This window comes from Balaenoptera ricei, chromosome X (genome assembly GCF_028023285.1).
Source record: "Balaenoptera ricei isolate mBalRic1 chromosome X, mBalRic1.hap2, whole genome shotgun sequence".
NCBI lineage: Eukaryota > Metazoa > Chordata > Mammalia > Artiodactyla > Balaenopteridae > Balaenoptera > Balaenoptera ricei.
In genome coordinates, this window is record NC_082660.1 from 103676649 (window position 1) to 103820827 (window position 144179).

General features: G+C 36.1%; 1 protein-coding gene, 1 non-coding gene and 1 pseudogene across 3 annotated transcripts; 1 reads left to right on the top strand and 2 right to left on the bottom strand.

Annotated features, from left to right (window-relative positions):
* Positions 1–5229: 5229 nt before the first annotated feature.
* On the bottom strand, positions 5230–100549 carry LRCH2 (leucine rich repeats and calponin homology domain containing 2). Of its 2 annotated transcripts, XM_059910030.1 has the most exons (21): positions 100198–100549; positions 68192–68336; positions 64696–64822; positions 60176–60281; positions 59956–60092; positions 55244–55377; positions 51351–51438; positions 50933–51044; positions 50631–50728; positions 50476–50534; positions 48718–48825; positions 42937–43002; positions 28744–28792; positions 28549–28665; positions 20242–20286; positions 17570–17620; positions 15264–15321; positions 14388–14500; positions 14069–14206; positions 13838–13915; positions 5231–5615 (listed from the first exon to the last, which is right to left on the bottom strand). In XM_059910030.1, the coding sequence occupies exons 1-21, from the start codon at positions 100547–100549 to the stop codon at positions 5496–5498; spliced, it is 2301 nt and encodes a 766-aa protein (XP_059766013.1). In that variant the 3' UTR covers positions 5231–5495. The 2 variants fall into 2 exon arrangements, with proteins under 2 accessions (XP_059766014.1, XP_059766013.1); XM_059910031.1 differs by lacking the exon at positions 17570–17620 and having other exon boundaries at positions 5230–5615.
* Positions 17113–17241, bottom strand: LOC132358060 (small nucleolar RNA SNORA35). Its single transcript, XR_009500415.1, has one exon. It is a non-coding gene; the product is annotated as a small nucleolar RNA SNORA35 (small nucleolar RNA).
* On the top strand, positions 22894–23127 carry LOC132356871 (ATP synthase subunit f, mitochondrial-like; annotated as a pseudogene).
* Positions 100550–144179: the final 43630 nt, after the last annotated feature.

The window sequence follows — 144179 nt, forward strand, 5'->3', positions numbered from 1 at the left end:
CTATGAAATGGGTAAACTTGGGTAAATCACTTAACCTATGGTCTAATTTTCCTCATCTGTAAAACTAGGATAATTACAGTACCCATCTCATAGGGTTATTCTGAGAATTACATTACATAATGCTTGAAAGCATTCAGTACAATGCTATGCACATAGTAAGAACTCACTAAATATTAGATCTTACTATTTAGAGTCCTACCTTATCCCTTTATCAACAAAACCTTATTTTATCAAGTCTGGCTAGAAAACACGTGGGTCTAGGCCTAAGGGCAAAACAGGATCATTTGTGGTAGTTTCTTCTTTCATTCCTGCAGATTAACCAGGCTGAAAGTACAGAAGCAGTTTTAAAGAGACACCTTGGTTTATGAAAAGATCTAGCGGAAAGAAAAACATTTCCATTTGCATTTATCACTTGCAACTTTGCCATAGAAAGAAAGAAAAAACAATTTGGAAATAACTGACAAGTCAAATAAATAAAAGATCAGTTAAAAAATTAGATCCCTACTGATATAAATATTACCAATAAGATTTTCAAATAATATCAAAAGCACCTAGAAATGAGTATAGAAAATAGTGAAAAATTTCCTAGTACTTTATAATTTGTTTTAAAAAATACTTTTGATTAACATTTCTATAGGCCAAAATTACCAGAACTTCTGAGTTATATTAATGTTATATCTACAATAGAACCATAAACATAAAAACATTACATTTAAACTAACATGAATTATTCTAAAACTTAACACAGAGAAAGATTTCAAAGTTAATTGCTTTCGAAATAAATTATTTCAGAAAAATATAAAATTTTAGGAAATATACCATTTTCTACATAGACTATTTTACAAATCTGTGGAATGGATATATTAACTTTCTCCATGCAAATGTAATGTACAATCATTCAAAATAAACAGAATTACTTTTCAAAGAAACATGATTGTTGGGACCAACTAGCAGAAATGAATATTCAATGACAAATGTAGTACTGAGAGGTAAATTTTAAAAATTAGCTTGCAAAATATGAGCAGGAAAAATGATAAATTTTAATAAGTGATAACCTCATTGACATCAGCCTTAGCGATGTTTTTGTGGATGTGACTCCAGGTAAGGGAAACAAAAGCAAAAATAAACAAATGAGACTACATCAAACTAAAAAGCTTCCACACAGCAAAGGAAACCATAATCAAAACAAAATGGCAACCTGCTGAATGGGAGAAGATATTTGCAAATCACAAATCTGATAAGGGGTTAATATCCAAAATATATAAAGAGCTCATATAACTCAACAACAATAACAAAAACAAAACTGAATTAAAAATGTGCAGAGGATCTAAATAGACATTTTTCCAAAGGAGACATACAAATGGCCAACAAGTACATGAAAAAATGTTCAACATCACTAATTATTAGGGAAATGCATATCAAAACCACAATGAGATATCACCTCCCTTTTAGAATGGCTATTATTGAAAAGACAAGAAATAACAAGTGTTGGTGAGGATGTGGAGAAAAGGGAACCCTTGTACACTGTTGGTGGGATAGTACATTGATGCAGCCACTATGGAAACAGTATGGAAATTCCTCAAAAAATTAAGAAAAGAGCTACCATATGACCCAGCTATTCCACTTCTGGGTATTTATCTAAAGAACACAAAAACACTAACTTGAAAATATATATGCACCCCTATGTTCATTGCAACATTATTTACAATAGCCAAGATAAGGAAATAAACTAAGCACCCATGATGGATGAATGGATAAAGAAGATATGGTTTATATACACAATGAAATACTACTCAGGCATAAAAGAGAATGAAATTCTGCCATTTGCAAGAACATGGATGGACCTTGAAGGTATTATGATAAGTGAAATCTAAAAAACAAACAAACAAACAAAGAAAATAAAACAAAAACAAACTGATACAGAGATCAGACTAGTGGTTACCAGAGGGGAAGGGGGTTGGGGAAGGGCAAAACAGGTGAAGAGGGTAAACTGTATGGTGATGGATGGTAACTAGGCTTGTGGTGGTGATCACTTTGTAGTGTATATATACAGATGTCGAATTATAATGCTGTATACCTGAAACTTATACAATAAAAGAAAAGAATCACTGCTCTAAGGTATAATTTTAATTACTACTTTATAAATTATACAGCATTACTTCGTATTTCTTTGCAATAGAAGTGATTGAGATATCTGAACAACAAAGTTCTAGAAAATTCAATTTGCTAACTGAAAAATCTATTTCTCTTTATGTACATACCTAATGCATTTCTCATCTACTTAGGTAGCTACTTGATGCATATTAATAGGGCACAGTAAAAATCAATCTATTCCTAACTTTAAATGACAGGAAGTGCAGAGACTCCCATACAGGATTAACCCAAGGAGGAACACACCGAGACACAAAGTAATCAAATTGACAAAAATTAAAGATAAAGAAAAAACATGAAAAGTAACAAGGGAAAAGCAACAAATAACATACAAAGGAATCCCCATAAGGTTATCAGCTGATTTTTCAGCAGAAACTCTGCAGGCCAGAAGGGCGTGCCCTACCTTTTATTTTATGTAAAGGTTTATCTGACATTTATGTTATATACAGTCTATCTTAAATTAAGGTGACATCATTTTGTGAAGATATCTGAGGAAATCATTGTTCTTTTAAAGAAAACATTGTCTACTAAAAATATCATGACGTAAAGAAAATCTAGACTCAACTTACTTTGAATATCCTCTCGAAGTCTATTTTTCCATACTAGAGAACATAGACACAAGCTATCAAATACCTACAAAAAATGAATGCTGTGATGTTAAGAGAAGAGGTAGAAAGGGAGAAAAGAAATCTCAGACTTTAATTTTTTTGTTCAACTTTATCCATAGTTTGCATCAGTAATATACATTTAATGTTCCATTTATTTTTAAATGCATCAGAAAATCAATCATGATAGATCTGTGACCAATACAAACATTTCTGAATTCTTCAAAAAATTCAGTTAGAAAAGTCAATAAACTAGCATTCTGTAAAGATAATTATTAAACAAACGGTAATGTATTTTTACTCCTTATTTCAATTCTAACATATCTGACATCACCTCTTTCTTGTGCAATACAGGAATAAAATTTAGCAGGAGCAGCTATCTACTGCATGTTTTAGGTCCTAATAAAATATTTTAGTTTGATTATTTAACCTTCTTCAAATCACAAATCCAATTCAAATAATGATAGTTATTCTCAATTCAATAACTGATGAAGTAAATATATAATAACCATAAAGACCATTTAGAATAAATTTTACACTTACTCAAAAATACTAAAAGAAATACTTCAGAGCCTTGGTATAATGTGTGCTTGGGGACTATGCTGTGAAACTGCCATAGAGGTGATGTTGCCTTTTGCCACTACAGTAAATAAACTGCCATGGTATGGACCTCAGATAGACCCATCTTAAATGGAATTTTGCTTTGCAGTAAAGAATGCTACAAAGGTTCTGGTGTATTTTCTCTTTAAAGTAATAATTAATTGACAAGTAAGTGAAATGCAATAAGGAAATGGCCTAAAATTTCACTAATATTTCAATGATATGAAACATGAAAATACTTGTAAAATAATTAACATCTAGATTGATTAACAAGAGGAATCCTACAGCATGATAACTATGAAAGCAGTATGAATGATTGCTGTAGCTTTTAATGATCACTTTATTTGTAACACTGTCAAATTTTTACATTAAAAACTAACAACTAAGGTATTTGTCAATTCTTACCTTTATTACCCAAGTTTTCACTAGAGAGATTGATTATGTCAATTCCGTTTTTTAAGATCCAACTGAAAAATAATAACTAATTAGCTCAAATATTTAAAGTAATAAATTACTAATAATTTAATTTTTAAACCTTTTAGTCATAAGAAGCTTTAATTCTTTAAAAGCTTCAATTTGACCCTTGGGGAATGTAAAGAACACATCTGTATCCTAAAGCCAAAACTTAATTATATGGCTTCATGCCGACTGATCAAAAAAAGTAGAGTTGTTCCTAAACCAGCCCTTACTATACCATTTGGCACGATAGTTTTTACCTTTTATATATACCTTTGAAATACCCAGGCCAACATTTTTAATAAGTTGCATCCATATTAAGAGGTAACAAGTGCAAATAATCACATATTTAAGATATGATACTTGCTTGACTATTACAAAAGTAATTATACTAAGGTTTTTCTATAGCAAACTGAGTTATTCATCACAGTAATGGTTTTGAAAAATTCCTGCACTACTACCAACGCAAATTTATCCATCTCTAAATTAAACAAGGACTTTATGTAACAGTATACTTATGAAAAGATTTATAGAATGGTTTGTGTTTATTTCAACATCATGTTGAGGATCAGTTAAGATTTACAGGATCCACAAATGGACATATTTTCTAATAAAAACCTATTCCTCAATTGCTGCTCTCTGAATCTGAATGTAACCAAAGGCAGCACACTGATGTAATAACGTTCCTGAAAGTCAAGATATAAATCCAAACTTTGGCAGTTTTATCAAAATGTCCTTGACAATTAAGTACTCTGCTAATTCGCAAAAATCTTACTGCTTTGTGTAACATTTTCAATACAGAAATAAAATACTCTTCAAATAATACATTTTAAAAGATGATTAAGTTTTGCAAAATTAAATAGCATAAATTAAGCATATTAACATTGTTTTTCTGACAACATGAAATAACCAATTTACGAAAACTGCAATGGACTAAATAAAAAAACACAAATGTCACAATGTGAGGCACATTTATCCTCACATATTACTGAACTTACAAAATCTACTAAAATAGTTTAAAATTCCATTGATTCCATTAATACATAAAAAGAAATTGCAAAAATGCTTAAGACTATATGAGCCATCAATTACACAGGCACTTCACATGTAAACAATCTACAGTACAACTGAAAATATTTTGGCACCAACCTATAATCCTAAAAGAATTCAATATAAAGCCAGAGTTCTATAATTTCTACTCACTTTTTTTCTAGAAAACTAAGACCAAAGATTGAAGAAATTATGTATAAACTAGAATTACAAGCATATTAAATAACTCAAATATAGAATTGTTTTAAATTGGTAAAAAATGATTACCTTATCCACATGTTCACCAGTATGCTATGATAAAAAAAAATTAAACCTAATGTGATTATTGAATTGAAACCACATTTTAAATTTAGTATTAATCTGATTATTGAAAAATAATCAAGGTTATCAGCTGACTTAGTAAAAAGAGAATTTGAATTTATCAAAAACTCTTATTAAGTTGATCCAGTTTTCCCCCAAAAGAAGTTTGGGCAATGCAAAATTGAATTTTAATGTTTTAACAAAATATTTCTTAAACCTAAGGCTTGATCTAATAAAATTATTTTTGATTAGACATCCTTATTCATAAATTTGAGATATTTGAAATCACTTCAAATAAATGAAACTAGACACTTATGATTTTTAAATGTTATATCAAGCCGTAGAAAGCTGAGATGCCTTGGTTGTAGGTAATTCAAGAAGAGCCTGAACTGTGACACCAACTTTCACAAGACCTCTTTCTTCCAAAATATGATGAGGCAAACAGAGTCTTTCCTGAAAAAACAAAACAAATGATATCTGAACATTTGCTTTTTAATAGTGTAGCAAAACCTGAAAAAGTCAGAACTGGGTTTTTAAAACATGCTTTTTATGAAACTTCAAGTAAAAAGTACACAATTCTAATTAAATTAAAATCTAATTTTAAAATGTCTGTTTCAATACATTTTTATGGTATGGAATTCTATTTTACAGGTTGTGTTTTGACCTGAAGTTGATCTGATCCACACAATAAGCAAATATTTTAAAGTGAGACGGTGGTGCTAAATGTTCCCTAAGCTTTCGTGCTACAGCAGAAAGAGCACTACATTTCCAGCCAAGGGACCTAAGGGCCATATGAAGTACTAAAGGTACTAAAATTCCCTGAGACTCTGTTTTTCATCCTGAAAATGGAACTATGTGAGAAACAAACAGAACAGTCTATATACGGAACCACTTTGTAAACTGTTCAGTCCTATACAAAACTAGCCACTCTGGTTCTTTCTATCAGTTCTGAGGTTCCATGGTCTGTGATGTATACAGCACTTCAGTACTTTTTTTTGTCTTAAGGTTACTTCCCTCCAGCTTCTAGTGATGTGTTGCTTCTTAGTTCCAATAGTCCAGAATTTAATAAATAACAACTGCCTGCTCTTCTAAGTCATCACGTGTGTCATTTGATCTTCACAACTCTATGAGAAAGAGGGTTCAGAGACAACTTTGCATTAGGTTTCATTAGCCTTCACTGATCCTCTTCTAACAGTCTTAATGTTTCCAAGGGTTCTGTCTTCACCCTCTTCTCTTTTCAAACTATATCCTCTCCTTGGTATTCTCAAAGCCTCATCAAAACTACAAGACTTTTAACTGAAGGTCTGCATGCATGTGCACAACATCAAATAAATTTGGTAGCATTTTTGAAGAAACAATGAAGTCTACTGCTTCAGCTGGGACACTCGCTCATCTCAGGAAAATAAGCTAGTAATGGATACACTGGGTGGCAAACAGACCATCTACAGGTCCCATCTGGTCCATAATTTGTTTTAGTTAGCTAGCACAGTGTTTTACAAATCTAGAAACATTACTTTTTTTTTTTTAATTCAGTGTTTCTAGAAACATTGGAAGCCTTGGCAAGACAGGGCCCTTATTCCCAAATAGTAACAACTATATTTTCCATCCTGATGACTTTCAAATCTTTATTTCCTGCCAAGATCTCTCTATTGAGCTCCAGATACAAATGTCAACTTGATACAGCCAAATGGATATCCAAAAGACATATCAAAATCAATATGTCCACAACAGAACTACTTCTTACTAAATTAACTTCTCCTCTGTATTCTATACCTCAGTGAGTAATACACTATTCAATCTCTCTCAACATAAACCTGGGAATCATAATAGTCTCTTTCTTCCTTACTCCTGTAAGTCAATCACCAAATACTACTGATAATATCTCATTTATCAATAGTTCTCAAAAACTATCTTCTCACTCCATTTTCACTGCAACATTTGTTGCCCTCCTAATATTTTGCTTATTTATTCAAAAAACCACTAAAGTATATATTAGAAAAGAAAAACAGGTTTCAAATCAATGACCTCAGCTCTCATCTTAGAAACTAGAAAAAGAAAAGCAAATTAAACCAAGGGTAAGCATAAAGAAGGAAATAATGAAGATGAGAGAGGAAAACAATAAAATTAAAAAACAGAAAATAATAGCAAAAAAAAAATCAATGAAACCAAACATTACTTCATTGAGAAAATTTTTTAAAATTCATAAATCCCTAGCTAGATTAATCACAAAAAAGAGAGAAAATACAATAATTACCAATATCAGGAATAAAAGAAGTGACACCACAAGAGAGTCTACAAATACTAAAATGATAATAAGGGGGACATTATAAACAACATTATAACAATCAGTTTGACAAACCAGATGAAACAGACAAATTCTTTGAAAGACACAGTATACCAAAGCTCATACAAGAAGAAATAGAAAACTAGAATAGCCCTATATCTATTAAAGAAATTGAATTGTAGTTAAAAACTTTCCCACAAAGAAAACCCCTTGCCTAGATGGCTTCAGGGTTCAATAATGAATTTGACTAAATATTTAATAAAGAAATAATAGCAATTCTACCCAAAATCTTCAAGAAAAGTAAAGAGCAGGGAATACTTCCTAACATGTTCCATGAGGTCAGCATTACTTGACACCAAAACCAGGCAAAACCATTAAAAGAAAGAAAACAGAAGACTAATAACCCCACTAACATAGATGCAAAAGGGCTAAACAAAATTTTAGCAAATTGAATCCAACAATATAAAAATAAAAACAACAAAATCCATCATGACCAAGTGGGGTTTATCCCAGCAGTCCAGGTTTGAGTTAATATCTGAAAATCAATCAATGTAATTCACAATGCTGTGAAAGAAAAAATACGTTAACTCAGTAGATGTAGAAAAAGCACTTGACAAAATTCAACATCCATTTGTGGTAAGAACTCACAGCAAACTAGAATCACATATCTCATAAGGAACTTGTATCTGGAATATATAAAGAACTTAGTAATAAAAAGGTGACTAATTCAATTAACAAATGAGCACAGTATTTGAAAAGACATTTCTCCAAAGAATATATACAAACAGTCAATAGGCATACAAAAAGATGCCCAACATCATTAATCATTAAGGAAATGCTAATTAAAACCACAATGGGGGGCTTCCCTGGTGGCGCAGTGCTTGAGAATCTGCCTGCCAATGCAGGGGACACGAGTTCGAGCCCTGGTCTGGGAAGATCCCACATGCCGCGGAGCAACTGGGCCCGTGAGCCACAACGAATGAGCCTGTGCATCTGGAGCCTGTGCTCCGCAACAAGAGAGGCCGCGACAGTGAGAGGCCCGCGTACCGTGATGAAGAGTGGCCCCCACTTGCCGCAACTAGAGAAAGCCCTCGCACAGAAACGAAGACCCAACACACCCAAAAATAAATAAATAAATAAATAAATTTATTTATTTAAAAAAAAAACCCACAATGGGACTTCCCCAGTGGTCCAGCGGTTAAGACTCCGTGCTCCCAATGCAGGGGACCCGGGTTCGATCCCCGGTCAGGGAACTAGATCCTGCATGCCGCAACTAAGACCCAGTGCAGCCAAATAAATAAATAAATTTAAAAAAAAAAAAAAAAACCCACAATGAGACCACTTCAGACCCACTAGGATGACTAGAATCAAAAAGGTAGACAATAATAAGTGTTGGTGAGTATGCAGAGAAATTAGAAACCTCATACATTGCTGGCGGTAATGTAAATCGGAAGATAACTTAGCGGTTCCTCAGAAAGATAAACAGAGCTACCATATAATCCAGCATAGAGCAACCATATAAACTACCATATAACCTAGTTAACTAAGAGAATTAAAATGTTTTCAAACAAAAACGTGTTCATGAATGTTCATAGCAGCATTATTCATAATAAACAATGAGTGGAAACAGCCCTAATATCCATCAACTGATGAATGGTAAACAAACTGTGGTATATACATAGAGCCCTAAAAAATGAAGTAGAGCCATATTTCAGAGATAGAGACTCTAGTTCTAGATCACCAAATAAAGCAAATATTACAATAAAGTAAGTCACATGAACTTTTGTTTCCTAGTGAATATAAAAGTTATGTTTACATTATACTGTAGTCTATTAGTGTGCAATAACATTATGTCTTAAAAAAAACCTTAATTAAAAAATACTTTCTTGCTAAAAAATGCTAATCATCATCTGACAATGCAGGGTTGCCACAAACCTTCAATTCGTAAAAAATGCAGTATCTGTGAAGCACAATAAAGTGAAGTGCAATAAAACTGGGTATGTCTGTACTGCTTTATGCTAAAACATGGATGAACCCTGAGAGTATGATGCTAAATGAAAGAAGCCAGACACAAAAGACCCCATAACATATGATGTCATTAATATGTGATGTCCAGAATAGGAAAATTCATAGAGATAGAACAGGAGAGGGACTGTTAACAGGTAACAGGTTTCTTTCTCGGGTGATAAAAATATTCTACACTTAGACTGCTGCCCGACTCTGTGACTATACTAAAAACCACTGAATTATACACTGTAAATGGGTGAATTTTATGGTATGGTAATTATATCTCAATAATAATGTTTAAAAAAAAAAACAATGTGTGTTCCCAATCCCAGGCCTAAAAAAAGATAACTTCAATCCATACTTTTCAACATGTATAAAAATTAACTGGACCTGCACGGAAGGGCAGAGGTGGCACATCCAGAGAGGGGCCTCAAGAGTGTGGAGTCCTGGAGTTTCGTGCCGTGTGGATGACAGGCTCTTAGTGCCCCAGCCAGGCATCATGGCTGTGCCTCTGAGGTGGGAGAGCCAGGGTCAGGACACTGGTCCACAAGAGACCTCCCAGCTCCACGTAATATCAAATGGCGAAAATCTCCCAGAGATCTCCATCTCAACACCAAGACCCAGCTCCACCCAATGACCAGCAAGCTACAGTGCTGGACACCCTATGCCAAACAACTAGCAAGACAGGAACACAAACGCATCCATTAGCAGAGAGGCTGCCTAAAATTATAATAAGGCCACAGACACCCCAAAACACACCACCAGACGTGGACCTGCTCACCAGAAAGACAAGATCCAGCCTCATCCACCAGAACACAGGCACTAGTCCCCTCCACCAGGAAGCCTACACAACCCACTGAACCAACCTTAGCCACTGGGGACAGACACCAAAAATAACAGGAACTAATAACCTGCAGCCTGCAAAACGGAGACCCCAAACAAAGTAAGTTAAACAAAATGAGAAGACAGAGAAACACACAGCAGATGAAGGAGCAAGGCAAAAACCCACCAGACCTAACAAATGAAGAGGAAATAGGCAGGCAGTCTACCTGAAAAAGAATTCAGAATAATGATAGTAAAGATGATCCAAAATCTTGGAAATAGAATGGAGAAAATACAAGAAACGTTTAACAAGGACCTAGAAGAACTAAAGAGCAAACAAACAGTGATGAACAACACAATAAATGAAATTAAAAATTCTCTAGAAGGGAACAACAGCACAATAACTGAGGCAGAAGAACGGATAAGTGACCTGGAAGATAAAATAGTGGAAATAACTACTGCAGAGCAGAATAAAGAAAAAAGAATGAAAAGAACTGAGGACAGTCTCAGAGACCTCTGGGACAACATTAAAGGCACCAACATTCGAATTATAGGGGTCCGAGAAGAAGAAGGGAAGAAGAAAGGGACTGAGAAAATCTTTGAAGAGATTATAGTTGAAAACTTCCCGGGGCTTCCCTGGTGGCGCGGTGGTTGGGAGTCTGCCTGCTAGTGCAGGGGACACGGGTTCGCGCCCTGGTCTGGGAAGATCCCACATGCCACGGAGCAACTGGGCCCGTGAGCCACAACTACTGAGCCTGCGCGTCTGGAGCCTGTGCTCCGCAACAAAAAGAGGCCACAATAGTGAGAGGCCCGCGCACCGCGATGAAGAGTGGTCCCCGCTTGCCGCAACTACAGGAAGCCCTAGCACAGAAACGAAGACCCAACATAGTAATCAATCAATCAATAAATAAATCTTTAAAAAAAAAAAACAAACAAAAAAACTTCCCTAATATGGGAAAGGAAATAGCTAATCAAGTCGAGGAAGCACAGAGAGTCCCATAGAGGATAAATCCAAGGAGAAACATGCCAAGACACATATTAATCAAACTATCGAAAATTAAATACAAAGAAAACATATTAAAAAGCAGCAAGGGAAAAACAACAAATAACACACAAGGGAATCCCCATAAGGTTAACAGCTGATCTTTCAGCAGAAACTCTGCAAGCCAGAAGAGAGTAGCAGGACATATTTAAAGTGATGAAGGAGAAAAACCTACAACGAAGATTACTCTACCCAGCAAGGATCTCATTCAGATTTGATGGAGAAATTAAAACCTTTACAGACAAGCAAAAGCTAAGAGAATTCAGCACCACCAAACCAGCTTTACAACAAATGCTAAAGGAACTTCTCTAGGCAGGAAACACAGGAGAAGGAAAAGCCCTACAATAACAAACCCAAAACAATTAACAAAATGGTAATAGGAACATACATATTGATAATTACCTTTAATGTAAATGGATTCAATGCTCCCACCAAAAGACACAGACTGGCTGAATGGATACAAAAACAAGACCCGTATATATGCTGTCTACAAGAGACCCACTTCAGATCTAGGGACACATACAGACTGAAAGTGAGGGGATGGAAAAAGATATTCCATGCAAATGGAAATCAAAAGAAAGCTGGAGTAGCAATTCTCATATCAGACAAAATAGACTTTAAAACAAAGACTATTACAAGAGACAAAGAAGGACACTACATAATGATCAAGGGATCAATCCAAGAGGAAGGTATAACAATTGTAAATATTTATGCACCCAACATAGGAGCACCTCAATACATAAGGCAAACACTAACAGCCATAAAAGGGGAAATCGACAGTAACACAGTCATAGTGGGGGACTTTAACACCCCACTTTCACCAATGGACAGATCATCCAAAATGAAAATAAATAAGGAAACACAAGCTTTAAATGGTACATTAAACAAGATGGACTTAATTGATATTTATAGGACATTCCATCCAAAAACAACAAAATACACATTCTTCTCAAGTGCTCATGGAACATTCTCCAGGACAGATCATATCTTGGGTCACAAATCAAGCCTTGGTAAATTTAAGAAAATTGAAATCGTATCAAGTATCTTTTCTGACCACAACGCTATGAGACTAGATATCAATTACAGGAAAAAATCTGTAAAAAATACAAACACTTGGAGGCTAAACAATACACTACTTAATAACCAAGAGATCACTGAAGAAATCAAAGAGGAAATCAAAAAATACCTAGAAACAAATGACAATGGAAACACAATGACCCAACACCTATGGGATGCAGCAAAAGCAGTTCTAAGAGGGAAGTTTAGAGCAATACAATCCTACCTTAAGAATCAAGAAACATCTCAAATAAACAACCTAATCTTACACCTAAAGCAATCAGAGAAAGAAGTACAAAAAAACCCCCAAAGTTAGCAGAAGGAAAGAAATCATAAAGATCAGATCAGAAATAAATGAAAAAGAAATGAAGGAAACGATAGCAAAGATCAATAAAATGAAAAGCTGGTTCTTTGAGAAGATAAACAAAATTGATAAACTATTAGGCATACTCATCAAGAAAAAGAGGGAGAAGACTCAAATCCATAGAATTATAAATGAAAAAGGGGAAGTAACAACTGACACTGCAGAAATACAAAGGATCATGAGAGATTACTACAAGCAACTCTATGCCAATAAAATGGACAACCTGGAAGAAATGGACAAATTCTTAGAAATGCACAACCTTCCGAGACTGAACCAGGAAGAAATAGAAAATATGAACAGACCAATCACAAGCACTGAAATTGAAACTGTGATTAAAAATCTTCCAACAAACAAAAGCCCAGGACCGGATGGCTTCACAGGTGAATTCTATCAAACATTTAGAGAAGAGCTAACACCTATCCTTCTCAAACTCTTCCAAGATATAGCAGAGGGAGGAACACTCCCAAACTCATTCTACGAGGCCACCATCACCCTGATACCAAAACCAGACAAAGATGTCACAAAGAAAGAAAACTACAGGCCAATATCACTGATGAACATAGATGCAAAAATCCTCAACAAAATACTGGCAAACAGAATCCAACAACACATTAAAAGGATCATACACCATGATCAAGTGGGGTTTATCCCAGGAATGCAAGGATTCTTCAATATATGCAAATCAATCAATGTGATACACCACATTAACAAATTGAAGGAGAAAAACTATATGATCATCTCAATAGATGCAGAGAAAGCTTTCGACAAAATTCAACACCCATTTATGATAAAAACCCTCCAGAAAGTAGGCATAGAGGGAACTTTCCTCAACATAATAAAGGCCATATATGACAAACCCACAGCCAACATCGCCCTTAATGGTGAAAAACTGAAACCATTTCTACAATTACTTTAAAAGCAGCTTAAAATCATTCATTAGATAGCTGTTACAGTTAAAGCTGGGACTCAGTAGAACGTACCAAGGGAAGGTATTCATTTTCATGTTCAGAAAGCATTACTCATTCCTATTGTGAAGAAGAATCCAGTTTGCATGCAATAAATTAATATTTAAATGATCATTTTGTTAGAAAAATAATTACCTGTGAGACACCCAACTTTTTACAAGCATCAAGAAAATTTTCTACATTTCTTCGACATTTTGCCATGCTAAGTTTAGGCTGTAAAGTAAGAAAAAAAGGTATATTTTCAGGTATATTTATACAAAATTAATAAAAACTGAAAATTAAATTTATTGAAGTATATTATTTAAAGATTGTTTCAAGAAGCTCTATCTTCCTTTAGAGAACTAACAAATTGCAGACAAAACTTACCACTGCTGGTGATGGCACATGAATACTAGCTACAGAGCGTGGCCTTATGTGATTGGCTAAATGGCAAAGAACAACCCCATCCATCAGTGCAGCTCCAATGTCATCAGGCAAAATTACTTTTAACCTGGATTCGAGATTCTACAAAAGAAACGGGTATAAATCACAGATATTCTATCTAAACATATATGTTATATATTTATACAACTAATCATTATGTAATCTAAAATATTAAAGAGTACTGAAAATAAAATATACCTTGTTAATTTTCCACATTAAACCCATTTCTATAAAGCAGACCTGAAAGGTCAATATGACTTACATTGCGAAGTTGTCGTATTTGCTCTCGTTCTTCCCGTAGATGTTCCATCTTTCTTCTCATTGTAAAACCTGGATCTGCTGCCCCATATTCCTGACGAGATGAGCGGCTAAAAGCTATAAAACAGAAATTTCCTAGCTTATTACAAAGCTAACAGGAAGGATCAACCATCGGTGGGGAAAGAGACATGATAAAAAGAACCAGAACAAAATGACATAAAACACTATTATTATCAATAAATTCTAAATATTTTTTACAGAATATAACTGAAATCTGCTTATCTGCATAATTGAAAGCAACAGGGAAGACAAGTGTAACAATTTCTACCACCTATACATGTTCTTACTTAAACATATATTATTAGAAACTTATGATCCAGGTTAAGAATTATTACTGAACACAAATCAGCCTTTATTATCTTTAAAGAAAAAGGAAATTATTCTTGAAGGTCAATACAGTTATTCACGAATAAAAACTATAATTCAATACCTTGCCAAGTAACATGGATCCATTTTCTTTTGGGCTTGCCAAATGCGAAAAGATCCCTTTTTAAAACCACAATATAATGGAGTGCTATAATTTCAAACAGTGTTTGGTCTGCTGGCAGAGTGGTCATTCTAATAGCAGTCACAGTAGAGTAGAAATAAGACTGCAGTATATCTAAGGCAAAAAGCTGAGGTTTCAGGAGCTTGAAAGTAAAGAGGAAGAAAGAAATGGGGAATGGGAATTGGAAAGACAAATAAGGTTAAGAGAAAATTACTTTTAGGAGAGGGGAAAGAATCTATGTGTACTTAAAACTATGGAATCAATCCCATTTAAGCTGAGAAACTCTAGTTTCATATATAGCCAATAAATTTTATTTGCAGAATATGTATTTACCTGATCTAGGCTTCAAGCCAAAGGGACCATGTGAAAAAGCATCAGTTCTATCATACTCCTAAAAACAAAAAACAAATAAAACCTCTTTTCTTTCGAAATAATCAAGGCAGTTATTCATATCCATTCCAATTTTGAGAAGTATTTTTCTCCATGATTAGTGTAGCAGAGAAAGGTAAACGCATTTCAATTCAAATTGATATATTTCACTTTTAAAAGGTCTATAAATATTTGCTGATTGACTTCTCCCTCATAGTATAAGGAAAATGAAAAAGAAAATTATTGAAGCATATAAAACAGATATTTTCTGAATGAAGAACCAGATTAAAGTCTCCCCCAAAATGAAAAAAAAGCTTCAATGAAAAGATAAGTGAAATTAGTAAAACTTACTCAGTACCTACTATGGACTTGACCCTTAGTGGATAATCTGAGGCAAATATACACATTCATACTAATAGGGGCTGCAGAGTGATAGATAATAAAGTATTATTTCTTCCAGCTGAATGCACATTGTTTCAAAGTGCTTCCTCACAGTAGTGTGCTTTGGAAAGAACTGTGGTATATTTTAAAAATCTGAACTTAGAGTCAGAAAGTTTAGGCTAAGCCTTGAGCAAAACATTTAATTTCTCTGTAACTGTTCCTTCATCTTTAAAATAGGATGTTGTAAATATTAACTGAGATAACTAAAAGAAAGCACTTTGGAAATTATAAGATGGAAAGATAATGAAATTTTAGCAGCATCTTATTGAATCTGTACAACAACTGAAGTAGCTAGAGTTTGGGCTGCAGTCACTTCTCTGCCATTTATTGACTGGAGTCTTTAGGAAAAGTTATCAGTCTCTGCAGCTGTAAAATGATGAGGATACTACCCAGCTCATGGGACTGCTCTTAGGTTTAAATGTATAGGCAAGCACTTTGTTAATAGTAAAGCACTATACTAATTGTTTTTATCATTTTCCTTTCACAGATGAAACTAAAACAATCAGAATTCTGTTGACTCTCTTAATTTTCTGATTAACATATGATAAGCAGTTCAAGTTGAAAGTCAGTTGAGCTACTAAAATACATGCTCACCACCTTATCCGTCTACAAGCCTCAGTTTGTCTTGATTACTTCGGTTAAAGTGTTACGAATTTCCAGACAAAATTTTCACTTATCCAAATGTAAGGAAAAATGTATTATAAAAGCAGTATAATTATTTGAGAAAACTGGCACTGATACTCTCCCCATGAGCATAGATCATAAAATCATAAAGTACCTAGTTAAATAAGGCAGCACTTACATTTGTTATAACTGAAAGTAAAAAAAGGATTTACAAAAAAGCATGTGACAAAGACTAATTTTAGGATATCCTAATTTAAATTATTTTCTAAAAGAATGCAAACCATTTTCCTGCCATATAAATAATTTAGAAACATGTTTATAAAACTAATGTCCACGTCCATTTAAAAGTTTTATAATGCAACTCACCCAAAACAATAGACAAAGAATCCTGGCTTTTTAAAAAATTAACACCACCTATATAAAATGAAATACTGGCTAATTAACCAATGTTATATGGTGAATTTGGATCATCCAAACATTTAGACAAAGTTCTGAATTCACCAAATGAACGCATAATCATCTATTTACTAATGCCAATACACTTTTAGAATACTAAAGTAATCTGAAGTAGAAGAGATACTGTTTAGAATGTTTTTTAATTTATCTCTTATTGTGAAGCAATAGGTTTAACTAAATTAGAAGAGTTAATCATTCAAACCACCAGAGTTATTTGGTTAAGATCTCAGAAACTCTAACTTTCATCTACCCCTTCTCCCCATGCTCCTCCTTAGGTCTAAGATGCTAGGAAAGGTGTACCCTCCTGTCGATAGGAACAACCCACTACAGGGATGTTTCTCGTGGAAAAAGGAAGTTTATCTTGCATTGCTTTCAGACCTAATTGGTTATGAGAAAAACCAAAGGCCATTGCACAATGCTGAAGTACTTTTTTCAGATTTAAAATCTGAAAGCTGTTCTTATTGATTTCAAAATATGGATGAATTATAAAACATAAAAAATTTATAAAGTGAATTATTTTCTGTGATCTATAGGCATTTTTCAATAACTAATTTAAGTGATATTGATTATGAATATTTGTTCAAAAATATGGTGTTCTTAGAATTTTTTATAGGCTAGGTTTGTATAAATTAACCTACTATGGATTTTTAAATATGGGTGAATAAATTACATTTAAAAAAAAGAAAGATGAGGTTAGAGAGAAGAGACAAAGAAATCTATGTAAACACATTTAAAAACAGAACTTGTACCTCAGATGATACTGGAGATTGTGGTGACATATTAGCATTATCACTGTCTTGCTAAAATATAAAAACAAGAAGATGAAAGATGAAATTAAAATATGAATGATGATTTAGACATATAAAAGGAAAACTGAAAATTTTTTGATTAACTACTAAAGGAAGAATCTGGAAAATGCCATCTACCACCTTGCCAAAGTGTGGTCTGTGGACCAGTAGCATCCTCTGGGAGCCTGTTAGAAATGCAGAATCTCAGGCCCCACCCAAGACCTACTGAATCAGAATCTGTATTTCAGTAACATCCCCAGGTGATTCATAAGCACTTTAAAGTTTTAGAAGTAGTATCTACTTACATCAAATATTTTCTTAAATGTATTTCCTTTAAATATCACAAATGAAAAACCTTTCTATATTTCTTAGAAAATAGCCATGTGTTAAGATTAATTCCTGATGGGAAATGGCAACAATATGTTACAATCTGAGACAGGTACATGGAAGCATGCAAAAATTCCATCACGCCAAATAATAACAATTACCTGGAAAATTATGTGTATCTAACACAGGCTTAGAAATAATGACAAAGAATTAATTGAATTGCATAAAATACTACTAAATGGTCCATGTTTTTTCAATGACCACTACTAAACAAATACAAAATTCTTAACATTTAATCTTGAATATGCATACCACAGAGGACATGTATTCATCATTAACAAATGATTACTATCTACTATATATCAGGCACTGGTGCTAGACACTGGGAACACTGGAATTTAGTAAAATATCATCCACTCAAGGATCTCTCAGTCTAGGGGGAAAATAGATTCATTTACATGGGTAGTACAACTTTCTCAGTATAAGGATAGAGCTATGCATGATATATTACGAGGCACAGATAAGAGGCACCTGGGGAAACGGTGGGGGTGGTGGATAAAATCAAGTTTCCTGAGAAACTAAAAAACTGAGTAGATGTTTAACAATATTCCAAGATGAGAGAACAACAAGGACAAAGGCACAGAAGCAATAACAGCCAGGACATGGAAGCAACCTAAATGTCCATCGACAGATGAATGGATAAAGAAGATGTGGCACATATATACAATGGAATATTACTCAGCCATAAAAAGAAATGAAATTGAGTTATTTGTAGTAAGGTGGATGGACCTAGAGTCTGTCATACAGAGTGAAGTGAGTCAGAAAGAGAAAAACAAATACCGTATGCTAACACATATATATGGAATTTTAAAAAAAATGTTTCTGAAGAACCTAGAGGCAAGACAGGAATAAAGACACAGACGTCAAGAATGGACTTGAGGACACGGGGAGAGGGAAGGGGAGGCTGGGACGAAGTGAGAGAGTAGCATGGACATATATACACTACCAAATGTAAAACGGATGGCTAGTGAGAAGCTGCTGCATAGCACAGGGAGATCAGCTCAGTGCTTTGTGACGACCTAGAGGGGTGGGATAGGGAGGGTGGGAGGGAGGCTCCAGAGGGAGGGGATATGGGGATAGATGTATACATATAGCTGATTCACTTTGTTGTACAGCAGAAATTAACACAACATTGTAAAGCAATTATACTCCAATAAAGATCTTAAAAAAAAAGAAGCAATAAATGTAAGGATGAGTGCAGAAAACCTTGTAATTCCACATTTTTGGACAGTATGGTGAAAGGAAGGCAAATCGTGAGTTGAGGCTGATGTGGTAAGCAGGAGCTTATGAAGAAGGACCTTGAATTTACCTTCTAAGTGATGAGGAGACAGTGAAGGTTTCTAAGCAAGGGAATGGCCTGATCATATTTGTGTTCTTTGAAACAATCATTGGCAGCAGAGAGGTGAATGGACTGGAGAAAGGGAGAAGATCAAGGATGCTATTGCAGTAATATAGGCAAGAAATGAGGAGGGCCTGTGCCAGAGCAGAAATAGCAGAAATGCAGGTGGGGAATGTATTCAAAATATTTCTGTATCAAAAAAAAAAAAAAAAAGGTTTTGGTAACTGATTAGATATTGAAGCAGGCAGGACCAAAGTGGATATAATATATATAAAGGGACAGGGAGAATAGCCAAGCTGAACTTCTAGCTCAGAGTACAACAAACGTTTCTTTGGTGATTCCATTTCCTAAAATTAAAGGAGTTTTCAGAAGCCCTGCCAAGTATCCAACATCAAATGAATTATCAATCCTTCCAAACAAAAATACACAAAGCTTAAGTATTCATGGTGATGAGACTGTATCATTTCAAAAATGCCAGGCTGCTGTACAGCTTAAAATGATGAGGTAGAAAAATTTATAGTAATGCACAAACTGTAGAAATCTAATTTTAAGTGTTGAAATAGTATACAGAGCTGTGAAAAGAGATTAATAAATTCCAAAGGAAAAATCTCAATTGACCACCAGGTTGATTTCAAAAGATGAAATATAGGAAAATGTAAAAATTTTAAATTAATTAGTTTCAAGATGAACGTTAATAAAATTCTAAAGCTAAACTACAAAGGACAGATGGAAATCACATGATTAAATTAATAATTGTCTAACGATGCTCAGTTTTTATTATTGGAGAAAACTTGTGCGTTAAATCAATAACAAACTGAAAGATGAATTACATTTTACTCTGATTGAGCCAACTACATTTGAAAAGTAAATATTTTAAACAGTTGCTAATATTACCCTCTTTTCTCACCTCATCGTTTTCATTGCCACTTGAACTCTTCCTTGATGATTTATACTGAAAAATATTTAAATCACATTATTTTACTTTTCCTTGAACAAATAAATTCTCTAACTAGTAAATTATATATGAGGTTTATTCACATTTTGGTACTTTTATTAAATTATCTAAATTATATATAAAATGTACATTATATGTAAAGATAAATAAACTGTTTAATTACATAACCAGTTTAAACAGTCCTACTACTTACTAATAGCTAACACAAAACAGTACTTTCTATGTGCAAGGCATTGTTCTAAGTACATACATCAAGTAACATTTCCTTCCTAAACCAATCCATTTCCCATTCATTCAGGTTTGCTATCTGAGTGTTGTCTTAAATCCTCCTTTTTCTTAATCCACTATTTACAAAACATCAAGAAGTCAATTCTTTCTGTAATCTCTCTCAGACTTACTTCTTCTGAATTCTCTCAAATATTATTCTATTCTAGGCCCCACTATCTCACGCCTAGCCTGTAATCTCACCATTCAAAAATGTCATCCATTTTTAAGAAACCTACTGATTTTAGGTTAAAAAAATACTACATTAAATGTATATATTGACTATACAATAACAGTAACAGTGATAATAACACTTATACTAGTGGTTACTATACACCAGGCACTGATTGAAGTGTGTTACATGTATGAACCCATTTAATATTCTTAACAACCCTGAGGTAAATAGTATTGGGTTGGCCAAAAGGTTCATTCAGTTTTTTCCGTAAGATGGCTCTAGCAGCACTTAGTTGTCTTTAACTTCATTCAAAACAATTTTGTTAGATTGTATGTGACAGCTGTCATATCAGCTTGCATTTTAAAAAAGACTTATCAAAATTGGTAAATTTTTGTATAGCCATTTTAATATTAAAGATGGAACAAAAAAGCAACATTTTCAGCATATTATGCTTTCTTATTTCAAGAAAGGTAAAAACGCAACCAAAATGCAAAAAAAGGTTTGTGCAGTGTATGGACAAGGTGCTGTGACTGATCGAATGTGTCAACAGTGGTTTGCGAAGTTTTGTGCTGGAGATTTCTCGCTGGACGATGCTCCATGGTCGGGTAGACCAATTGGAGTTGACAGTGATCAAATTGAGACATTAATTGAGAACACTCAACGTTATCCCATGCAGGAGATAGCTGACATACTCAAAATATCCAAATCAAGTGTTGAAAATCATTTGCACCAACTTGGTTATGTTAATCGCTTTGATGTTTGGGTTCCACGTAAGTTAAGTGAAAAAAACCTTCTTGACCGTATTTCTGCATGCGAATCTCTACTTAAACGTAACGAAAACGTTCCGTTTTTAAAACAAATTGTGATAGGAGATAAAAAGTGGATACTGTACAATAATGTGGAATGGAAGAGATCGTGGGGCAAGCGAAATGAAACACCACCAACCATGCCAAAGGCTGGTCTTCAACCAAAGAAGGTGATGTTGTGTATATGGTGGGATTGGAAGGGAGTCCTCTATTATGAGCTCCTTCTGGAAAACCAAACGATTAATTCCAACAAGTACTGCTCCCAATTAGACCAACTGAAAGCAGCACTCAACGAAAAGCGTCCAGAATTAGTCAACAGAAAACACATAATTTTCCATCAGGATAAGGCAAGACCGCATGTTTCTTTGATGACCAGGTGAAAACTGTTACAGCTTGGCTGGGAAGTTCTGATTGGTCTGCCATATTCAGACATTGCACCTTGGGGTTTCCATTTATTTAGGTCTTTATAAAATTCTCTTAATGGAAAAAATTTCAATTCCCTGGAAGACTGTAAAAGGCACCTGGAACAGTTCTTTGTTCAAAAAGATAAAAAGTTTTGGGAAGATGGAATTATGAAGTTGCCTGAAAAATGGCAAAAAGTAGTGGAACAAAAGAGTGAATATGTTGTTCAATAAAGTTCTTGGTGAAAATGAAAAATGTGTCTTTTATTTTTAATTAAAAACCGAAGGCACTTTTTGGCCAACCCAATATTATCTCCGTTTTATACTAAGGCACAGAGGTAATATGCTTAATATCACAAATGCTAGAATTTAAAACAGTGCTTGTTTTTAGGAGCAGGAATCAAGGAAATACAGTTATGACAACCACTAAAGTTCTTCTGATTCCTCCTCGCCAGTAATTATCCTGCAAATCAGTGGCAGATTGACCTTTTCAAAATACTACACGCAACTCATGACTCTTCTGTTGAAAAAACCTAATTTTCAGATTATGCCCAAATTTCTCTGCCTGGCATTCAAGGTTCTAGTTAATGGCCCCCTTTACTTATGCAGCATTATCTTCCATAACTCTTGGAAAAATAGATAACCTACCTGATAGCTCAACCACAAACTGGAGGATGAGCAGCATTAGGGATGACAAATACAAGACCTAAATTCATCCACTGTCTCTCCTATGACTTATGACAACTATCACTAATCTACCAAGGTGCTCTTTCCAGCTGATTCCAGACATAGCTTCAATATACTTTCAATCCAATGCTCCAGATAGCCACTGAATAGAGTTGGCATGTGTGAATAAACCTATTTGCCATCCTTAGGCATGATGTCACTGACGGCACTTGTTCTTGTTCTACTTCAACAAAAGAGTGACATTTAGACAGTTGGACACCAGGACCCCAAGATGGCATCAGTCATACTAGTGAAGGAGAAGAAACTCATGGATGTCAAAACAGGGGAGCTGCCCAAGCTTGATACTGATGCAGGATTTCACCCCTAAAGGCACTGCTGGAGAGTTTCAAAGAGGTTACTACCAGTATTACAAGTATGTCACTGGAGTTTCCATGCTTATGTGCTTTTCAACTACTGCCTTTCTTACAAGGAACTCAAACATGAGCAGTTATGCAAGTACCACTGAAAAGGAGGACGCAGTCTGCATTCCTGACCATGACCTTCTTTGCCCAGCAGCCCTGATCTTTGCTGAATCCTTTCATATCCTAATTGAGAATTAACATCTGAAAAAAGATGACTGGTAGGGACTTCCCTGGTGGTGCAGTGGTTAAGAATTCGCCTGCCAGTGCAGGGGACACGGGATCGAGCCCTGGTCTGGGAAGATCCCACATGCCATGGAGCAACTAAGCCCGTGCGCCACAACTACTGAGCCTGCACTCTAGAGTCCGTGAGCCACAACTACTGAGCCCATGTGCCACAACTACTGAAGCCCAGGCACCAATAGCCCATGCTCCGCAATGAGAATCCACGTCAGTGAGTAGCCCCCACTCGCCGCAACTAGAGAAGGCCCGTGCACAGCAACGAAGACCCAACACAGCCAAAAATAAATAAATAAAATAAATTTATTTTAAAAAAAGATGACTGGTAGAAAAACAAAAAACAAAACAAAAGTGACATTTTAGTGAATAACAAGCTAATATTTATTAGTGTATACTCTGTGGCAAGTGCTGTTCTAAGCACTTTGTATTATTAAATAATTCAGTAGTTACAATAATCCTATGAAGGAAGATACTATTAGAGTCATCTGAAGATAAAAAAAATAATAATAATAAGCTCAGCAAGATTAGATAATTTGCCAAAGTCACTCAGTTAGTAGATATCTAAGAAAGGACTGGAACCAAAGTGGTTTGATTTCTGAGGTCAAAGCTCTTAACCACTATGCTATACTCTCATCCCTAAATCCTAAATGATTAGTAGGGATTTTTCAGGAATAAAAGAATGGGCATGCTCAGAAGAAGGAAAGCACAAAGGAATAAAAAAGCTCAGCCTATGTAAAAAAGAGTAGCTAGTAACGAGTGAACTGTGGCAGGTAATAAAACTTAGAGAAGTAGGTAAGGATGGCCGTGAAGTTTTTTAAAAGTCCAAATTTTATGTAATTGATAATGGGGAGCCAATAAAGAATTTTAGGCCAGGGATTTCTCTAAGGACTGTGAAACTAGAGAAAGGGGGACCATTAAGAAGTTATTACAATTGCCTAGACCAGAAAGAATGAGGGTTCCAACAAAAGCAAGGGCAGTAGATATGGAGAAGAGGTAATGAATTGGAGAAAGATGCATAATTAGCATCCTGGTGACCAATTAAGAGTTAAGAAGAAGAAAGTTAAGAAGAAAGAAAGAGCAAGATCAAGGAGGAATGAGGTATAGAGCTTAGAGAACTGGGTGGGTAATACCACTACTAACTAAAATAAAGAACAGAGAGGAGGAGCAAGTTCCATGGTGGCGGGGCAGGAGGGGGAGACATATTGATTTGAAATACATGGCGTCCAGACAATTAGAAACACAGGTACAGAGAACAGGAAAAAAAAGTTATGAGATGTAACTTTAGACCCAGGAGAATATGAGACATCTGGAATCATAAAAGCTTCATAGAGAGTAACAAAAGATGAGACCCCTAAAAACAAGCAGAAGAAAAATCAGAAGAAAAGTTAGCCAGGAGCATCAAAAAGAAAAAAGAAGAATCAGGGAAGGAAAATGAGGCAGAAACCAAGCAAGGAGTTTTGAGAAGAAAGATGTGGTCATCACTGTCAAATGCTACACTAGATTTTGCTGTTAGTAGGTACATGTTAGGCTCTAGTGAGGGGCTATTTCAATGGAGAAATGGAGGTAAAAGACAGACTGCAGTGGGTTAAGGAGTGATCAGAAACTGCAGATCTAGAAATGGCAAGTTTGGCCCTAGAAGAAAACAAAGAGATAAGGCAACAGCTGAAAGGGGAATCAGGGATAATGGTAGAGGTCTGAGCACATTTATAAGATGGAAGGTAAAGAGAAAGGACATAGAAGAGTGAACAGATAATTGATAAAGGAAAGAAACAGAGGATGATGCAGTCGAGAACTTAGATAATGAGACTTGTATTATTGTTACTCAACTGCTATTCTAATTTAAAATATCCATTATACATGAAAACTTAGGAAGATACTTAGTTTTGCATTACTGCACATATTTAAAGGTCCTAAAATCCAAATCTGAATATATACATAGATTTTTAAATATTCTATAAGTCCAACTTCTTACTAACTCAACTCAGCTGTCCTCAGTTAACGTTAGTCTGAATAACTGAAGTTTTATTATATCTAAATTCAAATACTACATTAAAGGTCTGTTCAGAAACACAAAGATCAGTTCATCTCTGAAGCTTATATTAATTTCACAGAAGGGACAGTACTTGTGCACAAACTCTGACTCAGAACAAATCAGGTTATTTCACAAGCCCAGTTGGCTTCCCTATTCCAGTATAAAATTAACCATGGTCAGAGAAAGTATACAAAAATATTTTCCTTGGGGTTAGCCATTAAATTAAAATATTGTACTATATTTATGAAATCAGATATGTATTTTAAGAGTCATTATAATGTTTTATCACAAAAGTAGTGAGATACATTTGATGACAAATATATATGGCATTTAAATAAATCAAACAATCCTTAAAACTAATCTGGTATAGTTATTCTGATGTTTTTTAACTTTTTTATTTAGAAATGAATCATCAAATGCATTTAGAAATTTGTGTTGTCATTCTTACAAGAAATTAAAGCTACTAATTTACATTGAACATTATCGAAAAAAGGTTAGATTTTCATACTTTGTTGTATATCTTATTCAAATGATATTAATAAATTTCTGTAAAAGATTTTTAATAAAGTAATGTATTTTCTGGAATACCTTTACTTTGAGAAATGCAGTGATTTTACTTCAGCAACAATGACATTAAATTTTATTTACTAGAATAGTAATCTACACAAGAGCAGCCGGGAGTCTAAAAGAGTTAATATAACTCTCCTACAATGATTTACTTATAATCTGACCTAAATTATCTTCTTACTCACATACTCTGGCCAATTATGTTGAAACTTTTTAAAATTTAGTTTCAGGGGCTTACCTGAAAAACATACCTCCCAAAATCAGTCCTAGCAACTATGAAACTGGAGAGCTAGATTTCACACACACACACACACACACTTTCAATAAATCTTCTAAATAACAGCATCGTGAATAATTTACCATGGGACACAAACAAAGAAATCCTGTGGTTCAGTCATTAATATATGTTAGGATAAAGTTACACAAAAGGTCTGTATGTTTCATAACAAAGCAAAGCTAAAGGAGCCATCACTGAGTGAGCTTAGTGATAATTTGATATATATCTCTAGAGTAGTATACTTTAACTATAAATCCAAATTAAGTTCAATACTATTATCTTATGAATAAGCCTTTTTATTCTTGAGAAAAGTGATTAAGAGAAATTTTCTTTTTGAAAGAAAGACACTTCATAGATAATATTTTAATCATGAAAATACTGGCAAATCTGAATAACCGTTTTGACTTCACTTAGAGAGAAGTATCTCAGTTTTATAACTTTTTTTTAACACCTTTGGAAAAAATTGTTGACTTTATTTTTTTACAGTGTCCTAACACTGACATCTTCTGACTATTGAGGAGAACTACATGTCTCCTTAAAACATTTCCCAGTTACTGAAGCTTATCTTTGCACCTACTTTACTAACTATAGTAGAAATTAATATTTGTTGAATGATGATTATGGACTCTTCAAATATTATCTCCTTTGATCTCTTAGCAACTTATAAAATAGCAATATTATGGAAGGTATACTTAAGCCATAAAAAATAAAATATTTATCAACAAATGATACTATTAAATCAAATAACTATTTTTTAAAGGTTCACTGAGGCTTCCATTAAGACTTTACTGAGAAGTTGAGTTACAATAAAATATTTAAAAGACAATAAAACTGTTATTTATCTGAAAGTGTGTTCATTTGATATTAGGCTATCCACAGCAGATCAACAGGCAGCATAGCATAGGTTCTCGGTTCAAGTCTTGACTCAGCTGTTTATTAGCTAAGTGGCTTGAAGCATTTTACTTAGCCTCTCTGTGCCTTAATTTCCCCATCTATAAAATAGGAATGACAATAAATGCACTTACTTCTACTTAGTAGTGCCATGTAAGTATTTTGAAAAACAGTCAGAATTTGTATGCTTTTACTAAACTAATAGATCAAATAAATATCAAATCTCTTTTATTAGTTAGAAATACTAAAATTTCTACCACATCATCAGTTATTCATCAAGTTTTATCTGTTAACAAATTTTCTTTAGTGAGTTTGTTCAAGTGCCATAAACTAAAAGAGGGGACTTACAAATTAATAAATGCCAGAATGCAAATATAACTGAAGATTTGTAAAGGGTACTGACCAGGGTTCTGCTAAGAATCTTTCCTTTTTTCCCTATGTCTTTTATTTTTTCATTACCTCTCATATTGACCAGGTAACATAAGGCTCATTAAAAGGATTCAGTAATTATTTGTTGAAAGAGTAAACTTATCACAGACTAAGACATATAACATTTTTGTTTTGGTCATATGATACTACTTCCAAATGTATGTTACAATCCCATAATAAGGAAACTAATCAATGTGCATAGAGACCCGCTTTTACCAAACTGAGAAAAGCATGAAATATAATCCTATTTATTAGTGATATAAACTTCAAATTACCTATAATTTAACCTAGAACTATGTATTTATTATTAGATAAAAATTAGGTTTTGGGAAATAGAAAAGGTCCACAAAAACAATAAAATTTGCTATGCATAGAGCAGGAGCTTGGTTGCACTGTTCATGTGAGTCAGAAATTCCAATAACAAATTCTAACTAGTATTGAAGATTACTCCAGTTCTAATGACTGGCCACTACAAATACAGCAGACCTTAATCACAAATTAGACAATGTTACAATATTTACAAAGGTGTACACAATGAAATTTCATTGAAACCCTTCTAACTAGAAATTTGAGATAATTCAGATGGTCTGAGCTTTTAATTTAGCTAAGATAAAATGCCATCCTAAGAAATATATTAAGGTAATAAGAAAAGAAAATGTGGGGAAATGCTTTCAGGCATTTTTAGAATCATGTAAATAGCATTTATTTACATAGAAACAGTTAAATGCTAATTGTAAAAATGTGTCAACTCTTTACTGAAACAGATCCAGTGAAAGACCTTTTTTGGGCAATTCTTTTAAAATACTGTTACATATTGCTACAACTAGCAGTGTAGCAAACATTCATGTTTCTTGTAAAGTATCTGGCAAATCACAATTCACACTGATCTACTCTTAATTATTTTGAATTACTGAAATTTTATGGAAATAACTGGCTCATATATGTATACCACATACATGTAAGAAATCAAGATAAAATAACACATCTACTATATCTAACTAGAGAGTTATATTCTGTCATATTAATGTAAAACAAAATGGATAAAATCAAAACTAATAATTACACAGTAAATTTTAAAACTTAATAAAGTACCTTGAAATATTCTTTTCTAATCTGTTTGCTCCGCCTCCTTTCTTCACTCTGCCAGATTATAGGCTGAGATTCTGGCCACTGTTGTTCATCTATTTGATCCTTTTGATTTTCTAAGGGCTGTAATAAAATAGTTTCTTTTAACTAAATAAATGAGAACAAAATATTAGATATAACAGTAATTTAATTTCTTCTTACCTGCCATGTGAGGGGTGATAATGGTGAATTAACTTCATCTGCTGAGACACTAAAAGATTAAAGATGCCTTAATATGTATATCTTAAGACATACAGTCAAAAAACAGATAGGATATTTATTATATTAAAATCATTACCAAAAACTAAAAAAAATAATAATAATTTCTTTAGATGATCTGTATGAAACTTCAAGTGGCCTAATATACATATAATTGGGGTTCCAGAAGAATATAACTCAGGTGACAGAGAAGATATTTAAAGATAAATAAAGACCACAAATTTTCAAATTTCATGAAAACAATAAACCCACAAACTTGAGAAGCTCAATGAACTCCAAGCAAAAGAAATATGAAGAAAACTACAACAATATACATCATAATCAAATTAAAAGCAAATGATAAAGAGAAAATGTAAAAAGCAGCCAGATAAAAAAGACACAATAGGTCCAGTGAAACGAATACTGACAACAGAGTTCTCACAGGAAACAACGCAATCCAGAAGACAGTAGAAAAACCTCTTTAAGGTACCAAAAGAAAACAAAAATATCAACCTAGAATTTTATACTAGCAAAGATATCTTTCAAAAATGAAGGTGAAATAAAGACTTTTTTTTATTTTGGCTGTGCTGCACACCTTGTGGGATCTGAGTTCTCTGACCAGGGATTGAACCCAGGGCCACAGCAGTGAAAGCGCCAAGTCCTAACCGCTGGATCGCCAGGGAACCCCCAAGACTTTTTTAAACATTACAGAAACTGAAAGGATTCAACATCAGACCAGCAGTAAAAGTAATGTTAAAATATCTCTTTCAGGTAGAAGGAAAAAGACATACATGGAAATACAGAGCTATACAAAGGAACAAAGGGCACTGGAGATGGTAACTAAAGGGGTAAAGATAAAAGACATTATTCGGATTATTTAAATCTCTTTAAAGAACAATTGACTATTTAGAGCCAGAATAATAACAATGTAATATGTAACACAGAAGTAAAATGTATGGCAACAATACCACAAAGGCCAGGAGGGAAGAAACAGAAGTATACTCTTGTAAGGTTCTTATAGGATATATAAAATGACATAATAGCACTTGAAGGTAGACTGTGATAAGTTAAATATTATACTTTAAACCCTAAAACAATCACTAACATAACAACAAGTTGTAGCTAAATAAGCCCGCAAGGGAGATAAATAGGAATTTTAAAATATAATTCTAAAGACAGGAGAAAAAGAGGAAAGATGGCTACAAAGAATGGGTAAGATAAAAATTAAACACACAATAATACAGTAGATTTAAATCCATGAATATCAATAGTTACAATTAAATATTAACAATCTTAACACCACAATTAAAAGTCAGATTGTCAGATTTGATAGAAAAGGAAGATACTACCATATGCTAACAACAAGAAACCCACGTTCTCCATAAAGACACAAATAGGTTAAAAATAAAAGGAAGAAGAAAGATATATCATGTTAACACTAATCAAAAGAAAGCTGAGGTGACTATATAATATCAGAAAAGTATACTTCAGAGCAAAGAATATAACCAAGAATATTTAAAAAGTCATTTTATAATGACAAAGGTGTAAATTCACCAAAAGGACATTACAATCCTATACATTTACGCATCTAATAACAGCTTCAGAATATATGAAGGAAAAATGAAAGAACTTTAAAGAGAAAGACAAATCCGTAATTAGTGTTGGAGATTTCAAATAGTCTTCTCTTAATAACTGATAAAACCAACACTGTAGTGCGCCCAGGTGGTGGTGGGGTGGTAAAGACAAGATACGAACAAATAAAGAAGTATATATTGAGAATGTCAGATGGTAAAAAAGTATATATTTACAATGTCAGACGGAATTAAGTTCTGTGGAGAAAAATAAAGCAGGGTCTGGGAAAAGGGACAAAGGACTGGAGGAGACATGCTCTTTTATATAAGTTATTCAGGTAATCCCTTGCTGATGAAATGAAATCTGAGCAGAAATGTGAAGACAGGGGAATTAGCCATATGGTTATCTGAGAGGAAATCATTCCAGGCAGAGGCAAAAGCTTTGAAGGGGTGGGGAACGCCTGGAGTATTGGGAGTCAGCAAGGAGGCCAGCATAACTAGAGAAGAACTAACCAGCAGGAAGAGCGAGGCAAGAGGAATACAGTAGGGAGCCAAATAATGTAGAGGTTCACAAGTCCTTAAAGGACTCTAGTTTTTATTCTGAATGAAATGGGAGGTCATTAGAGAATTCTGAAGAATGACATGATCTGACTTACATTTTTAAAATACCAATCTGATATTTTTTTTTTTTGAAAACAGACTAAAGGAAAGCAAGGGCAGAAAAGAGAACTGTTACCAGGCTGTTATAACTGAAGTAAGAGACTGCTTGGGCTAGGGTGGTAGGCATGGAGGTGGTAAGATATGATCAGATTCTGGGCATATTTTGAAGGCAGAGTCAACAAGATTTGCTAAAGGATTAGTTATGGGGTGTGAAAGAAAATTACAAGTTAAGGATGACTCTGAGGTTTTTGAGCTGAGCAACTAGAAAGATGGAGTTGACATTTGCTGAAATGGGGAAAAAGGCAGGAAGAACGAGTTTAGAGGTACAAAGAGAAAGGTTAAGAGTGTTATTTTGGAAAGTTAAGTTTCATATGCCTATTATAGATCCAAGTGGAGGTGCTGAGTAGGTAACAGGTAATACAACTCTGCAGTGTGTATGTGTATGTACATACATACACACATGTACATGCAAATGTTCATGCACATATATAGAAAATAGGTTTAAAGGGGAAAATACCAAAATATTAAGACTTCTCATCTCTGGGGAGTAGGATAATAGACGATATTTATTTTTTCTTTGTGATAAAATTTTCCTATTTTTTTAAACAATAAAGCTACATTACTCTTATAATCAGTAAAAAACTAAAAGATTTTTCATTTTTTTTAAAGAAGAAATTGGTGATTGTTCTGAAAATGAGAAAAGTGGAAGTAATAATTCTGTAAAAAAAAAAAAAAAAAAAAAGGCCAGGATTGAATATCACAGTTTTGAAGTTTGGGTAGCTGGGGCTTTCTCAAGAGAATGTTATAAACCTGGTGAGAAAGCTTAAGACAGAAATGAAAGGAACTGAGAAAGAAGGTAATAACAGAAAGTTCAAGGACAACAAAATATGTAAGATAAAGAATCAGTATTCAAAAAGGGAGAGAGTGGGTTAAATCCAGTTAAATGAAATTTGACACAGATGAATGTTTCTAGACTTGGGTATGAAAAGTTATCTTATGCCTGAACTGAATTCTAAAAGCCTAAGTGAAAAATGGAAGAAGAAAGGGTAATCTCAGCAGAGATACCAGGATACAGAACACAGAGATGTGAAACCATTTTGTAATAAAGAAAGGAGTACTACTGTTCCTAGCCAGAAAAGGTGCCAGTGGAAGAGTACATGGGATGAGGCTCTCAAGCTAGGCAGAAATTCACTTCAATCTTGTGGGTTAAGCCAAACATTTTAAGCTTTATCCTAAAAGTTAGAAAGAACTATTAGAAGATAATAAATGGGAGTCACATAGTCAGGCTTGTGTTTTAGTACCATCACTCTTACACCACCAGTACGGAAAACAGATTTAAAGGTAGGCCAAACTCAAGAAAGGAGATATGTCTGGGGCCTGTTGCAGTGGTCCAGGTGGAAAAGACGGGGCCTGAACCAACACAACTGTAATAGGAATGGAGAGATTGGGATAGACGCAAATAATGTTAAGACGCTATAGTTTTCTGTGACTGAATGGATTGGGAAGGGTGCATAAGAGAAAGGAATTTCCAATTATTCCAAAGTTGACTATATAAATAGTGGCACATTCACTCAGACAAACTATACAGGAGAAGAAACAGATATGGGAAGAGTAAGTTCAGTTTAGACTGTGAGGTAGTTAGGAAAACATATCAGTGAAATGTACGCATCTGGAGCAAGCAAAGTGTTCTTGTTGCCATATATTAAGACTTGGGGTTCTGGAGCCAGACAACCTGGTTTTAAATCCTCACTGTACCATTTACTAGCTGTGTGACCTTGAACAAGCTAAGGTAATTTCTGAGCCTCAGTTTCTCACCTATAAAATGGGGATGACAATAGTAACAATAACTCATAGAGTTATTATGAGGATTAAATTACATTATACATCTAAAGCACTAAGAACAGTATACATATAACAAGCATTCAACAAATGTTAATTCTCTCTGTGTGTTCTTCTGTACCTATGCCCTAGCCTTGGACTTTTTTACTCCCAGAGGAATGATTCAGGAGTTGAGTCTGATGCAAATTTTCAAACCACCAAAAAGAATAAATAGAAACTTTCAAGGTCTTCTAGTTCTCTGGAATTCATATATGTGGACTTAGACTACATATTCATATAGAAGAATTTAATAAAACCCAATTGAAAGGAAATAAAAATGACCCAAAACCTATGGAATGCAACAAAAGCAGTTCTAAGAGGGTAGTTTAGAGCAATACAATCCTACCTCAAGAAACGAGAAAAATCTCAAATAAACAACCTAACCTTACACCAAAAGCAACTATAGAAAGAACAAACAAAACCCAAAGTTAGTAGAAGGAGAGAAATCATAAACATCAGAGCAGAAAAAAATGAAACAGAAATGAAGAAAATAATAGGAAAGATCAATAAAACTAAAAGCTGGTTCTTTGAGCTGGTTCTTCTTTAAACAAAATTGATAAATCTTTAGCCAGATTCATCAAGAAAAAAAGGGAGAGGACTCAAATCAGTAAAATTGGAAATGAAAACGGAGAAGTTACAACTGACACCACAGAAATACAAATGATCGTAAGAAAGTACTACAAGCAACTATATGCCAATAAAATGGACAACCTGGAAGAAATGGACAAATTCTTAGAAAAGTACAACCTTCCAAGACTGAACCAAGAATAAATAGAAAATATGAACAGACCAATCACAACTAATGAAATTGAAACTGTGGTTAAAAATCTTCCAACAAACAAAAGTCCAGGACCAGATGGTTTCACAGGTGAATTCTATCAAACATCTAGAGAAGAGTTAACACCTATCCTTCTCAAACTCTTCCAAAAAATTGCAGAGAGTGGAACACTCCCAAACTCATTCTACAAGGCTACCATCACCCTGATACCAAAACCAGACAAATATATCACACAGAAAAGAAAACTACAGGCCAATATCACTGATGAACACAGGCGCAAAAATCCTCCACAAAACACTAGCAAACAGAATCCAACAACACATTAAAAGGATCATACACCGTGATCAAGTGGGATTTATTCCAGGGACGCAAGGATTCTTCAGTATATGAAAATCAATCAATGTGATACACCATATTAAAAAATTAAAAGAATAAAACCACATGATCATCTCAATAGATGCAGAAAAAGCTTTTGACAAAATTCAACACCCATTTATGATAAAAACTCTCCAGTAAGTGGGCATAGAGGGAACCTACCTCAACATAATAAAGGCCATATATGACAAACCCACAGCAAACATTATTCTCAATGGTGAAAAACTGAAAGCATTTCCTCTAAGATGAGGAACAAGGCAAGGATGTCCACTCTTCCCACTATTATTCAACATAGTTTTGGAAGTCCTAGCCACGGCAATCAGAGAAAAAGAAATACAAGGAATCCAAATTGGAAAAGAAGAAGTAAAACTGTCACTGCAGATGACATGATACCATACATAGAAAATCCTAAAGATGCCACGAGAAAACTACTAGAGTTAATCAATGAATTTGGTAAAGTTTCAGGATACAAAATTAATACACAGAAATCTCTTGCATTCCTATACACTAACAACAAAGGACACAAAGAGAAATTAAGGAAACAATCCCATTTACCACTGCAACAAAAAGAATACAATACCTAGGAATAAACCTACCTAAGGAGACAAAAGACGTGTATGCAGAAAACTATAAGACAGAAAGAAATCAAAGATGACAAAAACAGGTGGAGAGATATACCATGTTCTTGGACTGGAAGAATCAACATTGTGAAAATGACTATACTACCCAAATCAATCTACAGATTCAATGCAATCCCTATCAAACTACCAACGGCATTTTTCACAAAACTAGAACAAAAAATTTCACAATTTGTATGGAAACACAAAAGACCCCGAACAGGCAAAGCAATATCGAGAAAGAAAAACGGAGCTGCAGGAATCAGGCTCCCGGACTTCAGACTATACTACAAAGCTACAGTAATCAAGACAGTATGGTACTGGCACAAAAACAGAAATATAGATCAATGGAACAGGATAGAAAGCCCACAGATAAACCCATGCACATAGGTCACCTTATTTTTGATAAAGGAGGCAAGAATATACAATGGAGAAAAGAGAGCCTCTTCAATAAGTGGTGCTGGGAAAACTGGACAGCTACATGTAAAAGAATGAAATTAGAACACTCCCTAACACCATACACAAAAATAAATTCAAAATGGATTAAAGTCCTAAATGTAAGGCCAGACACTATAAAACTCTTAAGAGGAAAACCTAGGCAGAACACTCTATGACATAAATCACAGCACAGCAAGATCCTTTTTGACCCATCTCCTAGAGAAATGGAAATAAAAACAAAAATAAACAAATGGGACCTAATGAAACTTAAAAGCTTTTGCACAGCAAAGGAAACCATAAACAAGACGAAAAGACAACCCTCAGAATGGGAGAAAATATTTGCAAATGAAGCAACTGACAAAGGATTAATCTCCAAAATATACAAGCAGCTCATGCAGCTCAATAACAAAAAAACAAACAACCCAATCCAAAAATGGGCAGAAGACCTAAATAGACATTTCTCCAAAGAAGATATACAGATTGCCAACAAACACATGAAAGGATGCTCAACATCACTAATCATTAGAGAAATGCAAATCAAAACTACAATGAGGTATCACTTCACACCAGTCAGAATGGCCATGATCAAAAAATCTACAAACAGTAAATGCTGGAGAGGGTGTGGAGAAAAGGGAACCCTCTTGCACTGTTGGTGGGAATGTAAATTGTTACAGCCACTATGGAGAACAGTATGGATGTTCCTTAAAAGACTAAAAATAGAACTACCATATGATCCAGCAATCCCACTCCTGGGCATACCCAGAGAAAACCATAATTCAAAAAGACACATGCACCCCAATGTTCATTGAAACAGTATTTACAATAGCCAGGTCATGGATGCAACTTAAATGCCCATCGACAGATGAATGAATAAAGATGTCGTACATATATACAATGGAATATTACTCAGCCATAAAAAGGAATAAAATTGGGTCATTTGTAGACACATAGATGGACCTAGAGAGTGTCATACAGAGTGAAGTAAGCTAGAAAGAGAAAAGCAAATATAGTATAGCAACGCATATAGGTGGAATCTAGAAATATGGTATAGATGAGCTTATTTGCAAAGCAGAAATAGAGACACAGACGTAGAGAACAAATGTATGGATACCCAGGGGGAAAGGGGTGGGGTGGGAGGAATTGGGAGACTGGGATTGACAAATATACATTATTGATACTATGTATAAAATAGACAACTGATGGGAACATACTGTATAGCACAGGGAACTCTACCTAATGCACTGAGGTAACCTAAATGGATGGGAAGTCCAAAAGGTAGGGAATATCTGTATGTGTATGGCTGATTCATTTTGTTGTGCAGTGGAGGTTAAACAACAGTGTAAAGCAGCCATACTCCAATAAAAATTAATTTAAAAAAAGAAATAAAAAAGTGAACAATAGAGATTAACCAAGATGGCGGAGTAGAAGGACGTGCTGTCACTCCCTCTTGCGAGAGCACCAGAATCACAACTGGCTGCTGGACAATCATTGACAGGAAGACCCTGGACTTCACCAAGGAGGATACCCCACGTCCAAGGACAGAGGAGAAGCCACAGTGAGACGGTAGGAGGGGCGCAATCAGAGTAAAATCAAACCCCATAACTGCTGGGTGGGTGACTCACAGACTGGCGAACACTTATACCACAGAAGTCCACCCACTGGAGTAAAGGTTCTGAGCCCCACGTCAGGCTTCCCAACCTGGGGGTCAGGCAACGGGAGGAGGAATTCCTAGAGAATCAGACTTTGAAGGCTAGTGGGAATTGGATTGCAGGACTTTGACGGGACTGGGGGAAACAGAGATCCCACTCTTGGAGGGCACACACAAAGTAATGTGTGCATCAGGACCCAGGGGAAGGAGCAGTGAGCCTGGGGGAGACTGAACCAGACCTACCTGCTGGTGTTGGGGGGTCTCCTGCAGAGGCGAGTGGTGGCTCTGTTTCACCGTGGGGATAAGGACACTGGCAGCAGAGGTTCTGGGAAGTTCTCCTTGGCGTGAGCCCTCCCAGAGTCTGCCATTAACCCCACCAAAGAGCACGGGTAGGCTCCAGTGTTGGGTTGCCTCAGGCAAAACAGCCAACAGGGAGGGAACCCAGCCCCACCCATCAACAGTCAAGTGGATTAAGGTTTTACTGAGCTCTGACCGCCACAGCAACAGGGAGGGAACCCAGCCCCACCCATCAACAGTCAAGTGGATTAAGGTTTTACTGAGCTCTGACCGCCACAGCAACAGTCAGCTCTACCCACCACCAGAGCCTCCCATCAAGCCTCTTAGATAGCCTCAACCACCAGAGGGCAGACAACAGAAGCAAGGAAAACTATAATCCTGCAGCCTGTGGACCAAAAACCACAGTTACAGAAAGATAGAGAAGATGAAAAGGCAGAGGGCTATGTCCCAGATGAAGGAACAAGATAAAACCCCAGAAAAACAACTAAATGAAGTGGAGATAGGCAACCTTCCAGAAAAAGAATTCAGAATAATGATAGTGAAGATGATCCAGGACCTCGGAATAAGAATGGAGGCAAAGATTGAGAAGATGCAAGAAATGATTAACAAAGACCTAGAAGAATTAAAGAACAAACAAACAGAGATGACCAATACAATAACTGAAATGAAAACTACACTAGAAGGAATCAATAGCAGAATAACTGAGGCAGAAGAACGGATAAGTGACCTGGAAGACAGAATGATGGAATTCACTGCTGCAGAACAGAATAAAGAAAAAAGAATGAAAAGAAATGAAGACAGCCTAAGAGACCTCTGGGACAACATTAAACGCAACAACATTCGCATTATAGGGGTCCCAGAAGGAGAAGAGAGAGAGAAAGGACCAGAGAAAATATTTGAAGAGATTATAGTCGAAAACTTCCCTAACATGGGAAAGGAAATAGCCACCCAGGTCCAGGAAGCGCAGAGAGTCCCATACAGGATAAACCCAAGGAGAAACACGCCGAGACACATAGTAATCAAAGTGGCAAAAATTAAAGACAAAGAAAAATTATTGAAAGCAGCAAGGGAAAAACGACAAATAACATACAAGGGAACTCCCATAAGGTTAACAGCTGATTTCTCAGCAGAAACTCTGCAAGCCAGAAGGGAGTGGCAGGATATACTTAAAGTGATGAAAGGGAAGAACCTACAACCAAGATTACTCTACCCGGCAAGGATCTCATTTAGATTTGATGGAGAAATCAAAAGCTTTACAGACAAGCAAAAGCTAAGAGAATTCAGCACCACCAAACCAGCTCTACAACAAATGCTAAAGGAACTTCTCTAAGTGGGAAACACAAGAGAAGAAAAGGACCTACAAAAACAAACCCAAAACAATTAAGAAAATGGTCATAGGAACATACATATCGATTATTACCTTAAACGTGAATGGATTAAATGCCCCAACCAAAAGACATAGACTGGCTGAATGGATACAAAAACAAGACCCATATATATGCTGTCTACAAGAGACCCACTTTAGACCTAGGGACACATACAGACTGAAAGTGAGGGGATGGAAAAAGATATTCCATGCAAATGGAAATCAAAAGAAAGCTGGAGTAGCTATACTCATATCAGATAAAATAGACTTTAAAATAAAGAATGTTACAAGAGACAAGGAAGGACACTACATAATGATCCAGGGATCAATCCAAGAAGAAGATATAACAATTATAAATATATATGCACCCAACATAGGAGCACCTCAATACATAAGGCAACTGCTAACAGCTATAAAAGAGGAAATCGACAGTAACACAATAATAGTGGGGGACTTTAACACCTCACTTACACCAATGCACAGATCATCCAAAATGAAAATAATTAAGGAAACAGAAGCTTTAAATGACACAATAGACCAGATAGATTTAATTGATATATATCGGACATTCCATCCAAAAACAGCAGATTACACGTTCTTCTCAAGTGCGCACGGAACATTCTCCAAGATAGATCACATCTTGGGTCACAAATCAAGCCTCAGTAAATTTAAGAAAATTGAAATCATATCAAGCATCTTTTCTGACCACAACGCTATGAGATTAGAAATGAATTACAGGGAAAAAAACGTAAAAAGGACAAACACATGGAGGCTAAACAATACGTTACTAAATAACCAAGAGATCACTGAAGAAATCAAAGAGGAAATCAAAAAATACCTAGAGACAAATGACAATGAAAACACAACGACCCAAAACCTATGGGATGCAGCAAAAGCAGTTCTAAGAGGGAAGTTTATAGCTATACAAGCCTACCTAAAGAAACAAGAAAAAGCTCAAGTAAACAATCTAACCTTACACTTAAAGAAACTAGAGAAAGAAGAACAAACAAAACCCAAAGTTAGCAGAAGGAAAGAAATCATAAAGATCAGAGCAGAAATAAATGAAATAGAAACAAAGAAAACAATAGCAAAGATCAATAAAACTAAAAGTTGGTTCTTTGAGAAGATAAACAAAATTGATAAGCCATTAGCCAGACTCATCAAGAAAAAGAGGGAGAGGACTCAAATCAATAAAATCAGAAATGAAAAAGGAGAAGTTACAACAGACACTGCAGAAATACAAAGCATCCTAAGAGACTACTACAAGCAACTTTATGCCAATAAAATGGACAACCTGGAAGAAATGGACAAATTCTTAGAAAGGTATAACCTTCCAAGACTGAACCAGGAAGAAATAGAAAATATGAACAGACCAATCACAAGTAATGAAATTGAAACTGTGATTAAAAATCTTCCAACAAACAAAAGTCCAGGACCAGACGGCTTCACAGGTGAATTCTATCAAACATTTAGAGAAGAGCTAACACCCATCCTTCTCAAACTCTTCCAAAAAATTGCAGAGGAAGGAACACTCCCAAACTCATTCTATGAGGCCACCATCACCCTGATACCAAAACCAGACAAAGACACTACAAAAAAAGAAAATTACAGACCAATATCACTGATGAATATAGATGCAAAAATCCTCAACAAAATACTAGCAAAGAGAATCCAACAACACATTAAAAGGATCATACACCACGATCAAGTGGGATTTATCCCAGGGATGCAAGGATTCTTCAATATACGCAAATCAATCAATGTGATACACCATATTAACAAATTGAAGAATAAAAACCATATGATCATCTCAATAGATGCAGAAAAAGCTTTTGACAAAATTCAACACCCATTTCTGATAAAAACTCTCCAGAAAGTGGGCATAGAGGGAACCTACCTCAACATAATAAAGGCCATATATGACAAACCCACGGCAAACATCATTCTCAATGGTGAAAAACTGAAAGCATTTCCTCTAAGATCAGGAACGAGACAAGGATGTCCACTCTCACCACTATTATTCAACATAGTTTTGGAAGTCCTAGCCACGGCAATCAGAGAAGAAAAAGAAATAAAAGGAATACAAATTGGAAAAGAAGAAGTAAAACTGTCACTGTTTGCGGATGACATGATACTATACATAGAGAATCCTAAAACTGCCACCAGAAAACTGCTAGAGCTAATTAATGAATATGGTAAAGTTGCAGGATACAAAATTAATGCACAGAAATCTCTTGCATTCCTATACACTAATGATGAAAAATCTGAAAGAGAAATTATGGAAACACTCCCATTTACCATTGCAACAAAAAGAATAAAATACCTAGGAATAAACCTACCTAGGGAGACAAAAGACCTGTATGCAGAAAACTATAAGACACTGATGAAAGAAATTAAAGATGATACCAACAGATGGAGAGATATACCATGTTCTTGGATTGGAAGAATCAACATTGTGAAAATGAGTATACTACCCAAAGCAATCTACAGATTCAATGCAATCCCTATCAAATTACCAATGGCATTTTTTACTGAGCTAGAACAAATCATCTTAAAATTTGTATGGAGACACAAAAGACCCCGAATAGGCAAAGCAGTCTTGAGGCAAAAAAATGGAGCTGGAGGAATCAGACTCCCTGACTTCAGACTATACTACAAAGCTACAGTAATCAAGACAATATGGTACTGGCACAAAAACAGAAACATAGATCAATGGAACAAGATAGAAAGCCCAGACATTAACCCACGCACCTATGGTCAACTAATCTATGACAAAGGAGGCAAAGATATACAATGGAGAAAAGACAGTCTCTTCAATAAGTGGTGCTGGGAAAACTGGACAGCTACATGTAAAAGAATGAAATTAGAATACTCCCTAACACCATACACAAAAATAAACTCAAAATGGATTAGAGACCTAAATATAAGACTGGACACTATAAAACTCTTAGAGGAAAACATAGGAAGAACACTCTTTGACATAAATCACAGCAAGATCTTTTTTGATCCACCTCCTAGAGTAATGGAAATAAAAACAAAAATAAACAAGTGGGACCTAATGAAACTTCAAAGCTTTTGCACAGCAAAGGAAACCATAAACAAGACGAAAAGACAACGCTCAGAATGGGAGAAAATATTTGCAAATGAATCAACGGACAAAGGATTAATCTCCAAAATATATAAACAGCTCATTCAGCTCAATATCAAAGAAACAAACACCCCAATCCAAAAATGGGCAGAAGACCTAAATAGACATTTCTCCAAAGAAGACATACAGATGGCCACGAAGCACATGAAAAGATGCTCAACATCACTAATTATTAGAGAAATGCAAATCAAAACTACAATGAGGTATCACCTCACTCCTGTTAGAATGGGCATCATCAGAAAATCTACAAACAACAAATGCTGGAGAGGGTGTGGTGAAAAGGGAACCCTCTTGCACTGTTGGTGGGAATGTAAATTGATACAGCCACTATGGAGAACAATATGGAGGTTCCTTAAAAAACTAAAAATAGAATTACCATATGACCCAGCAATCCCACTACTGGGCATATACCCAGAGAAAACCGTAATTCAAAAAGACACATGCACCCGAATGTTCATTGCAGCACTATTTACAATAGCCAGGTCATGGAAGCAACCTAAATGCCCATCAACAGACGAATGGATAAAGAAGTTGTGGTACATATATACAATGGAATATTACTCAGCCATAAAAAGGAACGAAATTGAGTCATTTGTTGAGACGTGGATGGATCTAGAGACTGTCATAAAGAGTGAAGTAAGTCAGAAAGAGAAAAACAAATATCGTATATTAATGCATGTATGCGGAACCTAGAAAAATGGTACAGATGAGCCAGTTTGCAGGGCAGAAGTTGAGACACAGATGTAGAGAATGGACATATGGACACCAAGGGGGGAAAACTGCGGTGGGGTGGGGATGGTGGTGTGCTGAATTGGGCGATTGGGATTGACATGTATACACTGATGTGTATAAAACTGATGCCTAATAAGAACCTGCAGTATAAAAAAACAAACAAAACAACTAATACTAAACTTTCATTGGGTTATTTGTATGGAAATATGTTAATATAAATGTTTCAGACATTACATGAAATTTCTAAAAATCTTAAAAAAAAAAAAAAAAAAAAAAAAAAAAAAAAGTGAACAATACATAGAGAATAAACGCAATCAATGATGAAGAAACACATTATTCTTGACAGTAACAGTAATACGATATACGTTTGCTAAATGGACAAATGAATCTGTCATCAAGACAAAATGGAGGTATGAGTACAAAAAGATCAAATCAGCATTTTTGGATTTGTTTACATCAAAAGTCAATTAAACCTGTGCTGTATAACACATTTCTTTAAAAAAAAAAAAGCACATTTCTTCTCTAAATTATCTAGTTATATTAAATTGATATCAATTATTCAATTAAAGCCCACATATAGGAACATTACTGTTAAAGGATCAACTTTCATTATAAAATATTAACTATAAGAACTAAGATATTTTTATACCTCTTTTCGCATTCCACAGTTTGTTTTGGCTTGTTTCTTGTGACAGAAGTTGAATGATTAAGAATCCTAGAAGTAAATCAACACATTAATTCCATAGTATATTAAAGAGAATAGTGTATATACATGATATAAAAGATGTCCATAAATAACTGCATCTGGTCCATGAAGATCTTTGCTAGAAAACAATATTTAAATGTTATTTAGATCAGATGCTCATAAGCACACTGGCTATTATGAAGGAATGAAGTTCACCAACTCTTCCATGCATCTTCTCTTATAAACCCTTTCTCAAGGCTTGGATATCTTCTAGCCATGCTATTTCCCTGTGCATATCTAACTTTTGGCTGAGACAGAAGATAAAGAGATGCAGATTGTTTAGGTACCATCATAACTGATTTAGTTTTCCCAGGATAGCAAATGACAGGATCATGTTGATGTAATAAATAATCATTTTGCCAAATGCCAAATAATAAAACTTAATTCAAAATGCAAAGCCAGTGCTAAAGTTCAATTCTTTAAAAGAAACTCCACAAGTTTATTAAGCTTTTAATAACCAAATGAAACAGTATTCGGAGAAAACCAAAAAGAAAAAGAAAAAGAAAGAATGATAAACCACTGTATGAGAGAACTATTTGTCCATAATTTTATGTAATTCTAAGTGTTCATCTCAAAGTCAAAAGTAATGAATTATTAACTATCTTTCTTTAATATAAGTAACATATTTAAGAGTTCTTAATATTTATCCATTTACTATAGATATAAATGTTATCTTAATTTTCAATTTTAAGTTTAGTTTTATAAGGAGTAGAATATCTGCCTTTTATTCAAAATAATATCATCAGATGCCAACTATCAAAAGAATACACAGGAGAAAAGAAATTCCAAATTAAAGCTACATATTAACTATTAAAACACATAATTAAATAAATATAAGTGGGTAATTCCAGAAAGATGGTTAACATAAAGAAACCAATTTCCATTACCCCAGTTTCCTCACTAGCTTAGATCTAGTACAGCCTCACCAGGAAGAAGTCTCAGTGAGGGGCAAAGGTCAACTATCACAAGCAAAGCAGTGAAGCTCTGTACCAAACAATTTCGAGATTACTGACACCTTTGTGTGGGCAGGCACTAAAATTGTACTGAATCTCCAAATGCAGAAGAATTTAGATAATAAATTATCTAAGACTATGAGGAAAAATTACATCATTAAAGAGTGATTTTTAAAAAAGGAAGTAAATCCTAAGAGTTCTCTTCACAAGGAAAAATTTTTTTTCTATTTCTTTAGTTCTGTATCTATATGAGATGATGGATGTTCACTAAACTGCTTGTGATAATCAATTCATGGTGTATGTAAGTCAAATCATTATACTGAACACCTTAAACTTATACAATGCTGTATGTCAACTGTATCTCAATAAAACTGAAAGAGAAAAAAATCTTAATTTGAAAAGGAGATATAGCAGTGTGAAGTATCCTGGGGGGCAATGTCAGAATTATTCCCTGGGAAGGGGAGGTCAAACTACAGTGCCCTTCACTGCAGTAAATTCTGAATTCTCCCCATACCATACTCACTAGTGTTGTGATTATTTATGTGTATAAGTCATATTGGGGCAGAAAGAAAAAAAGTTGAGATCTACTTACCTATAAAATATATTTTATGTACTTGAAAATTCTCCTATGAAAAATTTTGTGTACAATTGATATTTAATATTTTATTCTGTGATACTCAAAGTTAAAATAAATGTCTGTTTTATCTAAATACCTATTCTAGATTATTAAGACACTTCCCCAATCCAGGTACCAGTACTGAGTTTTAAGTAAAAGACTATATAATTCTATATAATTCAGCTGCATCAACCTGGCCCCTTAATACTTAAGGCATCCACAAACTCTAGATACCTTGATGCACGTCCTGCTGCTCTGGTCCTCTGGAAGAGTTTTTCACTGAATGATGCTCTATAACATAAAGGCCTCCGTCTGTATTCACATTTCACGTACATCAACCAAACCAAAAGATGGAAGAAGTAAGATGTTTTGGGAGAGGATAGGGAAGTCATTAGTAAAGCAAGCAGAAAAGAAAGAATGGATAGATTTTAAGGGTTGAGAGAACTACCTGATTAGTTATAACAAGCTAGAGATTAACATGATGCTCCTCAAATTAGAGTTCACACGATCAGAAAAAAAAAATCACATGAAAAGGTAATGTACATAATTTCTGTAATTCTAAACCAAAATAATAAACTGTTCAAAATCTGATTTTGCTTTCCATGATCCTTAATTAATTATACTTCAATATAACTTTTCATAATTACTTTTTTAAATTTAGCTATATCACATAGTACTCAGAAGCACATGTTTGCACAGTAAGTAAAAATTCTCAGGACACACCTAAAAGCAAATAAAATAATTATTAAAACTAAGAAGACGTAATAGAAAATACTATAGAATAAGTTAGCAAGAATGAACATGCAATGGGAACCAGTCAACTGAAGCTATCCATTGCTTGCATGTATTATAATCCTTTCTTTAGGATGATAATCAAACAAATTTTAAGAAGCCAGTTAAACATCTACTTAATCAGCCATGTAATAAGAAAATCAGTATAAGAAGAGCAGTAGCCACTTCTCTAATATTAACATACATAAGTAGAGTTGGTGGAAATTTGAAGAGTTGGCTAAGTAATTTACAGAGCAACATTATTTTAAAATAATGATTTTTTAAGACAATAGTTTTTTATTTAGCTTCCCAAATTATAGTGAAGATAAAATTATGATTTGTGGAGATAAAATTATGACTTGTGGAATAGCTATTTTAATATAGACAAAGTCATTGATTCAGGGGGACGTCAATACACTCAAATACAAGTAGAAATAATCCAATAGTTTGACAAAGGGGATAAAGATTAGCTTTTAAAAATTTGACAATAAACTGTCAGTACAAAGTAGTTTAATCTATGCATCTCAGACAAAGAAGGGGCAGTCTTCTAAATAACCAGGCTTCAGACTTTGAACACTTATGAGTTATCTACTTGATGGTTTATTTGGTGATCCTTTTCCCCACCCTTTTTGATTATTAATTCTGTATGATATCTTCTTGTTACTTTCCTAGGATAGTTTCATCCACCAGGTACTAGTATAAACCTTCTTTAAGAATCACAGATATTTTAAAAAACAGTACGAACTAAACAAGTGGCAAAGCTGCTCTAAGAAAATCATTACTAAACTCAACATAAGCAATTTTTAAATTGCCTCTAATTTTGGAGTACATGCATGGCTTCTTTTAGCTGAGAGTTAACACTGCATTTACCTTTGACTAGTAGCTAGCCAAAGAACAGTTAAATAGTAAGCATACAGTCAAAGTAGGAGTCTTAAGTGGTACTTCCTGATATACAAAGATAATCTTACCCCAGATAAATTATTTTAAATCAAGACTAACAATAAACAAACAAAAACATTACAATGATTATGTTAAAACTTAGAAAGAAATTTTACAACTCCTGGTTGACTTGCAATTTTAAATAGCATTTCAGATTCTTCATTAATAAAGTTGGAATCTAAAACAATACAGTGTGAAAGGGAAAAACTACAACCAGAGAAGGTATAAAAACTCAAATCCTCTAAGGAATATATTCTTATACAAGATTACTCTTGACTTTTTGGACTCACTCAAATTTTAGTATTTTAACAGTAAACAAAAAATTTTAATTATCTACATCTAAGACATATAAGCAATAGCAACATATTTTAGAAGGAAGGATGCGATCATTCAATGGAGAAAACACTAGGTTCAGCATAAGAAAATTCTGGGATCTAATTTAAATTGTCTACAGATTACAAATTTTAAAAGTAAAATGTACTCCTTACTTTATGAACAAATATTATAAAATTTTAATGCCTTCAAAAATTAGACATAGTTATAACATTAATGTCACTCCATATTAATATTTAATCCATAAAGCTCTTATATTTGTATGCACTAACATCTGAAAAGGAGGATGAAGTAGAGAAACAGTTCAGAGAAAGAGAGGAATTAATTTTGTATAAATCTCAAAAAATAACAGAAATTATGTAGAGAAAACAAATTAACTAAATTAATGGTTCCTATTAGCTTTAAATTTGTTGATCTCATTTTCAAGCAATTAATTAACCAGTAACAGTATTACTGAGTACCTACTATGTACAAGGCAGTGCTAGGCGCTGTTTTGTACTGATTACAAAACTATCACAAAAACAAGACCTATGAAACATCATTTGATGTTGTATCTAGGCTAGAAAGAATAATTTGTCAGAGGGATAGATGAAAAACTAATACAACAATAGGAGAAAATTGAGAATATAGAAATGTTATATATGGCAATGTTAAAATCTAAAATTATGCACTCAAATGCTATTCTTAACACAATGAGAGAAATGGATGTTGTTGTGGGTTCTTATAAAATCAGTATTCTCTGTCCATAATGATAAATGCAATTTTTTCACCTGCCAGGTAGAGGAGGTAGAAACTCAACTATTTTTTAAGCTACACAGAGCAGGTGGTGGCTTGGTTCATCAAACCTCTTAAACCAATGGGGAGATCAATACTTTAATTATACTGAAGGGGGAAAACACACACAACCTCATAAGTAGCCAATTTTTAAAAAGCCCAGTTAAAAATGAATCATAGGAAAAGATTAGAAGATAAGATTCACAGAAAAGGGTGACAGAAAGTTATGGCAGAAGAAAAATGTCAATTGAGAATGAGGATACATTAGATATAGAAGGGATAAAGATGAGTGATATTTTCTAGTATGTTTTTTAATTCTATAAATGTAGTAGCAGTGCAAAAAAAGATACTGAGTGATTATTTTAAAAAAATAGTGGCCCCTAAAACCACACGTCTGTCATTGAATAAGTTTTAATAGTAATTATTTTTCAAAGCATCTTTGAAATGCCAGTATACTTTTTTAAGCTTCCCAAAACATGGTCATGTGATCCATAAACATTTATTGCTTTGAATAAGTAAAATGCTTAGTAGTTATCCATGTTAAGTGCACCAAAATTATTCTTTTAATTTTCTCAAAACAAAAAAATCTCAGATCTGCTTTATTATTTCAAAACTATAAATGCAGTACTTTCAGTACATGAAGATGGCAATAAAGCTGAACCTCAGCAGCACATAGAACTTTTTCTGTATTAAAAATGGACTTGCACTGATTTTACACTCATTAACACAATGTCCTCCTCATTGCCAATAACACGCATTTGGAGAAAGCCCAGCCACAGGGAGAAATGCTCCTTGACCAAACTGTCAGTACAAAGTAGTTTGTACAGTACAAACAGACTAAAGTGAACCTGTGACTCTCAAATCGTCACACTGATTTAATCAACGATTATATAATTCAGTTCAATTTTAAGGAGTTTACACATATCCCAAGTAACTCAAAATCTGATAAAAAGCACACTATATACTTGTGACACGTACTTGGAAAAAAATGCTCATAACATATCTAATGCTACTGTGAGCTAAGGTGAATATCAACAATTATTATTATTTAGCACCAGGAATAAAAAAGAGATACCAAAGCAATAATTAAATATAATGACTAGATGAGTATATTCTGTTAATTGTATATGTAACTTTATATTTCTCTCCTAAGTATTTCCTATTGTCTTTTAGTAGTTAGTCCCTTGAAATAGATCTTAAGATGGTCCTATTGTTTACTGTTTATTTGATAATCTTTAAATACTCAGATTTAATGATTATAAAAGTTGCCCACTTAAATCTCATTATTGAAAAAAATACCTGTTCTTCTGCTCTTGCTGCAATAACTGAGTAGCTATTTTCCTCAAATCAGTTACTTCTTTCAAACCATCATCTTCTTCCTCGGCAAGTAATTGCTCTTTCCCAAGTCTGAAAGGTGACACAAACGTGGTTATCCAAAAAGTAAGGCAGATGATATTTTATGCCAGCTTCCAAACGTAGAAACCATTTTTTATTTTTAATAGCATGTGAAAGCTAAAATCCTATAATGTCCTTGTATTTAAAATGTTAAAATAAGAAATAAAGAATATTTAAGGAATATAAAAACATATCTATCCTCTCAATAGGAAACGTGGCATACTGGTTATATTAATATAATTAATGGCTAAAAGGTAAACTGCACCACCATTTTGTAATTTCTGAAATGTGTAATGGCCATAGTAGTTTAACAATGCATATTCTCCATCTTGAGTGTAATAAGGACCACAGAGCTCTATTTGGCCTATCTTTAGAGATAGAAAATGTTATGAAAATCTCTCATTTTATCAAGCCACTCTACTCTTATCAGTTTATTCATTTTGATTTTCAAAATCTCTATGTAAGATGTTTAAGTAGTGGAAATGCAAAATAGATTCAGATTGGCAATTTGCCAAAAATACTCATTAAACTATATAGTTTTATCATTCAAAAAGAACAAAGAAATTTTAAAATTGTCCTCCAAACTCTAGTAATTTTACCCCAAAGGTATTTCATTTAAAAAATGGTACCAAGCCTAAGACTCTGTATCTTTACCATATCTTGCATGCCACTGGAGACTCTCAAGTATAGGCAACTGTCCTCATGAGATAAGGTGAGAAAGTAAGAGAAGAATGAAGTATAGAGTACAAGACAAAGCACTGTATCTCCTTATGGGGTACCAGAGATGATTAATTAATGACTGTTAAAAAGTTACCAATGAGGTCATTTGGGGGAAGCACAATGCATAGAAAAGAGAAAAACTTGGGGATCAGAGAGAGAGAGAGCTAGGTTCACACCCGAGGTTCTAGTGGACACTAGCTAAGTAGTTCTAGACAAGAAACTTTAGTCTCTGAGCTTCACCTTCCTCATCTGTAAAAATGTGGACAATATCGACCCTATAGGATTTAGTGAAGATTAAGTAAGAAACATGGCAAAGCACGTAGCACAGATCCTGGTATATGGTAGGTATTCAACAAATGCTCCTTCCTTCCTGCAGCTATGAAGTAACTTGAAGGAGTGACTGAAAAATGTGGTAGGTCATATTCCATCATTTCATAAGATAAATGATACAGAAAAGATCCAAAGTACAATTATTTTAATAAAATAGAGAAGTAAATACCCTTAAAATTACCATAACCAGTCTGATGAAACGGAAAGTGTATTAGACCAAGAGTCAGAACACCTGAGTTCCAGACATTTGAAACTCTAAGCCTCAGTATCCTAATTGGTCAAATTATGCCAATACCATCTGTTTTAAAGAGTTGTTAGATAGCTCAAATGAGGCAGTGTACGGGAAGGTACAGTATTCTTCAGTAATAATAATAGGTGATATTATAATTACACTTATAGGGGAAAACAGTGTATATACTACACTCAACTTATATGTTCAGTATAATTTTCAGTTTAATTGAGGAATGCAGACAGATGAAATATTCACAAATTAACTATCTGAACTTAACAGGTAAATGAACAAAAAAAAATATTCGTTCAAGTAGAAGTACCTAAAGAATATTTCAAGTATTAGTAAGTAACATTTCAATTTGAGAACTAGTGTGTGCTTACCTTTTTTCATCTCCCAATTCTTCATTTTTCTGAGATTTTTCAGGGCCTTTTTCTTTTCCCTTGTATAAAAGAAAGTTATCATTTTAAATTGTATTGTTCACTTTTGTGAGATTAAGGAGAACATGTTATTAACACTTGTTCAAAGTTTTCTTTACCTTCAGGAAAGCAACAAATGATCCAATAGGTGCATCTCCTTGTTCAGGAACTGCTACATCATCTGTGTTGGGGTCAGTAAAATCATACACCTCCTGGTCTAAGTGGAGATTAATATTTATTAGAAAACATGAATAGTAAACAGTATTCTCTGACACTGCAGTGCTTAGAAAAAAGTATATTTTCCCAATAAAAGAGTTGGCCAAAGATACTATAATTTTTTAAAGGCCATTTTTAATAAAATATTCATTTTTAATAAGAGCTATGTACATGATATAAAAATAGCAGACACCATATGAATTACCTTTCTGAGAGTCAGGTTTACTTCCTACTGAGTGACTGTCATTTCTTGATGTCTGCTCTCTATTTGATTCTGAGACTTGAGAATGAAGGCTGATTGTGTCGTCATCTGATGGCTGAACAGAATAAGCAAAAAGTAAAAATGAGGCGTTTTAAACATATGATAAGGATTAAGTTGCTTTAATATCACATTTTAAGTATAGAACATCTGATTTAAATCTCCAGTTTTCAAACCAAAAATTAATATGAGGTTTACTGTTCTGCTTTTTAAAACGTGCCTGTCTTTTTTTCATTTGAAGTCATAAAATGCAATGATGATCATATTTTTAAGCAAAAGAAATCAAGTGTGTGCAAGTGTCTATCTATTTCAAAGCTCTAATAAAATTTTAAAATAAAAAAGTTCAGCAATAGAGAAGACTCACTTCCGTTGTAGACAATCGTTTCTCTCCATTATCACTTCCAATTCCAGAGTCAGGGCCATGATTTTTATTTGGATAAAAATCTTCCATACTATGGAAATACAAATTCTAAGGGCAGTTAGGGTTTTCTTCTTAAACAGATAATACATAATTGACGTAAAATTTCCCTAGATAATACAGTCTTACACATTTTTGATATGTAAGATCCTTAAAGACATGAGGAGAAAAATATCAGATCATACAAAACACTTTATTCATGTCCCTCATGTAATATTTTTCTTTCATGTGCTCTGTTGTAAAAACTTAACAATAGCTTATTATTTCTCCTGAGAGATTCAGAAAAGCAGACAGCCCTGCTAGAAAATCATCTTGATAAAGACCTATTTTTATCAGTTTGACAATTTCACCACAGAATGCTGAAATGTTTTTTAACTTTAATTCATAGTTTTTTCTTCATTATCTTTAAAAATATATTTTAGCTTTGTAAATAAGGCCCATTTAGTAATTAAGAAAAGAGAAAAAAGGCAAAAAAAGTCTGTGAAGCATTGAATAAGCAATTGTTTTGGTGTGAGGATAGAGCTGTCCTTGCAAATTTCTGAATTACAGTATACCACCCAGGTTGCAAAATATTTTTCACTTTAATTTGCAAATTTACTATACACTCTACACTGACCACTGATTATGTGCCAAGAATTGGGCTAGGTGCTTTAAAGGTAATACCTTATACATTCCTTGTGAAAACTCTAGCAGGTTATTGGTGCTTTCTCATTTTGCGGAAGAGGAAAGTGAGGCCAAGAGGGGTTGAAAAAATTGCCCAATGACATGCAACTTGCAAATGGCAGTCTAAATTTGTTCCCAAGATTATCTAACACTAAAGTCCCTGATCTTAATCACTACGCTATACTTCCTCCCCAGATACTGATTTTATACTTTTCAAAAGTATATCAACAAACTTAGGGAAGCAATTACCAAGTGTGAAGGCACTATGCTGAACACCTGAGATGAGATGAATTTTAAAATGTTTGGCTTCAAAGGGCTCTCAGCCCAGAGGGGAAGGGAGTATGTTTATATGTTTTGAAGAATATGACACAGGTAAATATAAAGTGCTGTGAGAAAAGAGAGATTAACTAATTCTCCTTAGTAAGGTTAGGAAAGGCCTCATCCAAGAAAGTGGCATTTGAGATGAATCTTGAAGGATGAAAAGAGGCAACAACTGCTAGCATTTGTTGAGTGTCTACATTGTGTTAGATACTATGCCAGGTACACATATTTTATTTATAATCCTTACATTATACAATTTATGCATTATTTCTTTTTACAAATGAAGATAATACAGCTTATAAAAGTTAACTTCCCAAGGGGAAAAATTATGACATTTACTGAATATTATTCATTGAACTAGTTGCCAAGCGCACATTTAATTCTCACAACAAGCTTATAAAGTGTGTACTGCTAACATTTTAAATAAAGAAACAGGCTCAGAGAGATTAAATAACTTACACAGCCCACAGAGGAATTAAGAGAGAGGTTAAACCATGATTAGAGCTGAAATCCATCTGACTCCACTGCACAATAATAGATCCATGTACTATACTAAAATACACTGGTGTATTCGTAATAGACGATAATGATAATAATAAGCTATTTGTTGAGGAATTATTATGGGTAAGACATTGTGTTAAGTACTCTATATACATTATTTCATTTAATCCTGACAGCATCCATATGATTATTTCCCTTTTCACATATAAGAAAGCTGAGAACCAGAGATATCATGACACAAGGACATATAGTTATTAAGGGTCGGAGAAGAGCTTCACAGGCATATTATGTCTGACTCCAAAAGCTGATGATAAGTATAGCTACTGTAATGCCTATGTAAAATAAAGAGTTTACAAAATAGTCAAGGCACAGAAAGTAGTAAGAACCATATAGCCAAGAACATGAGTGTGAAACTCAAAGTACGAGAACTTCCTAAGTAATTCAGTACCAGCTGTGAGTGAGAGATAAGCACACCCAAAAGCCAACTCATAAATAAACTCTATTGACCTGCACTATCCAATACAGTAGCCACCAGTCATATATGGCTATTGAGCATCTGAAATGTGACTAGTCCAAATTGAGACATGCTATAAATGTAAAATACATACTAGATTTCAAAGATTTAAAAGGAAGAAAAAGAATGTGAAATAACTTACTAATTTTTTACATTTAATTATATGTTGAAATGACATTTTGATATATTGGGTTAAGTAACATACATTATTAAAATTAAATTCACCTGCTTATTACTTTTTTTAAGTGGGCTACAAGAAAATTTAAAATTACTTACGTGGCTCACATTGCCTTTCTATTGGATGGCACTGCTAGAGAACACCTCCAAAATATATCTCAATTCTGTCCACTCCTTTTAATCTCTACTGCAATAACCCTATTCAAGACCCCTTGATCTCTTGGCAGTACCACAACAACCTAACTAGTCCCTGTACTTCTACTCTTGTATACTTCCAATGTATTCTCTCTGTAAGAGCCAAAATAGTTTTTTTTTAAACATAATTCAGATCATGTTATTCTCCTGTTTATAACTGTCCAATGACTTCCCACTGTACTTTAAATAAAATTCAAACTCCAGAATCAACTTGTACCACAATGCTGGCCTCCCTTCAGTTTTTTTAACACACCAAGTTTCTTCCTAACTTAACGCCTTTGCACATGGCATTATTTCTGCCTGAAATGCTCTTCCCCTCACTCTTGCCACAGCTAGCTTTTCTCCTTCCAGGTCTTGACTTAAAACCTCACCTTCTCAAAGAGACATTCCCTGACCACACTCCTGAAAACCTGTTCCTTTCTTTCAAAGCAGTCACCACAATTTGAAATTATGTGTGTGTGTGTGTGTGTGTGTGTGTGTGTGTGAGTTCTTGCTTTATTTACTGACTGACATCCTCCACTAGAATGTGAGCTTCATGAGGGCCAAGGCCAATGTGTATATAATTCAACAAAATATACTCTGAACCTGCCGGTAGGCATTCAACTGATATTTTTAAAATAAATAAATGACTAATACAATGAATGCTGTTACTAAAGTAATTTTTAAATAAATATAAAGCATACTAATAGAGATTAGTATATGAATTAATTCTAATTTTTATAGAATTGTTTGGTCTACTATCATTTATAATATTAAACAAAATAATCTTTTGGAACTAAATTTAATGTTCTGATATTTAATTCTACTGAGGCAACAAAAATATTCAAGAAAAAGTCCTATTTGGGAATTCAAGAACTTGCACTGTTAACAACAGTATACTCTCATCCAACTCCAAATTATTTTCCATGCTACTGGACAGAATTATGTTTTCATAAAATTGTTCAGACCAATCTACATCTCCAAAGGATGAATTAAAAACAAAATATCAAATCTAACATTTCAAAATCTCATGAGTAGAAAAACACCAATATCATAGAGAACATCAATGATAACTCAACTTTGATCCAGACATAAAGAATATGAAGGTGAAAGGTATCCCGAAATGTCTTGCTCTTCCACTAACCTCAGTTCAAAGTCAAATTCTACTTGTTATTTGAAACGTACAACAGTGATCACAGGAGAAAATTAACAGTTGTCAAGTGCTGAGAAATTAGTGTTTCTGTACTATAATGTCAAATTTTTACATTTTACTACTAAAAGCTTTAATAATAAATTTTTGAGAAAATTCCGAATGTATTCTAGTATACCAAAAGTTCATTCTATGATGGTGATATTTCACTTCAGCCAATTATTTAACACTGGGCCAATCAGTCTAAGTATATTCAGTACACTCGAGATTAATAAATATCTTTTATATAGAAAGAAGACACAATCATCATGAAATGAGACTGTCAGAATATTACATTACCTGTCTGTGAGAGGTTGGGAGGGCATTCTTTTACTCAATGATGGAAGATCCAGAGAATCTGGTTTCTTATCCATTCTGCAACATGCTTGGATATTTAAGTATTTAAATATGTGTACTTTACCTTTTAAACATATCTGTCAATAAATAATAAAGATTTAATTATATAGGTCCAAATATAAATGTCATCTACCAATTTATTGATAAATTTTAATAATCTCAAATTATTCAGAGACATAACAATCATGAGAGATACTCTGCATATTTAAATAATTTGTACTTCTGACACTAGGTGAAAAAAATCTGACAACACTGATACCAACTAAAATTCTATTGCGGTCTCTGTTCTTATTAGAAAAAATAAGTTAATTTTTCTGTATTTCACTGGGTTTTTTTGTTAAAAGCACAATGTACAAACCACTAAACAATATAAAATTTATAATTCATGAAAGTTGCCTTTATTCGAAAAAAATGAAAAGAAATATATTCATTGTAGTGGTGAGAACAGAAAACAATAATAATCCATGTAATTCTTTAAAGTAATCTCATCAGAATCACTAAGTCATTTGGGCTAAACATTGGAACAAAAAAGCTAATCAAAAGAATGTAAATATAGGAAAAATGAATTTGTTGAAAGGTGTGATGGTAGGCCAGTTAGAATAAAATAAAGCTTTAAATGGTCAATTCAACTAAGATAATATCATGAAAAGTTATCTACATTGGTGATAAAGAAAAGGAATAACGAAGGGAAAAATACTATGTGAAAGAAAATATTCTATATAAAAAAGATAGACAATGCACAGTAGGGAAACAGTAAGTCAGCTTTACAAAGGTTAACTCCAGTCACCATAAGTGTTATCGAATAAGTATTTCTCAAAAATTAGAATAAAAAATGTTTTGTTTTATGGGCACACATAACCTAGCAACACACAAAAACAATGAACAAAGAAAACAGTAAGAAAAGTACAGTAAAATGTAATTACCATTCCACATAGAAAGGATAAATCTAATAGATACCAGATCTGACCTGACCACTGAAAAACTTCATTTAAAAGGAAAATTTAAAACATCTGAGCTATTAGAATATAAATACATTACCAATTAAAATGTATCCTATTATCTGTCCAAACTATTTTTAAAAATTATCTCTAATTTCCAAATTAAATGGCAAATTACTTTCTTTTGTAAATTTAATTTATATCATAATAATTCATGTACAGTTTTAAAAATCAAAGTGAATTACAAAACTGATAACAAAAAATTAATCCCCCATTCCACCCCTTTCAATCTCTAAGACCCAGTCCCCACATTCAACTCTTTCAGTTGGTTTCTGCTTTTTACCTTCATATTTATAAATAACATGGGTCTAATGCTATTTTTTTATTTTTCAATTATATATTTTATTTATTGAGGTCTTACTAAGGAAGATGAGGACTTAGATTCCTTATGTTACCACTACCACTGAGGCATGAGATAGATGGGCCCCAGGCTGAGCAGCTGGAACCTGTCCCCTGTGGACAGATACTCCAAGATAAAGATAATGGCAGGAGCAAGGAGGAGCTGAGTCCTGCTTGGATGAAAGATAAAGAGACCATGTATTTCTCATTCTTGAGGTCAAGGAGACCTCCCCAACTACACATGCGCAGAAAGGTTCCTCAGAGGTCAGAGAAGGGAGGGGGCGCCAGACCATAATATGTTTGGTCAACTTCCCAGAAATCCTTGCATTGGAATCCATCTGGCTGAAAGAGGCATGCGCACACAGGAGAGGACCCTGAGTTAAACCAAATATGGACTCAGAGCCAGGCAAAGCGAGATGATTGGCCAGAGGAAACCCGGAAGAACTGCCCTATATAAGTGACTTGAATCACCTCTCTGGTGCGCTCCTGCTCATTAGGGAGGACGCCCACACCCTTTCTCTCCAGGTGTGTATCTCAGCCTTGCTTCTGTCTTAATAGTTTCTCTGTGCTGTGCTCTCCCACTTGTGCTGTGTCTCTAAACTTTGTACCTGTTTTTACAGTTTTTGCCTCCTTGAAACATTCTTGCTTTCAAACGTGGCAAGAGCCAGGGAAACTTTGTTTCTAGCCTCTAGCCCCTGGTGGTCTAGTGGCTAGGATTCCTGGTTTTCACCCAGGCTACCCAGGTTCAATTCCTGGGCAGGGAATTAAGATCTCGCTTCAAGCCATCGCTCACTGCTGTCTCCACGAGATCACCACCACTATCATATATCATCAAACCACCTTCTTCCCATCCCCAATCCCTACCAACTCATATAAACATACTTCCTCCCTCTTCAGAAGCATAACATAGTGGTTAGACCATGGATTCTGGAGTCAGACTACCTTGGTCTGAAACCAGGCTCCACCATATGCTAGCCGTGTGACCTTGGACAAGTCACTAAACATCTATGCCTCTGTTTCCTCATATAAAATGAGGTATAATGACAGTACCTGTTTTATAGGGTTGCTATAAGAAATGAATTAATGGATGTAAAGCATTTTCAACAGTGCCTGGAGCATGGTAAGTGCCATATAAATCTTTGCTATTATTATAACTATGTCACAATTTTTCATTAAATCAAAATCCAGTATGTACAATATTATGACCAAGAAAATATTCACAGATGAACTACATAGGTTAGTTAGATTACACTTCCTTTCTCCTGTAAGTTTTTGTTTTTCCTAAAATGACTACTTGTCCCATTTTTTTCCTTTGCATAATTTTCTGTATGCCTATTACTAACTCATTCCTGACTCTGACATAACTGTAAAACATCACTCCATACTGACAAACACATCAAGTCAGCTATCAACTTCTTTCTTCTTTTTCTATTTTCTTTTTGGAGACAACCCCCCTATTCCAAATTGACTTGTTGCTCTCTAGGTCTATGCATACCTGTTTATCTTGGACATGAATTCTTTCTCAATTTACTCCCTCATTTTGATATAGTATACCCTCTGCTAGCTTCCTAGTAAAGGGTGCAGGAGAGCTAAAATTTCTGAGATCTTTCATGTTTGAAACTTTTTTCTATCTTACATTTAACTGATAGTTTGACTTTATAAAGTTGGAAATACTTCCTCAGTCTTTCAAGGCATCATTCTAACATCTTCTAGCTTCCCATGCTGCTGCTGAGAAGTCATTCTGATTACCACCGCTATGAATGTGACCCATTTTGTTTCAATGGAAGCCTTTCAGTGTTTTTGGTCTGTCTTTCATGTTAGAAATTATTTCTGCAATATCTAGTGATCCATTGCTGTCTGTTCATTTTCAAAAGTGAAACAATAAGAAGCCAAATGGAAGCTCTATGTATGAGGGAGAAGTTTATCAACGGTGAGCCTCACTGTCTAGATTTCAGACAGTGACTGCACACTTCTTCAGGGGCCTGCCAATGATCAGTATATCTATAGGTCTTCTCTCCTAGTTCAATCAGTTTACCAAGAGAGAAATCCACCAACTCTGCCTGAGATATATAAGAGAGGCTGCAAGTATTCTGGGAGCCAAGCAAGAGACATCTACTGGAGAGTCCCAGCATTCAGTATGTAAGCATTCACTGTTTCCAGTATGTGGTCTCACCCCTACCCACAGCTGTACCTGGAGCCCCTGACTCTGGTTGAGTCTCTCTATAGCTGTGCTGTCCAATACAGCAGTCACTAGCCACACGTGGCTATTTAAATTTAAATTTAAATTTAATCTAAATAAAACTAAAAATGCAATTCTTCAGTCACACTATGTACTTTCAAGTGCTCATTAGCCACTTGTGGCTACCACACTGCAGGTTTAGAACATTTCCATCATCACAGAAAGTTCTAATAGACAGTGCTGCTCTAAAGAGTAAACTCCAGGCTTATATTGAGGCAAGGAACGATACTCCTTTGGCTGCTGAGCTGAGGAGGAGAATCTGAGAGAATCCACCTACTCCTCAGAGTAAACGCTAGGCTTCTGCTAAGGCAAGGGAGGGGAAGTCATGTAGCTGTGGAGCTAAGGACAAGAATCAGAGTGTAAACTTAGACCTGTAGTATCAAATATGTTAACCACTAGCCATGTAAACCTATTTAAATTTCAATTAATCAAAATGAAATTAAATTGAAAATTTGGTTCCTTAGTCGCACTAGCCATATTTCAAGTACTCAATAGCAAGTGGCTATGGTATTAGACATCACATGTTATAGAACACTCCAATCATTCAGAAAGTTTACTGGATATCAAAGCCTTAAATATTCTACAGACCTTCATGTTTTCAGTCTTTCATACCTATATTTATAGTTACATGATTCCTTCAATAATCACGAAAGAAACACTCAAGCCATTCCCAGGTTTAACACAGTTAAAATCAACTTGCTTCTTGTTGCCTTCTCCCACAGCAGACACAGTTTCAGCTTTCCCCATCCTGCTAGGGCAGCTACTATCAGGACCCCAGCCAGCCTAAAAAGGCACCTCCTTTGCAATGAGTGGAATGCACCTTTGTAGGAAGAAAAAGGCAACCTGTCTTCTGGATGTATACAAACCCAGTGCCAGGGCATGTAGCTTAGAAATAGAGTGCAGGCTGGCATTTCACTACCATATGCCTCCTCAGCCAGATACTCTTGTGCAGTGTCTCTTTGAGACAATACCTCAAAAACAAATTGACTCTTAATTCTGATGCGTTTTGATTTACCGGTAACAGATATAATTCTTAATAAAAATAGAAGAAACAAGTATCATTTTTTAAAATTACAAACCTGCGCTGGTGGTACCTGCAATGGATTGTTATCCAAAATTATTACTTGTAAATGATGCAGCTTCCTGTAACAAACTGGAATTTCGGTCACTTTATTACAAGAGAAATCCAGCTTGACTAAGGGAAGATCTCCTAATTCTGTTCAGGAATAAAAAATAATTAAATTAAATTCTACATAGGTACTCTCTTATTCACATGAGTAAGAACAGTGAGCATCTTACCATCTGGCAATACATGAAGATTATTTCTTCTTATATTTAGCTCTCTAAGTGATTGTAATTTTCCCATTTGTTGGGGAAGAACCTGAATCTCATTGCAGCTAATATCCTAAGGAAAACAAGAAAATAAAATTATAACAAACTAACAGAGAAATAGAGATGTATTTCAACTTTTAAATTAAAGCACATGGCTAATAGCTAGTAAAAGTCACCTCTAATGTCATTTCTCTAAACATTGATTATCAGGCAGATTTCCATTTATATTACATCGTGAAATCAACCCAGCACAGTTAACATAAATTTTTCTGTGCAAAAATGTAAGGTTACAACTTAGTACTACATAAGTCAGCCTTTTGAAAATCTCAACTAAAGACCACTCTTACCAACTAAAAACAGAAGTAAGGATGATCCAGGTGCTCTTCATTCATAGGTAAAAATGAAAGACAACTATCAATCATTGTGATAATTTGTCAATTATAGTAGTTGTTTTGAGATACTTGGTTGGGCAGAAGCTGAGAAAGTGAAGGATTTACAGATGTGAGCTGAAGAACCAAAGACCATGGTCAGAATAGATTTAACTAAACCTATTTCTCAAAGGGATACAAAACATGAGGGATTATAAGCTCAAAATTTTGTGGCTCATGTCATAACCAAAAGGCATTCTAGGAGATCTAATCAGAAATGTCCCAGGGTTAAGTTAAAATGCAAACCCCAATTTAAAGGTAAACAATACCACATTTCCATAATAAGAGGATAAAGGCACAGCTTAAGTTATTTACCTGTGGTCCCTCTCCCTCCCCTTTCTTACTATCACATCAAAAAAAAGGGAAGAAAAATCTGCAACAAGATCTCAGGCAGCAGTCATTCCAGACACACTGCAAATGAAATTCATGTTGTACTGCAACTGCCCCCAATTGCCAACTTTCTGGAACTGACATTAGTTTGGAGAGAGAGGAGTGGCACATACATATATTGTTTTATCAAAAGTAAAAAAGGCAGGAGGGTAAATTCAAAAGAAGATAAAGAATATTAAATAATATCTAATCATCTAACCCACAGATGATTTTAAAAATGTATCCTACATACTTCCTTCAAACTATATCTAAGGCATCTTCATTCAACAACAAATATTTATCAAATACAAACTATTTGTTAGGCACTGTTGTAGGTGCCGGGGACACATCAATGAATAAAACAAACAAAAATTCCTGCCTCCATAGCTCCTTATGGAACTTGCATTCTAACAAGGGGAGCAGATTATACAATATGCTAGAAGGTGATAAGTGCTATGGAAGAAAAAAACAGAGCAGGGTAAAGGAAAATGGCAGTACTAGTAATAGTGGGGAGGGATATTAGCAATTTAGATTGTTTCATGAAGAAGCTGATATTTGAGCAATATTATCAGAGGTGAGAGTATGAGCCATGCCAATACATAAGAAAGGAATATTCCATACAGAAGGAACAATAAATGTAAAGGCTCTTAAGCAAAGCATGTGTGACATGTACTAAGAACAGCAAGGAATCCCATGTAGCTAGAGGGAAGTGGACAAGGGGAAGGCTAGGATGGTGGGAGGGGCAAGACTTCGGCTTTTACTCAGAGACATGGGCAGGTACCAGAAACTTTTAAACAGAGGTATGACATAATCTGACTTATGTTTTGACAGGATCACCTTAGCTGTTGTGTTGAAGATAGGTTATTGTCCAAACGATGGATAATAAAATTTTGGGAAAATGCCCATTAAAGCAAATACTATGGCTTCCTCCCGAAGGTGCCTAATACTGAAGATTTCCATACAAAAAAATCCATAAAAATTTGATAGGTAGCTGCCACTTCCCAGAAGAAATAAACCCAGGCACAGGATACTGACCCACTCACCAATGGGTACTCTACAAAATACTCTGCTGGGGATTGAAGGCCTGAGAGTATTTCCTAGATCTAATGACAGAACTTCACTATAGCTGGCTACCACACTCTTATGGAATAGTGTCCTGGGAAAACATTCCAATGACAGGTAATACCCACAAATTCATTGTGTGATTTAAAACGGTCAATTAGCCAGCCTAATGCAACCTACCCACCATAACTAATTTTGAGAGTTTAAAGCACAATAAATTGGGCATATACCCTGAGAAAACCAGAATTCAAAAAGAGTCATGTACCAAAATGTTCATTGCAGCTCTATTTACAATAGCCAGGACACGGAAGCAACCTAAGTGTCCATCAACAGATGAATGGATAAAGAAGATGTGGCACATGTATACAATGGAATATTACTCAGCCATAAAAGGAAACGAAATTGAGTTATTTATAGTGAGGCGGATGGACCTAGAGTCTGTCATACAGAGTGAAGTAAGTCAGAAAGAGAAAAACAAATACCGTATGCTAACACATATATATGGAATCTAAGAGAAAAAAAAAAAAAAAAGGTCATGAAGAACCTAGGGGCAAGACGGGAATAAAGACACAGACCTACTAGAGAATGGACTTGAGGATATGGGGAGGGGGAAGGGTAAGCTGTGACAAAGTGAGAGAGTGGCATGGACTTATATACGCTACCAAATGTAAAATAGATAGCTAGTGGGAAGCAGCCGCATAGCACAGGGAGATCAGCTGGGTGCTTTGTGACCACCTAGAGGGGTGGGATAGGGAGGGTGGGATGGAGATGCAAGAGGGAGGAGAAATGGGAATAAATGTATATGTATTGCTGATTCACTTTTTTATACAGCAGAAACTAACACACCATTGTAAATCAATTATACTGCAATAAAGATGTTAAAAAAATAAAGCACAATAATTTTATAGTGCCTACTAAAATAATGGTTAATATTTTTTCACATTCTATTTAAATAAAAATACTACACTAAATCTAAAAATCCTAAATATTTTTGAAATTTCATTTACCCAAAAACTATCTCATGTAATACAATTTAGAACATAGGGCCAAAAACTGAATGGAAAGGAGATTACAGAGCCACAGAATCTTAAAGTAGAATATATATATAAAATCTTTAAAAACATTAACAGTGTGCAGGGCAAAGAAAGTAATGGGTCCCTTGTAATATGAATTTGTTAGATCACATCTGGCATCTTCTGTTCATTTGTGAGTGTAACATTAAAAGAGACCTTAATAAAAGGGAGCATTTTCAGTATAGAAATAGCTAAAAATAAAAAGTAATAAAGAATAGAAATATAGAAAATATGAAAAGGAATAAAATAAAGATGTTTAAGCTACAGAAAAACAGGTCTTAGAGTTTGGTAAAATGGAGAGCAGACATACAACAGATTACAAATATCCGAAGGGAAGAAAAGTTGTCATTATCTATACTTCTTCACATGGCAGTCCCAGGACCAATGGATAAAAGTCATAGGGGCATGTATCTTAGTTCAAAATAAGAAAGATAACAAAGTTCTGCAAAAGAGAATTAGGGCTGCCTCAGATACACACACGCGAAGATTTGTCCACCATTGAAAATATACAACTAGATGTGTCAGGGATTCCTGCATTAGGAAGTGGTTATATCTGATCACTTATAAGATCTCTTACAATATTAAAATTCTGTGGTTCTACAACATAACAAGACTAAGTTCAAGGAAGTTTCTTTGCATTACAATTGCACATGCAGGTATTCTCTAATGAATAAAAAAAAAAAAAGACATTCCTGAAATTTCTGTTCCTTACATTCTATTTGCACATTAACTTCCCATTATAAAACTGTACATAAATTCCTCAAGAAAACTTCTGGCCCTCCACACATTAAAAAGTCATATTTATGAACACTTTTTAAAAGAATCTATGTATTGGGAAAGCATTACTCAAGATAAAACAGAAAATAAAAATAAACAGCATGGTATATTGTATGAGGTAGAAGTAACAGAAAAATGTGAAAACAGCTCAGTGCTTTGAAGATTTGATTATGTTTCTCTCAGAGTTCAATGTCCTTTAATACCTACAATGGTACGTTCAAAGTAATTACTTTAAATTATTCCTGTATTTCTATAATCAATTATATCAATTTCTATAATCAATTATATAAATGGCCTCTTTCCATTTATCTTGGTTCCATTTATCTTGGTGTCATAAAATCACACAAGGATACAGGAGAGGAAGGTCATTTTATTAATTCTACTGTTTGTAGGCATTGTACTCTCCTCTCTCTGACGCTTTCATAGAAGCCCTGTAAAACCTTAAAAAAAAAAAAAAACACCTTATCTCTTCCTGGTCTAAGACCTTTACTGTCCACAAGATGGATAGACAAATGCTTATTTGTTTGAAAGCATTTAAGACTTGTAAGCAAGCCTGCTAACCTCACTAGGACTGAGGAACAACCAGGCTTTTATTGTAGCTGTGAGCTAAAATCAGACATAAGCAATGGTATCTCAAAATTTCACTAAAGTGAACTTAGGCATATACCAAGTTATTTTTTTTTAATCACAGTGAAGTTCCATAAAGGAATTAATCTTCGGAAATATAAAGGTATGTATTATGCATATTATATACAATCGATGCAACTATTTTACTCACCAATTCCATTAAATCTTTTAACTTCCCGATTTCTTCTGGAATGGATACCAGTTTATTATTACTGAGGACCAAAACTTTAAGGGGAAGATCAAATAGGTATTTTGGCAATGTTGATAAAAGATTTCGACTGAAAAGAATAAGAAAGTCTCATTATGAGAAATATGTCTGAAACTTGACATGTTATGTTGAAAAAGAACAAATCACCTCAAAAGTAAATAAATTTTCACTAAATAGTAACTATCATTTAATGAGTGCTTACTTTGTAACAGGCTAAAATCTGTACATGCACTATCTCACTTAATCCTCATAGTAACCCCACAAGACTATTATCTCCATTATACAAGTAAAAATAAAGGTTAAAATTGCTTAAGCGACTTGCCCAGGCACAACAGACCGCAAAGCCTGTGCTGTTACCTATGATATTGTCCTACACACCACCAGCCCTCAAAACCTAGAATCATTTTTCTGAGCTAGAAATTGCTAGAACCTTGCTCTCTGGCATAATTTCACTATATTCAATACCTCTACACCTCTAGGGAAAGGCTTCAAGGATAAATTTGCATGTGCTGTGTTCAAATTTATGAAAGAATGAATAAAAACAGGTAGTAACCCTAACCCATTCGCTTTTGTTATGGGTTTATGGTAGAACAGTCTACTAGCACCTTTATCTCAGCTAAAAGTTGATACAACATTCCTGTCTCTGTGCATACATTTAAATATAAGGACAACTAACATTTATTGAGTGCTTACTATGCGGCAGGCCATGTTGCGAGCACCTCACACGAATTAACTTGACTAACCCTCAAAACAACCTACTTTAGGAAGACAGACACTATCATGATGCCCATTTTACAGATGAAGAAAAAGTCTAAAAGAGATTAAGTAAACTGCTCAAAGTCACAGAGCTGGTAAGTGGGAGAGTCAGGATTCAAATCCAGGCAATTTGGCTCTGGGTCCCTTACCCTCAAACTAATTTTGGTCAAATTTACATGCCAATGCAGACTGACCCAAACAATCCCTGCTGTAGACTGTGTCCTCCCCATTGAAAACTATAATGTTGAAACCTAATCCCCAATGTGATGGTATTTGGAGGTGGGGCCTTAGGTAGGTGGATCAGTGGCCTTAAAAAGAGATCCCAGAGAGCTCCCTTGCTCTTAACGCCATGTGAGGACTCAGCTAGAAGCCAGCCATCTATATGAACCAGGAAGCAAGTCTTCTCCAGACACGAATCTGCTGGAACTTTGAACTTGAACTTCCCAGCCCCCAGAACTGTGAAAAATAAATTTCTGTTGTTTATAGGCCACCTAGTCTATGGTATTCTGTTACAGCACCACGAGAACGGACTAAGACAATCCTACTACCAAAATATATAAAGTGTGTCATTATATTTACATACTACCAAGCATTCATTAGCAATTTGCTATTATTTTTCCTGCTTTTCAAAGTGATATTTATAGACTTGTACCTAGCATTTTGTGTAACATGCAGAGCAACAAAAGCCCAATGTTACCCCACTGGGGGGACTTCAAGACCTTTCACCTCATTTTATGCCTGCAGAGGACGTCCAGAAACACTAGACTAGCTTTAATCACATGGCACAGACTTTAATAAAAAAGGATAATGCCCCAAGACCAGCAATCCTAGCCAGACTGGTGGAATGTCAAATATGCCAGGTGCTTGTCACAACCCTTGCACTTTAAGGATCAAGTAGGATCCTTGGGAAAGTGGTCTGTCTAGAGCACACAGGGATCTTCCTGAGGATTCCATTGAAAAGGAGAGTAGAATCCAGGAAGAAAGAAAGAGCTAAAAAATTATCTTACAAGTTTCTCAAGATCTTTTCACTAAAATAAAAACTAAACAGGAAAAAGAATGGCACATACAAACTCATTCTAATCTCCCTCAGACCAAGAAAGTTTAAAAATTGGCTTCTTTTCTTCCCTTAAGAAGCAGGTTTATCGAGTTAGCAGTCAGCTTTCCATTTCTTTACACATAGCTAATAAGTCATCAATCTTCACTTTTTTGCCACATGTTTTAGAGATAGTCAAAGGAAGTCAGTCACTAGAACAAATGTTATTTTAGTAGAGTGTGTTCAAAAATTTCTCTGACTGTAAACGAAAACCAGGAGTCAACTTTTAGAGATCAAAACGGGAAAGAATCGCAGAAAGTTTTAGCAAAACTATTCTAAGATATACCATACATGTTAATATAGAAATGCAATTCAATTTTGACAAATCATTTTTTCCATAAAAGAAGAAAATAAAACAAAGACAAAACAACTTAAAAATACCTCACTTTCCTCAAACCTTCCCCAAGCGAAGCCAAGGAGATTATGTACCCAGTTAGAGAAAGGAACAACCCAAATGACCAACCTCTATGAAAGGAAATTCCTCTCACACATTTTAAGGTGTAAAATGGTTTCAGTTAAAGTATTATATTCAGTTATAGTATGTACTGACAGGTTACACCACTGGGGGAGACATACATAATAAATAATATATCACAGAGAGAAAGAAATGCTATTATTTATGTATATTAATTATATTTACTACTTCCCTATATGAGAATTTAGACAAGTAACTTTGTTAAGGAGGGGGGAAGAAATTATTCCTTATAACTAGAAACATAAAAGAAAAATAAGAAAAAGATTCTAAAGTTAAGTCACAATATACCAGTTTCCATTCAATGTCACTCATTTGATAGGGTAATTTTTTCTTATACTTATTCAATGTTCACTCTATTATAAATATAGGGTAATAGCTAAGAATGAGAGTTCTATAGCCATACAGCTGCTTTGATTTGAATCTTGGCTCTACCACTTGCAATATATATAATTTTGGGCAAATAGTTAACCTCTCTCTGTGCTTCAGTTTCCTCATCTGCAGTGCAGAGATAATAACCACATATCTCAAAATGCTGTTGTGAAGATGTGATGAGGTAATACGGGTAAAGTATTTGTAACACTGCTTGGCACACAGTAAGCACTTATTATTAACATCAATTACCCACTTCCTAACCTTCCAATACTCCCATGCCAATCTATCCATCCTTGAAGCAGCAACAAGAAGCCACGACAGTGAAAAATATAAATCAAGAACTGTTTCTTTATAATGCTCCACTTTAACTGAGGATGCATGTAAATAAATCTGTGTTGTGGTGCTATGATTTCAGTAAAATATTTCTGATCTAAAGCCTTGCTACTCAAAGTGATCTAAGGACCAGCAGGCATGGGCATTACCAGGGAGCTGTTAGAAATGCTGGCCCCACTGCAGACCTATGGAATCAGAATCTGCATCTGATTCCTGTGCACAGTAAAGTTTGAGAAACACTGCTGTCAAGAACAAGACCAAAAGCCTATAATGTGGATATATAAAAAATACAAATAAGATACTCCTGAGATATAGGCTACATAGCCAAACCAAATACATTCCTTTTCAACTAGAAAGAATCAGAACTATAATAAAAAACAAAATCTACCCCCCCAAAATTGTTTCCTTACCTAATGTTAAGGTATGTTAACATCTGTAGGTTTTTAATAGCTTCAGGAATGGTTTTGATGCAATTATGATATAAATTTAACGTTTCAAGAGGTGCAAATAACCAGACATCAGAAGGAATTTCTGTAAAACGATTTCTTGAAAGATCTGAAAAATAAAAGTAATGTTTGAGTGTCAAACATACACCTGTATTTCTGGTAATTAACAGAACTATTTTCATACTTGCTGAATCACTTAGAATCCAAGCAACTATTTTAAATATTGACCTCATGGAAAGTCTGTTCATTAACAAACTGTACTTTATATACATCACTATCTTTAAACATTATCTTTTAAAGTACCAGTGAGGAATTCTCTCTGATATTTAAAAACATGAATAAAACCTCCCCTGATCCCACATCAACCTCCATCCACCTCTGCCTCCTTTACAGCCAAACTTACATAAATCTACAACATAACTGTCTTACTTACCATGGACTTCTCAACCCACTGTAATTTGCTCTCTATTCATTCTCATGCCCACCAAGGTCACCAACAGCCTCCATTATCAACCACCAGTCATCCATCTGGAAACATTTCTCTTCCCTTGGCTTGGAAGACTACATTTCTGGATCATTTCCTATTATCTCCCTGGCTACTTCTTAGTCTCTTGCTAGATTCTTCTCTACCCGTACTGTGAATGTTAGTATTCCTAAGGGCTGTGACATAAGGTACTCTTTACTTAAGATATATACTCTATTAGGTGATTTTATCCAAAACTGGGGTTAGTATTCATATATTGACAAATTTCAAATTAAATATATGTTTGAACACCTATGTTCTAATCTTTAGGACTTCCCCTGGATAGCTCTCAGGCACCTCAAACTCTCCAAGTGTAAAATCGGAACTGAAGATCTTCTTCCACATATCTGTTTCTCTCATCTTAATGTCACCAACGTCCTCCTCACGAGCTGCTCAAACCAGAAACTTGATGTTTGCCCTTGATTCCTTCCTCTCCTAAATTATTCCAGGTACACACAAATATACTTCTATTCATTTAAGTTTTCATAAAAATAAAATCATGGAATTATTATAACTATTATACCTCTATTGACAGTTTATTTGTTAAATGAAATTTTGAAAAATATTTAGGATATCATGTGGCAGGTTGAAAAAAAATACCCTAAAAGAGTTTCTCAACCAAAGGACTATTGACCTTTTGGGCTGTGTAACTGTTTGTTGTATGAGGCTATCCTGGGCATGGTAGGATATTTAGCAGTATCCCTGACAACTACCTACTACATGCTAGTAACACCCTCTAGTCATGAAGGCCAAAATATGTCCCCTGGAGTACAAACCCTCCTACCCCTGTAGAGAACCACTGCCGGAACAACTATCAAATTAGCTATCTTACAGTAGGAAAATACTTTGCTTACACAACTTCATTATACTTATTTGGTTAAAAACATAAGACTATCATTCACCTCTGTCAAGAAGAACATCTATAGTGTATTTTAGCCCACTGTACGTCACTTAGCATCTGGTATGCCCTCATAAGAACAGTTTCCTACAAACACTCAACTTCCTCACTCTGAGGGATGAGACCTACATATTTAGCAGTATAATAAATTCCCTATTCAGAATATTAATATACATGCATTAATATGTTTTTATATATGTGTGTATACACACACACTCACCTAATGCAAAATTTCATAATTGGCTAAAGAAAACTTTAGTTATGATTATATAATATAAAGATTAATTTGGATTCTTCTTCCTCCAACCATAAGATTCTGAATAACTAAATAAAAGGATAGACAGAATTATTAGAAACCAAATTCTGAACTTTCATTTTCCTGGCTCACCTCCTCTGAGCACCCAAGCATTGTACAGTTCTATTTAGGGGGAAAAATTAAGTCATTTTTTATTTTAGTTTAGAATGTTTCTTTTACATTTGACTTTTACCTCTTATTCTTGTAACTTCAGAATCCTGGGAGTTGGGCTTCCCTGGTGGTGCAGTGGTTAAGAATCCGCCTGCCAATGCAGGGGACACAGGTTTGAGCCCTGGTCTGGGAAGATCCCACATGCTGCGGAGCAACTAAGCCCGTGTGCCACAACTACTGAGCCTGCGCTCTAGAGCCCGCAAGCCACAGCTACTGAGCCCACGTGCCACAACTACTGAAGCCCGCGCACCTAGAGCCCGTGCTCCACAATAAGAGAAGCCACCGCAATAAGCCCGCGCACTGCAACAAAGAGTAGCACCCACTCACTGCAATGAGAGAAATCCCGTGTGCAGCAATGAAGACCCAACATACCCAAAAATAAATAAATAAATAAAAAAGAATCCTGGGAGTTGGGAGTTGAAAATTACTGATTACAGTTAACTTGAAATACTAAAAACAAAATTATGCCCAGTTTCTTATTCTGTATATCTAGTAAGTACTCATAGATAATACACTGGTCCTAGAAACAGACGATGGTAGCTTGCATTGAGACTGCAAGAATAGGGATAAAAAAAAGTAGATAGAATTTGAAATATATTTGATATTAGTACTTCCAAGAATTGCGCAAGTGATTGTTTATGTGGGATAAATAAGAGGTAGTAATCGAGGATGGCACCCAGAATTCTGGCCTAGGCAACTAAATGATGCTACTTAATAGAAGAGTGAGAAGTGGAACAGGATTTTTGTTCTTGTTTTCGCTCGTACGGTTTTGTTTTGTTTTTTGAAACAGAGGTTAGAATCAAGGGTTCAATTTTATATTTGTATAAACTGAGATAACTGAAAGATATCCCATAGGGGACTGTGAAATGGACAGTTAATCAGATCATTCTGGATCTCAGACGTGAGCTCTGGGATGGATATATTAAACTGAAAGTTGTGGGAATATGGTTAGCACTCTAAAATCATAGAAATGGAAGACATCACCTAAAATCAGAGTATTGAGTCAGAAAGAAAGTTCAAGACTGGGCCATCCAGAAGAACAAGATTAACAAGTTGAGCAGAAAAAAAACAGCAAGCAGAGAAGACTGAAAATAGTAGTCAAGAGAAAACACAAGAAGCGTAATAGAGAGAATGTTCAAAGAAGTAACCAGAGAAAAAGCCAAAATATCAGTATTAATAATTTAAATAGTATCAGGATATTATTTTAATAATTTATATATTATTGTATGATGCTTCATGTTCTTTCGCCTCCAAAAACAAGACTATTTAGTTAAATTACAACATAGCTACAATCCTGCAGCCTATGGAACAAAAACCACATTCACAGAAAGATAGACAAGATGAAAAGGCAGAGGGCTATGTACCAGATGAAGGAACAAGATAAAACCCCAGAAAAACAACTAAATGAAGTGGAGATAGGCAACCTTCCAGAAAAAGAATTCATAATAATGACAGTGAAGATGATCCAGGACCTCAGAAAAAGAATGGAGGCAAAGAACGAGAAGATGCAAGAAATGTTTAACAAAGACCTAGAAGAATTAAAGAGCAAACAAAGAGAGATGAACAATAAAATAACTGAAATAAAAAATACACTAGAAGGAATCAATAGCAGAATAACTGAGGCAGAAGAACGGATAAGTGACCTGGAAGACACAATGGTGGAATTCACTGCTGTGGAACAGAATAAAGAAAAAAGAATGAAAAGAACTGAAGACAGCCTAAGAGACCTCTGGGACAACATTAAACACAGCAACATTTGCATTACAGGGGTCCCAGAAGGAGAAGAGAGAGAGAAAGGACCCAAGAAAATATTTGAAGTGATTATAGTCGAAAACTTCCCTAACATGGGAAAGGAAATAGCCGCCCAAGTACAGGAAGCGCAGAGAGTCCCATACAGGAAAAACCCAAGGAGAAACACGCCGAGACACATAGTAATCAAATTGGCGAAAATTAAAGACAAAGGAAAATTATTGAAAGCAGCAGGGGAAAAATGACAAATAACATACAAGGGAACTCCCATAAGGTTAACAGCTGATTTCTCAGCAGAAACTCTACAAGCCAGAAGGGAGTGGCATGATATACTTAAAGTGATGAAAGGGAAGAACCTACAACCAAGATTACTCTACCGGGCAAGTATGGAGAAATCAAAAGCTTTACAGATAAGCAAAAGCTAAGAGAATTCAGCACCACCAAACCAGCTCTACAACAAACGCTAAAGGAACTTCTCTAAGCGGGAAACACAAGAGAAGAAAAGGACCTACAAAAACAAACCCAAAACAATTAAGAAACTGGTAATAGGAACATACATATCGATAATTACCCTAAACGTGAATGGATTAAATGCTCCAACTAAAAGACACAGGCTTGCTGAATGGATACAAAAACAAGACCCATATATATGCTCTCTACAAGAGACCCACTTCAGACATAAGGACACATACAGAGTGAAAGTGAGGGGAATGGAAAAAGATATTCACAGCAAATAGAAATCAAAAGAAAGCTGGAGTAGCAATTCTCATATCAGACAAAATAGACTTTAAAATAAAGAATGTTACAAGAGACAAGGAAGGACACTACATAATGATCAAGGGATCAATCCAAGAAGAAGATATAACAATTATAAATATATATGCACCCAACATAGGAGCACCTCAATACATAAGGCAAATGCTAACAGCTATAAAAGAGGAAATCGACAGTAACTCAAAAATAGGGGGAGATGTTAACACCTCACTGACACAAATGGGCAGATCATCCAAACAGAAAATTAATAAGGAAACACAAGCTTTAAATGACACAATAGACCAGATAGATTTAATTAATATTTATAGGACATTCCATCCAAAAACAGCAGATTACACTTTCTTCTGAAGTGCACATGGAACATTCTCCAGGATAGATCAAATCTTGGGTCACACATCAAGCCTCAGTAAATTTAAGAAAATTGAAATCATATCAAGCATCTTTTCTGACCACAATGCTATGAGATTAGAAATCAATTACAGGGAAAAAAAATGTAAAAAACACAAACACATGGAGGCTAAACAATACGTTACTAAATAACCAAGAGATCACTGAAGAAATCAAAGAGGAAATCAAAAAATACCTAGAGACAAATGATAATGAAAACACGACGATCCAAAAAACCTATGGGATGCAGCAAAAGCAGTTCTAAGAGGGAAGTTTATAGCAATACAATCCTACGTCAAGAAACAAGAAAAATCTCAAACAATCTAACCTTACACCTAAAGGAACTAGAGAAAGAAGAACAAACAAAACCCAAAGTTAGTAGAAGAAAAGAAATCATAAAGATCAGAGCAGAAATAAATGAAATAGAAACAAAGAAAACAATAGCAAAGATCAATAAAACTAAAAACTGGTTCACTGAGAAGATAAACAAAATTGATAAACCATTAGCCAGACTCATCAAGAAAAAGAGGGAGAGGACGCAAATCAATAAAATTAGAGCTGAAAAAGGAGAAGTTACAACAGACACCGCAGGAATACAAAGCATCCTAAGAGACTACTACAAGCAACTCTATGCCAAGAAAATGGACAACCTGGAAGAAATGGACAAATTCTTAGAAAGGTATAGCCTTCCAAGACTGAACCAGGAAGAAATAGAAATTATGAACAGACCAATCACAAGTAATGAAATTGAAACTGATTAAAAATCTTCCAACAAACAAAAGTCCAGGACCAGATGGCATCACAGGTGAATTCTATCAAACATTTAGAGAAGAGCTAACACCCATCCTTCTCAAACTCTTCCAAAAAATTGCAGAGGAAGGAACACTCCCAAACTCATTCTATGAGGCCACCATCACCCTGATACCAAAACCGGACAAAGATACTACAGAAAAACAAAATTACAGACCAATATCACTGATGAATATAGATGCAAAAATCCTCAACAAAATACTAGCAAACAGAATCCAACAACACATTAAAAGGATCATACACCACAATCAAGTGGGATTTATCCCAGGGATGCAAGGATTCTTCAATATATGCAAATCAATCAATGTGATACACCATATTAACAAATGGAAGAATAAAAACCATATGATCATCTCAATAGATGCAGAAAAAGCTTTTGACAAAATTCAACACCCATTTATGATAAAAACTCTTCAGAAAGTAGGCATAGAGGGAACCTCCCTCAACATAATAAAAGCCATATACGACAAACCCACAGCAAACATCATTCTTAATGGTGAAAAACTGAAAGCATTTCCTCTAAGATCAAGAACAAGGCAAGGATGTCCACTCTCACCACTATTATTCAACATAGTTTTGGAAGTCCTAGCCAAGGCAACCAGAGAAGAAAAAGAAATAAAAGGAATACAAATTGGAAGAGAAGTAAAACTGTCACTGTTTGCAGATGACATGATATTATACATAGAGAATCCTAAAGATGTCCCCAGAACACTACTAGAGCTAATCAATGAATTTGGTAAAGTTGCAGGATACAAAATTAATGCTCAGAAATCTCTTGCATTGCTATACACTAATGATGAAAAATCTGAAAGAGAAATTATGGAAACACTCCCATTTACCATTGCAACAAAAAGAATAAAATACCTAGGAATAAACCTACCTAGGGAGATAAAAGATCTGTATGCAGAAAACTATAAGACACTGATGAAAGAAATTAAAGATGATACAAACAAATGGAGAGATATACCATGTTCTTGGATTGGAAGAATCAATATTGTGAAAATGACTCTACTACACAAAGCAATCTCCAGATTCAATGCAATCCCTATCAAGTTACCAATAGCATTTTTTACGGAACTAGAACAAAAAATCTTAAAATCTGTATGGAGACACAAAAGACCCCGAAGAGCCAAAGCGGCCTTGAGAGAAAAAAACGGAGCTGGAGGAATCAGACTCCCTGACTTCAGACTACACTACAAAGCTATAGTCATCAAGATAATATGGTACTGGCACAAAAACAGAAACATAGATCAATGGAACAGGATAGAAAGCCCAGAGATAAACCCACGCACCTATGGTCAACTAATCTATGACAAAGGAGGCAAGGATATACAATGGAGAATAGACAGTGTCTTCAATAAGTGGTGCTGGGAAAACTGGACAGCTACATCTAAAAGAATGAAATTAGAACATTCCCTAACACCAAACACAAAAATAAACTCAAAATGGATTAGAGACCTAAATGTAAGACCGGACACTATAAAACTCTTAGAGGAAAACACAAGAAGAACACTCTTTGACATAAATCATAGCAAGATCTTTTTTGATCCACCTCCTAGAGTAATGGAAATAAAAACAAAAATAAACAAATGGGACCTAATGAAACTTCAAAGCTTTTGCACAGCATAGGAAACTACAAACCAGATGAAAAGACAACCCTCAGAATGGGAGAAAATAGTTGCAAACGAATCAACGGACAAAGGATTAATCTCCAAAATATATAAACAGCTCATACAGCTCAGTATTAAAAAAACAAACAACCCAATACAAAAATGGGCAGAACACCTAAATAGACATTTCTCCAAAGAAGACATACAGATGGCCAAGAGGCACATGAAAAGCTGCTCAACATCACTAATCATTAGAGAAATGCAAATCAAAACTACAATGAGGTATCACCTCACACCAGTTAGAATGGGCATCATCAGAAAATCTATAAACAACAAATGCTGGAGAGGGTGTGGAGGAAAGGGAACCCTCTTGCACTGTTGGTGGGAATGTAAATTGATACAGCCACTATGGAGAACAGTATGGAGGTTCCTTAAAAAACTAAAAATAGAATTATCATATGACCCAGCAATCCCACTACTGGGCATATACCCAGAGAAAACCATAATTCAAAAAGACACATGCACCCCAATGTTCATTGCAGCACTATTTACAATAGCCAGGACATGGAAGCTATCTAAATGCCCATAGACAGACGAATGGATAGAGAAGATGTGGTACATATATACAATGGATTATTACTCAGCCATAAAAAGGAATGAAATTGGGTCATTTGTAGAGACATGGATGAATCTGGAGACTGTCATACAGAGTGAAGTAAGTCAGAAAGAGAAAAACAAGTATCGTATATTAACGCATATATGTGGAACCTAGAAAAATGGTACAGATGAACCGGTTTGCAGGGCCGAAATAGAGACAAAGATGTAGAGAGCAAATGTATGGACACCAAGGGGGGAAAGTGGCGGGGGGTGGGGTGGTGTGATGAATTGAGAGATTGGGATTGACATGTATACACTAATATGTATAAAATAGATAACTAATAAGAACCTACTGTATAAAAAAATAAAAAATAATAATAATATTATGAGTTCCCTTAGGGAATTTAATTAAATTCATAAATTATTTTCTGAATGAGCTAATATATTTATTTAGTAAATACCACTTAAAATTACAATTATTATTCTAATTTAATTAAGTAAAGCATAATAAAGTTAAAATTAAAACTGAAGCCATTACAAAGACTCTAATTAAGGAAATCTTGTTCTAGGCTTTTTCAGATTTTAAATATGTATAAACATCTTTTCTAAGAATTGGGTAAACAGAAAAAGAGTGCCAAAAGAAAAATACAACCATAGAGGCAAAGATAGGCAATAACACAAAACTGTATTTTAATTTCTTGATCTCACACTAACAGCATCTCATATTTTCCTTCAAAAAAGTGAAAATTAACTTTTACATAGATATAATGGATAAAATTTAAACTCTGATTTAAATTTTTTATCTTGTGATGTACAATTAAACCATAAGGAAGTTTTTATAACATTAAAAATCATTTAATGAACACATGCACTGGGGCAACTAGAATAACATGACTAAAAAAGAACATATACTCAAGAAGTACATGCCAAATTGGTACTTTATTTATTATGGTTCCATCTAAAGATGGAAAACAAACTGTTAATTTACTCCTTATGGGGAGATTCATTTCACAACAGCTTTAAAGTGTGCCTTCTTAGGGGACAAGTAGGACTTGGGAAAAGACAATTATAAAGATGTTTCACCTTTCCCACACACTAAAAAAAGGAAATTAAAATTTGCTCCTTATCTTCCTGCAGTAAGCTGAATGGTGGCCCTCAAAGATATCCGGTCCTAATTCCTGGAACCTGTGAATGTTGGCTTATAGGGTAAAAATTTTTACAGATATAATTAAGTATCCTGCAATGGAGATTATCCTGCATCACCCAGCTGGGCCCTAAATGCCATCACATGTATCTTTATAGGAGAAAGACAGAGGGAAATAAGACAGACACATTGAGGAAAAGGCCATGTGAAGATGGAGGCAGACATTGGAGTGATGTGGCTTAGGAATGCCAGCAGTCATCAGAAGCTGGAAGAGGCAAGGAATGGATTCTCTGCTAGAGCCTCCAGAGGATTTACGGTCCTGCTGAAACCTTGATTTTAGCTTCAAAAGACTTATTTTGGACTTCTGGTCTCAAGAACTATAAGAGAATAAATTTCTGTTGTTTCAAACCACCAAGTTTGTAGTCACTAGTTACAGCAGACACAGAAAACAAACAGATTTCTCAAAAATCAGAATTAATGAGAGAATGCCTGCAAAAAAATTTTTAATTAAATAGTTGTACATTTTTTTCTTAAACAGTAAGGTGATATCTCAGTTAGTATCCTTGAGGATAAGTTCCTTTATAACCACTGAACTATTTTTCTTTTGTCTTGGTTTTTATTATAAAATCATATCAAGCAGTATTGGCAATAACTCAACAGTAGACAGACTGCTGTGTACTGTTTCCTGCCTCCTTCAAATCGCTCCTTGTAAAACTGCTGGGAGCCTGTTAGACATTAATAGATCATTTTAAATAATCTGATCTAAATTATGTTCTGTATCACTCTTGAGCTTCAGAGGTCAAAGAAGCTAGAGAAGGGAAGAGAGGAGTCAGATGGAATGGAAGTCTGTTTGCTGCCCCCCAAGCTGTAGCCACAGTAGCCACAGACGGGTCCATCTGTCACTCAGTGCATTTCTTGGCCCACCGGCTAGCATTTCTGCCAAGATATAGAAAATGACTTCCAGAAAGTATACTATTATACTGTACTAATTATAGTTTTATTTTACTCAGTGTTCAAAAGGCTGTATGTCCTTTGTCACATATTGTTAAAACGAACTAAGATACATGAGTCTTCTCTGGGTGATAATTAATAATATAGATTGCTATAGTCCCTCTTATTTTAAAAAAATGCCAGATTATGTTTGAAAATCTGTCACATTATCACCCATGGAAAAACTTCTAACAATGATGTGTGTTTTAGAAAACACTCATCATTAACAGAGATAGAGAATTTTCCGCTTAAAGAAACATGACAGTTAAGTAGAGAAATAATTTGAAGTCAGAACTTTAAATTCACATCAACAATAACCTAAGTGGAACTGAAGCAACTGTCTCATGTGTGCGCGTGTGTGCGCACACACGCGCCCTCCACATATGCTAGGTCAGAAGGCTATGGGCTTTGCATAATCATTTCTAATTCTCATAACAACCTTATGAGGTAGCCACTATTCCTCATTATATGAATCAAAGACATATTGAATGGCATGACTAATGTTAAAAAACTAGTAATAACTGACAGCAGAGGGGTTCCAAACTCAGATATGACTTCAAAGTCCATGTTCTATGTGTGCTTTTCCACTCCTCCAACACACTATTGTGACTTCCTGTCCCAGATTTCAAATATTCTGTTCCACTGGAACCACAAAGCAGGGTCAGAGAAATTCTAAATCTCCTAACTACATTCATATCCTAGATTTCTTCTTGCAATAAGAAGCAGAACATATATCTTACTTCAAGTCCCAATTTTTAGTTAAGAAATTATGAACACCATTATAAAGCTCTCAGCTGTTCCTAATTTACCATTTCAGGACTGTTTAGTCTGAGCCAAAACATAGCTTTCTTGGCTCCTTAAAGAATGGACCCTTATTAATTTTTCAATATTTTAACCAACTCAATATACAAAGATTAAAGAAAATTAAAAAGTAAAGGAGTTTCTTCAAAAGATTTGTAACATTTTATAGGCTGAGTACCTGTCAAGAACTCTGAAGGATCTGAGACTTTAGCCTACTTGTCAGCCAACAAGCTAGCCTACCACAGTTGAATGGAGGCTGGCAGAAGGCATGAGACTCCTGTGTGTCAAAGGACTTTATTACTCACAGCACGGCAAGTGGCATGAGCAGCAAGTCTGTATCAGTTCCTCTTGCCCCCCAAATCTCACAGGGGTGACATATATGGGTATAGATGGATACCTGCACATACAATACATCACATTAAAGGAGAGGAAGTCTAAGCTGAGGGAACCCAAATCTTTTATAATAGATAGTACACATGCCTGCACTTTGTTCGAAGGGAGACATTATTTTACTGGATAATAAGCATGATTGTCCTTTCTTCCAAAAAATAGTCCTGAACAAAGGGCAGTTAGTGCCTCACTCACAAGATATGCAGAAACATGAGACCCATGGAAAATTATCTCCCAAGGTGTACATTCCTTATTGACCACAGATCAGAAGTTGCAGCCTCACCACAGAAAATACACAAGGTAAAATAATTAAATATCATAAGCATCAAATTCTCTGTGGTTCTGCCCTTAGAGTCTGGGACAGAGGCAGGCAAATCCTGATTCTCACCTTCCAAGTCTCATTCTTATTTCCCAGGCAACATTCTGACTTGACTCATAGGCTGTGCCGCTCATTCAAAATTCCATTAAGCACCATGAATTAGGTACTAACGTGTTAGGGTAGGTTAAAAGCCAGTCGGACACCAACTCTAAGCAATCCCAATTATTGTTCCACCCTAGCACCAAATATTATCGGCTCAGATAATAACACTTCAGTGAAAGGAACTATGCAAAAAAAAAAAAAATCACCCCCACTTAGTTCAACTAAAAGTGTGATTTTTTTACAAAGCTGTTGTGATGGGACCAATACTTCATAATCCTTGGGGTGTACCTCACAGTTTACAGAAGTTCTACAGACTGAAAAATGAGGTATAACTGTTATTTAGTAGATGAGCACTAGACTGTATCTGAACTATATTCTAATTCTACTGATGATTACCTACAAAAGATTGCCAAAATCACTTAATTACTACTCCTCATTATCTCAGAGCTACTGGAAATGAGTAAACATTCTGTAACAACCTAAAATCCTTAGAGGAAGCAAGCAAAAGAAACGACAGGAAAATTATCAATTTGTACCTAATGATATATAATGTTCATAAATATATAAAATAAAATGATGGAAATTGACTATTATATTCAGTTCTTATTACATGGAAAATATATGCTAGAATTATGTCTTTAGGAGAGTGCATAAAATCAACTAACTAAAATACTTATTTCCTAACATGAAAATGAAAAAAATTTTCTGTGCTCTTCAGTAATTGATATTATTCAAATGTGAGCAGTTACAGCACGTAAAATCTGATTAATACGCTCTCAAATACTAATGCTTCCTTATCTACTTTTCCATCTAAAAGAAGTGTTAGGACTAGAAACAAAAGCAACAAGAAAACAGGAGGCACCACAGCTGTCTGTCAATGCAAGAATGGAGAGTGTCTTTGAAGTATTAGGCTCTGATGTCGGAACCTGATGGGAAATGACAACCCCATGGCTCTGGCATCTGCTTTCAACAGATGCCCTCAGCAAAGACAGGTGATTTCTTGATTCAGTATTCCCTAGAAGGGTATTGTGCTGTCATTCAGGACAAGATAATGAAAAGTCAGTCTATAACATTAAAGCCTTGTTGAATGAGTAAGATGTACAGCTCAAGAATTTCTAAGCTACTCCATGATGTTAAAATATTAACCATAAGTACAGTGGAGAGGAAAAAAAGTATGAAGTAGATATTAGAAAAAGTGAAGAAAAAAATGCTTTAAAGCCAACAGTTATGAGAAACAATAACACGCAGACCTTAGTGACCTGCAGCAACCAATAATGGAAGGCTCCTTTTGAGCACAGGCACTTTGAGAAGCAAGGGGGCAAACAAAAACAGATGCTGCAAGGAGAAACCACAGCTGCTAACCAGAGGGTAGATTATATGCATGCTCAGTGAGAAAAGGACTGTGAGTCATACAACTATTAAGCCACGTGGAAGGACAAGACTTTATTTTTTTTTAAAGGGGGGAGGGGCAGCTCTATGCACAGTTGTCTGTAGGAAATTCTACAAAGTGTTTCAATTTCACCAGAAATAATGCAGTATAATGACATTCAAACATCAAAGTGATGTTTGAGAATGACACTATACTTCAACCCCTATAAAATTTATTAGACTATAAATTTGGCATTTTGAATTCATGTAGTATTATTTATTAAGTGGTTCTTGAAAAACTTTTATTTTCAAAAGACAAATGTTAGAGCCTCATCACATAACTTTTACTAAAATAAATTCCAGATGGAAGAAAAAAATAAACATGAAAAATGAATCATAAAAACTAGCAAAACATTCTAGTGAATAGTCACTCAATTCTAGAATGAGGGATGGACTTTCAAAGCATCAAATAAAGAAATAATTCACAAATGAAAAGATTTCTAGATTTAGCTACATAAAAAGGAAAACTGCAGTCTATCAAAAAGCAAAATGGGGCTTCCCTGGTGGCGCAGTGGTTGAGAATCTGCCTGCCAATGCAGGGGACACGGGTTCGGGCCCTGGTCTGGGAGGATCCCACATGCCACGGAGCGACTAGGCCCGTGAGCCACAATTGCTGAGCCTGCGCATCTGGAGCCTGTGCTCCGCAACAAGAGAGGCCGCGATAGTGAGAGGCCCGCGCACCACGATGAAGAGTGGCCCCCACTCGCCGCAACTAGAGAAAGCCCTCGCACGGAAACGAAGACCCAACACAGCCAAAAATAAATAAATAAATAAAATTAAAAACAAAAACAAAAACAAAAAAGCAAAATGATAACAACAACTCATAGATAAAGCCTGGCCCAAGGACATAAACAGATTCAAAAACGAAAATTATCAATGACCAAGATGTATATGAAAATATATTCAACCTCACTGTTAATCAAAAGAGATGTAAAGAATAAGACACTATAATTCACCCATCAAATTTAGAAGTTTTCAAAGATATTACTCAATGTTGGCAAGGCTAGTTTGAATTGGGCACTTCCCCATATACCGCTGATGGAAATTCAAAATGAGGTAACCTGTCTAGAAGGAAATTTGGCAATATGAATCAAGAGCCTTAAAAATGTTCATACCCATTGATCCAAGAATTCAATCTCTAGCAATTTTTAAAACCAAATAAAGATGCATAAAAAACTATGTACATTTCAGTTATTTAATAGAGTAGAAAATTAGAAACAACTTCAATGTCCAACAATAGGTAAAGACTAAATAAAATACAGTATACCCTCAAAGTGAAATATCCCACAGCCTTTAAAAATGATATTATAGACTTGATTCCTTAATATGGAAATAAGAATGCTCAGAGGGTAAAAACTAGAACACTCAAAATATTAAACTATATACACAGTATGAGCCAATTGTTTCCTTTTAAAATGTACATTTTATACACTCAGTATATACACATACAAAGACCTACAGGTATGTACAAGGTGATGAGTGTGGGGGTATGAAGGAAATACACCAAAATATTAATGTTTACTCAAGGTTGGTAGAATAAGGAGTGTTTCGTATTTTCTTCTTTATGCTTTTAATATTCTAAATTTTCTACAATAAGCAAGCATGCTTCTGTTATAAGAAAACACTACTAATATTATACTATTTTAAAAGTATTATATTTCAGAATGTAAACTGAATTCCAACCATATATATTTCATTCATAAGAATGATGTATCCAGACAGCTATAGGCTAATTATAAGTTGGTATTATATACAATTATTTTGTTTTTATGGGGCACAACTTGGTCTGCTACCAAACATCTATCACTGTGCTGTCATGTTTTATTGCTATTCCAATATTATATGTCATAATTTTTAAAATGCAAATTACTATGAAAGTATGCAAGTTTTAATGTCGAAAATCATGCTTTCATGTAAATTATTTTCATAAAGCAAACCCCCAAAACTATACAATTTGAATTGTTATAATTAGTCTGATAATGAAGTAAGCAATAACAAAACATGTCACCTTGACCATCTCTAAGATATCTGAACTGATGCATGATTAATCTAACGTTGATGTACTTTCTGCCTAGGTCAATGTCAACTAGTCACTGAAAATCAAATGGATCTGTTTATACAGTAGGCCCTCCTTATCTACAGATGGGGAACCCACAGATATGGAGGGCCAATTGTACTAGGCCATTTTACATAAGGGACTTGAGCATCTGTGGATTTTGGTATTCGCTGGGGTCCTAGAACCAATCCCCCATGGATACTGAGGGACAAGCACACAGTATACTTTTTATTTGCATTAATTATGATACCTTAGTACATTTCTACTGCATGAGAAAGGAAAGTCTAATGTAACATAAAGAACAGTCTATGTCAAACTGACTTCCCAAGATAACTCTAGTAGGCTTTGGATTCCAAAACAAAAGCAGTCCTGGAGGAGGGTAAAAAAAAACAAAAAAACAAAACAAAACAAAAACCCCCAAGTGCAAGCTACTACGCTAAACAAAACTAACTGCTTCATCTTTGATGTATCCAGATTACGACAAATTTTACAGCCGGTGTACTGTGCCCCTTAAAAAAATACTGTATTTACAGAGCAAGGATCATCCTTACTTGAGCTATTTAACAAGGCACTAAATATTGTATGCTGAAATTAAAAGCAAGTTACAGTAAACTAATTACAAAGAAATGACAAATTCCACAAACCAGGCCAAAGAAAACCCCATTAGTCTATCTTAAATGTTCAAGTGGCTCCTACACAGCAGCACACTGGCAGCTACCAATAAGACCAAATGGATTCAGACAGTTTATTACTAACACAGACAGAGAAAGCATGATCTGTATGGTGTCAGTTCCCCATGTCCCTAGTCCCACAGGACAAAACCAAACTGGAGGGAAGGACCAAATAACAGACAACATGCACAGAGGGTTGCTCTGTCATGGAGGAGCCAACTCTAGACTGCAGCTTTGCAATTTTATACTCACAGCTGTATCTGAAAGAATGTCCCATGTCTCACCAGAATGAGGGAAGGAGATAATAAACTGCCTTGAGGCAGCCTCCCACAAGATAGGGAGGTGCACACAAAATGACCTTATGTCATCTATCTTGCCATGTACCAGGGAGGATCACAGAGTCTTTCCCCAAGATTTGAGTCAGATTGTGGTTCAGCCTTGCCTATGTGGACTATGTGGAGATGTGCAAGATCACCAAGATACCGTGGCAAAGCCATTCCTCTAGTTTATAGTCACACAAATAGAATAAGAAGTCAGTACATAACATTATCATGCTCATTCCCATAATTTTAAGTTTAGAAATTTGACAAGCATTTACTATCAACTGTTGCAGAGAGACACCACAGTCAACCAAACACTATAGGGTATTTTTGTATAGAAAGTGTTATCTGCCCTCAAAGAGTTTAAACTCCTCTTGAGGGAAGCAATGTAAAGCTAAGAGCACAATTGCACCTGGCTATGTACTGATATTAAATAGTAACTTAAACAACTAACAATAGAGGAATGATTAAATAAAATATGGTGCATACATACAATAGACTATTAGGCAGTCGTTAAAAATCATGTTATAAAACATTTTTCTTCAGTGGAACAGTGGCATAAACAAAACTCTCAGAAAGAACAATGGGGAAGAAAAGTATACAACAGACTATAATGGAAAGACTTTTAAGGCAACAACATTACATAAATTAATGTTGAGAAAACATTCAGTCATGAGTTGATGAGGTTTTTTACAAGAGAAGCAGTGAACATATATACAGCAATTATTTCTGAGAGCTTATGGCAAATGGAGGACAGCAGACCAATGTAAGAAGAGAAAACTAGACCAACGCACATGAAAATAATTTTAAACAATTTAGAGCTATACTACTGGAAAAACTGCTAAACCCAAGCACAAAATAGGCATTCATCTCACAATTTTTCCTGGACTTCATCTACAAATATGATTTTCAAGATGGGATTGGTTAAAACAACAGATTAATCCTCAAAACATTTTATAATAGTTTTAATGCCAAACATGTTATTTAATGTCATAAACATTACTTACAAATCAATTTTATTAGTTAACCTAAATATTTAAAAGCAGTCAACTATTCTAAAATAAAAACATATTCAGTGATACAATATAACAATATATAAAAACTATAGCTAATTTGCAACTGTTAAAGTTTAATCATCATATCTCTGCTTATGAAGCAATTAATAAGCTGTTATTTCTTTTTGCTTTCTGATAGCTTTTCTTTTTTTAAATAATATAACAAAACAATAAAAACAAAAATCAGAGAGACAGTAAGAAGTCCAATCTGACTGAAGAACAGGTACATACATGAGAAGTATTTGGAAAACACAGTGGAAAAGGAAAGAGACAAACTGTGGAGGGACCTGAAAAGGCACCCAGGGTAAGAAGCAGGCTAAATTGAACAAATGTGCTAAACATCTACTGTGTACCACACACTATACTAAATGCTGGAGTGGCAACAAAGCAACTACACTCAAAAACCTCTAAAATCAATAAAAAGAGAAATGTAAACAAATACCATATTTCTTTGATTTTACAATGCACATTTTCGTCTAACGTTAGCACTTCTAAAATCCATGTATGTGCTTATTGTGGTAGTGTTTCTTTTTTTCTGGAAAAGTTATTAAATTGATGATGAATGTTATAATAGGGGAAATATATTAATTGCAATAAAGGTTGCAGCTACATTAATTATATAGTTGCAGCTATATTAATTGCAATAAAATTGCAGCTACATTAGAGGGATAGAGTAATCCCTATATGTAGAGGATGGGGGAAAGGGAAAAGGTAATAAAGAAAGGCCTGATCTTGGATACAAAAGATCAACAGGAGTTCACAAGGCAGAAAAGAGGGAGAAGAAGGACATCAACAGTAAGGGCAAAAATAACATGAAAACATGGAATAGCATGATACTTTCAAGGAACAGCATGGAATTTGGCAGGCTGGAATGTAGAGTTTTGGGACACTATGAGACTAAACTGAAAAGCAGGTAGGCCAGGAATGCAAGAAGGATATAACATCTAAAAGCCTATCAATGTAATATACCATATTAATGCAATGAAAGACAAAAAACTAGATATAAAAAGGAATTTCTTCAACCTGAAAAAGGGCATCTATGAAAAAAACCAGAGCTAATATCATATTTAATGGTGAAAGACTGAATGCATTCCTCCTAAGTTCAGGAATAAGACAAGAATATCCACTCTCACCATATCTACTCAACACTGTACTAGAAGTTCTAGCCAGGATGATTAGGCAGGAAACTGAAATAAAAGGCATCCAGATTCGAAAGGAAGAAGTATAACTATCTCTATTTGCAGATGACATGATCGTATATACAGAAAATCCTAATGAATCCATTAAAAAACTATTAGAATGAAGAAACAAGTTCAGCAAGGTTGCAAGATAAAAGACCACTATGTAAAAGTCAATTATAGGGACTTCCCTGGTGGTCCAGTGGTAAAGAATCCGCCTTCCAATGCAGGGGACGCAGGTTCAATCCCTGGTTGGGGAACTAAGATCCCACATGCTGTGGGGCAACTAAGCCTGCGTGCCACAACTACTGAGCTTGCGTGCCTTAACTAGAGAGCCCGCATGCCGCAAAGTACAGAGCCCATGCATTCTGGAGCCCACGACACAACTAGAGAAGAGGAAACCCACATGCCACAGCTAGAGAGAAGCCCGTGTGCCGCAACAAAGAGCCCGTGCACCGCAACGAGCACTGCAATGAAAGATCCCACGTGCCTCAATGAAGATCCCAAAGGCCACAACGAACACCTGACGCAGCCAACTAAATAAATAGATAAATAAATAAATAAATACTAAAAATAATAATAATAAATAAAGTCTACTAAGAAAAAAAGTCAATTATATTTGGGTCCAGTGGTTAGGACTCCGTGCTTTCACTGCCTAGGGCCCAGGTTCAATCCCTGGTCGGGGAACTAAGATCCCACAAGCCACGTGGTGCAGCCACAAAAAAAAAAAACAACAACCGTATTTCAACAAACTAGCAATGAATATCCCAAAAATGAAATTAAGAAAAAATTCTATTTTTTTCTATATATGATAGTATGTCAGAAAATAAAGACGAAGGAAAACTACAAAATATTATTGAAAGAAACTAAAGATACAAATAAATCAAAAGACATCCCATATTCATGGACCGGAAAACTTAATATTGTTAAGATGGTAAAATTTCCCCAAATTGACCTACAGATTCAACACGACCCCTATCAAAATCCCAAACTGCATTTTCTGAAGAAATTGACAAGCTGATCCTAAAATTCATATTGGTCCCAAAATAGCCAAAGCAATCTTGAAAAAGAACAATGTTGGAAGAAGACTCACACCTCCTGATTACAAAACTTAATACAGAGCTACAGAAATCAAGATAGAGTGGTACCAGGATAAGAACAGATATACAGATCAATGGAATAGAATTGAGAGTCCAGAAATAAACATTCACATTTATGGTCAGTTGATTTTCGACAAGAGTAACAAGAAAACTGGATGAGGAAAGAAAGGTATTTTCCGGAAATGGTGCTGGGACAACTAGATATACATATGCAAAAGAACAAAGTTGGACCCTGATCTCACACCATACACAAAGAACTCAAGATGGACAGATAGCCAAGAGGCACATGAAAAGATGTTCAACGTCACTAATTATTAGAGAAATGCAAATCAAAACTATAATGAGGTATCACCTCACACCAGTCAGAATGGCCATCATCAAAAAATCTATAAACAACAAATGTTGGAGAGGGTGTGGAGAAAAGGGAACCCTCTTGCACTGTTGGTGGGAATGTAAATTGGCACAGCCACTATGGATAACAGTATGGAGGTTCATTAAAAAACTAAAAATAGAATTACCATACGACCCAGCAATCCCACTCCTGTGCATATATCCAGAGAAAACCGTAATTCGAAAGGATACATGCATCCCAATGTTCATTGCAGCACTACTTGCAATAGCCAGGACATGGAAGCAACCTCAATGTCCATCAATGGAGGAATGGATAAAGAAGATGTGGTATATATATACCATGGAATATATATACCATGGAATAATATTATACCATGTGGTATATATATACCATGGATGTGGTATATATATACCATGGATGTGGTATATATATACCATGGAATACCTGGAAACGAAATAATGCCATCTGAAGCAACATGGAGGGACCTAGAGATTGTTATACTGAGTGAACTAAGTCAGACGGAGAAAGACAAATATCATATGATACCGCTTATATGTGGAATCTAAAAAAAAGGTACAAATGAAACTATTTACAAAACAGAAAGAGTCACAGATGTAGAAAACCAACTTATGGTTACCAAGGGGAAAGGGGGGAGATAAACTGGGGGATTGGGATTGACATATACACACTACTATATATAAAAGATAACTAATAAGAACCTACTGTATAGCACAGGGAACTCTATTAGGTGCTCTGTAATGACCTATATGGGAATGGAGTCTAGAAGAGAGTGGATATATGTATATGCATGGCTGATTCAGTTTGCTGTACAGCAGAAACTAACACAACGTTGTAAATCAACTATACTCCAATAAAAAAATTAATTAAAAAAAAAAGTACCAACACACCTGAGGGGTAAAATACAGTATTTACTGGTAAAAAAAAAAGTTTTAATTGAAAAACAAACAAACAAACAAAAGAACTCAAGATGGATAATATGTCTAGTGTAAGTGCTAAAACTATAAAACCAAAAGAAAACATAAGAGTAAATCTTCATAACCCTGGGTTAGGCAATGGCTCCTTAGATATGACACAGAAAGCACAAGCAACATAAGAAAAAACCAGATAAAATGGGCTTCATCAAAATTTTCAAATTTTGTGTTTCAAAGCAGACGACCCACAGACTAGGAAAGAAATATTTGCAAGCTATATACTTGGGTAAGGGTTTTATGTACAGAAGAAAAAAAAAAAACTCTTATAACTCAGTAATAATGAAAAGATAACCCAATTAGAAAATGGACAGAATCTAAACAAACATTTCCTCAGGAAAATATACAAATGGACAATAAACACATGAAAGGAGGTCAACATCATTAGTCATTTGCAAAAATGCAAATCAAAACCATAATGAGATTATACTTCACACTTACTAGGATGACTATAAACAAAAATACAGATAGCAACAAGTGTTGTTGAAGATATGAAGAAACTGGAATCCTCATACACTGCTACTGGAAATGTAATATGGTGCAGCCACTTCGGAAAACAATGTAGCATTTCCTCAAAATGTTAAACATAGAATTAACATATGATCCAGCAATTCTACTCCTACATATATAAGAGAAATGAAAACATACATCTACACAACTTTTACATAATGTTCATAGCAATATTATTTATAATAGCCAAAGAATGGAAACAACCCAACTGTCCATCAACTGATGAATGGACAAACAAAATGTACAACAGAATATTATTCAGATATAAAAAGGAATGAAGTACTGATATATGCTACAACATAAATGAACTTTAAAACATGATAAATGAAAGAAGACTATCACAAAGGGCCACATGTTGTACGAATCTATTTATATAAAATGTTCAGAATCAACAAATCTATAAACACAAAAAGTAAGTTAGAGGTTGCCTAGGTCTAGATTGGTGGCGGGGTGGGGGGATATGCTAATGGGTATGGGGTTTCTTTTTGAAGTGACAAAAATATCCCAAAACTAGACTGCAGTGATGAGTATACAACTAACAACCAATAAACTATATACTTTAAATGAGTGAATTTTTGGCATGTGAATTATATCTCAGTAAAATGTTAAAAAGAAAAGAAGTAGGCAGGGATATATCTGGAAAAAGATGATCCATGTACTAAAACACAAAATTGGACCTCTACTTCACACTACACATAAAAATCAATTCCACATTGATGAGGAACTTAAACACCCAAAACAAACCTTTAAAACCTTTAGTAAAAAACATACATGAATATATTTTACACATTCTTAAACAAGACACAAAAAATAGTGACTATAAAAGACTGATAAATTTAACTGTATTAAAATGTAGAACACTTGTTCAGCAAATGACTCCTTAAAAAGCAAAAAAGACAAGTTATAAACTAGGAGAAAATACAATATACAAAACTGACAAATGATTAGTATAGTATTAGTATTGGGGGCAAAATAAATTATTTCACAGTACAGGAAACACATATGGCCAAGTAGGTAAGACATTTGAAGATATGTTAACGAAATTGGTGATCAGGCAAATATAAATCAAGAAAGGTATCACCTCGAACCAGTCAGAATGGCCATCATCAAAAAGTCTACAAGCAATAAATGCTGGAGAGGGTGTGGAGAAAATGGAACCCTCTTGCACTGTTGGTGGGAATGTAAATTGATACAGCCACTATGGAGAACAGTATGGAGGTTCCTTAAGAAACTAAAAACAGAAGTACCATACGATCCAGCAATCCCGCTACTGGGCATATACCCTAAGAAAACCATAATTCAAAAAGAGTCATGTACCACAATGTTCACTGCAGCTCTATTTACAGTAGCCAGGACATGGAAGCAACCTAAGTGTCCGTCAACAGATGAATGGATAAAGAAGATGTATACACAATGGAATATTACTCAGCCATAAAAAAAGAATGAAATAATGCCATTTGCAGCCACGTGGATGGACCTAGATTATCATACTAGATGAAGTAAATTAGACAGAGAAAGACAAATGTTATATGATATCACTTATATGTGGAATCTTTAAAAAATGACACAAATGACCTTATTTACAAAACAGAAACAGACTTACAGATATAGAAGACAAACTTACGGTTACCAAAGGAGAAAGGAGGGAGGGAGGGATAAATTAGGAGTTTGGGATTAACAGATACTATATATAAAATAGATAAACAACAAGGACTTACTGTATAGCACTGGGAACTATATTCAATATCTTGTAATAACCTATAATGGTAAAGAATCTGAAAAATATATATATATACACACACATACACACATATATATAAATAACTGAGTCACTTTGCTGTATACCTGAAACTAACACAGTATTGTAAATCAACTACACTTCAATAAAAAAAATAGTTTCATACTCCAAAAAAAAAAAAGACTTCATTGAACTACCATTTTAAACTCGTTTGGGGGAATTCCCTAGAGGTCCAGTGGTTAGGATTCCGCGCTTCCACTGCAGGGGGTGTGGGTTTGATTCCTGGTCGGGCAACTAAGATCCCGCATGCCTCAGTGCAGCCAAAAAAATAAAAAATAATAAACTCGTTTGGCCAAAATGTTTAAATCTGACAATACTATGTGTTGGATGAGATATGAATTCATAGGATCTCTTACAGAGGTTGATAGAAAGGTAAACTGTAAACCAGTTGGCATTATCTCCTTAATTTGAACATTAACATACCATACAATCCAGCTATTCCACTCCCAAGAATAAACACAAGAGAAATTCTTGCACATGCACAACAGGAGATATGTATAATAACGCTTATAGCAGCACCATTCACAAGAGCAAAAATATGTTAACAACCCAAATGGCCACCAGTGAGACAGTGGATAAATAAACTATGCTATAGTCACACAATGAAAGATAATGGAGCCACCAAAAAGAATGAACTACAGGGACTTCCCTGGTGGCGCAGTGGTGAAGAATCCGCCTGCCAGTGCAGGGGACACAGGTTCAAGCCCTGGTCCGGGAAGATCCCACATGCCGCGGAGCAACTTAAGCCCGTGCGCCACAACTACTGAGCCTGTGCTCTAGAGCCCGGGAGCCACAACTACTGAAGCCTGCGTGCCTAGAGACCGTGCTCCACAACAAGAGAAACCACCGCAATGAGAAGCCCGTGCACCGCAACGAAGAGTAGCCCCCACTCGCCACAACCAGAGAAAAGCCCGCGTGCAGCAACAAAGACCCAACGCAGCCATAAATAAAATAAATAAATAAATATATAATTTTTTTTAAAAAAAGAATGAACTACAGCTTCATACAACAATTTGGATGAATCTGAGCAACTTAATATTAAGTAATATAATATAAAAATTACCAGTTATATAAAGCAGAGTTATGTATTAGCTTTTTCACATTTTTTTAAAGTTCAAAACAAGGAATAAGCAATGTATTATTAAGGAGCTGGCTTACTGGATCGAAGGTGTTTTAGTAGCAACAAGTGACAATCAGATTTGCATATTAGAGTGCTCCAGCTACAGTGTGAAGGACTAATTGGACTTGAAGCAAACTGAACATGTGGCAGAGAGATCTTTGGGGAAAACTGTTGATAGGTCCAGTTAAAGGTGAGAGGAGGACCTGAACAACAACAATGGCAGTGAGAACAGACAGGAAGGAAACAGATCTGAAAGCTATTCAAAGAGTTATGATCAAGAGGCCTTAGGTCCTAACCAGATATAGAGGGTGAGGGACAGTGAAGAGTCAAGAATAATTCCCAAGTTTCTGGTCTGGGAGATCAGGGGGCCTAGGGTCAATAACAAAAGTTGGTCTTTTTTTGACATTTGGAGTTTGAAGAGACTCTAGGACGTCAATATTCATATAGTATCCTCTTTTTATGATTAAGTATAAAATCTGACCCTTCCCCCTTCAAAGCCCATCCTCCATCTCCATTATAAAGCCCCCTCTGATGTTCTACCAACACAATCATGTCACCGCTCCCTCTTCAAACTTGCACATCACTCTGTTTTCACTTAAGACATTTATCTTACTCTAGCCCAGCACTGCTCAATCTCAATCACCACTGACATTTTGGACCAGGTAACTCTTTGTTGTGTGGGCAGTCTTGTTCACTGTAGGATGCTTAGCGGTATCCCTGGCTTCTACCCACTAGATATCAGTAGCATCCCCAAGTTGTGACAGTCAAAAATGTCCCCGGACATTACCAAATATCTCCTGGGGGCAAGTTCCCCCACTCCTTGAAACCTTGATCTAGCCTATATAATAGATACATGAGTACTTCTTTTATACCACAAGGAAATCATAAGTTCCTTAAAGGCAGCAACTTTATCACCCTGTCCATTTACATAAAATAGATATGACAAATCCATTCTTACATACTAATTAAGGTAAATTAAGGAGACAGCTATGTTCAATTTACTATTTTTAATGTATAAATATCTTAAAAAGTAATTGATTTCTCATGGACACAGACATCCCCAACCAATTAGCTCAAAGTATTAAGGATTTATATATTGTAATTACTTTTTTAAGAGGGGAAAATTTCTATGCTGCACATTCTAGAGTCTCTTAGGGACATAATAATTTAGAGAAGTCATTTTTGAATGAAATCCAGATTCACAAATGCTCTAGAATTGGTTAGTCTCAACAGAGTTCAAATAAAAGTTTATGGCACGGTTATTTTATTTCTGTCTCTTGTCACCTTGAATCCCTAATATTATACATAAAATTCCACTGAAAGAAACTTAAGCAATTAATTTAAAAGTGACAACAATCTCTGTCACAAATTATAAGAGTACACAGATTAACAACGTCCACAAATAAGGAAGAACTTACTTTCCTATTTGGAAAAAAAAAACTTTAAAAAAATTTTGGGGTCAAAAAATATATGAGACAATATCCATTGTTTAATTATCCATTACAGTCCATTGACTGGTATTCTGTAAGTGGAACGCTATCAATTTATAATTTATTTGAAACAGGAGAAATGTAAAGATTAAAAGACCTTTAGCAGACTGAACACACTAGTAAAGTGAGACTAAACACAAATTTAAATTATTGTTATAAAACTCACTTGTACAGTTTTCTTTTATTACATTAAATGGTTTCCTGGAGTATAAGGTATTTTTTCCTATAAAAGGGAAGCAGAGAAAACTTTCTGAAACTTTTCAGAAAACTGATTATAAGAGTGTTACAATGCTTCAAGAACTACCTAAATACACACAAAGTGTAGAGAAAAGAGAAAGGTTTCCCCTTCTACATCATGATGATGAACAGCCTCTGTACGATGGGGATGGGCATGATACAGTTTAAGTATCCCTTAGAGTGTACTGCTGGGATAGGCTAGGAGAGTGATATGCCCTTTTGCAAAGTTTCACTGTATGCCTTGGAACTTAAATACCACCTCCCAGGAAATCAATATGCTCTAAGTATTCAATTACTTTTATTTGTGAAGTGTCCTTAACATCATCTCTCATGCTGTCAGTGAGGTTCTGGATCTTGTACATCTTTATGCTTTTGATGATAAATAAATGCTTCAGAGTTTATGTTACAAATAATCTAAATCAAAATATTAAATTTTAAACTTAAGCAAGTGTCACTATAACCCTAATTCAAAAATATCCCAATCAACCACTTCTGTTCTTTTACCTGTCATGCAGTATATATAATTTTTTTCAGAAAACATGGTAAGCTCATATTGTTCAAAAGCAACTAATCTAGCTGCTTAACACAGTCCTAATTCTAAACTGTGGCTTATTCTCCATAATGACTCCTTAAAGCATTTTGCTCTATTGAGTACTTATTCCTATGCTTGTAACTTTGTTCTCCCAGATGACACTGCCTCACTTAAGATTAAAATTTAAGACAATAATGTCCCCAGACATCGACCTTCCCCTTCACCTTAGCAAAAGTCAGGTAACTCCTCCCTTCCATTGCTAACAACTCTCCACCCACTCCATGAAGATCCTCCCTCCCCCTCTTGCATTTTAACACTGAACTCTCTACTAGTTCCCTCCTTTCAGTCTCCAAGTATGTTTGAGAAAATATAGAGTGAACCTGCAGTTAACGTCTGCCCTTAACATGCAATGCCATTCTCAACTCCGTATCAGTGCAATTTCTCCCCTGACAGTCTGCAACTGTCCCTATACCTAACTCTATAGGAAACTTTCTCAAACTAACTTAACCCCCAGTAAAATTAAGCCTTATGCCCCAGTTCCATATCACTTAATTGTACAGTTTATTAAAACATACAATTTTGAACATTATATATTATAACTCTTTTCTAATTGTTACATATATTACTGTACACATTCACCTAGTTTGTAAACCCTTCGAGGATCATGTTTCCAAAGTTAGAGTTCAATAAAAGCTTGCTTAATGAATCTATTCTAAAACCAACAGAGGGGCATGAAGGCAAGCTATGCAAATACCATGCACAAAACAAAACACACTGCACCACAAACAAAAACTATATAATCTATGAAACTAAATAAGCATTCATCTTTCAGATTAAATAACCTATTTATTAGCACAGTGTTTATTTTAATAGTAGCTTTGTTATAAGAAGAGAAAGTGTTGCGATGGAAATAACACTGGAATAGTGCTAGAGTTGGTAAACCTAGCCTCTGACCCACACTCTGCCATACACTAGCCATTTAACTTCCGGCAAATCACTTAACCTCTCTCAACAACAAAGAGTAATTACTATGCACTCTACAAAGCTCAAAGGGTTATTATTAGGATACAATAGGGTAATATATATTAAAGTGCTCAGAATTTATAAAGAGCTGTATAAATGGTATTATTTTAATGATAAACGTACCCTCCAATTTAAGATAACATTTTATTTTAAAGTGTGAACTTGCAAAAGAAAGAAATTAAGGGGCAACTATTTATGCTATAGAAGAATTCATTACTGAATAAAATAAATCACTGCAAGGTTCAGCAATTCAAATTCAATCTGAAGCAATTAAAATATGAGGCAACCATCAAAAGTGTCCTTCACATTCAATTTTTCAGTGAGATATTTATTACATACAGCAAGGCAGATATTTGAATCAGGCCACAAAATCACAAGCTTATTCCACTGAATGCACTAAGATGGCCTTCACCTATGTTACAAAATCAGATGCTGCACAGTTTAACTGGCTCCATTTTACAAGTCGATACAATGCACCATGCCCCACAGTTGAAGAGGTGAACCAGCACATGTAGGAAATACTAGAGTTGACTCCAGGTTTACAGGAAAACACGTGATTAACCAGGACACAGCACAATCTGATGTATGTAAAGAATTCCTAAATCTGTTTCACAGACCTATTGTTTATGGACATAAAGAAGTATGAAGAAGCAAAGGGAGCAGCTGCAAGTAGACTGAGACTTATTTGTAGCACTGGTGACAAAGTCAAATATGAAAAGTTTCAGGATTTGTTTGGGTAGCCATTAAAATCATTTCCAAGCTCTCTTAAAGTCAACAAATTATCACAGTATCCAGACAGACTTTTTAAAGTTCTAGGCAATTTCCCTTTGTCTTGCCAAATCTACCCACAGACCAGCAAAGATAAGACATTACAACCAGAGTTAGCTACTTTCCTGAAATGGGTAACCAACTTTCTGATCCCTATTTTTATTTTTTTATATGGGTGAGGATTTTAATCACAAAGTATCTGGAGGGACTTCCCTGGCCGTCCAGTGGTTAAGACTCCACGGGAACTAAGATCCCACATGCCGTGTGGCCAAAAAAAAAAAAAAAGAAGTACCTGCAAGGCATATCAATTCAAAAAAGGTCGGGAGCACAAACCACCAAATGGAGATTCAAGTAACTGGCAAACTCTCCCTTTTAAATGTTAATCACCTGGAAAGGCTGCCATAATTATTTAGCATTGAGCTCCAACCCAGCAAAGGAAGAGGAGTGAGGCTGAAGAGGGAAAAAGAAATAAGGAGGGCAGCAGGAGGGAGGGGACAGGTGAAGAAGAACAGACACCAGAAATGCAAAGAGAAATAAAAAGATACCAAAGATAAACTTTGCCATCAACAACCTATTATCCACTTTCCCTCACAGGAAGACTATTAATAGACAAAACAAGATTTTGCTGCTACATGTTCTAGGGGCATTATTTTCTTAACGCAAATTTATCCAACAGTAGGGAACTGGAGAAATTATAGTTTCCTGGTAAGTTTCTAGTCACTACAGACATAATATGATGAAAAAAATGGGTCTGCTTCACTCAAGTCTATCAAAAAGAATACTGAACTAGAACTTGAACACTTGGTTCCTAGCTTTGGTTTTGACCCTCTTGACAAGTAGCTTTAGGTTAGTCACCAAACTTTTATCAATGTTCTCATTCACTCAAACAATAAATATATCTTGAGTGCCTAAAAAATGAGCTATTTTAGAGTTTCCCAACCCTGACTGCACATTATAATCACTTGGGAATTCTTAAAAAACAAAACAAACCAACAAACAAAAAAACCCCTCTCTTTGCCCCTGAGACTGATTAAATTGGTCTAGGGTGGGGCCCAGGCATAGGTTTAAAAAAAAAAAAAAACACACTGCCTTGTGATTTTAACATGCAGGCAAGATGGTAAACCACAGGTCTATTTCATCTTATGTATATGTAAGGAACAGCAAAATAATGTGAAAAGCCCTCTCCCTTCCTTTGAAATTTATCAATTTCCCCTTCTAATCCAATTTTGTTTCAACCTAGATTCTCACCACCTCACACCTAGATTACCAAATAGCTTCCTACCTATCTTCCCTTCTTCCAATCTCTTCCCAACCCAATAAACCACTGCTGTCTAATCAATTTGGTACTGAAACAGTATCCCACTGAGAGTCATTTTAAGTATAACAATATCAACAAACAACTGTTTTCATCAAGCAGAGAATATATTGTATATACATATTTGTATGTTTGTATGTATATGTGTATGTATGTATGGTATGTATGTATAATCTCAAACATGCTCTGTTTGTCTTCAGTTCCATTTATGTATAATGGATACTAGTCTCTTTACATGTAAGATTATTGTCCCTAACTAGTTCATGGCTGAATTTGGTCAAAAATGAATGGCAAATGAGTCACCCACAGATTTCTCATTTAAATTTTGAAGTGTTCCCACAAGGAACATATATTCAATTTTTAAAAAAGTAAAATGAGGTGGAATTATCTCAAAAAGTCCTCTGTTACTGTAGGCACTGATAAAGTTTATGATGAATGAATTTTACCAAGAACAAATATGGTTCTGGTTTGTGTTAAAACTTGCCTCAGAAAACAAACTGAAGCCTTAAAAGCCAGTGGTTATAACCACATAAGATGATATTCATATTTATGAAAAATATTAAGTACAATATAAGCAATATATAATGAGAAAACTGAACAAGTATATGACTTTTTCCCTGCCTTTCAGGAGCTCTCCATCTTCTCAGGGAAAGCAAAATATAAAAAGAAAATAAAGCCAGCAGGTAAGTGGTAAAGACAATAAGTACCCCAGGAATTCAAAGAAACAGGAGACTGCTGTGGACTAAGGGAGTTGGAGACAGCATCTTGGAAAAGCTGGAGCTTGAACAAAATTAAATAGGTGGAGAAAAGAAGGAAATCTCATGCATGTGGGTGACCTTCTACAAAGATGAGGCAAAAATTCATAAACTATATTTGAGGGACAGGGAGCTGACCTAGCTGGAACAGAGGGTTCTATGTAGGAGCATTTGAAGAGTTAAGGTTGCAAGAATAAATTGGAGCCAGGCAGTGAAAGCCCTGAATGCCAAGAGAGGATGCTTCAACTTTGTCCTATAGATGAAAAAACCTTTTATAGGTAACAAGCAAAACAACATATCTCTATAATGATGCAGTCTGAAACCATTTTTCTTCATGCCTTCGAAGAACATACCAAGTAGTATAATATCTTGCCAATATATCATGAATATGTGAACATATTGTTTAGGAAGTCTGTTCAGAGTGAAGGAGTAAATACTCAAACATGCTTTCCAAAATACAAAATCACTGATCAATTACACATTCATAGTTCTTAGGATAATTCCTAAGAGAATAATTGGGTAGAAGGCTTCAATTTTAGGTTTTCCTCCTCTCCCCACCCTCATCGAAACACACACCTTGATTTAATATCTAGAAACGTAATACAATGAAACAGTGTTATTCTGAAAATAAGAGGTCTTTTATTACTTCTCATTGTGAGTGAATTTACTTACTATATTGCTTCAAAATCACTAAATCTATTAAAATAAATCTGTCCATGATTTCTTTCAGCAAAGCAGATAAAAACAGACACATAAATAACAAATTTAAAGACTGTGAAAAGTAAAAAATCCTTCATCAAACCAAAACACACCTAAAATAAGCGGCATTGGCTTATAAGGCAGAGGGGAATGAGAGTGTGTTCATAACAAAAAATGCCATCCACAACAAAGAGTACCAGAGAGTATATGAAGAACATTACAATAGGCAATTTCTTGTCCAAAATGATAAACCATTAACCCACAACTCCAAGAAGAATGGAGTTAATTTTGTTTCTCAAAAATGCCCTTAAAATTTTTGGTTATATCTGCAATAAAAATTAAGACTCCAACATAACTCAAAACAAGGACTCTTTCCCCTAGTAAACCAGACACATAAGTGATTGATGATTTAATTTGCCACTGCAGCAAATACTAATTTAACCACCACTATCTCAACACCAGGAAAATGACAAATCTCAGTCTTTAAAGGCATATGTGACAAGAAGGCAAGAATATTCTAGGATGATTAAAACACACACAAAATAAAAACACAGAAGAACCATGGCAATACTGCTGCTGTACTAGGAAAAGGGATATACCATTCTTGCAGGCACGTATGGCTTTAAAGAATATGTATAGATTATGATGTTATAGTATTGCCTTTTTTTCCTCCGGGAAAGATGGGAACATCCACGAGAGTTAGCAGCGCATTCAGGAAGGTGTCAATACCTCCCTCCCCACCCCTTACTGGGGAAACTCGCTTTAACAATAATGCTCTTTCACCCCTCACATCCCACCCGATTTCCATACACCCTTCAGTCAGCATTCCCGCCCCCGCACCTTTCCCTGCTCTTCCCCTCACATTCAGAACTGGCTGCTCTGACTTTGTCAGTCTCGCCGCCCCCGCGCACCCGCCCAGACCAGCAGAGTCCAACAACGCAGCCACGCAGCCACCCACTCCCCCCACCTCCTCCTTCTCAGCCCAGCTTCCCCTCCCCCTCCCCGTCCTGTCACCTGCTTGGGTGGTGTCCGTCAGGTCGTAGCCGCTGCCCGGGAAGTCTCGGAGTTTCCTACCACTGAGGCTCAGGATGCCGGAGTTGCCCGCCTCCTCCAGGGCCCGGTCCAGGCTCCTCACGGTGTGTTGAGGCTGTAGGCTCCCCGGGTTCCACTGCGGCCCGTTGGGGAACGGCTGACCGAAAAGAGTCGGTACCGGGATGGGCACCACCAGGGTCCCGCCGCCGCCGCCGCCGCCTCCCACTCCGGCTCCACCACCTCCCCCTCCGGCCGCGCCACCGCCACCGCTACTTCCACCTCCACCACAACCGCCGCCCCCACTGTTACCACCACCTCCCTGACTCGCCGCCATGTTCCTGGGAGAGAGAATAGCCCCCGACAATACTCTCAGCTTGTGCCGCGAGTGTAGGGGGTTCTTAGGACGCATGCGCAGGCTGGGGGCGGGGTGGGGGGGGCGAGGTAGAGGGTGGGAAGGAACTAGGGGGCGGGCTGGGAGGAGGTGTTGGGTATGAAGAGGCGATGTTCAAACGCGCAGAAGGCTTGCTTTAAGAAACGTGTGATCAGAGGAAGGATGCTAAATCCCGGTTCCGCTGCTTTGGGTACCAAAATCTTGCGAAGCGACACCAGCTTGACTGTAAGTCATTTGGCAATATGCCCCCAAATCTCCTTGTTGCTTCACCTTTTGCGTCTGCAAAACAAAGGCATATATTAGATAGAGATGAAAGGGATTCGTTTCAGAATATTTTGAAACAGCGTTTAGAAGGACTATCAGGGACCTGACTGAAATGCTTACCGCAAATGCCTCAGGAATCCTTTAGCAGTGTTAACACGGAGAGAAACTTTGGGGAGGAAAATGGGTGCAGAATTGAGTTTTAAGCCTATATGAATTTTGCCATAATTTAGAATTCCAAAATAGGAAAAGACTTTTAAAATGTTTTCAAGGAAGGCTCTCGTTTCAGTGCGTGTGGGTCTCAGCCAAACTGCTGCCTTCCAAAACTTGGAAAAGTTCTCTGCATTCTGTCCTCTAAGTCTTTGAAGTTGTGCCAAGATCTCCAAAATATCTCGAGTTTCTTCTCATCATGTCAGCATGGCTGATGGAAAACTCTTTGATCATCAAACAACCTTAAAGTTTATTTTTGAAATACAGGTTTTGGTTTTAGGTGGAATTCTGAAGATTTAACACTGTGGATATGAAGCTAATCAATCTTGGATTTTAGGAGTTCATTCTTAGAACATGAACCCAACCACACAGGCCACTGCCATCCCTCCACTCCCACTCAGAGTTATTCAAATCTTTTTCACTAATAGAAAAGTTACACAAGAAAACTATCAGAATGCTTGGTCATATTCAGTTATCATTAATTTGAATATCCTGCGCCTCTCTTTTACATCCATTTCAGTTTAAGCAATCTGTCAACAGTCTCATTTTCTTGGAGAAAGCTCCACAAAAATTTCTACTTTGGAAAAAAAAAATACGGGAAAGAATTACAACTTGTCTAAAATGCTTTGTGGCCATATAGGTTAACTAAGATAATTATGTTGCAAGAAATTACATTTGCCAGATGCATGACCCACAGAAGGAACAGAACTGAGAATCAGACCTCCACAATGAATTAGCAAGTGAAATCAAATTATTTAAACCCACTGGTGTCAGAGAGAAAGTTGTACCTTATATCTCATCTTTCTTACATCGCAAATCAAATCAGGTATTAATTGAGAACTTCCAGAATCAAGAGGAGTGGAAAGGGAAACTAAATTCATTAGGTAGAGAAAAGATTAGGAAAAGAATGTTTAATAACTAGCCAGTAAAAATTTTAGCAATTATTTAAAACAACGTATTGGACTCCAGGAAAAGTATGTCCTCTGGATCAGGATACCTGTCGAGTGAAAAAGGCCATGTACAACCAAATTTAAGCAGGAAAGTAATCTTTCAAAGAATTTAAAAGATAGTCTAAGGAGGAAAAATAGGAAGCCTACAAAATAGACTAGATATACATGAAAATCTGACAAAATAACACATTCTAGAGCTCTTTGACAAGAACACCAAGGCCATAAGGAGTGTTAAAAGATAAACTGAGGCATATTAAAATTTTAAGAGTTTGAGCATTTATCTTTTGGAATTGGGCAGTGCCAAACAGGAAGTGCTTAAGAGTACTCACCAACAGGAGCCAAGGGAAAGACTTATATAGAGAAAGTGAGGAAGCAAAAAAAAGAAATTATTTGATTGGCTGTAGCTTAAAGCCTAGTTGGCTGTTTGTGATTGGTTGTCCTTAGAATTTTGATTTCCTAACCTTGAGGCTTTTATAGGCTTAGATTTTGGTTTGCTTATGTAGGCCACCATGGCACTAGAGCCACCTCAGTCTAATAATGGTCTTCTTGTTTAATTAATTTAGCAGGAGGTAAAAGGTTTAGAAGAAAGAGCATGACATTTAGAAATTTGTTCCAACCCTTTAACTGCCAGTGTAATACTCAGAAAAGTGACCTAAAATCTCTGTACTTCAGTTTCCTCATAGGGAACACTGGAAAATAACAATCATACTTATAATAATAATAATAATAATATATAAATAGTGCTTACTATTTACCAGGAACTGTTCTAATTGCTTTATATATATTAAGTCATTCAATCTTCATAACAATCCTGTAAAATAGGTACTATTATTCTTCCATTTTATGGATGAAGAAAAATAGCATATACCTCACATACGATTGTTGTAAGAATAAATAAGATCACATACGTAAAGTGACACTACAATACCTGGCATTCATTCATTCATTCATTTAGTAAACATTTTTTGAGTGATTACTCTGTGCCAGGAACTATTCTCTGTGCAAGTAATAGTATAGCATTAGGTGCTCAATAAATGTTAATTTCTGTACTACACCCGTGAATCCCTCATGAAAGAAAATAAAATAATAAAAAATATACAAAATGGAGAAAGCCAAGGAAGAAATCAGTTAATTCCTTGATAATTGTGGGCAAGAAATATTTGACATATTGCATAAATTTTTTGTTTCAGTCTATACTAGAGGATATTTTTACAGTGATTACCACTTTAATGTTATTCTCAATGTGAACACGTTGGTAATTGGTTAAATTACAGACAATACTCAGAATTATCCAAGCCAAACTTACAAATTGAATGTTGACAAATCACCAGGACTAGATGACATGTATCAAAGATTATAGAAGGAAAACAAGGGGTTTTGAACAAAATATGCAGCCTCTATTAAATAAAGCACTGGCCAACTACAAGCGTGATTTGTATTCAAGAGAACTCTAGAGGGGACTTCTGAAATTCCAGGTCAGTTTATAGTCACCGCTATCCCAAGCAAATTGGTAGTTACTCAACATTTTTAAATAATATAGAGAAGGAAAGGCACAGTCCAAAGCTCCAAATTCTTCTATTAGAGACCAAGATTATTGGGATAGACTACAGGATGTTCTTACCAGCCTATAAATAAATCAAAAGTGAGATATGTTTTATCTCAGGATCTAGAACAAGGCAACGAACTTGGGGATTAACTAGATTGAACTATGATATGAATTTTTTTAAAATCCTGATCAGGATCCAGGAAAAAAGCCATGGGAGTCTCTGCAGTTTGTTTCCTGAAAACATCAGTATTTAACATCAGTTAAATACTAACCTCGGGGGTGAGGGGGGGTGGGGACAATGAAATGTTGAGTATCATCAAGACATATACCAGAAACCCTGAAAAATATTAATTTACATCTTACGGAACTGTTCCACAGCTGCTGCTGGAATGTGATGTGAAGTTCTGCTCACTGCACTCTCAGCACAAGTCCTGAATTAGAGAAAGCCCTAAGAAGTACACCTAAAATGATTACAGAAATGAGGGAAGGAGAAATTTACTTGGCCTTCATCTCTCTGGTAACTTGATCTTCAGTCCCTTCCAAAATCCCTGTTCTGGCATGGAACCTTCAGAGTAGTATATATTAACTTATTTTAGCATAATTTATAGCACACTATATATGACATCCCTGATCCTCCTTCCCCTGTCTTTTTTTTTCTTTTTTCTTTTTTTAGGCCATACCCAGTGATCAAACCCAGGCCCCAGCAGTGGAAGCATGGAGTCCTAACTATTGGACCACCAGGGAATTCCCCCTTTGCATTGCTTTAACCAATCCTAACAAACTCATTAATCCCAAAGTTAATATTTATTAACTCAAGAGGGATTTGGACAAATGTATGAATGATCACTATTACTTAAAAGAAGCTATGACATACCTAATCTTCAATGTTGATGACAATAAGCACTATTATGTTCTATCTTGGTTAGAATCCCTGCTATGATACTTACAAGATGCAAGATAGACAAGTCGTTTAAGCTCTCAAATTCTCAGATTTCTCATCTATAAGCAAGGGACCATAACATTATTAGCTATCTCATAAGATTGTAGTGAGGATGGCGTGAGATATTTACATAAAACACATAGTATATTATAACAGTTTCTTTTTTCTAGGTTCACTTTACCAATAGAACACTGAGCTGCGTGAACCATGAATTATCAGCATAGCAGTTCTTAAATTCCTCTGTACTATCATGCTACCAGCACTAATAAACATTTTCCTCTGTGCTGCTCTTGAAGTTACATCCTTATCGACTCACCCTATGTTTCTGCCTCTCCTAACTCTTGTGTTTTCACTATATGATCCAGTAACTTGATTCCAATTCTTGCTTACTGTCTCTAATGCAATCCCAGCTTTTGACCTCTGTGTTTCTAGTATGTTTACCTGATATCATGAAATCCATTTAAATATCTGTTCCAAATCCTTCTTAAAGAATGTATCTTAGATGTTTTGCTTTGTGTAAGCAACACAGGTCTGTTAAAAGTCCTGAAGAGTTATTATTAGAGTAGTATGTAAAAGATACAGATTGCTGAATTTTGCTTAGTTTACCTTGGCCAAAGGAAAGTAAATAAAACATCACATAAAATTATTAAACCTGTTATGTCCAGTTAGAAAATATAAGGTTGAGGAAGAGTTTTTAGTCTTCTTTAGTATTACATTGGAAAGTCTCCTCTTTATAGGTAAACATGGAAACATGCCATATGCCTTTTGGGCAAGCTTGTCTTACAATAATTATTTTCCTCTTCTTGCAGTATGTGAGAGAAAATGATGAAATAGGGCCTTTTCAAGCAAAATCCAAATTCCTAAAAGGAAAACCTAGGCAACTATCGCGTTACCTCTAAGCAGGCTATACCTGTGAGAGAAAACAAAACAAAACAAAACAATGTTAATGGCATTTCAGTAAAGCCTGTTAAAGGAATTACAGTATCAAGATAGATTAAAACCCCAGGAGAAAAGATAAATTCCAAAACGGTTTAGATTCTGTATTTCCTTAAACAGAATAATATAGAAACATTTGGACCAAAATCTGTGTCTAAAACGAAGGTTGGAATGAAATGATAAAGAATCAAGTTGGGCATCTACCAAAGTCTATATTTGTTTACCTTAATTTTTGCTTCAATTTTGCTTCAAATCTTCATCACTATACATGGCAAAGTGTGATTGTTACAGGTTTATGGTTTTTTGTTTCTCTCAATCAAATAAACGTATGACATAAATCTCTGTGGGACTGTGATTGAAATGACTCTGAGCCTGGTGGCAGTGTACCCAGATTATAAGGCTTTTTTTGATTGATGATGAAATTTCTTTTAATGACTGAATCTGTAAACCTGAAGCTCTCAGGTGATAACTGGATCACACGTGACCCTAAAATCCAATGCTTCTCTCTGTGTGGCAACAAGACTATTTCTTCTTAACCATGGTCATGATCGTGACCCCAGTTAGCCTATTTGTGAGTTGTCAGAAGGAAGGGTCAAAGCTCTGTTCCCTAAACAAGAGCGTGTGATCAAATATTGCAGGATATTTTAGATGTGTTTTGCTTTGGTGAGGCAGTCAGAAATTTCAACATCCACTTACATTATGAGTTTAGGTTGGCAATGCCGACCCTCAAGAAGATATTTACATCTGCTAAAGCACTTTGTCTACAATTATGGTATGATTCCACAAAGTAGGAGAAAATATATTGGTTGAGATGACCTCATGTTTCACACTTCCAGGAATTAACAGGCGTATTAACGTAGGAAACTAACATACTTTGCCACTCTTTTGTGGTTTTAAAAGTCTCTTTATTAAAACAGCTAACCATATTCATTAAATAATGGAGTAGATAATTCTAAGGTACTAATTAGTAAACAATTAGGTTATCCTTGATAACTTCATCCACTTCTTCCATTTTGTATTTCTTAAACACTCCTTAATAAAATCTTCATCTTAAATACGTACCTCTACTTAGAAGAAATCCTTTTTTTCCAGGACACATACATAAAGCTCCAGAGGACTTTAAAATTTCCTTAGCTGGCTATGACTTCTCCTACTGGTCATAGGCAATAGACTTTTGATAAGTTGGCAAAACCAAAGATATAAACACACCGTACTGTTTGACTACTAGCATCGTCTCCACTGCCATAACCTTAACTCAAGTCACTATTTTCTCTGGACTACTACAGTAGCCTCCTAACTGGCTTTTCTGCTTCCACCCCTCTACCACTTAACAATTATGTGGCCTTGGGCAAGTACCTTAGCCTCTTTGTGCCTCCATTTTTTCATCTGAAAAATAGGGATGATAATACTACCTACCTTATAGGGATACTGTGAGGATTAGAATTACTTAATACATGTCTAGCACATAGTAAGAACTTAAAGAACTTTAGCTAGTATCATTGTCATTATCGTTATCATTAACATACTCCACTGGCTAATAATATCTAGCAGTGAAAGGTAAATTATCTCTCTTAATTGCACGAGAGTCCTGTGCAGCGGACATTATTATTATCCCCATTTTATATGTGAGGAAACTGTGGTCCAGAGAAATTAAGTAACTTGTTCAAGGTCTCAGTTGAGAAGTGGAACAGTAAAAATTTGAATAGAAGCATGCCTGAGTGCTAAACCAAGGCTCTTAATCACTGTAACTTCTGGCAATAATCTATATGACTTAGTATCTTTTCTCAGTCCAAAAATTCTTAGCTGCTAACTCCTTCTAAACTATCTCCATAAAACAGTGATTACCAGTTGCTAAGTGCTGCCTGCTTAGCTTACATAAAATCATTAAATGTATTCATTAACAACTTTCATCGACTTTCAAATCAACCTACTTTTTTTTTTAAATTGGAGTATAGTTGATGTACAGTGTTTCAGGTGTACAGCAAAGTGATTGAGTTTTATACATATACATACATATGTATATATATATTCTTTTTCAGACTCTTTTCCATTATACAAGATATTGAATATAGTTCCCTGTGGTATACAGTAGGTCCTTACTCTTTAACTATTTTGTATATACTAGTGTGTATCTGTTAATCCCAAACTCCTAATTTATCCCTCCCCCTTCCCTTTCCCCTTTGGTAACCATAAAGTTGTTTTCTATGCCTGTGAGTCTATTTCTGTTTTGTAAATAACTTCATTTGTATCATTTTTTTAGATTCCGCATACAAGTGATATCATATCATATTTGTCTTTCTCTGACTTACCTCACTTAGTATGATAATTTCTAATTTCATCCATGTTGCTGCAAATGTCATTATTTCATTCTTTTTTATGGTGGAGTAATATTCCATTATATATATATATATATATATATATATATATATATATATATATACCACATCATCTTTATTCATCTGTCGATGGACATTTACATTGTTTCCATGTTTTGGCTATTGTAAATAGTGCTGCTATGAACATTGGGGTGTATGTATCTTTTCCAATTATAGTTTTGTCCAGATATATGCCCAGGAGTGGGATTGCTGGATCATATGGTAACTCTATTTTTGGTTTCTTAGGGAACATCCATACTGTTTTCTATAGTGACTGCACCAATTTACATTCCTACCAACAGTGTGGGAGGGTTCCCTTTTCTCTACACCCTCTCCAGCATTTATTATTTGTAGACTTTTTGATGATGGCCTATTTTCTTATATGGACTTATATTTACTGGCTTCTTTTTCAAAATACCATAAACCCAAATTATTACAATGGCATTTTTAAAGGTTTTTTTCTCATTATGAAAATTTACCCATAGTCCCAATTCACAGAGACAGCCAAAGGGATGTATTTAGTGATAAGATTTTTACATATTTGTTTCCAGGCTTTCCTACTAGCACAAGTTTTTATTTTATTCATTATTTATTTCATTTATAAATATTTATAATATTTATTTATTTTATAAAATCATATAAGCATTTTTATCATTACATACTCTTTACAGATATTATAACTGTATACTATATATTATATAGTACTCTATATTATATAACCACATACTACTTGATATGTACATCTGTTATGGGATCATTAGGTTCTTACCAATATTCCTTTATTATACATAAGCTTTCTATTAATATTATTATTAATAAAGCATTTTTCTTATTTATTATTTCCTTATATTAAATTCCAAGAAATTCATGTATTCAACCATAGGGTAGAAATATCTTAATTCTCTTAATAAACATTGCCAATTGCTTCCCAAAAGGTTTGTACTAATTTACATTGTCAGTAGTAATATAAGTAAGAATTTTTTTTTTGGCTGCACCACAAAGCTTGTGGAATCTTAGTTCCCAGACCAGGGATTGAACCCGCACCCTCAGCAGTGAAAGCACAGAGTCCTAATCACTGGATCACCAGGGAATTACTTAAGTAAGAATATTTTTGCCAGTATTAAGAATGTTCAGTTTTTAAATATCATTACTATATTATATATGACACAAAAGAGAATGTTGGTTCTTCTGCTTTAGGCCAACGTGGCCTGAAGGAACCAGACTTACCCTCCCACCTGAAACAACCAAAAATTTGGGCAATGTATATAGAACTATGGCTTTCAAAACACTGAATATCAGTCAACAAAAACGGTAATAACTGGGGTGTGAGACACAAAAGAAGTAAGACCTGCAAATGCCCAATCTTAGTGCTTTGAGAGAGTTTCCAGAAACTTCTTCAGCTGGAAAAAAGAGGATCTATGAAACACCTACAGCTAACAATAATCCTGATGGTGAAGGACTGAATGCTTTCTCTCTAAGGTCAGGAACAAGACAAGGGTGTCCACTCTCACTAATTCATTGAACATTTTACTAAAGTTTCTAAACAAAATAAGAAGGCAAGAGAGAAAAAGAAAGAAAGAAAGAGAGAGAGAAAGAAAGAAAGAAAGAAAAAGGAAGGAAGGAAGGAGAGAAAAGAGGGAAGGGGGAGGTAGGAGGGTTGGAGGGAAGTGGAGAAGGAAGGAAGGAAGGAAGGAAGGAAGGGAAGCAGGCAGGCAGGCAAGCATCCAGATTGGAAAGGAGTCTTTATTCACAGATATGATCATCTATGTAGAAAATAAATGGAATCTATAATAACGCTACAAGAACAAATAAGAGAGTTTGGCAAAGTTGCAGGATAGAAAATCTGATAAAGATGTGAAGACCTGTACACTGAAAACTACAGACCATTGCTAAAAGAAATTAAATAAGACATAAATAAATGGAGAGATGTATCATCTTCATGGGCTGGAAGACCATATCGTTATGATGCCAGTTTTCCCCAAAGCCTCAGCAGGCCTTTTTTGGAGAAATTGACAAGCTAATTTTTTTTTTTTTGCATATGAAAATGCAAAAAATCTAGAATAGTGGAAAAAAGTTGGAAAAAGAAAACAAACTTGGAAGACTAAGACTATGAAAATTCAAGACTTACTACAAAGCTACACTAATCAAGATAGTGTGGTACTGGTGTAAAGATAGAGAAATAGATCAATAGCACAGAATAGAAAGTCCAGAAATAAACTCCTACTTATGGACAAATGACTTTTGACAAAGGTGTAAAGACAAGTCAGTGGAAAAAAGACAGTTTCAACAAATATTGCTAGCACTATTTAATATCCATATGCAAAAAATACAAAGTTGGATCCATACCTCACATCACATATAAAAATTTACCAGTAGTACATCATAGACTTATGCAAAACCTAAAACTTAAAACATAGGAGGAAATATTTCTGGCTTTGATTTAGACAAAGATTTCTCAAATATGACACCAATAGCACAATCCATAAAAGAAAAAATTGATAAGTTGGACTTCATCAAAATTATAAACCTCTGCTCTTTGAAAGACACTGTTAATGGAATGAAAAGACAAACCACAGAATGAGAGAAAATATTTGCAAACCATATGTAAGATAAAGACTTGCATTTACACTATGTATATAACTCTCCAGAGTAATAAGAGTCATAAGTAATAAAAAGAAAGCAAACATCCAAAAAAAAAAAATGAGCAAAAGATTTGAACACTTCACCAAAGAAAATATCTGGATGGCAGAGAAGCACATGAAAAGATGTTCAACATCATTAGTCATTACTGAATGAAAAATAAAACTACGAGACACTACTACACATCTATTAGAATTGTTAATATTAAAAAAAAATTAACCATACCAAGAGTTGACAAGGATGTGGAAAAACTGGAACCCTCATACTCTGCTGTTGGAAATGTAAAATGGTAAAACCACTTTGAAAACAGTATGGCAATTTCTTAAAATGTTCAACATACACCCACCATATGATTCAGCTCTTCCACTCCTAGGTATTTACTCAAGAGAAAAGAAAGCTCATATACGTACAAAGACTTACACATGAATGTTAATACAATATTTATTTGGAGTAGCCAAAAACTGAAAACAACCCAAATGTCCATCAATAGGAGAATGGACAAACAAGTTGGATTATGTCCATACAATGGAATACCTTTTAGTTATAAGCAGAATGAACTGTTGATACAACATAACAATATGGATGAATCTCAGAATAAATATGCTGAATGAAAAAAGCCAGAAAAGAAAAAAAGAGTACCTAATGTATGATTCCATTTACATAAAACTCAAAAAATGCAAACTAATCTATATTGACAGAAACCAGATTAGTGGTTTCCTGGGGGCATGTAGAGGTTGGGAGCATGGGGAGAGAAATCACAAAGGGGCACAAGAAAACTCTTGGGGGTGATAGGTGTATTCACTATCTTAATCGTGGTGATGGTTGCATGGGTATATATATATATATGCCAAAATTTATCAAATTGACACTTTCCATATGTGCAGTTTTTTGTATGTCAATTATACCTCTATAAAAATGTTAAAATTGACAAATTATTCATTGTAAAATGAACATGGAAAATATTTTTTAAGATTAAAATTTCAATAAAATAAAAATTAATGCAAAAAATATTTAAATGTTTTGATAGCAGTTAATATAAATTGATCAAAGAATTAAATTGGATGAGCTGAGTTTACTCTTAATATGCTTTCTTGACAAAAATAGTGAAATGTAATTCTGAGTCAAATATTTGTACATAATTAGGAAATCGACATGTCCTTAGAGTCCAAATATCTACTGTATCAAAATGGCCCAAAATGTTAGAATAAAAATGGCCTAGCCCCAATGATAATTGAGGTAATTGTGAATTATATCCCCTCGATGAGTTTGCAATGTAGTTGTAGAAGAAAGACTTGCATATAATAGTTAAATAATAATTAAATTATAGAATATGTGATCCCATTTATACTTGTATGGGGAAATCAGAGAATAGAGTTAAGGAAATCTTTATGGAGGGTTTGGAACTTGATCTGAGCCTTGAAGAATGATGGCCTAGACAAAGCAGAGGGATAAGACATCTCAGGAAGGGGCAAACACAGAAATGAGCACATGGTGTTTTAGGAACAGTATTCAGCGTGGCCTGACCAGGGCAAAGGGGGCATGTTGGGGAGAATAGAAAATAAGCTTGCATAGGTAAGATGGAACTGGGTTATGGTTGGTCTTGAAGTCAGAAAGAGGTGATTAGATTGGATTCATTAGATAAATTTCTCAAAGAGGATCTGGCATCATTATGTTCCATGAGTTTAAGCAGAGGGCAACTGGAGTGGGGGAGATTAACTGTTATGTTAGACTAAAGTAGAGATATTAGAATGTTTAGGAGACAAATTTAAGAGAGATTTTATAGGAGGACTCAACAGGACTTGGAGACAGATTAGACCTTTATTCCCTCACATCACTAGTTCTATTCCTTGACATTTGATTGATATCTAGCGTTAATTTAATATTTACATCTCCTTTCACATCTATATTCAAGAATAATTACATAGTCACATTTATGTAATCTAAGCCTGGGATCTTTTCTCTTCTTATTCAAGCATAATATATCATCTAATTCTTCCGGACTCATTTATTCAGGATAAATAATTCTGAGTTCACTTTCGTTGATGTATAAGTGTGTTCTATCATAACCTTATTTCATAATCTGATACACAATTTATTCTGATTTTCTTTGTACACAAGATTCATTTTTAAATGGATATACGAATCCTTATCTTTAAAAAGTTTGTTTAGTATTTTAAACTTAATTCTCTGATTCAGCATTACACACTAATAATTTACCATTTATTCTAGTTATTTCTTCTTACTGTTCTTGTACATTCTGAACTGAATATTGTCATCAGTTGCATTCCATATGGTCCTCTGGACTCTTCTTTTGCAAAATAAACATTTCTGGCACAGAAAGCTTCTTTTTTTGTGAGATTGCTTAGAGGGTATTTGTGCTTTGGGAGAGAGGAAAAAGAGACAGCTGGCAGAGCCTCTCTCCCTCATTCTGACCCTAACTTTCTTTATTCCCACTGCACAATTTAGCCCAGAGCAGGACAAACCACGTGAGTTATTAACCCCCAACAGGCTAAGCATCCAATCTCCAGCAAATGGTTACCTTGAAAGTTGAGCAGAAAAGAGTATTTTTTGAAAATAACACTTTCAGAAGAAATTTTCAACAAATATCTTATCTGAAATAAACTTTAATGATGCTGCATCACACCATTCCATTACCCTCTTTCTACTACCACCGCATCAACCACTTTGACCTCAAGGTCAAACTCAGTCTTGGATCAAAACAAAACAAGAACAACAACAAAACTCTTCTTCGACAGTCTCAAACTCAAGCCCATCTCTTTCCTGCAATCCCCAATGCATCCCCTTTGTTCAGACCCTAGTCATCTCTCTCTTGGACTGTTACAACAGCTTCCTAATTAGTCTCCCTGCTTCTGGTCTTGCCTCTGGTCCTTTCTATTCTCCACACTGCTGCCAGAGTGACTTATCAAAAATGGTCACTTACGGGCTTCCCTGGTGGCGCAGTGGTTAAGAATCTGCCTGCCAATGCAGGGGACACGGGTTCAAGCCCTGGTCCAGGAAGGTCCCACATGCTGTGGAGCAACTAAGCCCGTGCGCCACAACTACTGAGCCTGTGCTCTAGAGCCCGCGAGCCACAACTACTGAGCCCGTGTGCCACAACTACTGAAGCCCACGCGCCTAGAGCCCGAGCTCCGCAACAGAAGGAGCCACCACAATGAGAAGCCCGCGCACCGTGACAAAGAGTAGCCCCCGATTGCCGCAACTAGAGAAAGGCCATGCGCAGCAATGAAGACCCAACGCAGCCAAAAATAAATAAATAAAATAAATTTATTTTAAAAAAAATGGTCACTTACCAGCTTCCCTATTGCCTACAGAAGAAAGTCCAGCTCCCTTAGCATGGCATACAGGGCCTTTCATGATTTGGTTCCTGCCTATTTCTCCAGTGTCATCTCTCACCACTCACTTGCTTTCTACTTTATGCTCTAGTCTAGCCATTCTAAATCATTTACATTTCCTGCCACACACCATGCTGTTCCTCTTGACATAAATGACCTCCCCAAACTCTTTCCTATGAGTAACGCTTCTTCATCCTTCAGGATTCAGTTTAGGCATCACTTTTCCAAAAAGTTTTTCTTCAACTTCTCATCTGTTGCCTTCCCTCCAGTTCACTGTGTTCTCAAAGCACTCTGTGCTTATCTCTATCATATTAGTTATTACACATTATCACCTTTTTGTCTTGTTTCCTTTCACTCAGATGTGAACTCCTAAAAGGCAGGGACTGTGTCAAATTCATATGTGTGTTCTGGCACATAGTAGATACTCAAAAATATTTATTCCAGAATAGAGAAATGCAAAGATGACTCCCATATAAGTCTTAGGATAAACACCTTATATTTGGCTCCTGGGTACCACTTAAAAGAGTGTGATCCCAACCCCTTTTGAGGCACACACATATGTGTATGAGAATTGAAATCATTTAATCTTAACATCTGTAATAGAATGATCCTTTTTTTCTCAGAATCATGTTCTAAACTCGCCTCTTTCCACATCATAGTTGGGATCGGCTCTCTATCCTTGCATTTAACACAAAGTTGCCATGTTTCAACGATTTGTTATTTTCAGTCCTGGGTACCTTCTCAGACTCCAGCCTTGTGAGCAACTAAATTCCACTGCTTACTGCCCTAAGGCCGAATCCAAGAAAGGTTTTCTGGCTCATAAATTTTTCCTGCTGTTTGGAGTAGAGGGCACAGAGCCTGGGTGTCATAACAGAAAGTGCTAATCTGTACACCGGGTGTATTGAAGCATGTAAATCCAATTCATAACATTCTATGACACTTTTATGAGGTTAAAAGCATCTTGCCAGACCTATTCAAATTGTATGCATGTGGGAGACTTGTGCTCATAGCTATTTTTAGAGTTTTAGATCATCTTCAACAAATATGCCAAGGTACCCTCAGTAGTCTGTTAGAGATCAAAAATGTTTCCAAAGAAGTGTGCCAAGGTCCAACTCCTTCTGATTACAGAATGCTGATTCTTATTGTAGGCTAAGCAGGTCTACCAGCTTTCTAATAAGGAGAAAAACAGACTGCTTACCTGCTGACTTCAGAGAGAGTATCAGTAGGTGACAGTGAGCACCAGCTCTTATACATGGCTGGCAGTAGGAAATCTCATGTGCTGTCGGAGAGGGAAACTGGAGTTTTTGAGGAGTCAGTGTGCCATCTTTGGTGGAAATACTATATATTGCTACCTCTCTTCAGGATATGCCTTCGTCTACTGTCATCTTATCCTGTTCCCTCTTTCTTTCTTTTCTGTGACTTTGGGTCATCCTTTCCTTGTAATTCGTTCCTGCCCTAGCAGGTTTTAGTTAACAACAGAGTCACAGTCAATAATATGACACATCTACTGAAAATTGATGACACAATTGTGTACTATTTCAATAGAAGTACATGAATCAGGTTAAAGGAGATAATATCTTCACTTTACTTCTTGTTAGTCAAAATACAACTGAATATTTGGTTCCAGCATGAGAGCTACACTTGAAGAGAATAAACAGAAATATCCAGTGAGCTTGAAAATCAAGTGTTACAAACACCATTTATTGGGAAAAGTTTTAAATATATTTTCCTGGACAGTGTTTCTTGATGAGTAGTCTATAGACTATCTGCATCAAAATTATCTGGGGGCTTCCCTGGTGGTGCAGTGGTTGAGAGTCTGCCTGCCAATGCAGGGGACACGGGTTCGAGCCCTGGTCTGGGAAGATCCCACATGCCGCGGAGCAACTAAGCCCGTGAGCCACAGTTACTGAGCCTGCGCGTCTGGAGCCTGTGCTCCGCAACAAGAGAGGCCGGGACAGTGAGAGGCCTGGCCTGCGCACTGCGATGAAGAGTGGCCCCCGCTCGCTGCAACTGGAGAAAGCCCTCGCACAGAAACGAAGAGCCAACACAGCCATAAATAAATAAATAAACAAATACTTTAAAAAAAAAAAAAAAATTATCTGGGATGCTTGTTAAATTTTCAGATTCCTAAGATCCATCCCAGACTTATTGAATCAGAGTCTCTGGGGATAGGACTAGGTGATATAGATTTTTAACATGCTCCCTAGACAATTATTTTGCATATTAAAGCTTGAGAACTAGTGATTTACAAAGTACATAATAATGGCTTTCAACTATTTGTAAGGGTTCTTCTAGGAAAAGGAAAAGATTAAATTTGAGTTGCCCAAGAAAGGAAAAGGTTAGTTTTGTGTTGTTCAAGAAGGCAGAACTTAAACTATGGATGAAAGCTATAGTAGGAAAGTCCAAATATAAGGAAGATATTTTTAAAGCAATTAGATATAGCCATCAATAGAAGTAGTAACTGTCTTGCAAAATAGTGAATTTTTACCCCTGGAAGTGTTCATATATAGAGGATAGAGAGTTCTCTTTAAGGGATGATGTAGTAGGAATTCTTACATTGAGTAGGAAGTTGAGCAAAGTGACTTCTTGAGCCTCTTCTAGCTCATATGTTTGTTTGTTTTTTTTAAACATCTTTATTGAAGTATAATTGCTTTACAATGGTGTGTTAGTTTCTGCTTTATAACCAAGTGAATCAGTTATACATATACATATGTTCCCATATCTCTTCCCTCTTGCATCTCCCTCCCTCCCACCCTCCCCATCCCACCCCTCTAAGTGGTCACAAAGCACCGTAGCTCATATGTTTGATGAATTTATACAAAACACTTCAAATCATTAAAATTATGTCATGGCCTCCAAAGTTGATATTCCTGGTCTCTTTGATCTTTCCTTCATTTAGCATTCATTTATAAGCAACTACTATGTGCTGAACACTGTGCTAGGTTGTAGAGATACAATGGTCAACAGGCAGCAGTGTCCCTGTCTTCATGGAATTTATAGTGTCATGAGTAAATGGTAAAAGTACAGTTACATTAGGGTTTCACTGACTGAAACCACCCACCCTGGCCAGGCACCACAGTAACCATCGGCATGAGTTATCTTGTGACAGGAGGTCTTGGTAAGGAACGTGGAACTAACAAGCCACCACCAACCAGAAGACTTCGGGAAAGGTAAAAAGGACAAAGGAGACACCAGTCCATATGTCCTACTGACCTCCCAGAATCCTTCTCGCTGGAATCCATCTTGGCTGAGTGATGTGCATGCCACCAGGAAGGACCCTGAGTCAGAGTGATTGGCCAGAGACAACCTGGAAACTAACCCCACTACCATACAACCTGAGACTGCGAGCCACGTGGCAGAGCAGTTCTCCTGGGTTCCCTTACCTTCCTGCTCTCCACCCGGGTGCCCCTTCCCAATAAAGTCTCTTGCTTTGTCAGCACGTGTGTCTCCTCGGGCAATTCCTTTCCGAGTGTTAGACAAGAGCCCACTCTAGGGCCGTGAAAGGGGTCCCCCTTCCTGCAACAAATGGCAACTCTGGTGGGGCCTCTTCTTCACTATGACTGACATTCTCACCACTCGGAGTACTCGGGGACAAGCTCTCCCACCTACAGACCAGACCCAGTGGCCACAACTGGGACCCTTTTATCCCTGGTCTCCTCCTGACGTGGACGACTGGCCAGGGTTCCCCAACCGGGTAGGGAACTTTATTGACCTCTTTCGCCTTCCCTCTCTCTTTCCTCTTTTCAACCCCTCTTATCCTACTCTTTTTTCTTCTGTCCTGGTCCTGGACGCAGGAGTCTGGTTGAAGGGCCTCAGCCTGATCTGAGGGTCGGAGCCTGATCACCTCCAGTGGGCAGAGAACTTGAATTCTGGTTCTGGTCTGTTATCTGGTCTCTGGTTTCTGGTAGGGCCGAGTTCCCATCCTCCCTTCCTTCCTGGAATCCCAGGGAAAAGTCCCATAACACCTGGGCATCTGCAGGTGGCAGGAGACGTCCATAAGGCCACCCCTTTTGTCCCCCCTCCTTCCCCTCTTCCTTCAACCTGGCCTCCTTTCCTCCCTTTGAAATGTTTGAAGACCCAAGATATTTCCAGTTACTCTGTTAGTACTTGGATCTGAAGTTCTGTGTCTCTGTAGAAGGCTTTCTGAGAGACTGCAATCTTGTATTTAAGGGAGTGTCTGATTAGGACAGCCAGGCCTGTGTTTTATACTTTGTGTTCTGTATTGTGATTTGTGATGGCCATTCTGCCTTGTGAAATGGGAAATTCTGGTTCCGTTAAGCTATGAGATCTCTGGTTGTGTTTGTCTATATGTCTGTGTGCATTATATACATGTCCTTACATTTGGATGGTATTATCAAAATTTGTCAATGAGCTCTACTTAATTGGCTTAGAGGAAGTTAAGTGCTTATATAAATTCTGAAAAATATAGAATATAACTGGCCAGAATTAATTTCAGGTTCATGTGAACTGGGAAATATTCAGTATTTAATATCTGGTATTAAATTTAGTTTAAGTTTGTTAATCTAATTAATATAGACATGTCTTTAGAGTCATCAACATTAAGTGTAATAGCTATATTGTGCCTAGGTTTAATATAAGCTAAATAAAACCTTGTTATATTTGTTACAAATTTGTCAACAAGGAAAGTAACGCGAAGTGAAGAAACTTTTAAGGAAAGAAATGTAAATGAGATAAGAGCTTTGGTTGAACTTTTCAAAATAATTATATCTTAGGAATGTCTACCTAAAAATAATTTGTCCTCTGTTAAGAGGACAAGTTTTCTTAAAATGTTGAACTGCCTTTGATAAGAGATTTTAAGTTTCTTTACATTTTAAGTGATCTGTTCTACATTTGTCTTTGAAATCTTTTATTGTTACTTTGGGTAAGTGAATAGCTATTGTTTCACAGTGACCTATGATCCTATCTGACTGAGTGTTCTAAACCCTTTTAGAAATGTTATCAGTCATAATTCTAGTTATTGTCTTCAAGTGTTGTATGTCACAGCAGTAACCAAGTTTCTTTGTCAATTGCATTGTAATCAATTTTAAACATGCCTTCTTAAGTCTTTTGTAAGATTTAAAGAAAGGACTTTTGAATAAATACAGGTTTCTGACTTTCAGACCACAGTGCTGAACTAGGTAAGAAATTGAAGAATTCTAATGGGAAAACTGATGGCTTCATAAAGCTGTTAACAAAAAGTATTAGTACATAGGACTGAGTGAACTGGTGAATCTGGTTATAATTTTTATAGTTTCTATCTAAAATATTACTGGCTTAAGTCTGTGTTTTCCAGGTGCAAGGAAAACCTTCCCCTCAAACTAATTATGACTTACAGTAATTTGATAAATTATACCGTTGTAAGCAGAATTGAAACATTTATCTTTTCTCTCTATCTGCTCCCTCCAGAGATTGGAAACTCTTAGGTTCCCAGCAGCTTTATCAGATAAATTAGGAGGGCTACCTCACTAACAGGTACAGAAATCTCAAGGTATTTTCAGGACCTTGAAAAAGGAGGAATTCACCTAAATTTGTAAGGTGAAATCTGTGACAAGCCCGTGGCATGGCTTTTCTGGCCCAGGGAGACCTTTTATCAATTAATCAGACTTAATTTGTGGACAAATTAATCTTGATTTGACTATATTTGATAAAAAGGAGGGTAATTTTAGAGAGAAAGAGATGTTTCAATGGACGTCAAAATCTAATTCTGTTTACTGAGGTCTGTATTCATTAAGACTCACTTCTCAGATAGTTCCTTGCTGTTATGTTATATTGTTGTAAAGTTTAATTGAATTATTAAAAAGACACTCTAAGTTTATTTCTGAAGCTTATCTCAGTAATATATCTTTGGATGAAGATCAGATACCCCACGACTTGCAACCAGGGGATTATGCATACTGGAAAAGACATAATTTAAAGGACTATCTCCAACCTGGATGGAAGAACCCTTATCAGGTACTCTTAACTAGCTTATGCACACTGAAACTGAAGGGAATTGACTCTTGGATTAATTTCCACTCACAAAGAGCCCCTGCACTGAACTGGCCTATAGAGAGGACAGCTGACCTCAAAATCACCTTAAAACAATGCTCAAACAGAGGAGAAACTACACTCACACTAGGACGAGAAAAAGACAACATAAGAAATAGACATCTTGTCCAATATCCTCGTCCTGACTCGTATGATCATGTATAATGTTTCCTTGACTTCTTGGACCTTTGCCTATGAATCAAATGTTTTTCTATCATAGGCATGATCCTATGCTAGTTTTAAAAATCAATCCACTTGTTGGGTTTGCGGCCAATTACCAGTGCTTCTTGGTTACCTTGGGGAATTTCTCCACGCCAAGGCTCTAATTGGTTGGCCCTGAGAAATTTACTTTGAAAGAAAAATTATAGTCAGCTTTAGGTCACCATTGATATTACTAGATGGAATCACCTCACCTGGCCAATTAATAATGCCTGCTCTGACCCTGGCCATAAATATGAGTTTTCGTCTATTACTCAAGCTCAATCAGAGCAACAAGCAAAGTTTCAGCCAAGGAATAAAATCTCCCACAATTATGGGATGGATTTATGTAGATAACAACAGGCTATGGTAATTTAAGTTTAAAGGCTCCTCTATGTTGGGAACAATTAAATCATACTAAAGGTATCAGTCTAGTAACACTAGGAAACCAGGCTGGGTGCCTTATGGACAGTGCCAATATATAATTTCCCTTAAAGATAAGGATTGGTACAGAATAGATGAAGTGAGATGACCTGGGATATACTGGGCTGCACCTAATGGAAGTTTTTTTGTTTTCAAATGTTATGCTTCTAAGCTTTGGTTTTCTTTCTTCCTTTTTTTAAAAAATATTTATTTATTTAATTTATTTATTTTTGGCTGTGTTGGGTCTTCATTGCTGTGCGCGGGCTTTCTCTAGTTGTGGTGAGCGGAGGCTACTCTTTGATGTGGTGTGCAGGCTTCTCATTGTGCTGGCTTCTCTTGTTGTGGAGCATGGGCTGTAGGCGCATGGGCTTCAGTAGTTGTGGCACATGGGCTCAGTAGTTGTGGTTCGCAGGCTCCAGAGTGCAGGCTCAGTAGTTGTGGCACATGGGCTTAGTTGCTCCGCAGCATGTGGGATCTTCCTGGACCAGGACTCGAACCCATGTCTCCTGCATTGGCAGGCAGATTCTTAACCACTGCACCACCGGGGAAGTCCCCTACTGGAAGTTCTTGACTTAAATTCTTACTCATGACCTTACTAATACCGCTAGCTATATTACATTTTTATATTTCCTGTTTTAAAAAATTGTTGTTTCTTGCATTACCAAATGTGTGACTGAGCCTCTGATAAAATGATGATATATAGTTCCATATGAGATCAATGATTGTAATAGTGTAACTCTAGATTTGGGAAGAAGCAACAAGAGGGACAATTTTCCTCGACCATAAGAGACTAGTAAGACAGGTGGTCCAGAGACTTTTGGCACTGTTAAAAAGGCCTAGTCCAATAATAGCACATTGAGTGACCTATCAGCAGAATCCTTTCCAGACCTGGGAATGAACATTCCTAGCACCATGGGATGAAATGGTCATGAAATGCCTCCCAAACCGTGGTTGAATTTAAGACCCTGAATGGGCCCTGACAACTGAAAATTGGCACTTGCCATCTGCCTCTGCAAAGATTAAGTCAATGGCCATTGTGGCCACTGACCTTCAACACCCCCTGAAAGGAGTTCAGGGTGGAGATCGGAATGAGGTACTCTGTGCTCTGAGAAAAACTGGCAGAACAGGCCTTTAGATAGTTAAATATTTTCAGAAGATTTTATGTGCCCAAATTCTTGCATCTTCTTATATCCAGAAAAGCACTAAAATCATTATTGGTGATATCTGCTTTGGCCATTAAGGAGAGATATGCAATTGAAAGTCAAAATGGAGTAGCTATGGTTCAGACATCCAAGGAAATAACTAGGTGACACTATGGGTGAGATTTTGGACAAGACCTTGTATTGCTAACAACTTGAGTTTTCTGAGCTCTGTCAGACTTGGATGCCACAAGCCATTCTCAAAACAATGTCAGCTGGCAGCTGGTAACTGCAACCTTACTTTTTAAAATGTCTCCTCTTGTAACTATTACATTTTTAGACGATGAAATTGGTTTAGATTGTACATTAACAAAAAGAAGAGACATGTATGATAACCAATAGCACCTGTTATCTATGTGTTAATACCACATTAAAAGTTAAAACCTACTTAGATAAAACTAGACAACTGGGTAAAAGTCTCCCCACAGTGCCAGGTCCAGACTGGGTTTCAGGCTTATTCTCCTGAAAAGAAATGAGGTTTATTTTGCCTATTAAAATTCCAGTTGTCACTCCTCCAACTACTTCTAATTGGGTCTGTTACACCAAAATGGCAGACCAAGGGATTGAGGTTTTAATCATACAAGACTCAGATCCAGGACTTGGAACTCGGAAATATTTCCAATTCAGTGTCTATTTTCCAATTTGAGGCAGGACCATGCCCCATTTTAACAGGAAGTGGCCAGAGCTGTCATCGCCCAGTTCCCTGAATTGAAACTGAACAGGACTCTGTGGGGCTCTGGAGTTCAAATACTTTCTGTGTCCCCTGTTTCTTGTTTGTAGGATATAGACTTCATTCAGCCTCCTTGACCTTCCTTGAGTTCCAAAGGTCAGATTCAAATAGTTGCTAATCAGCGAAGGGAGGGGATGCAGAAACGGGGGAGTCGCAGTCAAGTGGAGGTACAGCCTTGAGGCAGGGTGCTGGTTCCTCCTCAAAGAGTATGCATAACAGTATCTTTGAGTTCTTTTGCAGGAACTAAGGCCCCCACCCAGGTGGAGGATTGTAACTTCAGGCTGAGGGCAAGATTCCTGGAGCACCTCCCTATTACCTCACTACCAACCAATCAGAAAAAAGTCACACACCCTGCAGCCCTCACCCCAAATTTTGCCCTCCTTTTCTGGGCCCAGTGATGACCATCCTGTTAGCCTCCTGTTTGGCCTTTGTCTGTTTCACCTGCTTACAAGGTTCATCTCTGACAGAGTCCAACATTTTCAGGCTAAATTGTTACTATGAGGGTGAAAGCCAGTTTCGGGAACAGAATACCTCAATTTAGATCAGGTGGAAAGAGACTTCTACTCTACTAGGCAGGACTACGCCCACTCTCAGCAGGAAGTAGTTACAGAAGAAAGAGACCTCCACCCCAATTCCCAAGAAGTATATTGAGTATGAAGTCTCTCAGGGGGGATTTGTTAGGGGAACCACTGACTGAAACCACCCACCCTGGCCAGGCACCACAGTAACCATTTGCATGAGTTACCTTGCAACAGGAGGTCCTGGTAAGGAATGTGGAACTAACAACCAACACCAACCGGAAGAATTCGGCAAAGGTAAAAAGGACAGAGAAGACACGAGTCCATATGTCCTACCAACCTCCTAGAATCCTTCTCGCTGGAATCCATCTTTGCTGAGTGATGCGCATACCACCAGGAAGGACCCTGAGTCAGAGTGATTGGCCAGAGACAACCCAGAAACTAATCCCATCACCATAAAACCCAAGACTGTGAGCCACATGGCAGAGCAGTCCTCCTGGGTTCCCTTACCCTCCTGCTCTCCACCTGGGTGCCCCTTCTGCATAAAGTCTCTTGCTTTGTCAGCACATGTGTCTCCTCAGGCAATTCATTTCCGAGTGTTAGACAAAAGCCCACTCTTGGGCCCTGGAAGGGGTCCCCCTTCCTGCAACAGTTATAGAGTGGTAAGTGCTGTGGTGGAGGAATATAAGGTGCTAAGGGAACATAGAGAAAGGTTACCTAATTGGACTTGGGAGTCAGGGAAAGCTTTCTGGAAGAGATACTATCTAAGCTGAGAACTCAATGATTAGCAGGAGTTAGCAAGGCAAGGGAGGGAAGAGCTTGTGCAAATGGCAGGGGGCAAGAGACAGCACGCCCATTCAAGGAAATGAAGGTAGTTCAGAATGGCTAGAGCAGAAGTGCCAGGAGATACAAAATGGACTGAAATGGTATACAGTGTCCAACCTCTCTGAGCCACATAGATTATTATTAAAAGTTTGGCTTTTACCCCAAAGGCAACGTGGAACCATCGAAGGGTTCTAATACAGGAAATAATATGATCAAATATTCAGTATACAAAAAACCATTCCTTAGTACACAGAACAGTCTTTTGCTCTGACTTTCAACAGCAATGTTCTGGAAACTTACCTGCTTATCCACTGTCCAACTGGCTTTGATCTCTGGCACAAAGTTTCCTGTTACTACCACCTGGTTTCTGATTACTACCTCATAGCCACCATAATATAAACTACTGATAGAAGGTAAATGCAATATGTGGATGTGGATCCACACAGACTGATCTTAAGCTAGTTATACAACCTAAGACTCAGTAAGTGGTTCATCACCACTAGATCATAAGCTCCATGAGGACAAAAGTCTCGTTCACTAGAACCTGGCACATCTTTATTACTCAGTTAATATTTGTTGACTGAACAGTGAATCCACAAAATGGGGACTCTGGCACATACCTACCCCACTGTTGTTAGTGCTAAAAGGGATAACTATATAATGAGTATAATATCTGGAACATAGTGAGGGTCCACAAATAGTGGCTGTCATTATTATCATGAAGCTTTGTTGCTCTTGGCTCTAGAGCACCACCTTATCTCCCTACTCTAATGTAATTTACAGTTGTGGCTCGATACCACTGACCCTGGCTTTTCTCCTCCTTTGCATGAGATTGCCAGTTGCCTCAACACTTGGTAATGATTTCAACATTCTCTCTATTTCTGTAACTGTGATTCTGATTTCACACAAACCAAAAAGATTCATTAAAAGGCCATTTAAAAAATTCTAATGTTGTATTGAGATTAATGCTGAAAATGTATAAATCAGAGTATTAGGAAATATATTGTTTACAACCTTCATAATAATAATCTTTGAAATTAGAGTTGTATGATATAATTAAAACTAAAAGGAAGATGAGTCAATCAAAAACAAGGAAGCATAGTACAGAATTTCATAAAAGAAAACCCTGTCAACTAACATCAAAACTGATGAAGTACAAGTTTACTTTCAGCTGCTTTTATATATTAGACATCCTCAAATCCTTAGAGGGCAAAAGCAGGCAATTTGGAAACAGTGATGATGTGAAAGGAACTAGGGAAAGATAAATTTGGTGAATTGCTTTGTAAGCCCCGAGGCAGGGAATGAGTCTGTTCACCAGCTGTCTGCCTATCTTCCTAACATATCTGTTGGTACAGTAATGCCGAAGAAATGAAAACAAGCAATAGTCTTGCCAATATAGGTGAAATTCTGAACAAGTGGCCTAAATAAAGATAATTGATATGGTAAGGCAAAGAATAATGCTACATAACACTTTGCTGAATTATGTATGTTTAAGGTCTTAATCTCTAAAAGAGACATAGAGTGGTTCATAGAGATGGGATTTAAATTTGTGTAGGCCTAATAGTAATAAAAATTTTAGTTTGTCTAAAGATAAAAATAATTAAATGACTAGACTGAGGAAAAGACATAAATTTTTGTCGGTACTTTGATTAGCTCAACATCATAGATCAGTTTTAGAACATTACTATAGAAGCAAAATTGTAATACATGAATATAAATTTATTAAAATATTTGAGAAATATTTGATAATATATGAAAATATCTAACTATTGTATAACAAGTAGAGAGCCAACCTTATTTTGTCCTAACTTATTCCATTACATTTAACTAAAAGAGATTTTTAGAAAGCAAAATACATGTTATGGTAAAAATAATAACACAATGATATTCCCTCAATATATCAAACTTCTTCAGGGAAGAATAGGCTTCATAAGTCTATCAACTGGGTTACATAATGAATCCCTATCAAAGAAGATCCTGTGAAGAACATGAATAGATTTTAAATTCATGATTTTGGAGTATATATAGCAACAACCACAAAATTACAAGAAGAAGAACGCATGCAGGATTACACTTACCAAATGAAAGGGTATGGGCAGAAATAAGTCTTTCTCTCCAAGATTCAATAAATCTCCCTGTGGAGGAGACACACTAAACAAATCTCTCCTTTCCTTATCTGCCAGTCCAATGCTGAAAACAGGCCTTATTGTCTCAGCTAACTAACATTTAGGAAATTATCATGCGTTTTACTGTAACGCCTCTCACAAAGATAAAATACGAACTGAGGCAGAATGCAGAAGAGAATGAAACAAATATGTGTAGCTGAAATGCTGTCAGAGAATCTCTGATAAATTAAGGCTAAGTCCCATTTATTTGTGACAGACCCAGTTCTGGAAGGCTGCAGATACCTGAAATATATTAAAAGAACCGTTTTTCTATCTATCTGATTTGGCAGTGGAGTGCCTCTTAGTGTCCATGGTAACTCCCATAGAGTGGTTTGGAAATTCATCATTAAAAGGCTTGCACATTAAAATATAATGGATCAGCCATAGTACTTAGGTAATGTTCAGTTGCTGAACTTCAAAACAAGTTTAAGTCATTCTACACCTTTAAGAACATATTATCAGAGGAATCTATATATTAAAAACTACCCAATTTTTAAAATCCACAACAATAGTATAATTTTTCAAGTACTACAAAGTATAGCTGGTGGTTATAGTACAGAAAAGATAAAAATATGAGAGCATTTGGAAATCTAAAATAGTCTCACAAAATATAAGTGGTATATATATAAGCTGTAATCTTAGAAATGTTAATAAAGAAATATGGGAAAGTACTTCTATTGATGTCCTCAAATGGCCATTTTGTTTTGTGTTCTTTATTTTAGAGGAATATAAAGTGGTTGTATTTTTAACTTCAAAACTTCTAACATTTTGGTTATCCTTTCAGCACTAAAAAGCTAACTAAATTGAGGCAAGACAGGATTTAATGTAGTGAATTGAAACTAAAGAAATCTGTCTCGGTTCCCATGTATAATCTTTCTTCGGCAGGTTTCATATTACAATTTGAGAAATTGGTTAAATGCATGGAAATACTTCATTGGCCTGCTCGAAAGCAACTGACCTTTACTCAGCCTGTTAATCAGTAAGTGAAGTCAGTGAGACGTGACTAATCCCAGAGGAACAGCTTTTGAATATACCTTAGTGTGGGTAAGACCTGGCAGAAACTCAGGATGTATTTAGCTAAAATTAAGAATGTGAAAGTCTTAATCCTTTAGTGGTTTGAAATGCATTATATACATTAAAAAAAAATAAATGTCTCCATGGGAACTGTACTCAGTCAAAAGAACTATAGGCTCCAAATACAATATACCCCCAACATTTTTAGATGAGGTCAGGAATGTTGTGGTCTGATGGAAAAATTAAAATTATTGAAACCAAATGGATAAGATTAATCACCTGGGCAAACAGTCTCAGGAAAATGCCCATGTAAGAAATGACTTCTGAGCATGTTGACATTGGACTAGAAGTTCCCTAAGTCAGAAGCATCCCCTTTAAAAGAAGGTGTCGGGACTTCCCTGGTGGCTCAGTGGTTAAGAGTCACCTGCCAAGGCAGGGGACACGGGTTCGAGCCCTGGTCCAGGAAGATCCCACATGCTGCAGAGCAACTAGGTCCGTGTGCCACAACTACTGAGGTCCGCGTGCCTAGAGTCCCTGCTCCACAACAAGAGAAGCCACACAATGAGAGGCCTGCACACTGCAACGAAGACCCAATGCAGCCAAAAATTAAAAAAATAAATAAATAAAACAAGTTGTCAATTTAAAATATAACAATGAACTATAATCAAGGCCATTTAAACTTTTCTTTCATGAGGAAATTTGAAATGGAAGAAAAGTCTTGATGACTGATAAGGAGATATATTAAAGTAAGGTACTTGGAGTATAGCAATTTGTCCATTTCCCCAGTGCCATGCAATTGAGAGGATTGAAGGAGGATTCCTTTCTTCTTGACAGCTCCAGCCCTACAGAAGCAATGGATGCGTTTAATTATTGTAATTGGATTACACTAGCCCATTAAGATAATTCAGTCCTTCATGCTTCCTTTACAAGAAAGGAGACTTTTTTTAATATGTATAAATTTATTTATTTACTTACTTATTTGGCTGCTGCACACCGGCTTTCTCTAATTGCAGCGAGCAGGGGCTACTCTTCGTTGCGGTGCGCGGGGTTCTCTTGTTGTGGAGCACCAGCTCTAGGCGCGTGGGCTTCAGTAGTTGCAGCACACGGGCTTAGTTGCTCCTTGGCATGTGAGATCTTCCCGGACCAGGGCTTGAACCCGTGTCCCCGGCATTGGCAGGTGGATTCTTAACCACTGTGCCACCAGGGAAGTCCCCCAAAGGAGACTTTTGTCTAGCATATTTTTCATTGTGAACATTGCCTCTCAAGTCCCTGATAAGAAGACTCTGTATGCACTAAGACTCTCCACCCCTCTACCATGTATAGACATCCTGTAAGATATAGCCTTAGCAGCCAGCTAGCCTCTTTCTGTGCCATCTTATATAAAACATACTTGAATTGTTGCTCTGCCACTGAGAATAGACTTCTATAACTCCACTCAAGAAAGATAGTCCTTATTTTCAAAAGGTATTAAAGAAATGAAGAGTATCTTACATTGGTACAGCTATTATGAAAACAATAAGGAAGTTCCTCAAAAATTTAAAAATAGAACTACCATATGATCCAGCAACCCCCCCCTTCTGGGTATATATCCAAAGGAAATGAAATCACTATCTCCAAAAGATATCTACACACCCATGTTCACTGAAGTATTATTCACAGTAACCAAGATATGGAAACAACCTAAGTGTCTGTCAACAGATGAATGGATTTAAAAAATGATATATATATATACAATGGGATATTATTCATAAAAAAGAAGGAAATTCTGCCACTTATGACAACATGGATGGACCTGGAGGACGTTATGCTAAGTGAATAAGCCAGACACAGAAAGACAAATACTGTATGATGACACTTACATGTAGAATCTAAAAAAGTTGAACTCATAGAACAAGAGAGTAGAACAGTGGTTGCCAAAGGCTAGGGAGTGGGGGATATGGGTAGATGTTGGTCAAAGGGTACAAACTTCCAGTTATAAGATGAATAATTTCTGGAGATTTAATGTACAGTATGATGATTATAGTTAATAGTACTATACTGTATTACCAGAAATTTGCTAAGACAGTAGATCTTAAGTGAGGTGATGGATGTGTTAATTAATGTCATTTTGGTAATTGTTTCACAATGTATATGTATATTAAATCATCATGTTGTACATCTTTTAAAAAATCACATTGTACAACATAAATATATACAATTTTTATTTGTCAATCATACTTCAATAAAACTAGAAAAATTAAATAAATAAATGGATCTTACATTTTATGTATGAAAAATCAATAATATATATAAACAATGACACCAAAAACAGAAATTAGGGAATCAATAAATTATTTTAAAAGTCTTTTTCTTATAGATTCATTATGTGTTTATTGTAAATAATAAATTGCTCTGATAGATTTCAAATGTGAATCAGTTATATATGCAACTTTTTAGAAATGTTTCTAACACTTAAAGTGAGGAATAACTTAAGAACTATGTAGAACATTTGACGATCTTGATATTTCCATTTCTCTCACACTCCACGTCCAATTTTGCTCCTTCAGTATATACTCCAAATCCAACCACTTTACACCTTTACACTATACTGTTCCAAACAACCATCATCTATCACCTGCATAACGGGTCTCCCTATTTCCTGCTTCCACTCTTGCCCTCTACTGTCTTTTCTCAAAACAGCAACCAGAGTGATTCATATTTAAAACATAAGTCAGGGTCTTCCCCAGTGGTCCAGTGGTTAAGAATCTGCCTTCCAATGCAGGGGACGTGGGTTCAATCCCTGGTCCAGGAACTAAGATCCCACATGCTGTGGGGCAACTAAGCCAGCGCACCACAACTACTGAGATCACTCGCCTCAACAAGAGAGCCTGCGAGCTGCAAACTACAGAGCCCGGCGCCCTGGAGCCCACACGCCACAACTAGAGAGAGAAGACCCGCACATCACAACTAGAAAGAAGCCCGAGTGCTGCAACGAAAAGCCCACACACTGCAATGAATAAAAGATCCCTCATGCCTCAATGAAAGATCCTGTGTTCCGCAACGAAGACCCGACGCAGCCAAAAAAATTAAAAATAAAAAATAAAATAAGTCAAATCACCACTTCACTCCTCTGTTCATAACCCTGCAAATGGCTTCCCATCTTAGTCACATAAAAAGCCAAAAATCTCATGATAGCTCCTTCCTAGCCATGCACAATTTTCCCACCTCCCTGCCCCCAACCTTTAATACTCTGGCCTCCTGTTCACTAAGACACCAGCCACTCTCCCAACCTCAAGGCCTTTGTATTTGGTTTTCTCTCCCTATGACAATTTTCCACCAGCTTTCTCCATAGCTGATGCCCTCATCCCCTTCATGCCTTTGCTCAAATGTCGCTTCTCATCAAGGCATTTCCTGACCATCCTATTTAATATTACAACCTCCATAAACACAACTTCTTATCCCCCTTCATATTTTTTTTCTCCATAGCACTTATCACTTATACTATTTATTTTACTTACTTATTTTGTTTATGGTCCATCTTCCCTCACTAGAATGTAAGCTCCATGAGGGCAGGGATTTTTGTGTTCTTTATTCACTGCTGTATTCACACAACCTAGAACAGTATCTGGCTCAGTATGTGTTTATTGAATAAGTTAATGAATGAATGAAGCACATGAGATGACGCTTCTGACTAGGAGCACTCCTTTCCACATATGTTAATATGGAAATATTCTCTGGGTTGTTCTTTCCCTCTATCACTAGGCATTATTCTTAAGCATATTCCTGAGAAGTGTCTAAAAGTTTCCAATAACACCAGACACAGCAGCTTGATTGCTTTTAGGCATTGACCATGGGAGCATCTAACAACTGTGAACTATAATGAACTCAGTTCACATACTTGCTTCTGATGGCAATCCAAAGTGCTGACTTCTGTCTTTACAGAACTATGTGGTCCTATATTTTGCCTTCCTATATTAATAATAACAAATTAAATAAATGTGCAATTGTAGTGTCAACTACAAATTGGCACTCGCCATTGGCACTTGCCATCTACCTCTACAAGGATTAAGTCAGGTGCTGCTGCAGATGCTGATTTTCAACACCCCCTGAAAGGAGTTCAGGGGGGAGAGCAGAAATGAGGCACTCTGTGCTCTGGGAAAAACTGTCTGAACAGGTTTTCAGATAGTTAGATATTTTTAGGAGCCAATTTTATGAGCCCAATTCTTGTATCTCCTCATATCCAGAAAAACACTAAAATCCTTCATGGTGATGACTGCTCTTTGTGACTAGCAGAAACCTTCTGCAAAAAAATATGCGCTCGATTGCAGGTACTCCCCCTTCACCAAAATCACATATATACTGACCTTCCCCACTGCCTCTTTGGAGCAGTTTCTCAGAGCTATCTGGGATGCCATCTCCCAGGCTGCAGTCCTCATTTTGCCCCAAATAAACCTTAACTTGCAACTCTCATGTTGTGCATTTTTTTTATGTTGACAGTTATTATGGCGACCACGAAGGGACCCAGAGTTGACATCTCGCCTTCACCTGAACTCTACGAGGAACTGGAGCCTTGGTACCAGCAGAGGCCACTTGTGCCCATCTGCCTCCTTGGAGAGTCCAGACGAATTTGGGTAAGTCTCTCCTGGTTCTCAGATCTCCCATATTTGTTGATGATCCTGAGTTTTATTTGGCGGTGTAGCAGGTACCTGCCTCCTCCCAGTTGAAAGATATTGGGGGGCCCCTGGTTGAAAGATACGAGGGAAATACCCAGTGGAAAGATACTGGGTAGGGCTTGGTTGAAAGATACCAGGGAATACCCGCCCAGGTGAAAGATACTGGGGGGGGCTGGTTGAAAGATATCAGGGTTTGCCCAGTTGTAGGAGACTGAGTGGTCTGCGCTGAGTGGTTAGGTAAGAGGCTGATCTGATGCTTTTCCTCAGTTCAGCTGCCTTAATAGAATTTGTCAGGATAGAAATGAAGATATTACATGAGAGCTTTGCTCCAAAGAAAAGGGACAAGACTCCTCCCGGCCGGTTACAGCTTTCTCAGGTGACTGAGAAATTTACAGGAATGGTGGAGGCAGAGTCCTCATACCGTGCAGTGGTCCCATAGGGAAACCCATTCATTAATTAAACACTTGCTCGTCCAGAGGTTGCAGATAAGAATTAGCCACTCAGCGATCCGAGCACCCGCGGTGGTCTTAGACCACCAAAGGGAGAAACTGAGACAAGTAAGAGGGCTGAAACGACTCTGGGGTGATGCCTAGAGGAGTTAAGCCCACCACACAACTTCATTAGTAAACTTTATCCCTGAAAAATTCAACTTTAAGATAGGAAATAGAGCCTCTCAAACACAGAAACAAGGGGCGTCAGAAAGCCAGCCTCTGACTAACACTCCAGCCAGGTTTATGTATGTACAAAAACTCATACTTGCAAGTACCTACTTAATTGGGGAACTTATACTAAAGGAGATCTCAACCTAAAAAGACCAGATTGGGGTTCTTTTGATATTCCAAAATTAATATTTTTGCACACACAGTTAGGAAAAAAAAAAAAAAGCTGGACGTAAGATCAAACAGACTGAATGGAATGCTTACTTTGATTGGTATCTAGAAGCTTCTAAAAGAGGAAATGATAGAATAACTTCTTTGCAGGAAACCAATAATTAATTACTTGAAACTATGTCAGACCAACTTTTCAAAACCATTAAAAAGAAAGAAAAGGGGGGTATCTACGAAAATTATGAACCTTCAATTGCACCAGTTAAGTACACAATGCCAGTCGAAGTTTAACCGACCCCCATTTAATTCCCAACCAGTAGAGAAAGCTAGCTTGAAGGAAAAAAAAAAAATTCTCTTCAGAATTCTGACCCTAAGGGAGTAAGTCCTACTAGGAGAACCTGATTTTCTCTCCCTGTGCCTTGAGACCAGAGGTCTCAGGAACACTTGTCTTATCTAGACCATCTCTAATTCCTGAGATTGAGAAGAAAAAAAAAACTGGAGGAAGCCTTTTAAAATTGTTTCTTATTCCAACTGTTATTTATAAACTAGTGAGTTTTATATTATGATACCTGATTCATGACTAAGATAGAAAATGCAGCTAGATCTCTTGTGTCTGTCTGGATATATGTATGTCTCAGTATGTGTCTTTGTCTTTGGATAATATTGCTGTGGTTAATTTGTAAATGAGCTCTATTTAATTGGCTTAAAGAAAAGTAAGCGCTTACAAATCAAACAATTCTAAATACAAGAGAAATTAAGCTAAATAAATTTCAGGTTCACATGAACTGGGAAATATTCAGTATTAAATTAATATTTGGTATTAATGTTTAAGTTTGTTGATCTAATTAATATAGACATGTTTCTAGAGTCATCAGCATTAAGTATAATACTTTTATTATGCCTAGGTGTAATATAAACTAAATAAAATCTTGTTATATCTGTTACAAATTTGTCAGCAAGGAAAGTAACTTGATGTGAAGAAACTTGTTAAGGAAAGAAAACGTAAATGAGATAAGAGCTTTCAGATAAACTCTATTAAGAATAATTTTGCTTTAGGAATGTCTATCTAAAATAGTGTCTCCAGATTCTGGTAACTTGCAATTCTATAGTTGTGCTAAATTAAGTGATGGAAGCTTATTGAATAGCTAGGTCATTCCCAAATAAAATAAGATACTGAAACATTAATTACTGAACATTGGCTTACTTTCACAGAGAAACAAAAGGTATTTAGGACTATTAATGAATATGTTTGGTGCCACTTTCTCTAAAGAAAGCAAATGTTTTTAGAAAATATCACTGGTATTTATGTTCACCAATCTACAGAATGCTAACATAGAAGACAGTTCATAGTTGCTTAAGGAAAGTAAGATGTGTGTTTTCAGTAAAGAAGGCATGAAGAATGGAATTACATTTTATTAAGGGAAAAGGAAGTAGGTCTGACTTACAGGTGGCTGTTTCTGAATGGGAAAATAAAATGCTGGATATAGAAAGTGACAAAGGGTTTGTGGAAAGAGGACCCTGAGAAAAGAGTTTTGTGCATGGTCAGGATTGACTAAGTTTAAAATAAATTTAATTGAGTAAATTAATTTTAAAAGTAAGCTCAAAACTTGAATTCAAAACTTGAATTTGGCTTCCCTCTCTTTTAAGAGGACAAGATTTCTTAAAATGTTGAACTGCTTTTGATAACAGATTTCAAGTTTTTTTACCTTTTAAGTGATCTGTTCTGTATTTGCCTTTGAAATCTTTTATTGTTACTTTGGCTAAGTGAATAACTATTGTTTCACAGTGACCTGTGACCCTACCTGACTGAGTGTTCTAAATCCTTTTTTGACAAAACTTCCTAAATCAAATTCTAATGAAGTCCTTTTGACCTCTAGCTAACTTTAGGATGCTTCAAAGTGCCCCTGAAACATCCCAAAGAGAGATTATAAACTAGGTTCATTTGGTACGTTAAGTTACATGGGAAGTATTGTCAAATGAGTAATAAATCTTCTTAGGTTTTAGTGTAAGGTAAATGTTATTAATATAGATATTCTAGAAATTACATGGAGTTCCTAAAATTCTGACATATCCTGGTAAAATGTTATCAGTCATAATTCTAGTTATTATCTTAAAGTGTTGTATGTCACAGCATTAACCAAGTTGCTTTGTCAGTTGCATTGCATTGTAAGCAGATTTTAAACATGCCTTAAGTCTTTTGTCATTATAGACACGGTTTCACTCTGATGCCTTTGCAAAAATGCTTCCTCTTCAAGAAGATTTATAGAAAGGACTTTTGAATAAATACAAGTTTCTGACTTTCAGACCATAATGCTGAACTGGGTAAGAAACTAAAGAATTCTAATGAAAAACCTGATGGCTTCACAAAACTGTTAACGAAAAGGATTAGTTACATAGGACTGAGTGAACTGGTGAATATGGTTATAAATTTTATGGCTTCTATCTGAAAAATTACTGGTTTAAATCTGCGTTTTCCAGGTGTAAGGAAAACCTTCCCCTCAAACTAATTATGACTTACAGTAATTGGTAAATTATACCTTTGTAAGCAGAATTGAAACATTTATCTTTTTTATCTGTTCCCTCCAGACATTGGAAACTCTTAGGTTCCCATCAGCTTTATCAGATAAATTAGGAAGGCTACCTCACTAGTAGGTATAGAAATCTCAAGGTATTTTGGGGACCTTGAAAAAGGAGGAATTCACCTAGATTTGTTAGGTGAAATCTGTGATAAGCCCTTGGTGTGACTTTCCTAGCCCTGAGAGGTCTTTTAAAAGTCCAGTCTGAGACTCCTTATAACAGTTTCAGCAAGCAAAAAGCCTATATGATCAATTATAGTTATATAAATCATCAGGCCAAGTTTATTGAGACCAGACTTATTTTGCAAACAAATTAGTCTTAATTTGGTTATATTTGGTAGAAATGAGGGTAATTTTAGAGAGAAAAAGATGTTTCAATGAATGTTAAATCCCAGTTTTGTTAATGGAGGTCTGTATTTACTAACTTCCCAGATAGTTCCTTGCTGTTATGTTATATTGATGTAAAGTTAAATTGAATTATTAAAAGGACACTCTAAGTTTGTTTCTGAAGCTTATCTCAGTAATCTATCTTTGGACGAAAATCAGAATCCCCGTGACTTGCAACCAGGGGATTATGCATACTGGAAGAGACATAATCTAAAGGACTATCTCCAACCTAGATGGAAGGACACTTATCAGAGGAGAAATTACACTCACACTAGGACAAGAAGAAGATGACATCAGAAGTAGACAGGTTGCCCAAGATCCTAGACCTGACTTGTATGATCGTTTATAATATTTTCTTGACTTCTTAGAGCTTTGTATATGAATCAAATGTTTTCTTATCATGGGCACGATCCTATGCTAATTTTAAAAATCAATCCACACTACTGGGTATATACCCTGAGAAAACCATAATTCAAAAAGAGTCATGTACCACAATGTTCATTACAGCTCTATTTATAATAGCCAGGACATGGAAGCAACCTAAGTGTCCATTGACAGATGAATGGATAAAGAAGTTGTGGCACATATATACAATGGAATGTTACTCAGCCATAAAAAGAAACGAAACTGAGTTATTTGTAGTGAGGTGGATGGACCTAGAGTCTGTCATACAGAGTGAAGTAAGTCAGAAAGAGAAAAACAAATACCGTATGCTAACACATATATATGGAATCTAAAAAAAAAAAAAATGTTCTGAAGAACCTAGGGGCAGAACAGGAATAAAGACGCAGACATAGAGAATGGACTTGAGGACATGGGGAGGGGGAAGGGTAAGCTGGGATGAAGTGAGAGAGTGGCATGGACATATACACACTACCAAACGTAAAATAGATAGCTAGTGGGAAGCAGCCACATAGCTCAGGGAGATCAGCTTGGTGCTTTTTGACCACCTAGAGGGGTGGGATAGGGAAGGTGGGAGGGAGACACAAGAGGGAGGAGATATGGGGATATATGTATATGTATAGCTGATTCACTTTGCTATACAGCAGAAACTAACACACCATTGTAAAGCAATTATACTCCAATAAAGATGTTAAAAAAAAATCAATCCAATTGTTGGGTTTGTGGCCAATTACCTGTGTCTAGTACTTTTGGGCTATCTTGGTGGATTTCTCCCCTCCAAGGCTCTAATTGGATGGCCCTTAGGAAATTTATTCTAGAGGAAAGAAATTATAGTCCTGTTCAGCGGATTCCCTCACCTAGCCAATTAATAATACCTGCTCTGACCCTGGCCATAAAAAATGAATTTTCCTCTAAAGTTACTCAAGCTCAATCAGAGCAACAAGCAATATTTCAGCCAAGGAATAAAACCTCCCACAATTATGGGATGGATTTATGTGTTAACAACAGGCTGCAGTCATTTAAGTTTTAACGCCCCCCTTTATCTTGGGAACAATCAAATTACACTAAGGATAACCAGCCTAGTAACACTAGGAAACTGGGCTGGGAGCATTATGGACTGTGTCAAAATATAATTTTCCTGAAAGATAAGGATTGGTACAGAACAGACTAAGTCAGACGACCTGAGGATATACTGGGCTGCACCTAATGGAAGTTCTTGGCTTAATTCTTACTTATGACTTTAATAATACTGCTAGCTATGTTATTTGTATTTTGCTTGTTTTACAAGATTGTTGTTTCTGGCATTACCAAATGTGTGACTGAGCCTCCAACAAAAATACATAGTTTTATATGAGATCAATGATTGTAATAGTGTAACCCTGGATATGGAAAGATACAACAAGAGGGAATTTTTCTTGGACCATAACAGATTAGTAAGACAGGTGGTCCAGAGCTACCTTTAGCAATTGTTTATAAGACCTAGTCCAGTAATAGCACACTGAGTGGCCTATCTTCGCCAGACCTAGGAATGAGCCTTCCTAGCACTGTGGGATGAAATGGTCATGAAATACCTCCCAAAGCATTGTCGAATTTATGACTATGAGGGAGCCCTGTCAACTACAAATTCGCACTTGCCATTGGCACTTGCCATCTACCTCTACAAGGATTAAATCAGATGCTGCTGCAGATGCTGATTTTCAACACCCCCTGAAAGGAGTTCAGCGGGGAGAGCAGAAGTGAGGCACTCTGTGCTCTGGGAAAAACTGGCAGAACAGGTTTTCAGATAGTTAGATGTTTTTAGGAGCCGATTTTATGAGCCCAATTCTTGTATCTCCTCATATCCAGAAAAACACTAAAATCATTCATGGTGATGACTGCTCTTCGTGACTAGCAGAAATCTTCTGCAAAAAAATATCCGCTCAATTGCATGTACTCCCCCTTCACCCAAATCACATGTATACTGACCTTCCCCACTGCTTCTTTGGATCAGTTTCTCAGAGCTATCTAGGATGCTGTGTCCTGGGCTGCAGTCCTCACTTTGCTCCAAATAAAACTTAACTCACAGCTCTCACACTGGGCGTTTTTTTAAGTCAACAGTAGCTTTACAAGTGTGCCATAGAGAGGAATCTGTGCCAATGATTCCTTCTTATTCCTAAGTGTATATACCCAGAGAACCTGCTCTCTGTTACTTCCTGATAAGGAGCAATGGAGAGGTCTGAGAGCTGAATTTCTGTTCATGGGGTGCAGTTCTATCACTAATTTTTTTCTTTTGTCACTGAAAAACCTGGTATACATACAGTGATTGTGTATGTGTATACAGGCTTTTCATTTGAACATTTTGTAACATATTTTAAATTGAGTATTCAGTTCAGAGACTAGTCAAATTCTACATGTAGAGTTAAATAGACTCTGAATTCTCCCACAGGAACTAAGGTAGTGAAGTGTAGCAGAACATGCCACCCCAAAATATGCCTCTTTGGCATATAAATTATTTTGAGCTAATTATTTTGACAAACAGCAGACACAGGAGATGCTCTGAAAACAGAGAAGTTGCTCTTTTGTAAGGGAAATTTACATTTATAGAGTAAATCTCCACTTGTAAGTGTCTCCCTTTCTGTACCAAGAAGGAAGAAAGACTAAATCACAACAGAATCTTATCAATGGAAAATGTACCTACTTAAATCTGCACAACAAACCTTACCCTTGTTTACTGTGTTTTCCTGGTCACCTCCCATAACTGGTTCACCCCACATCCAACATCTTTCTTTTGTCTTTAACTGAAGATGGTATTTATTGAAGGTGATGACTTGGCCATCTTGGGGAGTTACTCAGTTTTCCTGGTATCCCCCATGTATACATGAAGTATACATGTTAATAAAGTTCTGTTTGTTCTTCTTTTGTTAATCTGTCTTTTATTACATGGGGGACGGTCTCATCCAAGAACTCGGAAGGGTAGAGGGAAAATTATTTTTTCCTCCCCTACAGCAGCTGTAAACAATCCACCAGTTTTTAGGGGAAAGGGAAGCCTGTAGGAAACCTTTGCAGGTGAGAGGAGTTAGTAGTAGTTTGCTGTATCCTAGTGACAGTATCCCCATTTACTAGTTAGGTAGTACTATCACCAAAGTATGTGCGCAAATAGCATTACACGTGCTACTGCAGAATTATGAGTCATGAAAGTACAGCAATAGCAACATCTGGAAAGCAAGCATTGGCTCTTATCGAAACCAAAGAATAAGCCCAAGGGCCCTTATAGCTAAATCCAAAAGCTAAATGTGAATGTACTAATTTGATATCCTTTGAAGATGTTACAGTTCCTTTATTTCTTACTTGTTTTTGTGTTCTGAAAAATGAAAACCGGAAGATGCTACATCTATTTTAAAACATCAGTTTGGGATGAGGCAAGATGGCGGAAGAGTAAGACGCGGAGATCACCTTCCTTCCCACAGATACAGTAGAAATACATCTACACGTGGAACTGCTCCTACAGAACACCCACTGAACGTTGGCAGAAGACGTCAGACCTCCCAAAAGGCAAGAAACTCCCCACGTACTTGGGTAGGGCAAAAGAAAAAAGAAATAACAGAGACAAAAGAATAGGGACGGGACCTGCACCAGTGGGAGGGAGCTATGAAGGAGGAAACGTTTCCACACACTAGGAAGCCCCTTCGTGGGCAGAGACTGCGGGTGGCAGAGGGGGGAAGCTTCGGAGCCACAGAAGAGAGCGCAGCCACAGGGGTGCAGAGGGCAAAGCGGAGAGATTCCCGCACGGAGGATCGGTGCCGAGTAGCACTCACCAGCCCAAGAGGCTTGTCTGCTCAGCCGCCGGGGCGGGCGGGGGCTGGGAGCTGAGGCTCCGGCTTCGGTGCTAGCCGGGAGGGAGTCCGGGAAAAAGTCTGCATCTGCCGAAGAGGCAAGAAACTTTTTCTTGCCTCTTTGTTTTGCGGCGCGCAAGGAGAGGGGATTCAGAGCGCCGCCTAAACGAACTCCAGAGACGGGCGCGAACCGCGGCTATCAGCGAGGATCCCAGAGACGGGCGTGAGCCGCAGCTATCAGCGCGGACCCCAGAGACGGGCAGGAGACGCTAAGGCTGCTGCTGCCGCCACCAAGAAGCCTGTGTGTGAGCACAGGTCACTCTCCACACCGCTCCTCCCGGGAGCCAGTGCAGCCTGCCACTGCCAGCGTCCCGTGATCCGGGGACAACTTCCCCGGGAGAACGCACGGCACGCCTCAGGCTGCTGCAACGTCATGCCGGCCTCTGCCGCCGCATGCTCGCCCCGCATCCGTACCCCTCCCTCCCGCCGGCCTGAGTGAGCCAGAACCCCCGAAGCAGCTGCTCCTTTAACCCCGTTCTGTGTGAGCGAAGAACAGACGCCCTCAGGCGACCTACATGCAGAGGCGGGTCCAAATCCAAAGCTGAACCCTGGGAGCTGTACGAACAAAGAAGAGAAAGGGAAATCCCTCCCAGCAGCCTCAGAAGCAGCGGATTAAAGCTCCACAAACAACTTGATGTGCCTGCATCTGTTGAATACCTGAATACACAACAAGTCATCCCAAATTCAGGAGATGGACGTTGGGAGCAGGATATATTAATTTTCCCCCTTTTCCTTTTTTTGTGAGTGTATATGTGTATGCTTCTGGGTGAGATTTTGTCTGTATAGCTTTGCTTTCACCATTCGTCCTAGGGTTAGGTCCGTCCGTTTTTTGTTTTTTTTTTTTCTTTTTTCTTTTTTTTTTACTTAAAAAAATTTTTTTTCCTAATAAATGTTTTCTTAATAATTTTTTCCTTATTTCCTATTTTTAGAAATTAAAAAATTTTTTTAATAAGTTTTTTCATATTTTTTATTTTTAAAAATTAAAAAATTTTTTCTTAATAAATTTTTTCTTAATTTTTTTTCTTATTTTTTATTATAATAGTTTTATTTTATTTTATTTTATCCTCGTTTTTTCTTTCTTTCTATTTTTTTCTCCCTTTTATTCTGAGCCATGTGGATGAAGGGCTCTTGGTGCTCCAGCCAGGCATCAGGGCTGTGCCTCTGAGGTGGGAGAGCCAACTTCAGAACACTGGTCCACAAGAGACTGTCCAGCTCCACGTAACACTAAACGGCGAAAATCTCTCAGACAGCTCCATCTCAACATCAAGACCCAGCTTCATTCAACGACCAGCAAGCTACAGTGCTGGACACCCTATGCCAAACAACTAGCAAGACAGGCACACAGCCCCATCCATTAGCAGGGAGGCTGCCTAAAATCATAATAAGGCCACAGACACCCCAAAACACACCACCAGACGTGGACGTGCCCACCAGAAAGACAAGATCCAACCTCATCCACCAGAACACAGGCACTAGTTCCCTCCACCAGGAAGCCTACACAACCCACTGAACGAACCTTAGCCACTGGGGACAGATACCAAAAACAACGGGAACTACGAACCTGCAGCCTGTGAAAAGGAGACCCTAAACACAGTAAGATAAGCAAAATGAGAAGACAAAAAAACACACAGCAGGTGAAGGAGCAGGGTCAAAACACACCAGACCTAACAAATGAAGAGGAAATAGGCAGTCTACCTGAAAAAGATTTCAGAATAATGATAGTAAAGATGATCCAAAATCTTGGAAATAGAATAGACAAAATGCAAGAAACATTTAACAAGGACGTAGAAGAACTAAAGAGGAACCAAGCAACGATGAAAAACACAATAAATGAAATTAAAAATACTCTAGACGGGATCAATAGCAGAATAACTGAGGCAGAAGAGTGGATAAGTGACCTGGAAGATAAAATAGTGGAAATAACTACTGCAGAGCAGAATAAAGAAAAAAGAATGAAAAGAACTGAGGACAGTCTCAGAGACCTCTGGGACAACATTAAACGCACCAACATTCGAATTATAGGGGTCCCAGAAGAAGAAGAGAAAAAGAAAGGGACTGAGAAAATATTTGAAGAGATTATAGTTGAAAACTTCCCTAATATGGGAAAGGAAATAGTTAATCAAGTCCTGGAAGCACAGAGAGTCCCATACAGGATAAATCCAAGGAGAAACACGCCAAGACACATATTAATCAAACTGTCAAAAATTAAATATAAAGAAAACATATTAAAAGCAGCAAGGGAAAAACAACAAATAACACACAAGGGAATCCCCATAAGGTTAACATCTGATCTTTCAGCAGAAACTCTGCAAGCCAGAAGGGAGTGGCAGGATATACTTAAAGTGATGAAGGAAAAAAACCTACAACCAAGGTTACTCTACCCAGCAAGGATCTCATTCAGATTTGATGGAGAAATTAAAACCTTTACAGACAAGCAAAAGCTGAGAGAGTTCAGCACCACCAAACCAGCTTTACAGCAAATGCTAAAGGAACTTCTCTAGGCAAGAAACACAAGAGAAGGAAAACACCTACAATAATAAACCCAAAATATTTAAGAAAATGGGAATAGGAACATACATATCGATAATTACCTTGAATGTAAATGGATTAAATGCTCCCACCAAAAGACACAGACTGGCTGAATGGATACAAAAACAAGACCCATATATATGCTGTCTACAAGAGACCCACTTCAGACCTAGAGACACATACAGACTGAAAGTGAGGGGATGGAAAATGATATTCCATGCAAATGGAAATCAAAAGAAAGCTGGAGTAGCAATTCTCATATCAGACAAAATAGACTTTAAAATAAAGACTATTACAAGAGACAAAGAAGGACACTATATAATGATCAAGGGATCAATCCGAGAGGAAGGTATAACAATTGTAAATATTTATGCACCCAACATAGGAGCACCTCAATACATAAGGCAAATACTAACAGCCATAAAAGGGGAAATCGACAGCAACACAATCATAGTAGGGGACTTTAACACCCCACTTTCACCAATGGACAGATCATCCAAAATGAAAATAAATAAGGAAACACAAGCTTTAAATGATACATTAAACAAGATGGACTTAATTGATATTTATAGGACATTCCACCCAAAAACAACAGAATACACATTTTTCTCAAGTGCTCATGGAACGTTCTCCAGGATAGATCATATCTTGGGTCACAAATCAAGCCTTGGTAAATTTAAGAAAATTGAAATCGTATCAAGTATCTTTTCTGACCACAACGCTATGAGACTAGATATCAATTACAGGAAAAGATCTGTAAAAAAAACAAACACATGGAGGCCACACAATACACTACTTAATAACGAAGTGATCACTGAAGAAATCAAAGGGGAAATCAAAAAATACCTAGGAACAAGTGACAATGGAGACACGACGCCCCAAAACCTATGGGATGCAGCAAAAGCAGTGCTAAGAGGGAAGTTTATAGCAATACAAGCCTACATCAAGAAACAGGAAACATCTCGAATAAACAACCTAACCTTGCACCTGAAGCAATTAGAGAAAGAAGAACAAAAAAACCCCAAAGCTAGCAGAAGGAAAGAAATCATAAAGAACAGATCAGAAATAAATGAAAAAGAATTGAAGGAAACAATAGCAAAAATCAATGAAACTAAAAGCTGGTTCTTCGAGAAGATAAACAAAATTGATAAACCATTAGCCAGACTCATCAAGAGAAAAAAGGAGAAGACTCAAATCAATAGAATTAGAAATGAAAAAGGAGAAGTAACCACTGACACTGCAGAAATACAAACAATCATGAGAGATTACTACAAGCAACTCTACGCCAATAAAATGGACAACCTGGAAGAAATGGACAAATTCTTAGAAATGCACAACCTGCCGAGACTGAACCAGGAAGAAAGAGAAAATATGAACAGACCAATCACAAGCACTGAAATTGAAACTGTGATTAAAAATCTTCCAACAAACAAAAGCCCAGGACCAGATGGCTTCACAGGCGAATTCTATCAAACATTTAGAGAAGAGCTAACACCTATCCTTCTCAAACTCTTCCAAAATATTGCAGAGGGAGGAAAACTCCCCAACTCATTCTACGAGGCCACCATCACCCTGATACCAAAACCAGACAAAGATGTCACAAAGAAAGAAAACTACAGGCCAATATCACTGATGAACATAGATGCAAAAATCCTCAACAAAATACTCTCAAACAGAATCCAACAGCACATTGAAAGGATCATCCACCATGATCAAGTGGGGTTTATTCCAGGAATGCAAGGATTCTTCAATATACGCAAATCAATCAACGTGATACATCATATTAACAAATTGAAGGAGAAAAACTATATGATCATCTCAATAGATGCAGAGAAAGCTTTGGACAAAATTCAACACCCATTTATGATAAAAGCCCTGCAGAAAGTAGGCATAGAGGGAACTTTCCTCAACATAATAAAGGCCATATATGACAAACCCACAGCCAACATTGTCCTCAATGGTGAAAAACTGAAACCATTTCCACTAAGATCAGGAACAAGACAAGGATGTCCACTCTC

Coding starts and splice junctions, on each gene's coding strand:
- LRCH2 (XM_059910030.1), bottom strand. CDS start 100,549: ATGGCGGCGAGTCAGGGAGGTGGTGGTAACAGTGGGGGCGGCGGTTGT. Junction 50,729..50,932: donor TAAACCTGACTCTCAGAAAG/GTAATTCATATG, acceptor ATCTCCACTTAG/ACCAGGAGGTGTATGATTTT. Junction 28,666..28,743: donor TATCACCCCTCACATGGCAG/GTAAGAAGAAAT, acceptor ATTTTATTACAG/CCCTTAGAAAATCAAAAGGA.